The sequence below is a fragment of the Thermobia domestica genome, chromosome 18 (genome assembly GCF_964235325.1).
Source record: "Thermobia domestica chromosome 18, izTheDome1.hap1.1, whole genome shotgun sequence".
Taxonomy (NCBI): domain Eukaryota; kingdom Metazoa; phylum Arthropoda; class Insecta; order Zygentoma; family Lepismatidae; genus Thermobia; species Thermobia domestica.
The window spans coordinates 89,480,179-89,624,357 of record NC_137471.1 but is presented as its reverse complement, the minus strand read 5'-3'; the positions used below and the strand labels follow the sequence as shown (position 1 = coordinate 89,624,357).

The following is a 144,179-nucleotide window of genomic DNA, read 5'->3' as shown; positions in this document are numbered from 1 at the left end:
GGTCGGATATTTTTTTTTACTGTTTTAGAAATTTCAAAATTTAGGGCAATGACATCTTGCCCTCTCCCCTTTCTCTCTTTCGCCTGTTGGTTTGGGCCGGATACGGTCACTAAATAATAATTTTACAAGCAATAACTTGTGAAGTTATTATTTACAAGACACAGACTTGCTTCTTGGCACCAGGTGTTTCCCCTTGAGTCTACGTATTTGAGTAGACCACCCTTTTGGCATATTAAGAATATTTTGGCTATGGATTTGTTGAGAGCGAAATTCGACTTCTATCTTTGTAGCGTTAGTTATTTCTCACTTAAGTCTTTGGCGCCCCTATTCACGTCTTCCTTCTTCTCTATCTCTCTCTCTGTCTTCATTTCTTCAAGTTTTTTTTTAATTTCAACCTTCCCCCCCAGAATTTGAACTTGTCGCTTACAATTTATTTAACGTACAACTCTGATCTGAAATTACCAGCTGAGATGTTGCTAGACACAATTCATGGATAGAGTAGATAATGATTGGGTCCTCCATCACATTTTGACCTATTGCCAAAATGAATAACGACTTCATATTTGACGACACTTCAATTACGTTCTTTCACCGTCGTCCCTCTAAGTTTTTTTAATCCATTGGTCACTTTCCTTCTGTTTTGGTTTTCGTTTATCTTGTAGTTAACCTGGGCCCAGAAATTGTATTTTGGTTTATCTATTTATATCTTTAGGAATGTTCTGTGTTACGTGCCTGCCTCACAAAGTTTTTTTTTATGATTCATGCACGAATTGACTATAGGAAAGTTGAAATTTATAGACGCGCGGTATTAGGTAAGAAAAAAATCAATTCTTTTTCATATGTAATGTCGGAAGTCATTTGTTTTTTTCTTGTACAATGTTTGCAACCTTTTCTGAAATTATTGTTGGGGTTATTACTTAAAATGTGTGCGCGATTATTAAATATGAATATATATAGAGAGAGATAGATAAATGAATACGTCGAAATGTACATGTGCTTAGTATGTGAATATGATGTTAAAGTAAAGTATGATATTAAATGTATTATATGGATATATGTAAGAGCGCTCGTGTCTGTCCCCCCAAACGTGTATTGGTTGCTATGGTTTACCAGTAAGTTTTCCGACGAATATAAAATAAGAATATAGATTTTTGTCAAGAATACCGCCGTGCACTCAAATAATTTTCCTTTCTTCTGAATAGCTGTAAATCATAACCTATGTAATTATTTAATGGCATGTATTAAGAAGTAACGGCAGGTCTAAATGTAACCCACATCATAATGAATATTATCCCTGAACTACCAACCTAAAACCATTGTGGAAAGTGTACCTTTAATCCCTCTCACCTGCATATGTATCCTGTGACTTGACCAGTGTTTTTTTTATCCTCAATGTAAATCATCATACTCCTTACACCTGTGGAAGATCGTCTTAAATTCGAACCATATATACATATATACAAAAGTGATCCTAAGGAAAGGTTTCATGACGTGTCCCGGTGTTAAACAAATAACTTGAAATTATCTGATTAATAAATTTGTAAATGGACTGACTAAGAGGACGAACATCCTCTGGCGGAAAGTGATTTCAAAATCCCTAGATGGGTATAGATGTTACAGTATGCGAGTGCAGCTATAAACTGCTAATAGTCACAAACTAAATATAGTTAATGAATGGTTTTATAAACCAATAGTTATATATATATATATATATATATATATATATATATATATATATATATATATATATATATATATATATATATATATATATATATATATAAACACAAACTAAGTTAAATGGAGCGAAATGTTTTGGACGCTACAAGTAGTGCGCGATTTGTGATTTGAACGCTCAAAATTATTAATATTTCATTGCTCAATGTGAAGGAGAGACTCATAAGTGCTATTACACCCAAAAGCTTTATTTCTTTTCTTTTCTTTGTCTATTTTTTTATAAAACAAGTGTCTTCTTTGCGTATGTCGCAAATTATAATTTTGCTTTAGCATGCCTAAGATATAATATATGTAATTATTTTTTTTTCTTTTTCCATTTGTCAAGATTAACTAAAATATAATTCTATGTATTCTATTGATATATAACCAAGAACTTGTATTTTTTAAAATACTTTCTTTATAATTATTTTTCCTTTTTCACCATGAATGTAATAAACTATTTGTACCTTTGTAGCTAGTTGGTTTCCTTCAGAAATATATACATTGTCCTGAGTGAGTGAGCGAGTGAATGCATGATAGATTTAATTTAAGTAATTTTAGTAATATCCTTTGTCATATTAATGTGTATAATATATGTGTCATATTTTAATATATGTGGTAAGGTAAATAACCTAGGTCATGAAGGACCGCTACTAACCGTTTAAATCGGCTCTAGGAGTGAGACGAAAATAACAGGATGAGCCTAAATACGACATCTTTCTTCCAGGAAGTTGAAACTCTTATTGATACGATACATAAATTCATATTGAGTTATAAGTTTGACTTTTTTTTCTTTCTTTCTTAGCTAATTCATATGTGTGGTCGATCCTAGAGAACAGAGTTGAGATGCTGGATGGTTATCAATCACCGGTTGGAATAACATTACAGAGAATGATTTCGAAATTCTCATTTCCTGGTCTAGGTCTGGGCAACCCCACGAACGTGGTGCCTGGAGCTAGGTCTGGGTGGTATGGAGGAACATGTGTCTATTTCCGAAACGTTCTAAAATTGATTAGTCGTTAATAACGCTTAAAATGATTCATCTTTCAACGACTTTCCCAACTTCTTTCTTACTATATTTCCGGAAGTATCCAGTAATCTGTTTCTTATTAAAATACTCTATTTGTTTTCTTTCTTTTCCCTCCCTTTTCCTACCTCCTTCTTTTACCCTTCTACTTTCTTCTCTTTCTTTTCTATTTCTGAATGAAAGAAAACGGAGTCATGACTGAGAGTAGTCGCTATTGGCGCGGTCAATAAGTTGTTTCGATGAGTTTCTTCGGAAGTCCGATATGGGATAATTAACCATGAGATGAGTATGCATTGAGGGACGAACAATAACAAGAAAGTTTATTGAATTTTACTTTATTGGAAAATAATCATGATTTCAATTCGTAGGTGTTGTTTAGTAATCGCCCTCGTTAAAAAGAAAATTAAATTTAGCGACTCCTCTACACTACATGCAGTTCTTCTTCGTTTACTACTTTTTTTTACCGTTTTCTTTCAATTGGCGACCGTTGACTTAGGACAGTTACCATGGAAACAATTGTTTTTCCTGGTAACGGATCTGAAATTATTTATTAAACACTGTTTAGGATCGAGCACATATTGACTTGGCCACAAAAGGGTGAATAACTAAAAATGGTCACAGTGAGATTAAATAATTATAGTCGTTGGCTGTTCTGCTATCTTTGTCTCTCTCTATAGAAAGGGGGAAATGAAGGAATCTGTCAAAGTTTGAATTCTAAAATTTGAAAATGCTGGAAGTTGACCCAAGGAGGGAATCAGATAGGAGTCCTTTAATCTATGAACAGTATCTGGATAGTAAGTTTTGTTAGTCTGTAAGTATATAATTGCATGTGTGTTTATATTGTGTCCTTTTTGTACGGAAGCTATGGCAACCAATAGAGAAGTTGTCGTATCATACGAGAACGCGGAAGTCTCATGTACACAATGTACGTTAGACATTAATGAGAAAAGAGCTCGCGTCTCCCGTAGGCTAGTGAGGTGTCACGAGTGTGGGCTGAAATGGATTCATTTCAGTTGTACCAATTTAGAGGATACTGCTGAAAATGCAGAAAAGGTCCGGGCTGCTGAGATAATTAAATACTGTAAAGAATGTGAGGGAAAGCTCCACCAGTCGCGTGAACCCATGAGTCTATCCTCTGAGAAGGAAATTGAACATCCCGATTCAGACGGGGAGCGAGGGTATAGTACCCCGAAGAACCGAGGCCAAATATCTCCAGTGGAGATATCTGACCTCGATGATGATGAAAGAAATGGGGATTCAATTGGTGATAAAACCAAAGAAGAGCAAAGGAAGACTGTGTCATCTAATAATGACGCTCTCCTCCTTTCATTACAACAGATGTTACAGAAAATAGATCGGGATAATCAACAGATGAGGTATGAAATAAATGAAAAAATAGATAAGAATAGCCGGGAAATGAGACGCGAAATAAATGAGAAATTTGACTCCTCGAACCGAGAAACCGAATCTCGATTCGAGGTACTAACCCAGAAATTCGACAACATATGTTCGGACTTTGCTTCCTCAATAACCACATTGAGGGAGCAAATGTCTACTGAAATTGACTTGGTCAGATGCGAGGCTCAGCAATCTATAAAGCAACTTCAACAGGAGACTGAGGGTAAATTTGATCATGTAAATTCCGAATTTGAACAAATAGATACCAAATTACATAAGGTCAACAAAAAACTAGAAACACAGCAGGCCGAAATTGATAATTTAAAGTCAACTTTGTCAAATTTATCACTGGAAACCAAACGGGAAGTAACTGACCAAAAAATTTTGAAAATTCAGGACGAAATAGTGAATATTCGAAAAGAAATAACGAAACCAAGTCGCGAAAAATCAGAGGTAGCCTATCCTTTCCCCGGTAGCGATTCCCCGGAAATATTACCTGCTATAACAACTACCTGTAGCGCAGGAAAAGAAAATTCAATGTCAGTTGATGCACGGGATATTGCGACGCACTACCCCATACATCGGTCAGAACTAAAGTCGTGGTTTAATTGCAATAGTGTGCCGAATCAGTCGAGTGTTGTGACGACTACGGTCACTAGCGTGAGTGCTCCCTCCTTACATGGAGGTATACAATCACATAGCGTGTTGCCGGGAAGAGGAGATGGGTACCATCCTGAGTCGTTGTTCACGGGTGCGGTTGGTCCGGGGATGGAGCCCAACATAGTCAATACGACCAACAGAATCCCTTTTAATTACATGGGTAAGTATAACACCGCTACGACGTCGTCGGTGGTAAATCCGGTGACTACTCCGATTGTGCAGGATAATATGTTAATTCCCACTAACTATTCACCTGCTTATGTTAGTATGGGTTCCAAGGTTTCGCTGAGGGACATCGAACGCTTTCCCACGTTTGATGGGAATATCACCAATGGACAGCCTCGTGTTTTCCTGCGCAGATTGCAGCAGTGTTTGGAAATGTATCAGCTGACTGATAGAGAACGTTTGCAAATAGTTGAGAAACTTTTAATTGCAGCATCAGGCGCATGGTTTGCCTCTATTAAATACAGAATCCATACATTTGGCGATTTCCTGATCCTTTTCAAGGAAGAATACTGTAATGAGCGTATAAAAAGGCTTCAAAAACGCAACCTTCAATCTTTAAGGTATGATCGAGCCAAGTATGGGTCCCTTTTGGACTATGCTTGGAAGATTATAGAATTGTACTACCAGATCGCTGAAAATCCATCGCAAGCCGAACTAGTAGACATTATAGTGAACGCTCTTCCACCAGACGAATCGCGGGCCATTCCTTCCCATTTGTGCCAAACGGTGCGAGAAGTTACGTCACGCCTAGCTGCCCTGTGTGGGAAAGAAACTGGAGGCCCACCAAAGAGGTATTTCGCCCGGCAAGCAAAAATCGTGAAACCCGTGAAAAGCAAGGCAACGGCTAGTTGCCAAACGGACTTTCTGAGTTACACCCAAGCTGGATCTCGTTATCCGAGTGGGTGTGGCTCGGAGAGCAATCAATATAATGGTCGACGTCTGTACCGTAACCGACCGATGTTCAACAATCGCCGGGGTTATCGCCCCTATGACCGCACAATAGGGGAATCGAACCCGAATAGGGACGTTAATAATAGAAGGAACTTTAACGGGGCGTACCGGAGAAGAGAAAACGGTAATGGTCAAGGCAGTAATGTTAATAATAATAGTGCAAATAGATCTCAGAATTCTGCCCCTTCGCAAATACAAACTAATGGCGGAAATGGAATTCTACTGAATCGAGGGATTGATAGTCGCGAGACTGCTGTCAATTGAAAAATTGCGCTGTATTACACAATCTAAAAGGTGAAAGTATCGGAACTCACAATTTCCAGAATCTTAAGCTTTTCAACTGTACCGAGGACAAAAAACGGGAACTTCTATCTCAATACCCAAAGTGAATGTTACACTGTCTCATTTGAGTGTATGAGAGTATGAGTGAGTAGTTAGTTTATTAGTATTAATACATGTTAATTCTATTCAACAAAATTTTGTTATTCAAACAAAATTTTTTTAACGACGCCGGGGAACTGTAATATGCCATTACAGTCTAATGTGATGATGTTTTTAATAGGAGGGTGCCCGAAATTTTTTGCACCGACTGTACTTGACGTTTAACAAAAAATTTCTGGCTGTTCATATAATTCGTAATTTCGTTTGTTATTCTATTTCAAATTAACATGGAAAGCTGTAAAATATTCATTAGGAATCATAGTTTTGGGAATCAATATCTTTATTTATATATTAAATTAGTTATAAGTCTTGTATATGGATATGTAAACTGATTATTACAATTCTTACGGTGTCAGTGCGATCTAAAAATATAGGTCCACCATTGGACGGAACTTTTCCAATAAATAACCAATCTAAAATTCAACAGAATTTTCAGGACCACCCTTCACCTCTCTTTTAGATATCTAGGTCCTTCTGAAATCTAGTTTAATCCAGATTTTACCAAATTTTATTCGTTTCAAAGCCCCACCGCCAAAAATGCTTTGTTTTGATTGGAGGATTCACCCACGCTATGATGTTAGAGCGCGATTACTACGTCTCATGCCTAGGATTTTGCCGAAGACAGTGAACCCTGATTTTCCCAGCTCAGAAAAGTAGGAATTAACTAGAAAAGCTGCATTAAGAAGGTAAAACTAATGTAATAGTTGAATAATTATCATCCAGGAAGCCGCGGAGCCATAATTTACTCAATTTCATAGTAAAAAACCGGACTGAAGAACTGAAATAGGAAGTGTAATTTAGTGACGCCATGATTTCATCTACCGATCGCTATGGACAGGATTCAGAAGTAGAGTGATTTCCGTTTTTCTTTTCCTAAAACCGGTTCTGAAGATTAGTGTTTCCCCTGATATTTTCACCTTCCAATTTTCCTGCTAATTGAGAGTTATAAGACTTGTCCATATATAGATTTGTTTATGTAGGTAGCGAGTGATTCTTTTTTTAACATATATGGCGGTATTCAATTTTGGCGTTGTTAAGATAGGTAGAATAATGCACGTGTAAATTTGCAGGGAGGGCTCCTGTCTACTCCCAACTTGGGGGTACGGCTTCCAGCAGGGATGGGTTGAACGTATAGTTATCATAAGGTTCTTTTCCCTTCAGGAAAGGGGCATATATTTCTCAATAAATAGTTTAGGTATTAACTAAACAGTTTAAGAATGTGATTTAGTGAATACAAGGGCCAATTGGCCCTGTTCATTTCTTTCCCTTTCCTTTCGTAAACCGATAGAGCCGATTTTTAAAGAAAATGATGAAATCTGAATGTTGTTTATGTGAGTAAGTAGTAATGATTAATATGTATTATAACATGTATTAATGTAGTGTGTAGTATGGATGTGGCATGTATGTGTTTGAAATGTAGTATTATTAGTAGTGATTGTAGTTAAGTGATGAAAGAGTGTGTGAAATAATGAAGTATGCACAGTGTATCATTCGTATTCGATCAATAGCTAAACGCAACATATCGATCTATAGTAATATCAGAAAATGAGAGTGTCATAGTATCAAAATTTCCGTGTACAAGGTCACATTCGGTGGTTCAAGGGTTGATCATATCGTCGCTAGCCCCCTAGTGTCAAAAGTCAGTACTAACCGTCATTCTTATGTCGATGCTCTTAGTGATTTAGTTTCCATGGAATTGACCTTTCTTTTCGAAATAAAACCTAGTAAATATAATTCCCAGCCCAAATGCATATACAGTTAGGTTAAGTGATCCAAAATTAATATTTTCCGAAAATTACAACATTCTACTTAGTCTAGAAATCGAAATATTTAAGTAAATAAACAATACGAAAATTCTTAACAGAAGTCGGGCGATATGATGCTAGTTTTTCGCTTTGAAATTATATTAAATGTTCATTTTTCTTTCCTTCTGTGGCTGCAGAATAATTTCATTGTTGTCAGAATTTTATAAAATTAAATAATATCGTGGAGAACTCTACTTTCTGTGAACATACATATTTTTTTTTACATGAAGCTACGAAGTATAACATAGTATTGTTTGCGTGGTAAGGGAGTCTTGAGTTCGAGGGATGTTTTATGTGGTGGCCGGAACATGAAATGTTGGCAATGATTTATAGATTTAGAAGTATATGACGAAGTGTGCATATAGTCTGGGTGTAATTAAAGAAATAGGGTGTTTATGAAATACGACGTCGTAATAAAAGAATAAATTGATAGTATGAATATATTGTTGAACGAAATGAATGAGAGGACACCCATATACATAGATATATATAAGCCCAGTTTATGATTAGTCACGTTTCGGTAAAAAAAAATAGATATATATATATTTTTAAGGATTATGTGTAGCTATCCACATCTCGGGTTCTGGCCCCTACACCGGAGCATCCTGCGAACATGTGGGTGAGATATTGCTGGACTATGTTAGGGCTTAATAGCTTAATTTGTTATTGCAGTCGTATTCGTTCATAATAATCTCGTTTAATAATATTTGTAGCATCATATAATCGCTGACTGGACATATTTAATAATCAATTATGTAAACACAATAGTTGTTACATAACGGGGCTGTAGTGAATTATATTTTTCGGTCGGTTTTAAAATAGAATATCCTGCTCCGTGAGATTTTCTTTTCTTCACGTTACCTACTCGGGCTAGCTTACAATATTTATGGAGGCGACAGCTCTGACAGGGTTACGGAAACAAAACAATTAGTTATTGAAATTTATTACCGTACCCGGGCATCGACCCCTCCCCCTTGAATATTTTCGTTTTCTTTTCTCAGTTTTCAAACTAGATAGTGATGGAAATTAATCGATGCCTCAGAATTTAGCGCATTCTGCGAAGGGGAGCTATCGGTGAAGTTTGGCAATAGAAATCACCGATCCAAAATCCAGTTTATTTATTTTTTTATTATTTTGGCAAATCCATAATTAGGGTCTCTCTTATTTCATTGCCTTCGGTCTAATTTTCGTACTTTCCTCTAGATCCTGTCTCAATTTTCGGAGAGGTCGGATATTTTTTTTTACTGTTTTAGAAATTTCAAAATTTAGGGCAATGACATCTTGCCCTCCCCCCTTTCTCTCTTTCGCCTGTTGGTTTGGGCCGGATACGGTCACTAAATAATAATTTTACAAGCAATAACTTGTGAAGTTATTATTTACAAGACACAGACTTGCTTCTTGGCACCAGGTGTTTCCCCTTGAGTCTACGTATTTGAGTAGACCACCCTTTTGGCATATTAAGAATATTTTGGCTATGGATTTGTTGAGAGCGAAATTCGACTTCTATCTTTGTAGCGTTAGTTATTTCTCACTTAAGTCTTTGGCGCCCCTATTCACGTCTTCCTTCTTCTCTATCTCTCTCTCTGTCTTCATTTCTTCAAGTTTTTTTTTAATTTCAACCTTCCCCCCCAGAATTTGAACTTGTCGCTTACAATTTATTTAACGTACAACTCTGATCTGAAATTACCAGCTGAGATGTTGCTAGACACAATTCATGGATAGAGTAGATAATGATTGGGTCCTCCATCACATTTTGACCTATTGCCAAAATGAATAACGACTTCATATTTGACGACACTTCAATTACGTTCTTTCACCGTCGTCCCTCTAAGTTTTTTTTAATCCATTGGTCACTTTCCTTCTGTTTTGGTTTTCGTTTATCTTGTAGTTAACCTGGGCCCAGAAATTGTATTTTGGTTTATCTATTTATATCTTTAGGAATGTTCTGTGTTACGTGCCTGCCTCACAAAGTTTTTTTTTATGATTCATGCACGAATTGACTATAGGAAAGTTGAAATTTATAGACGCGCGGTATTAGGTAAGAAAAAAATCAATTCTTTTTCATATGTAATGTCGGAAGTCATTTGTTTTTTTCTTGTACAATGTTTGCAACCTTTTCTGAAATTATTGTTGGGGTTATTACTTAAAATGTGTGCGCGATTATTAAATATGAATATATATATAGAGAGAGATAGATAAATGAATACGTCGAAATGTACATGTGCTTAGTATGTGAATATGATGTTAAAGTAAAGTATGATATTAAATGTATTATATGGATATATGTAAGAGCGCTCGTGTCTGTCCCCCCAAACGTGTATTGGTTGCTATGGTTTACCAGTAAGTTTTCCGACGAATATAAAATAAGAATATAGATTTTTGTCAAGAATACCGCCGTGCACTCAAATAATTTTCCTTTCTTCTGAATAGCTGTAAATCATAACCTATGTAATTATTTAATGGCATGTATTAAGAAGTAACGGCAGGTCTAAATGTAACCCACATCATAATGAATATTATCCCTGAACTACCAACCTAAAACCATTGTGGAAAGTGTACCTTTAATCCCTCTCACCTGCATATGTATCCTGTGACTTGACCAGTGTTTTTTTATCCTCAATGTAAATCATCATACTCCTTACACCTGTGGAAGATCGTCTTAAATTCGAACCATATATACATATATACAAAAGTGATCCTAAGGAAAGGTTTCATGACGTGTCCCGGTGTTAAACAAATAACTTGAAATTATCCAATTAATAAATTTGGAAATGGACTGACTAAGAGGAGGAACATCCTCTGGCGGAAAGTGATTTCAAAATCCCTAGATGGGTATAGATGTTACAGTATGCGAGTGCAGCTATAAACTGCTAATAGTCACAAACTAAATATAGTTGATGAATGGTTTTGTAATCCAATAGTTATATATATATATATATAGAGATATATATATATAAACACAAACTAAGTTAAATGGAGCGAAATGTTTTGGACGCTACAAGTAGTGCGCGATTTGTGATTTGAACGCTCAAAATTATTAATATTTCATTGCTCAATGTGAAGGAGAGACTCATAAGTGCTATTACACCCAAAAGCTTTATTTCTTTTCTTTTCTTTGTCTATTTTTTTTATAAAACAAGTGTCTTCTTTGCGTATGTCGCAAATCATAATTTTGCTTTAGCATGCCTAAGATATAATATATGTAATTATTTTTTTTCTTTTTCCATTTCTCAAGATTAACTAAAATATAATTCTATGTATTCTATTGATATATAACCAAGAACTTGTATTTTTTTAATACTTTCTTTATAATTATTTTTCCTTTTTCACCATGAATGTAATAAACTATTTGTACCTTTGTAGCTAGTTGGTTTCCTTCAGAAATATATACACTGTCCTGAGTGAGTGAGCGAGTGAATGCATGATAGATTTAATTTAAGTAATTTTAGTAATATCCTTTGTCATATTAATGTGTATAATATATGTGTCATATTTTAATATATGTGGTAAGGTAAATAACCTAGGTCATGAAGGACCGCTACTAACCGTTTAAATCGGCTCTAGGAGTGAGACGAAAATAACAGGATGAGCCTAAATACGACATCTTTCTTCCAGGAAGTTGAAACTCTTATTGATACGATACATAAATTCATATTGAGTTATAAGTTTGACTTTTTTTTCTTTCTTTCTTAGCTAATTCATATGTGTGGTCGATCCTAGAGAACAGAGTTGAGATGCTGGATGGTTATCAATCACCGGTTGGAATAACATTACAGAGAATGATTTCGATTTTCTCATTTCCTGGTCTAGGTCTGGGCAACCCCACGAACGTGGTGCCTGGAGCTAGGTCTGGGTGGTATGGAGGAACATGTGTCTATTTCCGAAACGTTCTAAAATTGATTAGTCGTTAATAACGCTTAAAATGATTCATCTTTCAACGACTTTCCCAACTTCTTACTATATTTCCGGAAGTATCCAGTAATCTGTTTCTTATTAAAATACTCTATTTGTTTTCTTTCTTTTCCCTCCCTTTTCCTACCTCCTTCTTTTACCCTTCTACTTTCTTCTCTTTCTTTTCTATTTCTGAATGAAAGAAAACGGAGTCATGACTGAGAGTAGTCGCTATTGGCGCGGTCAATAAGTTGTTTCGATGAGTTTCTTCGGAAGTCCGATATGGGATAATTAACCATGAGATGAGTATGCATTGAGGGACGAACAATAACAAGAAAGTTTATTGAATTTTACTTTATTGGAAAATAATCATGATTTCAATTCGTAGGTGTTGTTTAGTAATCGCCCTCGTTAAAAAGAAAATTAAATTTAGCGACTCCTCTACACTACATGCAGTTCTCCTTCGTTTACTACTTTTTTTTTTTTTACCGTTTTCTTTCATTCTGCATCCCCGTTATCTGGTTCTTAATTTACGGTTTGGGCTTGTCGGAACACTTCCTTGTGCCAAGCAAAAGCATCTGGGTCCAGAAAAGGGAACGAACTCCGCACGTCTCGTTCTTTGGCTGAGTACGTCTTTTCTGTAGTAAGCATGACAGCAGGCCACCTTGTTGTTCTGTTGAACCACTTCTGTAAAATTGAACAAAAAACTCTTCTTGTTCCTCAGCATTTAAGTTCTTTTACAGCACTTGTCCACTAATGCAAATTGCTTTTCGGGAATATCTTTGCCACTACTTGTTACATAGTTTTAACCTGAGTTCCTTTTCTTTTCCTTTGCCTTAGGGTAAATGCATGTCGAACATACCTCGCGATCGAGGTCGCAGTTTAAGTCGCGGTCGCTACCTCGATGTCTAGGTCGCGATGGATGAAGGGCGCACATAGCGAGGAGGTCGCACCTTCGCTGTTAAGTTCTCAGTTTAAGGAGAAACATTACTGAGACGCATGTGAAATTATTCAGTCAGTGCATAAAAATCACTGCAAAACCACATTTTGAAATTGAAAGGACCAAACAGTTTATAAATAGGGATAGACGCGAGACGAGATATGAGAAATGCCAAAGTCTCGTCTCTTGTTTCACAAAAATGTTTGAGTCTCATTTCTTGTTCATCTCTATCAACATTCTAAATCAAAAACTTTTACCTTTTATTCAATTTTCTGTGAAGAAATACCCTCTTTCAGCACTCAGGCGAGAAATCGTTTCACAGTAAAATTTAATAAGTAAATAAATCAGGTATGTCTTCAGATTTCGAGGTGGAGAGGGTATTAACGTCAGTAAATGAAGTTTCGTCACTGCAATTTCATTATTCAACGTTTCCTCCTTATGGATACGTGCCTGTCTTTACAGGCATTTCTTTACCTTATATCAATACGAATTTAGAAGAAACCCTTTTTATTAATCTCGGAATCGGGGGGAGGGCGTGAAGTTTTTAAGCATAGATATGATTAACAGTAATTTTTTTTTCTTTAAAAAAATCCACAATTTACGGACTTCAGCCCGAAAGCCCCCTCCCTGTGACCGCCACTGCCTTATATAACAATAAGCTACAGTATAATTCTCAAATAAATAACTTATCTGACATTTCCATTTCAGTTGATATTCTCTTCCATTCTTTATTTAAAACGTGCCTATTATGATGTTTGTGTTTATTATCCCATATTACTGGAACATTCCTCATTATTTCTATTAATATGCCTTTCATAATGAAATATAATAGTGCAGCTAAACCTCTCGAGCAGAGACACACACAATCCTCTGCAGACGAAATTTTAAACAAATGAAGACTTCATTCCGTGCAGCGCTTCAGGGAGAGCCAATGAGAACATGAGCCACAGCGATGCTTCCGCTAAACATCGATGTAAAAACAAACTCAGTTATCGCGACCACTAATTCACCCTCGCGGTCGACGTCTAGGTCGCAATATAGCGTACATCTTCGGCATGCGCTTACTCATTTGAACCCATGGGTTTGTGCCATTATCTGGGGTGTGACCACTACTTAAACCTCAACCTCGATCGCGAAGTATCTTCGGCATGTTCGTACTCTTACGATCGCTTTCTGACTCTCTCTTCTGTTTCTTCGGACTATATTCGAACTCGTGCTAGCACACTGTGACGTGTTCAATGCTCTGCAAACACTACCTCACCAACATAACTGCAGCAGATATTCGCTTTAGTCTCACGACGATCTCTATTCCTTCACTATAGCAACATCAAGATTTACGATATCGGAATAAAATTTTGAAGGTTTATAGAATGGACACCACAGAATTCAAAAATGTAATCTCCCTAAAAAGGGCCTAGGCCGGTATGCTCCTCTGTTACATATAACTCCTCAATTTTTCTTTTAGGTACTTTCGATTTTTCTCTCCGTGTAAATATGCAGCTTAAGATATAAGATCCCAATTGAGGTTATGAGGGTAAGAAAGAACTTGAATGGAATATGATTATGAATTTGTGATATCGATATGATTTGACTATAATGGTGAATCATCGGATGGTGATGTTGTGAAGAAGTGCAGGTAGAGTTAAGGGATAAAATCACCGGAATATGATGGTTCTGATAACTTATTTAGTTTAGTAACATAGTATGCTGATTTGAGGGTTACCATATCAATGAATTAAGGTACAAATAAGTATTGGCAGTGTTGCCCACAAGACAATAATAGACAAAACGAGAAATAAGATGTCTTGTAGAAGTTTCGTCTCATCTTGATTTAAGAAGAATTCTTTTCCATCTCGTCTCAGTTCTCGAAAAAATATATTTTCGTCTTTTCTCGTTTCGTTTTGTAAATTAATGATCAAAATTCATGCCCTGATTTTGTATTAATTTCATCTAGAAGTTAACAGAATCCTTCCTCATTACAAGAGGTCTACGAAGTGGGTGATGTAGCAATATTTAAACCAAATTTATTATTTGAATATATTGTGTAATACTCCGCGTATCTTTAAACACCGATAAATGCTTCTCATTGTGTTTATACAATGACTTCATCAATTTATAGTTCTTATACTATGAGCCATGTGACACTAAAACAGTGTTTTAGATTTAAGATTTTGGTGAAGTAGTGTTGCCTAAACAAATTTCTTGTCTTGCCTGGAATTAAAAATTACTTCTCGCATCGGCGAGAACAAGAGGAAAAATTTCTAGTCTCGTGGCAATACTAGTACTTGGTGGCCTAATGCTCATTAGCTACTAGTGAAATTATATTCCAGGTCACTGTGGTATACAATTGACATCGCAGCAATTATAATATTCAAATATCAGTATTTTGACCTAAGAATATTTTATGTAATTTTATTCTTTTGATTTATCTCTTTCTTTCGCCGTATTTTTAAGAATCATGTCCTTCATAAGTTCCCTTTTATTTTATTATTTTATTTACAATTTTTATCGACACATAATTACGAAGCCAAGTTATTAAAAAATAGATACAAATTTACTACAAAGCTATTTGAAATGATAAGGTTGTTTCGATAAGGAGAGATGGGAATGAATCGTTTTGGAATATTATAGGGAAAAATACATGTACTAGAATTGGATGACTATAAAATGCAGTGTTTGGTAAGATTTTTCTATTTGTTCCATGATGTTCTGGCTTAATTATTGATAGTCAAGCCCAGGGTGCTAAATTTCCGGTCGCCAAGTCACCATTGGCGACTAGAAATTTAGAGCTGGCGACCAGTGTTCAGTAGGAATGGTTTCTGCCTAAACTCGCAGGGCTGCATAGTTTCTGTTCGCGCGAAAATACGTAATTGTCACTGAGTGAGAGAAAACACGGTATATGAAGTCTTCACAACAGTCATATGTCCTGATGTAACGTCTTTCTTTGTCAAACCAAAGGCCGTGGGGGGGGGGACCTCTCATAATAATTTGCCGTGAGAGATACTGGCGACCATCATTTTAGGATTGATGAGTGCTTTTGATTTTTAAATTTTGCGCCCTGGTCAAGCCATTCGTGCCGTCATTCCAATCAAAAAAGTTGGACTACTCTATACATTAGCCCTTTTGCCCCTGAGTGCCCGCGACCCACATATCACTTCAGCTTGCCGGGTTTGCATATGCTGTGCATTGCAGAAAGAAGCTTTTTCAAAATAACATTTGCATTATCATTCACCAACTGCCATCCTAACAACATTAGGAATTGTTCACCTTCTAAGAAATCCCACATTTATTATTATTATTATTATTATTATTATTATTATTATTATTATTATTATTATTATTATTATTATTATTATTATTATTATTATTATTATTATTATTATTATAAGTTTACTCTCTCACTATTGACACATTTCGACTGCAAGCAGAGGAGATAATTGGGAAGCCTGAATAAAAACACACTCCATTTTCTACGAATATTGAATAAATTTTATGAAAGTTATCGTTGAAGTATTTTTATCGGATGGTGGAGCAATTTGGTCTTTATTATTAACTGATGTCAAGCCCAAACAGTAGAGATTATGGGTAGGAATTCTAACAACAGGGATACGTCTACAGATTGAAGGAAGATATACCAGATTAAATTTAAATCAAATAAGTTGCGCGAGAGTTATCGTGGAACAGATGAGCTAACAGATGCGGAAATCAAGTGGACTAGTATAAAGGTAATCAAGAAAGTTCTGTCGAATTTTTGTGGAGCTCTGTGTTCAATTGGTTCTCACACCGTGAGTTGAATGCGAATGGGGATAAGGCAAAGGTCAGTTGTTGGTGCGGGTATGTCCAATACTACCTGGTTGTGGCAGTTCACTGTGAACTTGCGTAAGGATAGAGTGAACATGGGATCTCTACAGAGCGTCATTAGAGTGTGTATGTTGTACGAGTTCAAACTGGGGTCAAACGCTGCTGCAGCGGGGTGAAAGATATGCCAGGCCTTTGGTGACGGTGTCATGACTACGCGGATAGTGCAGCGGTTGTTTTAACAAGTTTAAGGACGATGACGAAATACTCGAAGACGCACCACGTGCCAGAAGACCAACACATGTACAAAATGAAGATATTCAGACAGCAGTTGAGGCAAACAGTGGTGGGCAGACATGAGAACAGACTACAATTCAGTGTGAGTGGAAAAACCATTCGGTAGCACCTCCATCAACTTGGAAAACACTACAAGTTGGGTCGATGGGTCCCACATGATTTGACCCCGGGTTAGAAGGCAATGCGAGCTGACATCTGTGTTTCTTTGTTGTCTCGCCTGAGGTAGAAGCCATTTCTGAACAGAGTGTTGACATGTGATGCGAAGTTGTTTCTGTACGAAGCTCCATTGCGCCGTCATCATTGGTTAGCATTCCATAAGCCGGTTCCAAAACAGCCGAAACCAACACTACACCAGAAGATTCTTCTCTGTGCTTGATGGGCTACTCGCGGTATCGTGCATCGGGAACTGCTACCAGCTGGTCAGAGCATGAATACAACTGTGTACTGTCAGCCGTTTAGTCGTGTTCAAGAAACACTCAAAACTCTGGGGCCAGCACTCCTGAATCGCAAAGTGGTCATCCTGTTGCAGGACAACGCTAAGCCCCATGTGGCTTGGATCACCTGGAACACCATTCTACATCTTGGATGGTTAACAGTATTGCGTTCGCCATACTCCCTGGCCATTGCAATGTTCAATTATCACCTGTCCCATTCCTTGGACAATCACCTTAGAGGACGTCAGTTCAAATACTAGTAGAGGTGCCAAATGCCTTTGATACCTTCTTCGTTTCATGGCCCACCAAGTTATACCGCAATTTAATCCATGGCCTTCCGAAGCATTAGCAGAAGGTCGTCGATGCTGCTGGGGACTATTTTTGATCTTCCAAGTATGTCTTAAGTGGCATATCGATATTCGAAGATGGTGGGTAAAAAAGCGACAGAACTTTCTTTGTTACTTTTACAGAAACAACAACAACAACAATAATAATAATAATAATAATAATAATAATAATAATAATAATAATAATAATAATAATAATAATAATAATAATAATAATAATAATAATAAAATTATTAATAAAATGTAATGATTAAATTAATATAATATATTAATTAAAGTTTTAATCAAATATAATAATAAAATTATTATATATTAATAAAAGTATTAATCAAATATAATAATCAAATTACTATATAATAAAAGTATTTATTAACCATAATAATCAAATTATCATATATTATTAAAAGTATTAACTAAAGTACTATAAATTAATGAAAATACTAATCAAATATAATGTATAATCAATTTATTTTACAGGGTGTTCATTTATTATGTAGCAAAAATCCACTCGTGAAATCCTCTCACCTAAACAAATAAAAAAGCCCATATGGACAGAGGGCGAAAACCGCGTTGTTTCAAAGTTATGCGATGTCGAAAACGAAGAAAGTGTAGCTTTTAGGCTGTCTAGTTCGAAAACTATGACATATTAAAGGCGTTAAAGAAATATCACAGAAACTAGTACATTATCTGAAAATATCCATTCTAGTACAGGAAATATGGATGTTTCAGAGTTAGATCGTGCCGGCACAACGGATTTTATAGAGGGGGCTGGGGTGTCGGAACTCTGATTTAAATGTGGATGGGAAAAAAGATAAATTTTAATAGAAAATGTCTAGTACCTGGGTATCATCATTTATAAATTTCCCATTATCACTAATTTTAATATCTGCAATTATGAAACCACACATAACACAGTTTAATAACAGGGAAAAGTTGTAGATAATACTTGCAAACAAAGTTCTAACGTTAAATATCATTTGATAACGGTCACCTAAGCAAGCAAAACGTCATACAAATAAAATATCGTAAACAAATAATTTCAGATATAAAGAAATCCGAATTGTTGTCAAAACGAGCATCAGAGGAAAGGATTCGAGAAGGTTCTGTAGTTCAGAAGAATGTTAGATTTCTGTTCACAAAGTATGCACGGGTGTGCGGGCCAAAATGAACATGGAAAAATTGTTAAGAACAATAAGGAAAATAGCGTATTTAAGATACAGTGATTTATCTACACCCAGCACCCCCTAATATTTTCGGACACCCCCGGAAATAAATTTATTTATTTATTTATTTTATTTATTTATTTATAATAGGTTTCAGATACAGCACTAGGCCATTTTACACTGAAACATTTTAACAATTATGTAACAACAATAGAATAACAATTTGAAATCAAGATAGTACAGTACAATGGCAACTTTACAAAGTTAGTTTGTTTATATATGATCTGAAGGTATGCTCATTTGAAAAAACGTCTACAGTTTCTGGTAACTTATTATACGTGCTAACAATTCGGTTTAGAAGGGACCTTTGGACAATATTAACTCTCGCAGCTCGAGTGTAAAAGAGATCACTAGGTCGTGTTGTTCTAGCGGGTACGCGAAAATTGATCTGACTTAATAACTGTTCACATGATATATGGCCATTTACAATTTTATGCAAAAATATTAGGTCAGAAATTTTGTTTCTCACTAGGGGAGGTTTGATATTGAGAAATGTTAAAACATCATTTTTTGGAAGTGTTCGAAGGTGAGGTACTCGGTAGGATACAATGGCTAAAAAGAAATTAATTACAGAATTTAATTTTTTCAGATGAGTAGGACAGGCCATAGACCAGATAGGAGAACAGTACTCAATTGTGGGAGCAACATATGACTTATAGAATAAGCTTAAGGAACTAGGATTTTTTATATCGGTGAAGCGATAAAGGAGTCCTAGTTTTCTCATAGCAGTACAAGATATTGTGCTTATATGATCCGCAAAAGTAAGCTTACTGTCAATGATAACACCAAGATCTCTGAAAGAGGTGACAGGATTTATGTTCTGATGACCAATTTTGTAGATGTGGTTTATAGGGTCCTTTTTTAGAGAAATCGTAAGAGAAGCACATTTTTCGATGTTTAAATTAAGTTTCCAAGAGTTACACCAGTTGAGAAGAATAGAAGCATCATGCTGAAGAGCAAGAGCATCGTACTCTGTTTTAACTTGTCTGTAGAGTTTGCAATCATCAGCAAATAGAAGAATTTCGATAGAGCTGTTTGTGAACAAAGAAGGCAAATCGTCCATGTATAATAAAAATAAAAGTGGACCCAGAACACTGCCTTGAGGAACTCCAGAAGTTACGGGAATAAAGTCAGAAAAGTAACCTAAAACTGAAACTCGTTGTGTCCTATTACTGAGATATGTATTTAGAAGACTAAGTAATTTACCATGTATATTGAATCTAGAACTGAGTTTGTATAGAAGAAGATGGTGTGGAAGAGAATCGAAAGCCTTAGACAGGTCCAAATACAAAATGTCGAGTTGCGAATTTTCTGAGATGCTGTCCACTGCATCGGACAGAAGAACTGATAAATTAGTAAGACAAGGTCTTCCTGGCAAAAAGCCGTTTTGTGAGGAGTTTATAAATGGAGCAACAAATTGAAAAAGCATGTTTTTGATTCTTTTCACAAACAAGTGAGAGTGGAGATAATAAGGAAATAGGTCGATAGGAGGACACATCATTTTTATTTTTACCAGACTTATGAACAGGAGTGATATTAGCTCTCTTCTAACTGGTGGGAAAGACACCTTCAGTAAAACAGCGATTGAGTAAGTAGTAGTGGCCCCGTTATATTGCGTCGAGTCAGCAAAAATTTTTGTGACGTCATAGGTCAAAGGTCAATGACCTTGGCCCGGGGTCAATGACCTAGGACCACCCCCTCTAAATTTTGGCAGGTGTACCTTGGCCCACCCCCTAAATTTTGGCAGGGGTACATAGGACCACCACCCTTAAATTTTGGAAATTGCCAAATTTAAAAATTTGGTATGGTAGCCTAGGACCATAGTATGTACCTCTATCAGTATTGGGTGTCTATGTCGTTCCCTTTTATGGGTAAAAAATTGCCAAAAATTTAAATTTCGGGGGTTTTTGACCTAATTTATCCCCTTGGATGAGGTGTTATTACCCTATATAGTTATATGGGCGTATACAGGGGTCCATTACCTTTCATAAGACATGGGTATATTAATGCACCCCTTGAAAAATTTGGGAGGGGTACCATGGCCCACCCCTTAAATTTTGGAAATTGCCCAATTTCAACATTGGGTATTATAGTACCGGACCCTAATATGTATCATGATAAATTTGGGTGGTCCACCTCGTTCCCTTCTAGGGGTACAAAATTGCCAAAAGTATAAACGTAAGCAATACGTTGTACCACGTGTTTGGTTTTCGACCTAATTTATCTCCTTGGATGAGGTCCTATTACCTTATATGATTATATGGTCATGTATAGGGGTCCATTACCTATCATAAGACATAGGTACATTTGTGCACCCCTTTAAAATTTTGGGAGGGGTACCTTGGCCCACCCCTTTAATTTTGGAAATTGCCCAATTTAAATATTTGGTATTATAGTATAGAACACTAATATAGATCACTATAAATTTGGGTGGTCCACCTCGTTCCCTTTTAGGGGTACAAAATTGCCAAAATTTTAGTACAACCACGTGTTTGGTATTTGGTACATTTTATCCCCCTTTGATGAGGTTCTATTACCTTATATGATTATATGGTCATGTATAGGGGTTCATTATCTATCATAAGACATAGGTACATTGGTGCACCCCGGGAGGGGTACCTTGGCCCACCCCTTAAATTTTGGAAATTGCCCAATTTAAACATTTGGTATTATAGTACAGGTCCTCAATATGTATCATGATAAATTTGGATGGTCTACATCGTTCCCTTTTAGGGGTACAAAAATTGCCAAAATATAAACGTTGTACCACGTGTTTGTTTTTTTTTGGTCCATTTTATCCCCTTTGATGAGATCCTATGATTACAAGGGTCCATATCCTATCATAAGACATGGGTATATTGTTGCACCCTTCTTAAATTTTGGCAATGGGGGTCCACTGAAATTGTCCAATTGAAGCATAGTACAGGACCTCAATATGTTTCGGTGGTCCTATTTTCAAATTTTTAAGTACAACCACGTGTTCGGTTACTGACTCAATTTATCCTATTTGATAAGGTATGGACGGTATCTCCTTTCAATTTGGTAGTACCCTTCGGGTGTAGTACGGTCACGTGATCAATGATTTGGTTTTGATGCGCGACGAGGTCCCTGGTCAATGTTCTTTAGGAATTAGGTGGAAACTTTGTCCAGGGTTCTCGTCTTATATCACACAGTTTTTTAGGAGAATCTGATACCGTTGTATATGGAATGGACAATAAAAACACATAAATAAGTATAAATTGTATTTTATTCATTTTTCTGGTTTCTTCTTTTTCTTTCTTATTGACAATGTTTGTATATTGAGCTGGGTTTCTTCATTAGACCGCCTCCTCTTCTTGATTGTAATGATTTGTTTCCATGTTTTGCAGCATAGCACCCGTTTGCAAAGCTTCGTATTGTGAATTCTGTAAAAAAGAACGAGGAAAAAGATGATTAGTATAGAAATAGATGATGATTAAACAATACATTTACAATGATAAATATGATAAAATTACCTGGAAGGTATATTGCAGCAGTCTACGATCATTAACCGTGGGTACTGTTGTGAACAAGTATTGAATTTCACGCAGAGATTTTCCTTGGGCTTTACAGCACAAATAAAAATAAGCATAATAGCCACATACGGATGAACCAAGACTTTGCATTTGGCTATTATTATATTTATAGTACATACAATGAAGTTTTAAGAATGCAACATGTTGTGGTACATAAGGAGGAAGGCCATAGCTGTCAAAATATTCTCCAACACCGCGATGATCAATATAAATTGCAATCCAATGACTTCCTAGTTTTGTAGATGGATCTGTATTTACAATCATTGCCAGAGGAAGAGAAATCCGTGAGGGCAACTCATCGCTTGCAAATACCCCGGTAAAATGATTTCTGAATAATGGACTACCGTGTAAAGCACTAGCTAATTGTAATGTATTCAACATCGTGAATGGAAATGATACATAACGTATACGTACCTTGTAATTTAAAAGTCCAGGATAATGTTGCGCTGGTGGTCGATCTCTAGGAGTGAGGAAAACTCTCCATACACAATACAGTTTGCAGGTGCTGCTAATTTCTCTTGGAAATGAACTTCCAATCGGATGGCTCCATGTCGTTGTAAATTCCAATAGTGACAATCTCCAGCAGAAGAATCGGGAGTTAGGTCAAATACAAACAGTGTATATCCATTCTTGTAGTCGGCTCTTGAAATTGTATTTCCAGTATTGGTAAAATGTATGCCAGAGCCTGAGAACAATGTGTGGTACGATGAAATGTAGAGATTTTCTTCAAAGTTGGGTTGCAACGGTTTTGAAGGTACAGCTTTTCCATCCACGTACAGTGTAAAGAAATTAATGTTTAGATGTTGAAATTCAAATGGATTGGTGGTAATAGTTCCACTGGATGCTTCATTCGATGTAAATCCTACAATAATACGATTTGGCAATGTTCCCATAAACAGGTTATCAATAGTTTTGGATTGTATATCCTTCGGGATGGTAAATGATTTCATTTGAACCCTTGTCAGAGGATACTTTGCCGGTGTAGATTGTAAAATTTTATTGTGTGCCAATTTAACACTAGGGCTAATGTTGACTTTTTTCACCTGCAACGATGCATCTAGAATATTGATTTTTGCATTGACACCACTTTCACCGGCCATGAGACAAAAGTTTGGTTTTGCAGGAATAAGTTTCACACGTAATTCCACTCCATGAATTAAAAATTTATCTTGATTAAAAATGTCACAATGAAGATGTCCAATCATATCGAATTTCATACTTTGTTTTGTCAGTTCATAGCGTTGTTGAAATCCTTTGTTCTCACTTGTGGTTGCGTTCATATGACCAGCCGTATCTTGAAACCACATTGCTGTTTGTAAATGTGTATTTTTAGCTCCATCACTATAATTGAGCAGTTTTTCCATGTACGAACGATATGGATGATTATGTGACGGAAAGGAAATCAGTTTATTGTTCAAGTAGATTTGTACTTCACTAAACATAGCATTTAGAAAATCATTGACAGGTGCAATTGCTTTATCCGTATTGGTGAAGGAGGAACCATCTGGTTTCACAATTTGTGCTTGGATGTACAATAAGGTTTGTGGTAAATCAATATATTCATCACTGCTACCACTCACTACAAATTCTATTGGTGAATTTTCAGCTATTGAACTAATTGGTTTGTAGCCTATAATACGATTGTCCAGAACACTGGTTTGCGTGGGCAACGTTGAAAAAATGTCCAATTCACTTTTTGCACATTCACAGGATTGATGATGTAAGAAAGCCATCGTTGAATTAATCAAAAATATCTGGTGACGATGCCAATGATTTCTTCTTCTTCTAATGTGATAATTTACGTCTCTTTGTAGGATTGATGGTGTTGTTGATCGTTGGAAGGTCAACCTCAAACTGAGAGCAGTCATCCCATTTTCGTTTATGATATCCACTTCCCAGCATAGTTTTCAACTTATTTTTAGCTTTTTCTTGTAAATTTGATTTTGCCTCTTGCATACGTTGATGAAACGATTCTTCCAGCGGTTGATTCGAGATCACAACATCATTAATCATATTGGCACCTGATTTTAATAATTCTTTTCCCACAGTTTTAGCTCCTTGCTTCACAAGTGGTAACACTGAACGAAATAAGCCACCAAGGAAACTTCCAATGCCATGCCCTGCTTGATAGGGACTTCCCACATAGACGTTGCCGATACCGGACAACGCTTGTTTTTGGTAGTATTGCAAATACAGATCAGTCATGACGACGACGACGGAAATGTAGTTTTGTACACACCGTTCCAAAGGTGAATGGCATCCGATGACCTGTGCTATCCCTTATATCGATTTGTATTTGCTCAAAATTCATTTTTTCCACCGGAACATAATGTGCAGGATTAAAGATTTGTACTGCATGACTTCCAAAAGTATGATTCACAGGATCCATGTTGACAATTCGTAGCAATGGTACCATTGTATCTCCAACAATGACAGATTCAATAATGTCACAATAGACGTACATTTGTGATGGTAAGCCTAATCGTACATCCGGTGTATATTGTCCCTTTTCCATATCTTTTAAATCACTTTTCGGTTCAAATCCAAGCATTAAACTAACACTTGGTGAAATTTGTACAGAAGTATGGATTTCCTTTTTGGGATGTCTTATGAGGCATATATTATTAGTTGCGTCATGAGATATAAATAAATTGGTTTCTTTATGATGTATATTAATTGCATGAATAAGATCCCGTATATTGTTATAATAGCGTACAGGGATCGTTACAACCTTCCACGGTTCTTGATCATTACTACTTGATGATTTGTAATATATTTTATTGTTTTTACTGTTAATGTTCAGCAAAGAATGTGGATAATGAATCTCTACAATTGCCACATCCCATTTCTGGCGAAACTCTACACGTCGTTGTAATTTCGTAATATATGAAGTCAATGTATTTTCTGGAAAATAATCCATGGAACTATTACTGGGAAGTGTAACGTAAAAATCTTGATCAGGTTCCATTCTTGTTCTTCTTCAATGAAGTTGCAGGGATCCACGAATTGAATGAGGAAGGATATCCTTTCCACTGGACGAGATACTCCTTTCTGCGACCATTTGTTCTTGTACGTAATATTTTATCGATGAGGAACGTCGAAGGGAGCGGTACTGGTTGTAATTCTTCTCTGTAGAAAACACCATCGATGAGTTGATGATTTAAATCCTCTAGTCGATACACTGGTGGGTTTCTTGGTACAATGGCTTTTACTCTGAATATTTCCCAAGTCCAGTTCTCGAGGTAACCCTTGTCAAAGATACGTTTTGTTTTACTTATACGAACAGTATCACCAACAGATAAATCCGTATCTTGTTTTGAACGTTGTAGCTTTTTGTCGTATAAGTTATGCCACACCTCCAGTAAATTGTCCTGAGAAACGTTTGCAGGTGCCATTTTAATACTGGAATGCAGACTTTCATTGTATGCTTTTACAAGTAAAGGCAATACTTTGATGTAATTGTATGTTTGATATTTGGTAAAGTATTTCCACATACGATGTTTCAATGTCTGATTAAATCTTTCTGCGATGCTGGCTTTAATATCTGGATCCTTTGTTGTAACATGTTGTACGTTGTGTTTCCTGAAAAACTTTTGTACTGTCTTGTTGGTAAATTCAGTTCCTTGATCACTACGTAGTACAATTGGTTTCCTCTCCTGGAAAATCATTTCAAATGCATTCACTATATCCTCGGCACTTTTTGATTTTAGTGGTACAGCCCACCCGTACCGACTAAACACATCAATCACTGTAAGAATATAGCGGTAATTGTCATTATAGTTTTGAAGTGATTGTAAATCATTTAAATCACATTCCCATTGATCATCAATATTGTTGACAAGATAAAAATCTCTACGGAAACGACGACGTACAGGACGATGTAACGTGTAGGTAGGTTGTTTGTTTAACCAAAGTTTTATTTTGGCTAGAGGTATAGATTTTCCTGTGGCTTGCCATAATTTCTTTGCAGTAGAAAACGATGCAGGATGTGCTGGATTGTAATAAATGGATTTCAACTTTTTGTTCATGGTTTGTACGTTGACCATTGTGGAATGATACGTTTTCTTTTTGGTCGGACTTCTAAAACATCATCATCATCATCTTCTTCTTCTTCTCCGGAAGAAAATAATTCAGGTGCCGGTTTTGGTGGTGCAGATCCTTCAGATGCTGTTGTACTATTATGCTTGACAATATAGTTTAATCTCCGTGGATTACCGATCAATTCTTGAGGTGTGTTTGACGATGCAAGGTAGTTGCAAAACAATTCCCAGCCTTGAGGATTAGAATGTTTTCTCGGTCGAGTCACATCGCACATTAAATCTACAATATTGGATCCATGTAGTTTATTATCGTTGATGTACACTGTTCCTTTATGATCCCACGTAATTGCGTCATCTTGTTTTAAACGACGGAATAGTAGTTCGGCTTTCTTACGATACATTTGTGGTATTGCGGCTAAAATTTCTTGTTTCGTGCTATCGTCAACATTCGGGACGTCACCATCAGGTTTCATTGATGTAATTGTAAGTGGTATTGGTTCTTCTTGTTTACGTATCACATAAAGATATTTCTGTAATATTCTATTGTACTGATTCCATTTTTCTTCATCACTTGGATACGATGTATTCAATATAGATTGCATTTCACGATCGAGATTAGATTCTCGATTTTCACTCACACGGGATGATGATGCATGCATTCGTTGAAGCATTTCTGGTGGCACTAAAACCATCTTCTTGCTATGTTCCATGATGTTTATTGTTTAAACAAAATACTGGATAACACACTTCCTACAATAGGTGCAAGTAATGCAGGTAAGAATCCTCCTTGTTGTACGGCTAAATGTTTCTTCTTTTTATCCAATGATTTTGTATTGTCTACGAGATAGCGGAGCGTGTTCTTGTAACGCTTTAATCTTGACTTCTGCGCACTTGTCAGTGGAACATTGCCTTTTAAGACATTATAACAACATTCACAAATACTATGAATTAATGAAGCGTCTGCATTGGCAATAATAGCTTTACGCAATCTTGGTTTAGCTTTGTGCAGAGCACGTAGCAGATCAGCGTGTTTCACTGTAGGAGACATCGTGACAGACTAAGTCATTCTTTTCGCATGCACAATAATTTAAACATGTTTTGTTGGTACGTAAACATAATGATGCAAATCGTCGGGAAAAATATTTGTACGAAATCGCATTTCATCGGGTGTATCTTGTTTAAGATCCATCAGTAAATAACCATGTGGATTTCTTGTTGCGTCTGCATAACTTTCTTGTAGAAACAGTGGATGCTCAGGCATGATTTGATAACTCATATGCTTGATTTGTGACTTGTCACGTGGATTTTTAAACAACACCAAATACGAACAATTTAAACTTGTGATCCTTTTGTGAACATATCAACAATATCACTATTCACTTCTCGCATATGGTCATCAATAATAATCAAATGTGGTCCATCGTGAGGCTGAAAATCTTTCATTCGTGGAAGTCCTTCGTGAAATTCTACTGGAACTGGCATTGTTGCATACACGTCTTGCCATTCTGCATAATACCAATATATCTTACGAAATTTTGCATTGATCATGGTTGGGAGATGTGACAGTAATCGCTTCACAAAATACGTTTTTCCACACCCACTAGGCCCTGCGAGAATACAGGTAAATGGATGTTTCCACTGTGTATCCATGATGAACACTAACACCTTGTTTCAAAAATGATGCGTATTTAAAGCGAGTACAAATTTTCTTTTTGTTTTAGATTGTAAACTCTTGCACTCACTGGTGTGAAAAGGTTAAAACCGTTCATCTGTTTATCGAGTAGTTGAAAACCGTTTATTTGTTAATCGAATAGTTGAAAACCGTTTATTTGTTAATCGAATAGTTAAAAACCGGATAAAGTTTAACGGTTAACCGTGAAAGCTGATCACTGTTTGATTTAAATTCTATTTGAAAATTTTTCGTTTGAAATTTGTTTTGTAATTTTTGTTTCAAAAATTTTGTTTAAAATTTTTTTTTGTTTCAAAATTTTTGTTTCAAATTTTGTTTAAAAATTTTTTCGTTTGAAATTTTTTTTGTTGAAAATTTTTGTTTTGAAATTTTTGTTTTCAAAATTTTGTTTGAAATTTTTTTCGTTTGAAAATTTTTAATTTTTTTTGTTGCAAAATTTTTTGTTTAAATTTTTTTTGTTCGAAATTTTTGTTTTGAAATTTTTCGTTTCCAATTTTTTTTTGTTTAAAATTTTTTTGTTTCAAACTAAAAAACTTTTTGTTTGAAATTTAAGTTTAAAAAATGTTCGAATTTTTTCTTTAAAATTTTTTGTTTGAACATTTTTGTTTCGAAATTTTTTCGTTTCAATTTTTGTTTTCATTTTTTTTTAGTTTGAAAAGTTGAAAAAAAAGTTTTAAATGCCAAGAATCTTTCCTAGAGAACATTGACCAGGGACCTCGTCGCGCATCAAAACCAAATCATTGATCACGTGACCGTACTACACCCGAAGGGTACTACCAAATTGAAAGGAGATACCGTCCATACCTTATCAAATAGGATAAATTGAGTCAGTAACCGAACACGTGGTTGTACTTAAAAATTTGAAAATAGGACCACCGAAACATATTGAGGTCCTGTACTATGCTTCAATTGGACAATTTCAGTGGACCCCCATTGCCAAAATTTAAGAAGGGTGCAACAATATACCCATGTCTTATGATAGGATATGGACCCTTGTAATCATAGGATCTCATCAAAGGGGATAAAATGGACCAAAAAAAAAAAAAAACAAACACGTGGTACAACGTTTATATTTTGGCAATTTTTGTACCCCTAAAAGGGAACGATGTAGACCATCCAAATTTATCATGATACATATTGAGGACCTGTACTATAATACCAAATGTTTAAATTGGGCAATTTCCAAAATTTAAGGGGTGGGCCAAGGTACCCCTCCCGGGGTGCACCAATGTACCTATGTCTTATGATAGATAATGAACCCCTATACATGACCATATAATCATATAAGGTAATAGAACCTCATCAAAGGGGGATAAAATGTACCAAATACCAAACACGTGGTTGTACTAAAATTTTGGCAATTTTGTACCCCTAAAAGGGAACGAGGTGGACCACCCAAATTTATAGTGATCTATATTAGTGTTCTATACTATAATACCAAATATTTAAATTGGGCAATTTCCAAAATTAAAGGGGTGGGCCAAGGTACCCCTCCCAAAATTTTAAAGGGGTGCACAAATGTACCTATGTCTTATGATAGGTAATGGACCCCTATACATGACCATATAATCATATAAGGTAATAGGACCTCATCCAAGGAGATAAATTAGGTCGAAAACCAAACACGTGGTACAACGTATTGCTTACGTTTATACTTTTGGCAATTTTGTACCCCTAGAAGGGAACGAGGTGGACCACCCAAATTTATCATGATACATATTAGGGTCCGGTACTATAATACCCAATGTTGAAATTGGGCAATTTCCAAAATTTAAGGGGTGGGCCATGGTACCCCTCCCAAATTTTTCAAGGGGTGCATTAATATACCCATGTCTTATGAAAGGTAATGGACCCCTGTATACGCCCATATAACTATATAGGGTAATAACACCTCATCCAAGGGGATAAATTAGGTCAAAAACCCCCGAAATTTAAATTTTTGGCAATTTTTTACCCATAAAAGGGAACGACATAGACACCCAATACTGATAGAGGTACATACTATGGTCCTAGGCTACCATACCAAATTTTTAAATTTGGCAATTTCCAAAATTTAAGGGTGGTGGTCCTATGTACCCCTGCCAAAATTTAGGGGGTGGGCCAAGGTACACCTGCCAAAATTTAGAGGGGGTGGTCCTAGGTCATTGACCCCGGGCCAAGGTCATTGACCTTTGACCTATGACGTCACAAAAATTTTTGCTGACTCGACGCAATATAACGGGGCCACTACTACTGAGTAAAACCGAAAGGGGTTGAGAAAGAGAACTGGCAACACTGCGTAGGAAGCAAGTATAGATATTATCTGGCCCTAAGGCGCGCTGTTGGGGCAAAGACAAGACAAGAGGGAGTACTTCAGTCGGTGTGGTACTGATAGAAGACAAAGACTCAGAACAAACAGGTTGAAGAGGGTAGGGGAAGGAAGGTGAGGTGGAAGGGGATGAAGGAAAGCTGCTAGCAAAATATTCATTGAATACCTTTGCCCTGTCTTCTTCATTGACACAAGCATTTTTGTAGGTCAGTTCTGTCGGAATGCGAGAACTATTTCTTCGATTGTATATTAGGGTCCAGAAACGCTTAGGATTTTTACGTGTATCAATTGTGATGTGTTCAATGTACTCCTCATACTTTCTTTTCATAAGATATCTACTATGTCTTCTAATATCTGTAAAGTTCTTGTAAGTATACTCACTGGGAAAATCCTTCCATAGCTTCCATGCACATTTTTTGTTGCGAAGTATGCACTTTAGTTCCTCATCAAACCACGGGGGAAACTTTGAAGAAGGTCTTTTTCAGAAAGGCACAAAGTCTTTAACTGCAGCCTGAATGATGTCAACAAATAAGTCAGCTGCATCATCAACTGAACCTGAGGCAAGTAAGCACCATGGGAAAATATGAAGAGCTTGACGTATTTCATCCCAAGGGGCTTTTTTCCACTGGGATAAAGAATTTTCTGATTTTTGACATTGAGATATTTTATGTTTGATGTGAGGGGAAAACACACTGAGAGAGTCGTGATCTGATGGGAAAAAGTTTAACTTAGGGACCACAACCATTGATTTGTGAGTTGACACAATATAGTCCAGGTTACTATTGCCTCTAGTAGGGTGCATATTATGCTGTGCTAATCCAAGACCATGTATAAAATTGTCTAAAAACCAAGAGTCATTATTATAGTTTTTAGAATCTGGGACACCATATGTGGGGGAAAGCCAGTCAACGGAGAGAATGAAATTCCTTACATCCTTACTAGAGGGGTGCGATATTAAAAAGATTCATTCTCGTTCTGCCTGAAGTCCTCCAGGACTTTGTAGAAAATATTTTAAATGATCTTATCTTTAGGCAGAACGTGAATTCCTGTTCTGCTTAATCTTTGGAGACAGGGAATTCTATATGAGGAAGAAATTTTTAGGGAAATGCAGCACCGAAAAGCTTGACTCCTAGCGTGTTTGTATGCAGATCGGAACTCATGTATAAAATGGTTGTAGTAACAGTATCCGGTCAAAACAGCTCATGGACAAAAACAGCGCATGGACAAAACCGCGCAAGGACAAAAACCGCCCATGCAAATACCACGTGAACAAAAACCGCGCATGCAAATACCGCGTGGACCAAAACCGCGCAAGGACAAAAACAGCGCATGCAAATACTGCGCGAACGAAAACCGCGCAATGACAAAAACCGCGCATTTCATTTTTTCAACTGAAACAACTTTTTCTTTCTTTTAAAATGCTGAAAACTCAATAAAACGTAAAAATGTTATAATAAAAGGGCAGATTAGCTTTAATTACTTTCACACATACCCATATGAGAAGTTCTGGGTATTCCTATTTATTATACATTTAATACATTTGAAATACGTTTAGCATATTTTTAGTAAAGATCAAAATGTGGAACATATACTTACTATAACAGTCTTACGTCTTTTATTGGGTTTTCAGCGTTTTTTAAAAAAATGTTATTTCCGTAAAGTGAACAATTTCAGATAACATTTTAGAAGCATAACAGTTGAAGAAAAAAATCATTCTTTTATTAATCTGCGTCTTGATTCTGTCGCTTGAATTTAGTCAGTTTTGTCTGAATTTTCCTTGGGGTTTGTCCTCTTGAATTTTGTCCTGCATTCGTAATAATCTCTTTGGCAACTCTAACAGAGGCTGTAAGAAGAATATTTCTTTGTTTCATCATAAATTTTAGATGTTATTCTTCTTGTTCTTCTCGGAAAAATAACGAGTATACAGTTCTTTATCATCAGTATTATTCACATCTACTTTGGTAAAGATGAATGTGATTTTTTTTAAATACCTGCGATCAAATGGAAAATTGATTGACTCAGTTACAAGAAAGACGTTTGACATTGTAACTGAAACGAACATAAAATAAAACTTAAGTCGGTATAATATCAAATTATTTCACATCAATTTCTTATTCAATTTTTCACTAGTTCATCTCTAACATACTATGAGTCGCAGTACGTAAAAGGTGCCACAGTTCACATCCTCAAGACATGTTTGGCCATATATTAAATAAACAATGCAGAGGATGCATAAAGCGACTCTTAAGAAAGAATGTTAGTGTTCTACATCACAGCTTCTTTATCGGCATCACGTTTATCAGCAGATTTGTCTTATATACATACTGTAATTCTATACTATATGCAATAGTATCATATGTACTTCTATTTTCATATTTATATTGTCAATGTAAAAAGCAGCAATACAAAATATCAATATCAATATTGAAATACTTGCATGTTTTTATAGTTTCAATCAAATCAAAAGGTCGGATAATCGGAGATAAGGGCCATCTTAGGCATCCTTTTGCATTGTTTGCTTAATATATGGCCAAACATGTCTTGAGAATATGAACTGTGGCACCTTTTAGGTACTGCAAACTGCGAACCTTAGTATGTTGGAGGTGAACTACTGGAAAACTGAATAAAATTTTCGTATCATCCAACAAAAATCGTATCATCGATATCCTACCGTGTAAAGTAGCAAATGCTATAGCATTTCCCATGCCATGGCATATTCTATGGCATTTCTTGTCGATAGAATCTGCTCTATTTCGTAGCATTTTCCCCAGAATTTCTAGTCCGATTTCAGCGCCATGGTGTGTTAAAAAGAAGCGAAAGGTTTTGTGCGAAATATCAATGCTCTTTGTTTTGTGTGGGAAATTGAATTGTAGTAAAGAAAAATGAGTTGGAGTAGGGATGCTGTTTGCCCACATACTTCTTTGTGGTTTTCGTTTTTTAATATGACCGAAGAGAACTGTTGTTACAATTACTATAGCTTTAGCTACCTCACGCTTAATTTCGGAGCCATAATTGCGTTCTTCTCCAGTGATTTGTTTGCTACCTCACGACAGATGCTTATCAAAATGCTACCGTTTTAAAGCACGATATACTTTTGATGCCATAGAATATTATATGAAATTTTTGGAAGCACATCTGCTGCGAGAAATGCTACGATAAATGCTTCCGTCTAAAACTAGCCTAATAGACATAGGTGTTATATTTTGCATTACGTTACACTCGACAGTTTTAGCGAAGCTGATACAAAAATTAATGCTCCTGGAGGTTGTGTTTGTGATATATCCGAAGGATGGATTATCGCAAGTTTTGAGTTACGCTGACAGAAGAAAACTATTGCATTAGGCTCTCATTCCTTATCAACCTATGTATATTTTTAGATCCATAGCGAATTTCAAAATATGTATATTAGGAATTATATTTGTTATATCGATTATCGGAAACTAAAACGCAACTTTGGATTGTGTTAATGCAGACTGTTGCGAAATGAGGCACCTAACTTCATTCATGTGATTCACCATGCTCTATAGTTAGAAACTAAATGTCAATTCGGTAAAGAATGAATTAAAATTGGATGTTGCCAAATTTCTGAAAAATACCTCAATATTTATTTATATTGTAAAATTGTAATGGTTATAAGTTTGTTTGTATTTTGGTAAGTTTTAGTTATACTTTTAGAAACAAATTATAAGTTATTGCTCAATTTATTTAGACTGTGACAGTAAATTTAATGGTAATAGATGCCAATATGATTTACATAGTACATGTTGTGATTTGTCCGTCTGCCATCACTTGTAGGTGTACCTGTAATGTTGTTATAGAAAATAAAAACATATTAATCAATTGTTTTAAAAGTATTATCTTCCACATAGTGCGGACGCAAGAGGTGTCAGAAAATTTTAGAACTATTTCAGGTACGTTTTAAAAAGATGACGACAACGGATATTATATAGTGTTGAAGCAACTTATCAACTGTGATATCCACGACAGCTGAAGAGTCACGTAGCAGACACTGATATATAAGATGGTCTGACTAAATTAAGTGAGCTATTTGGGTTTTAACGATAGGGTCGCTTTAATCTTTTTATTTCCCTTTTTTCATGAAGTTACAGAATAAATGAAGCATGTAATTGTATATACACAGAATGATTAGTTTGTTCATATTCGTATGTTTGCTATTGTAACGCTTAGATAAATTGTCCGGTGCTGTACGTATTTCGTTTTATCGATGTGTGGGGAAATAAATTACCCTATGGTTGATATACCAGCGTGCTAATAAGCTGTTTTAATTTTAAAGCGATGCGCTGTTATCTCTAATATTTCCTCCGGACGATTTTCGTTTCAATATTGCTAAGTGAAAATGTGTCTTGTAACGGTAAAAATTCACCGGTAACGATTTACATAGCATTCTCATCATTAGTAATGTGACACCTGTTCCTTTGCTGGGGCTAGCTTTCGCTCCGGGACCGATACGGAAGCCATTCAAAGGTGCTAGTTCATTTTTGATATTGTCAAATTTGGTGTTGGACTGGTGCCATTGCTTCTACGAAAGAGATACGATATGTTCGTAGATTGAGATATCATGCTTTATAGCAGATGACATAGTTGTCTACACTTCTTATTCATTTCATTTCCGGATTTCTTGGTCGCAGGTCTGTTGTTAGATTGACAAGTAGAAAAATCGTGTCTGTGTAAACAGATAGTGGTGGTCCCTACTCTCAGCGTTGCCAGGTCTGTAGATTACTTTTTTTTTTTTTTGGAGTATGTTTAGTACAAGGGGTCCAGAAGATCGTAAAAACACAAAATTTACAGGAGAAATGAATGATGCAAGTACTTAGACGTAACATAATGTAGCCAAATCTAACCTAACCTAACATAAACTAACGTAAGCTAACCTGAACTAACCTAAACTAACGTAATATTAGTAGAAATAAGCGAAATTCTATCATTTTTTGGAAAATTATGCGAGATCCCTACACTAATATAACATAACCTAAACTAACCTAAATAGCCTAACCTAACTTAAACTAACCAACCCTACAATAACTAACCGAATGTGAACAGAAATTACCAAAATTGTATCATTTTTTAGAGAAAACAGCTGGACCCCTTCTGCTAAACATAGGCCTTTTTTTTTTTTTTTTTTTTTTTTTATGGAATACCGGTACGAAAAACAAGACATTTTGGTTATGGTTCACACATTTCAATTTTTACTATTGTATTGACAAAAACTAGATCGTTCAATACATAGAGCTATGTTACAATGTTTTAATCGAGTCGTTGCGAAAATAACAAGCACGTTTAACGCGGTATTTTTTCATTAGAAAAGATGAGATTAACTTTATAATCCTCACTGCATTTGGTATCCTTACGCAGAGACGAGAAACTACACTCCATTAATTTTAACAAACTGGTCAAACATTCTTAATCCTAACCTAACTCAACCCTTCCCTAGCCTACTGTACTCTACTGTACCCTTTTAAAGGGATCCTGCTTTTTCATGTACAGGTGGCACGTGTAATGTAAAGTTCATCCACAAGATTTTTTTGAAGGGTGGCTTGCTGCTAGAAAAAGTACCTGGATACAGAAGTTTTTTTCCTTTCGGAGTTTGTTAACGGGCACCTCTTCTCGGAATAGACAGTGTGAAATGAAATCTTTCAGTTTTACGTTCTTTGGTTGTGCCGGCCAGGCTTAAGGAGATGGCGTTGATGAGAAATAACATTTTCTCCTGTGGCCTCGTAGTTTTATGTCAAATTTTCGTCTCTTCTGGATTATCGAAGAATTCTGTGTTGTATCGATGTTCGGAAAGATATCCACGTCTCATGTAGTTTTGTTCTGTAGATTTATGTATAAAATTTACACCATGATTTTCTTCTTAATTTTATCTAGAAATCACCGTTACGAACCATATTTGTTATTGAGATATAAGATTTATTCGGGCAGACGGCTATACCAAATAGAAAATTTATAAGTAAACTCCAATTTGAAACATTTTTCGTGAAGGAATGCGAGTGTGAATAGAAGTAATTTCTGTCAGTACACAACATATTGAAAACAAATCTGTCAAAATTTTTCAAGCAGTAAAACCGTTTTGAAGGTAAAAATGTTACCAGTATTTTGGAAGCTCCAACGTAACCTGAAGATGTAAGAAATCGTAAAAATTTGGTAGAACCGTCTCCTCGAGTAGTGCTAAAATATATTCTGTGGTAACTTGCGTACTACAGATGGCTTTTAGTATCTTCCCCAAATCCATCGATGGCTCTGAGCCAGTATTGCGACTTATAGTAAGCTGTTGTCGACCTCGTTTACGCTTATACTCACCATCCCTGACGCGCCTGTCTCCTACGGACGCATCCACTTGCTACATTTTGGGTCCCCAGCTGCATTCCTGCCTGACTTGGTTAGATATCATTAGTGGATTTTAGCGTCTACCTAGCACAGATTGTTTTTTTCTGGTGTGTTGTAGTTTTTATGCCATACATCCACACTGAATTAGCTAATAATAATCACAATTACAAATAACGAATGGTAATTACTACTAAGTGAGTCAGAATTACTAACAAGTGATTGGGGAAGAAGCTAAATAATACCCCGTACGACATTTAAACATTTATTAATGCTCGTCATTGTGTTCCTACAATCAATTTATAGTTCTTTTTATTATGAATTATATAACAATACAACAGAACTTGTAATATAAGACTTGGGTGAACTAGTGTTGCCCATGAAGCTCGAGAAATGTTTTGCCTCGAAAACGAAACAACAATTGTAATATTTCTCGTCTACTGGGAAACATTAGTCTCATCGTCCCCTGATGTTTTGATTTTGCTCCCACGGACAAACTTTTCTGGAAAAGTGCCACTAATAAATTTTTTTGGTCATGCTATTATTGTGTTGGAGTCTTTAAGGTGATCTGGTACCCTTAGCAACCTTGAAAGTTAGGCTATTTAAAAAGCATAGCAAAGTTTTTCACTGTTTTCTTCTTTATTATTAAAGTTACAAACGTCAAAATTTGTACAAACCTAGGGGAGAGACATATCTATGCCCTGCCTGTTTTAGATTTTGAAAAAAAAAAAAAAAATGAAAACTTCCATTTTTAACTTTTAAAACTAAAACATATCAACAGTAAGACCCGAACTCCCTGCGACGGAATAGTTTTTCCATTCCGCCCGAATCGACCGGCAAGTTTAGTTCTCTGCCTCGCCCAAATTGTTCCAATCAGGTGACTCATAAACAGCGTTACAACCAAAACCTTCTTTTCTCATCTCTCTCTTTTTCACTTTGTTTTCATTATGGGAATTCCTGGAAGGGTAGTTGTCACTTGTCAGCTTACCATTTCCACAAAATAACGTAGTACAGATGTCAGTTTGTGATCTTTGGGAAAGATTATAGAAGAACTATTGTTGGAATCAATCTAGGACAAAATTACCCTTTGAAAGCGAGGTCAAAACCCTCTCTTCAGAAATAATTGAAAGATACTTACATGAATAATTTTTTAGGGAAATATAATCAAGTGAAATGGCATGTGGACAAAATTCCTGAGCCTTGATTTTTAAAAAAATCACTTTCGTTCTTTGTTGCTTGTCCACATGGCCTCTTCTATACTATCTAATCTAGAACTTTTTTAAATTTTTTATGCACATATGTCCGCTGACAATACAATATTTTATAAATTACCGTATACTCATGTGTAATGCCTGCATCTCCCTTTTCCTGGAAGTACAGAAGAAAAAAATTTAGATACATGTAATGTTCTCACTAGCATTTTCTAATAAATTAATTTCGCAAAGCGCCTGAACACTGTGGGATTGTATCATGTGCATAAGTATACCCTCGATCAAATTCGTGTGAAATATCTTGTACAAACTTTCACTGTGAGTTCGAACAGAAGAGAACCAAGTTTGATAAAGCTGGGTAACGGCTCACGCAACATTTTATGTTCTTGTAACTAAATGATGTTGGCATCTATTAAAATTGAGTATGATTTAGTAGTAAATTTATTTTGCATTATACAGATTTGTTTAAATTATGTAATACCTGTGAAAACCTTGTTGACCAGGCCCGCAACCAGCCACTGAAGTTTGGGGGGCCATAAATATGGTAGGGGGGCAATCGTAACAATTCCAGCTCTCTTTGTATCAATATCACACGGATGGATTCTGGTTTGAGGGGCTAAAAAAATTAGGAAGGGACCAGGGCCCCTAGCCCCCGCCGTAGTTACAGGACTGTTGAGGACTATGTAAGTATATTCCTCAGTACTTTATTTCGCAAAATAAACACCACTACTTTATTTCGCAAAAAAGTATTCTTCACTACATTATATAAAAATTGGATGACTGGACGGCTCAGTGTGCGAATTGAATATTTTTCCCAGGGCAGATGAATTTCACTTATATACGCACCCAACCATCACACACGTAAGAGAAGGGAAAAGTTATCCCTGTCTGGGATGAAAATTTTCTCTTGCAGGGGGATAAAGATTCCTCAGAGGAGAAATCCCTGGCACCCCCTCATCAATTAGCACACTAGGACGGGCCTCCCCCGAAGTTGTAAGGAAATCGACGCAAAAGACTGTAAGATGACATTTTTCATATCCTTTCTTTCCACATGGCATATTTTCGACTCGAGACGACAGTGTAAGTCTCGATCAGGGACGGATTCCTGAGGGATGGGGTAACGGTGAGTTGTAACACTGCTACTTAGGGTTACTTTAGTTTTATTATGTACAGACATGAATTTTTGCAGAACTGGTGCTTGTACCACTGGAGGTGGCGAGCAACTCTTCCCTCAGGGTCCGCCTACAAGTCTCAATACCATGCCTACAGGATAAAATTAGATACACATGTTTTCCATTTATGAAAAAATGAAATGAAATCTTTAAGTTTTACGTCCCACGTATATGCTGGTTAGGTTAAAGAAGACGGTGATGATGAGAAATGAATGAACTGGTGGAATGAAGAAAGTGGGAGAACCCCCAGAAAACCCACGAGCACGATGTTTGTTCACCACAAAGTCCACACGGCGCGAGCTGGGATCGAACCACGGACCCCAGGCGCCGGAGGTGAACGTTCTACCACTGAGCCACCGCGCCCTCCTGTTTTCTACTTTGTTTGAAGACATATGCGTAGCCAGAAATATTCGTTGGTCGGGTTTAAGTATAATTATTAATAATAATAATATCCCCTTTGTATTGTGTTTCCTAGAACAGATGTAGACTTCTTCCTCTGACACTGTCCGTCTCGTATAAACATGTCCCACCCCCACATCTTTAGATTCCAAATCAGTCTCGTTGGTCCGTCTCTCTGTTTTTGTTAATTTCCCCGATGCATTTGTTTATAGTCTTCAATCTTTGCATAAAACTGACAGTCCTCACCTAAAAGATGTGTGGTGTAGTGTGCGACGCAATACTTCCCTTTGGGAAACTGGAAATGTATGTATTGCAATCGGGGATCTGATATGAGTCTCTCATTTAATCAGTAAGTACGTTGGAATTTTATTTCGTGAGTTGTTTTAAACACAAGAGGGAGAGCATTTAGAAGAGTGATACAGGTTTTTCAGTAGCGTCATTTCAGATTTGGCTCGGGGGGGGGGGGGAGGGCAAGACCCCTTGATATAAGTAAAATTTCGCGTTTTCACTGACTTTACTATTCAATCGATAAAATCTGTATAAATCTCAAACTCAAGGGGGCAAATGCCCCTCCCTGCCCCCCTAAACGACGCCCCTGATTTTTTACACAAACGCAAAGGAAGCAGTATATTTTGTTACTCCCAGCGATATGTGTAAAGAAATTTTGGTTGATGTTAGTGGGTGCTTTATGGGGTTGGGGAAGATTTTAAACAAAGAAACTTCATTTCCTAGCCTTCTCTGGATTACAGGGTTGCCCACAGTCAGGTTTTAGGACTTATGTTGCGCCTATGATTTTTTTAGAGGAGGGGCATAATTTGTTATTGAAAGTGGAACAATCAGATTTTAATTATACCACACTAACAGTAAGTATAAAGGAGAATTTAGCATGAGTAATATTTTAACATAAGTAATTGTCATAAAAAGAATGGTAAATTTGGGGGGAGAACAGTAAATGAGAAGAATGGTAACCTTGAGGGGAAAATGGGGACTTCTGCCTGGGTGTGCATATTCTCTACCCATTTACATTTTCTAAACATTGTGATGTATCGTGGTACACACGGAAAAGAAGTATTTGACAGTTGACAAATTTTCTTTTGCCAATAACTCGGGAACAAATGAATTAATTTGGATCTTTTTGTTGTTATCCTTAGAATAGTTATAATTTGACAGCTTGCCAAAGTCGATACTCTAATAGGTTAATTTATTGTTGAGTTATTAGGAAAAGAAATCTTTCAACTGAAGAATACTTTCTTTTGTGACTGCACGTATATGTAAGTCCCTTCTCCACACAGGAAGATTGTTATTGATCCAAGAGGAGAGCTAAAATCTTCCCATTTCAATTGTATATGAAAGACTCAATGGGAGGGATTACAACCTGTACCAACACCTCTTGAAGTACGCCACTGTTTGTATTTCTTTACTAATGTTCATACTTTTCAGTTTGATATGTTAGGTCCTATACATCTTTTCTAGCTATTTATATTTTTAAATATGTAATCATTTTTGGAAAATATTTTTTCTGCATTTATATGCCTCTCTCTCTCTCTCTCTCTCTCTCTCTCTCTCTCTCTATATATATATATATATATATATATATATATATATATATATATATATATATATATATTACGTCTATCTGTCTACCTATCTAACAACCGTTCAATTTATCATCCTTCATTCAACATTCAAATACTGTACAGAAATAAAGCTACATAGAAACGCAAGAAATAAACATGGAAATATGAAACACAACAGCGCTTCTGTTTTCTCTTGTCGTATGCTTCTAAGCCAAAAGTTGGTGCGATATTTATCCTGCTATCCATCCTGCTGTCACTCACAAAGTGATTATCCGCCGACATTCACATTTCAAGCAACCACGATCCGAAAGACGAACAGAAAGAAGACCGCTAGACGCGGACAGAGAGGTTCACACAGGAGTCAATAAACATTTTAACAAAAGCAGGCACCAGCTCAAAATTTCAGTGGAAGGATTACAGCTGCGTTGCAAAGTTTTTAAAGTCAAACATTGAATCTTCTTTATTGTTTTTTTTTTTTTTTTAAATCTAAAACAGGCAGAACATAGATATGTGTCTTCTCTAGGTTTCTTCAAATTTTGACGTTTGTAACTTTAATAATAAAGAAGAAAATAGTGAAAAACTTTGCTATGCTTTTTAAATGGGCTAACTTTTAAGGTTGCTAGGGGTACCAGATCACCTTAATAAAAGAAGTAATTTTTTACCTTGCAGGAAATAAATATTAGAATAGAAGAGAAAACATTAAAACAACCATAGGACCTAGCTTATAGTATGCAAAGGGCTTAGGGATGGTTGATAAATGCAGAAGTTGGTTTGGTACATTACCGAAATAGTAAACAAGTCACATCATTATTTAGCGTCGGAAATCTACAGAAATATACTCATCTTTCTCTCTTTTTTGTTTCATTTTGTTTTCTGTCTGTGCATCCTTGAAATACAGTCGGTATGTACATCCTCTACTTCCGAAATCACCAACGTACAGTGTTTGTAATATTCCCTCTCCCACCCTGTTATATCAAAGAAGTACCACGTATCCAAAATAAGGGACATTCCGACAGAAGGGATATTTGGAAATGCAAGTCTCGTATCTCTTCTGTTTGTTTGCCTGAAAAAAAAAAGTAACTGGTCCCAATGGCGCCTATTTCTGTATAACTTCGAAAGTCCGTTCAGGTATCTGTGTATCTTTGTGATATATCCTGGCAAATAGATTGAGATTCTATGGGACCCAGGAAACCTTTCTAGGGACTCGGGCTTCCTCAACTCCCCAAGGATCGGCGCCCGTGTCTGAACCTATTGACTTTGGTGGTGTGCTAGAATTCTCAGTTTGCTTAAATCTGTGAAGTGCTAGAAATTATGCGCATAAGTAGAATTTTAATATTGTGTAGTTGTGCACTATTTTATGTTTAGTGGGAACTGTGTTTAATTAGTTCTATATCATTTAGTTATATCTACCAGTTCAATATGTATATTTCATTAATCATACTGTGTACTCTAACCTAACTAGTGTCATAAAGGAAACCTTAAGGAGGGTAGACCTCAATATCAGTTTTTCTCTTAAGAGGTTGCATGGTTATCATGTGGTATCAGTATTTGATTTTACAATAAATTCCTTCTAATAGCAAACATTGCTTTGTAACGTAACATACAATACTGTTCTAAAAGACTGCTTATATTTTTATTATTATTATTAATATTTACTAAGTGTTATTTGGTAATATGTTTTACTTCATTTCAGTAAGCTGAAGTGCGCTTGATAATGTAGTATGTTTAGTTGTTCATTGTTCATTCAGTGCAGCAACTAGATCAAGTACCAAAGTAAAAGTATGTCTCAAATATCAGGCGAATAACAAATTAGTAATCGATGCTTAAATCGGTGATGCAGTACACTGTATCACGTTCGTCAAGTGAGCTGTCATTTCCAAGTTATTTAAATTCCAGCGTAATCTCCCCTTGTTTTTATTGAATTTGAAACCGTGTTTGGATCTTTAAAATGTCATTAACGTCTACATGTTTCTTTACAGCTCTTTTATGAATCGAGATGAAGAGGTGAATTTGGCTTCCATGTCTACCATTCCAGCGTAGTGGACCAATATTTTTCATTCTTGAGTTTAGTTAGTACACTAACAAGATGAATTCGTAGTAAGTATTGAAAGTAATTTGTAAGTCTATTAAAGGTTTTTATGCATTTTTATGTTCGGAATAACATCTTTGAACATTGTTCTCCCATAAACAAAGACAGACTTTTTTTATAGTAGTTTAATGCCCTCGAATTATGCACCGAGGTTAAGCGAGACGGTGATAATGACATAGATAATAATGGTAGAATGAAGATGGAAGCCAATAGAAGAACCCAAGAAAACCTGCGCATATAGTATTTGTCCACCACAAAGCCCAATTTGGCGCGAGCTGGGATTGAACCCAGGACTCTGTACTCCAGAGATGAGCACTCAACTACTGAGCCACCGCGGCCTCTCACAAGCTGAATCCTGGGTGAGAGCACATGTGATTTGGATCTCATATACAGCTCTAGAACATGTCTCATATAGATACGATTCTGGAAAATAACCATTCTGAAATGTTAGACGAACAAAGGCTGAGGAGTTGCAAGTGTAACAACAAAACCAATAGTGAAACGAATGATCTCTGACCCCTCCCTCCTAGTTGTGCTAATTAGCTTGTTGGGAAATCGATTTATAGTGCGTACTTTTATTTCATATTTTTTCCATTATCCGACAAGGCTTAGATGTAGCAATTAAAATATAAGTTAATTATTAACTTGTGTTTGGAGTTTTTTTTTTTCTTTTTTAAGAAAGTGAGATAATGCCAAGTGTAATTCCAAAAGAAAACAAGGTAACAGTTTTCGAAAGTAAGGATTATCATATAGCGATGTAGTTACTAAATAAATGAACAAAAATATATTTAAGGGGAGCTTCACATGTTTGAATATTTCAATGCTGATTTCTTTTTCACAGTCATGTTGTATTTGAAATGGGGCCGCGGTGGCTCAGTGGTAGAGCGTTCACCTCTGATGTTTGGGGTCTCGGGTTCGATCCCAGCTCCCGCCAAGTAAACTTTGTGGTGGACAAACACCGTGTTTGTGGGTTTTCTCGGGGTTTTCCCGTTTCCTCCCACTTTCTTCATTCCACCATTTTCATTCATTACTCATCATCACTGTCTCCTTTAGCCTAACGGCATAAACGTGGGACGTAAAACTCAAAGATTTCATTTCATTTTTTCATATATTTGAAATGATGACCGTCTTGAACTTAAATGTAATTATTTTTCATAGTTTAGCCCTATTATTCCTTCGTGTCTATTATTTTTCATTTCTTTTCCACGGTAATTAAGTCAAAGAAATAGTAGTGAAATTGAATATAATACTTAGCTCATCTACTGAATCGTACCACAAAAATTAAGATCATTATTGATCTTTAACGTCTTACTTCATCGAATAATCTCTGTTTTGAAGGTATAATTACAAATTAGTATCCATTTTCGAAGTAAAAATACCTAGGAGCCGATGATATTTGCTTCCAACTCTCGTGGAGGTGAGATAGGAAAATGAGATTAAATTCCTTGTTTAACTTTCCACGGTTATGTCTTGTAGGCTGAAGGAGACGGATGATTAATGAAAGTGAACGATTATGGAAGAATTGCTGAAATAAGAATGTGGGAGAAAATGGACGAAATCCAAAAAACCTCACATGGCCTGGAATCGAACCAGGAACCTATAACCACATTTCAGCTACATGGTCCAGGTTCGTTAATTAGATGTTATAGCTATTACTATTTTTAATATTGTGCACTATTCAATGTGTCAATAAATTGACTTCGACAAATAACTGCAAGAAATTAACTATTTTTATTCCTTTAAAACTTTGTATCTCCTTAATATTTATCATTTCTCTTTCGTATATTTCAAAGATACACCTAACCTTGATGGCGTCTTTACTTATTATACTTTAACAGCCTAAATGTACAAGTATAGCCACAACATTTAACAGTATAAATGTACAGGTTTGTCTGTCAGTAAAAGGGTATCATACGTACTGGACCATTGTCCTTAATTAGGGCGACCATACGTCCCGTTTTGACTGGGACAGTCCCATTTTAGAGGCGTGTCCCAAAAAATAGTATTTGTCCCATTTTATGCAAGTGAAATGAATAAATATTAAAACCCTGTACCTTTACTCCTTGTAAAGGTATTAACAATTAATAATAACAAAGAGGCAAGAAATCAGTTGAAATTCTCTGCATTAAAAATGATCTATAGTTTGCATATTGGCTCGAAAGGCAGCAGGGGTTTTTGCAGTTGCATGTTTGTTGAACAAACTTCAACGTGTCTTTCTTTTTTCATAAGTATCGAATTACTATGAGAGAGATAAGGGAGAGCTCTGATATCAGGGCGCTGATAAGAACAAAGATAGATCTAGAAGTTCAGGGTTGCTAATTTAGAATCAGTAGCAATCCTCACATTCTTTTCACTTCTAGCTATCTTTTAGCCAATTTTCATATTTATTCTTACGTTCCTAAAAGTATAATCATTATTAGTAAATTGTGTGTAGGTAGAAATTTAAACTTGCCTTCCATTTCAACTCAGCCAGAAAAAAAAAATAAATAAATAAAATAAAATTGTGCCATCACCATCTCAGATATTGTTGAAACTTTTTTTTAAATAGACATATTTTTAAGAGACCCAAATTTTTTTGTTTTGTCGAAAAAATTTTTCCCGCCAAGTAATGGGTCATCAAAGATGAGGAGTACATACATTGTAGGAAACATGGAAAATGGTCAATGTCGGAGCCCCACTATTCAGCAATGGAGCCACGTAGAGTTTTAATTCTTATTGTGGTATGTACATATTGATATAAATAAACTGTATTTTATATCTTTTTGTACAAAAATTAACAAATGAACGTCAATTTATCTGAAAAGTCGAAGTTCGCGATTTTTTTGGGAGCACTTCCGGTTCGAATTTTAAAATTCTGTTTTAACGGTTGGTAAGACCTAGTTAACCGCTTTCCGAAAAAAAAAAATGTATCTCTTCTGAGTGTAACCATTTTGTCGCAAAAAAAAAAAAAAAAAAGTCAAATTTTCAAAAATCGCCATTTTCTGGAAAACACTATTTTTTAAAATTCTGAAATTTTGACAGATGGTTAAACTTTACACGAATAATAAACATACAAAATATCATTCTCGACGAATGCTTCATGAATTAACTACAGCTTTTTGAAGTTAGGAAAGTTTCGTTAATTTTGATGTCGCAGTTGGCAGCACTGGGAACAATAAAAGTGCAACAAGTTGATGATGTTTGAGGTTCACATTCATTAAATAAAGAACAAACGTTTTTCTTGACTGCTTTTTATTATTTTGATCAAAAAGGCTCTCTGAAATAGTAAAGTGAGCCTCCCCACTCCTCCTCCGTTTCCGTAAATCGAAGTAATCTGAGATGGAAATTACGGTTATGAATAGAGACCGGATGTTAGGCAAAATGCCTATTCTTTAATATTAAAGATATGATCAAAAATAACGTTTCAAAATTTATGTGGGGGGTTATAGTTTCGATTTAAGCCAATTTTATTTTGCCTATTTCGACCTTTACTGCTTAAATAATTGCTTTAGTGCCTAATGTTGCCTATTTTATGCATTTTCTTTAAAATAAGCCTTCATTGGGAAAATATATAATTTATACAACATAAATAAAGACGCATATATACGTATAATAAGTGTTTGTAAATACAAGCACGTGCTACGTTACAGTGTATATATAGGGTGAACTTCAAAGATGTGCATATACTTTGGGAGGTGATTAATGACATCAAAAGAAGGCAAAAAGTCCTCTTATATTTTGTCGAATTCTGTGTCGTGTACGAGTGACAGTGGTGCCAACTTGGAATCGAAAATCAAATCTTGACAATTGGAACGGAACAGATAGGTGTGCACGTACGTTGGGAGGTGATTCGTGACATGAAAAGAAGACAAAAAGTCCTGTTGCATGTTATCGAATTCCTCGTCGTGTACAAGTGACGGAGGTGCCAACTTGGAATCAAAAATCGTACACATACTTCGACAGATGATTCGTGACATGTAAAGAAAACAAAAAGTCCTCTTGAATGTCAGGAAACACCTCCGGAGGTATGTGCACACTTTTATGTCTCGTCCCAATTGTCAGGATTCGAATTTCAATTTTAAGATGGCACCCCTGTCACTCGTACACGACGCGGAATTCCTCAACATGCAACAGGACTTTCTACCTTCTTTTGATATGCATCATGCAACAGGTCTTCTTTTGATATCACGAATCACCTCCCGAAGTATGTGCAGATCTTTTAGGTTCACCCAGTATGTATGAATGCATAACAAGCTTCGTTTTTGTATGTACAATAAAAGAAGATATTAACAAACAGCTATGTTTCTATATTCTTTGAACTTTATCTATGACCTGAACATATTTTTAATGGTATTGAGTATTTATCTTCATTATTTCGAGTTACATTTTAGTGCCTATTTTACAAGTTTTTAGTGCCTAAACATCCGGTCTCTAGTTATGAAACATGCACATTTTAAGTTTACTTATTTAAAATAGTCTTCGATAACAGTTTCACTGATTTTGGTTTTTTTCACACTGAAGCAATAATTTTTTTGCTTAGTGTCTTTTCTAATAGCATGTAACCATGCAGATGCTCCGATAGATGTTGGTGCGCTCACAACTCGTAGGCACGTTGTCGATAATCACAAAACACTTATTCTCACTTCTCTTATGCTCTTCTGGAAACCTGTACCCTGTTGAAGGTCCATGAGGAAGCATGAACAGTACTTCAACTTCACGTAATTTATGATTTATTGATAATATTTCTGCTACCCACCACTGGTTATCATATATGGATGTAACAAAAGTTCCTTTTTGTAAACTTCTTAAATCTACACTTTGAATTGCAAAAGCTCAATTTTAGGGGATGCATGAAAACTTCGCCATTTTCCGAAAGCCAAAGGTTACTTCGTTGAACACCAGTTACCGGTCACACACTTTCTCATTCTTTCCTTTTTTTTTTTTTTTTTTTTTGTTTGTTCGATTTCAGTTTTTGAAAAAAAAAAAAAAAACAACGAGAGTAATACCTGGAGTTTGTACTTGCACTACACTCACAGATTCTTGTCCAGTTTTAATACTGTGTGTCTGTTTTTGCCTAAGGTTACGCCGCGTTGACACATTCTTTACCCCCTTCCTCCCTCACCAATACCGTCGTAGGGACAGGGTTTGCTCAAGTGGGCCCAGCTCGAAAAAACTCGGTGGTTTTTTTCGGGTTGGACCCACCTGAAAAAAGCCACTTTAAAACACACCTGGGTTTTTGACCAATTTGTTAGTATATTATTGATACAACTAAGGTGATCACATTGTAAGTGATTTTTATCACATTTTAGACTTTCCTTGGGTGGATTAGAGGCTTTCACGTTAAGGTATACAACATCCAACATAAGACCTTTATAAAGTTCTGAATGCACTGAATGAATTATATATATATATATATATATATATATATATATATATATATATATATAAACTTACCTTAGTAAAAAAAACAATTTTGTACTTTAGAGAATATTTTCCGTGAATAGTATGCTCGTCGACTTCGCGACACCGAGGAACATTATCACTCATACGTTTGACGGGTTTAAGGTCATAGGTGCCAGTACTAATAGTACATAATGTAAATACATTAGTAAAACTATTAGTATTATTTCTCACCTTTGATGTAAAACACAAGGTTCTTCAACTAAAATTTGGTTTTCCAACAATAACAGTTTAAGTCAATCATTTGTTGCTACTCTTAAAATAAGCATTCTGTAGAATCAAAATCAGCAATAGCGTAAAAATTCTTGTTAAATTTAAGAAGCTTAATGCTTGGGGTTCCGAAGACTATGTAACGCTTACTATTTCAAGTGCTGAGTTCAAATTTCCGTACTAGTGGAAGTTTTGATGTACACGCCGTGAAAGAACTGCTCGGGAAATTCCCAAATTAAACGCAGAAGGATCGGAAATGAATACTTCAACAATAAAACTATTTATTTTACGCTTAAGCCTGCCATACGGGTCCCGTTTTTGAGCCCGTGTCCCGCGTTCCCGTAAATTTAGTCGGGACAGGGAAATGTCCCGTATTTTAACTCCGTTCCATTTCTGCTATCAATATCAGCTTATTCGAAAAGTGAAAAACAAAAAATTCTGACATTGGCTGGGAATCCTCTAATTAGTGAATGAATAGTGCGCTGTTACATGTAACAGTTTCGAGGAAGTTATAACACCACCCTGTCCGACTTGATAGCGAGCGAAATTTGCAATGCTACTTTTTCCATTGCACTTGACGGAAACTCGGATACTCTCCGGAAAAAAAAATCTTGGAGTGTTTCTACATTTACAAACACAGGGAAGATGACTAGGGCGGTATGTTTTATTACGATTTTGACTCGACATACAGGCTATCTAAATGTTAAAATGCAGTGAGGGTATGTTGCCTAAAAGAGTGCATTTCTATTTACATAATGATTGAAAACCATTGGAGAGGTTGTCTGTAGTAACGGGAGGGAGACTTTGATCCCCCGCCAACAACTTTCTGAGAAAATAAAAAAAAAAAAAATCCTCTTATGTTGTATTATAGAGAATTATGCACGAAAACGCTGAAAAACCGAAAGAGGATATTAACAAATTCCTGTGGAAAAAGTCTCGGTCCTCCCACCAAGGTATTGCAAACCCCTGAAGGTCCTCCCCACAGCAGACAACCTCTAAATCCGCCCATGCTCAAAACATGGCATTTATATGTATTAAGGCAAGAAGACACACACACACACATACATAAAAAAGAAACTATTGAATATGGCACATCAAAATATAAACAAGACTAACTTCTTTGAAGACATTTCATTTTAAAAACAAAAGGTAGGAAAAAGATGTTGGTGTTGTCAGTTTAGAAATTATTTCTACAAAAGAAATGAAATCTTTTTAGGTGCAAAGCTATTCGTCAATTACTATGCATAAAAATGGATTTATTAAAGGTATTTAGCATCTACTTTCCAGTGACGGTATGTTTTAATCATTGAAAAACCAGAGACGGTATGCCTTCATCACTGAAAAACCAGAGGCGGTATGGTATACCACCGCATACCGTCTCACTTCGACCACTGATACGAAAACAAAAAGTGGCACAGTTATTTAAATGAGATCATTGTTTTCCCATATGTTATACGTAACACTTTCTTTTTCATCAGAATTAGTAATTAAAGACTCCACACTTACTCCTTCCACTCCAGGACATTCACCACATTTTTGAAGAAGACAGCTGTCATTTTCTGCGGAGCATACTACTAATGAAAGTAGGTCACTCATAACAGCTTCAATACAGGCTGTACCTTTGATTTGTTGCAACACAGTAGCAGCTAACTTAAAATTCAGACAATAAACACACACACACATATATATACCTCTCACACAGGTTGTGGACTGATTCACGTTGGTCGAATACTATAAAATTTCGAGTGACTCATTTTTATGCTGGAATTGTTCTGCTTAAACAGTCCGTAAATTTCTTTGATGGAGCCCGTATAAAACGTTTCGATTTTTTAAACTTCTTGTCCATTTTCAATCACTGTAATGACAACGCACTTATTGGGACTTTGTCTGGAGCATTCCAAATTATTACTAAGGTAATAATTCAGGGCTGTTTGAAGATAATCAGAATTTACTGGATGGCCGTTGTACAGATCTGCGCATCTGTATACACCTTTCTCACATACGATTGTTCGGGCTTTGTCAGTCATGTGTTTTGTGATTGACGGAAAGAGTTTCAATATTCTTGATTTCGTTGTTGAGTTGCATATAAGCGTAACAAGACGAACTTAGTCATTTATGACAACTTTGATTGAAGAGCAGAGTTTAAATCACACACGTATGAAGAACAAGTTTCACATTCCTTTTTTTTGTAACTTGAAGTTTCTTGCACTGGAATATTTACGTTGTATATACTGAAAATTTTTGCAGTGGTGTGCTTCGAAAATTGCAATTGCGATTTGCGATTTGCCATGGTCTGCTTGGACGTGGTGGTGACCCTCGTACGACCAGTGACGTATCGAGTCTATCCGTTGCCTGCAATAAAAAAAAATAAATATTAAATAAATAAAAAAAAAAAAAAAACGGAGGCTCTCTGCTTTAAAAAGAAAAGAAGGGGAATGGGCATATTTCAGAAAGTAAGACCGCCTCTTTAATAAAAGAAAAATTGAAAGGTACTTAGAGAAACGTTTCTTATCTTTATTTAATGAATGTGAACCTCAAATATCATCAAATTGTTGCACTTTTATTGTTTCCAGTGTTGCCAACTGCGACATCAAAATCAACGAAACTTCGCTAACTTCAAAAATTCTGTAGTTAATTCACGAAGCATTGGTCGAGAATGATATTTAGTATGTTTATTATTCATGTAAAGTTGAACCATCTGACAAAATTTTAGAATTTTAAAAAATGGTGTTTTTGAGAAAATAACGATTTTTGAAAATTTGATAATTTCTCGATTTTCTACGACAAAACGGTTGCACACAAAAGAAACACTTTTTTTTTTTCGGAAAGCGGGTAACTAGGTCTTACCAACCGTGAAAACAGCATCTTCAAATTCGAACCGGAAGTGCTCAAAAAAAATTGCGAACTTGGACTTTTCAGATAAATTGACGTTCATTTGTTAATTTATGTAAAAAAAAAAAAAAAACGCATGCACAAACCAAACTATAATAAAATACAGTTTATTTATAGCAATATGTACTTACCACAACAAGAATTATAACTCTACGTGGCTCCATTGCTGAATAGTGGGGCTCCGAAGTTGACCATTTTCCATGTTTTCTACAATGCATAAATTGTACTCCTCGTCTTTGATGGCCCATTACTTGGCGGGAAACTTTTTTCCGACAAAACAAAACAAAAAAAAAAAAAAGGTCGCTTAAAAACACGTCTAGTTTCTATAAAAAAGTTTCAACAATATCTGAGATGGTGATGGTACATGCTCTGCGTGAATTGAAATGGAAGGCACCAAACGCGATTTTTTTAACGAAAAAATTCTTACGGGAATGGCGAGAGATGCTGGCAGCTTGGCACCTCGCTGACAATTAGGTATTGCTAAGGTAAACAGGAACTGATTTACGTACTGACCCCCCCCTTTTTTTTTTTTTGTAAAGCGGGAACCTGTTCCGTTTTTAGCTGAAATTTTATGGTCACCCTATCCTTAACAACACATACATATTATCGTTGCAAATTTCATTTCATTTCATTTATTTGCCTGTTTCATTAGCTTACAAAGCATGAGAAATTCTCATGTAAGCATTACAGTTGTCAGAAAGAAAAAAAAACATACAATATTATCAAGTACCAGAAGTATACATCATGCAATCTTTCTAAAAATACAAAAGCACATAATTAGGTAACTGTTTCTACCACACCAGGCATGTACTCACGGGTAAGTATCTGTTTCCAACTCTTCGGTTAATGAGTCATTTAAATATTCTTTAATTGTATAATAGCACTTCTCAGTGAGTAGATTATATAAAGTCTTACCAAGAATGGAAACATTGGTCATATTTTTCAAGTACAGAGGAAGTTTATTATACAATCTGACACAATTCATGTACACGGTTTTGCTTATATTAGCATATTTTTGATGCATCACAAATATGTCACTACCTTGTCTTGTATTATGGCTATGAACATTTTTATTAAAGATAAAAAGATGCTTGTTTTTCACAGTAAAAAGAATAGATTTATAGATGTATAAGCTGGGGAGTGTTAAAATTTTTGCTTCTATGAAAACCTTTTTACATGACGATTTTGTGGGTAACCCAAAAATTATTCTAATCGCTTTCTTTTGCAATCGGAAAGTGCTTAAACTATTTTCAGCAGATCCCCAGTGTATTATGCCGAAGTTAATTAATGAATTAAACTTGGCGTAGTAAAAGCTAAGAAGTGCTTCTCTCGATACAGTACCTTGAAGTTTGTATAAGGCAAAACACACGCTACTTAGTTTCTTGTTTAAAGTGGAGATATGAGCAGACCATGAAAGATCATCACTTATGATTACACCTAAAAGCTTTGTTATGCAAGAATATTGGAGTAAGTTAGAAGATATTTTTATTCTAGGTGATATACGCGGTTTTCCTGGAAAATGAAAATGTAAGAGGATCGATTTATCATGATTTATAATTAACCTATTCGCTGTTATCCATTTTACTAATTTGTCCGTAAAAATGTCAGATTTCCTCTCAACTTCTTCTATTGATTTTCCTGATATTATCATACTGATGTCATCAGCATATAGAATACATTTCGCTGGATGCATAAATTCTAACAAGTCATTTATATATATCAAGAAGAGAATAGGACCCAAAATGGAACCTTGAGGAACACCTCTGACTACAGTTGATAAAGACGAACAAGTTGTTTGAAACCCATCTGCAGTTAATTTTGATATTTGTACCGCTTGTTGCCTACTGGATAAATAAGAGAGAAACCAGTTGTGAGCTACTCCTCTAATACCATAAGCATACAACTTGCTTAAAAGAATAGCATGATCAATTGTATCAAAAGCTTTGGATAAGTCGATGAATAGGCCAACAACATATTTACTGTTTTTTAATTCAAGAGCTATATTGGACATGTAATCAAACAAGGCTGTTTCAATACTTTTCTTATTTTGGAAGCCATGTTGTGATGGTGATAGTAAGTTACATGACTTCAAAAAATTGCAGAGTCGTGACTTCATCACATATTCAAAAATTTTTGAAAACGTGGAAAGAATGGAGACTGGGCGATAATTTCTTACATCATGCATACTCCCCTTTTTATGGAGAGGAATTACTTTTGCCACTTTTAACACTGATGGAAAACATCCTTTCTCAAGAGATAGGTTAACTAAATAACAGAGATGATTTACAATGAAAGGAAAACAAAATTTAATAACAGTCACTGGAACTTCATCAAAACCTGAAGATCCCGAATTAGACATCTTACTCAATATTTTCCGTAACTCCTCTACTGTTGCTGGAATTAAAAAGATGGTATGTGAATGCATTTGCAATTTCATCGAGTCGTCATAACTCGCTTGTATGGGGTCAGGTAATGGTACACTATCTAGAAAATAATCATTGAAGACATCTGCAATCCGCTTAGGTTCTTTAATAATTTCATCCCCAACTTTAACATACTCAAAGTCGCACTTTTTGTTGTTTGTTCTACCATTTAGGATTTTCCACATAGTTTTAGCTTTATTAGTAGAATTAAGTATTGTGGAGCTATTTGATAGTAATTTAGCTGTTTTAATTACTCTTCTGTATATTTTCCTGTACTTAAAAATATAATTTCGAAAGCTGTGAGGAAGTGATGTATTTATTTTGAGTAATCTATTATATCTAAATAGGTTACTTTTAGAAATTTTAATGCCTTTAGTTAACCACGATTTAGTGGACGACGTCCGGATTTTACGAGTAACTTTTGGAAACGCCATATTGAAGTAATGTAAGAAAGTTTCAAAGAAGTATTTAAACTTATATTCAGTGTTAGACATATTGTATATGCCATTCCAAGACTCGTGAGAAAGCAAGAAATTTAGATATTCCATATTATGACTGGAGAAAATTCTCTTTGTAACTGTGTATACTTTAGACTTAAGAACAGTGGTATTGTTTAAAGTGATTTTTAAAATAATCGCATCATGATCAGAGAAACCGGGATCAAATACTTCAAGATTATAGGCAAATTGATTTTTTACCAGAGGTGAACACTTTACCACTGAGCCACCTTGTCTCCTGGAGCGTCCTTGGAAACGACATATAATGTGAGGATTAACCTTGCATGATAGTCTATTGTACACCCACCAACTCCACTGTATTGAAAACTCGGTCGGTCGTGGTTTCCAGCACATTTTAGTAGTAGTCCTGTTGGTGATGGTCAGAATGAAAAACTGATACTTAAGTAGAAATACATAAATAGAAATAATCTGTTTTTAAATGAAACAATTAATACAGCAAGAGTGAAAATTCCACTCATTCCTTTTTAACTTAAAATGCCAGTTCTTCCTGCCAATATATGCAAAGTGAGTAAACTAATTACTGAAAAAAAAAAAAAAAAGAAAAGAAAAGAAATCGAGATATTTAATCAACTGAATGAATATATTTCAATGTAAACCGGAGAATACGAAGTGAAGTGAGAATAAACGGAACATATGAATGAACATTTCCACAATTTTTTAAAATTATTATTGCGCTATAAAATACTTTAGAGCTAGATGATTACGGAAAATACTTTCTTTCGCTCATGCGTTGATTCTAAACTTCGATCTAAATCGAACGCTCATGCGTTGATCTAAATCGAATTTTTGCGATTGAATTTCGGTCTGTTACTCTTGCGCTTAAAACAGTGACAACAATAACCACCATGTTCGTACATCATCTGTCACTTCAGGGGAAATTGTCTGTGCCGCTCAATAGGGCAAGCTCTTAGAGAAAGATACGATGCATGTTTTTTTTTTAAGTGTCTACGCTGTTGTTAACAAAATGAAGAATAAAAAAGTAACAGAACTTAAGATTTCCTAGAAAAGTAAAATATTTGTCCTCTAGTTTATAATGTATTATTTGAATATACCTCAAATATCTAAGGAAGGACAAGGTTATAGTGTATTAATTTGGAAGATTATAACCTAAAGTATCTAATATATATATTCTGAAGTATTACTCGGTAATGAGGCGGGGCCACGGTGGCTCAGTGGTAGAGCGTTCACATCTGGTGCTTGGAGTCCCGGGTTCGATCCCAGCTCCCGTCAAATGAACTTTGTGGTGGACAAATACCGTGTGCGTGGGTTTTCTCGGGGTTCTCCCGTTTCCTCCTACTTTCTTAATTCCACTATTTCATTCATTACTCATCATCACCGTCTCCTTTAGCCTAACCGGCATAACCGTGGGACGTAAAACTGAAAGACTTCATTTCTTTTTTTTTTTTTTTTTTTTTTGTCAGTAATGAGGCATTGAATTTACTGAACCACTCAAATATGTAACTAGTGTTATTTTCCTTAGCAGTGCAGCACAATCAGTGCAGCACTATCAACATACGTATTCACCCAAGTTTTGCAATTCTTTTAAAAGGTGTTATGTAAGCCACGTATAGACACACGTAGGTTGTTGTTATACTAATTTTATTTAGCAACGAATGGCCCACGGAAAACCGGGCCGCCTGCATGTTTGCTATGAAACTCCTTACTGTTGTCGGCACAGTGGGCATCAGTAATTTTTGCTATTGATTGTGTGTTGTGGCTGTTAAGTAGGAAGGAACATTATTGTTGTTGCTTACCCACGACAGTATAAAGCCTTGAAGAATAGGTGCAGACGAGTGTGTGACGGTTGTTTGCAAAATGTATTCCCTTCAGCAGAGAATAGCAGTAGTTGAGGCGTTTATGCTCACTGGCTCGTTAAAGGAGACGCTGGAATTTTTTGCAGACAAGTTTCCTGGTGTAGGTGTTCCTGCAAAAAGCAGTATTATAAGTTTGGTGAAAAAGTGCCGAACAACAGAATCAGTTACAAACGCCAAAAAGAATTGAGCCTCGTCCGTTCGTATTCCTGCTGTGGTAAATGATATCGAACCATGTACCAAACATTATTCACACTTACAGCTGACGAGAGAAAAATTATAAATATGTTCGTATGCTCAGAATAGTATTTCGTGCAAGGTTGTTGAAAAGAAAAATTTGAAATGTCAAAATAATAACACATGTAATTCATAATGAATTTTTGCTAATATTCCTCTTGTTCAGGCTCCAGAAACCCTAGACGTCAGGTAGCCACGAGGACTGAAATTGGTCTGACGCCTAGACAGTTTGAATCCAAAATATGTAAGCACGTGTATCAAATTGTATTTGTGTTATTATGGTGCCTTATTTTGAGAACTTTCATCTAAACCAGAAGAAAAAGTTTCAAGCACTGCTCTTGTTCATAATGCTCTTTCGGTAACCTAACAATCTGTAGTACGTCTTGCCTCTGTTCGTTCCAGCTTTCTTCAGGTCAAAACCACCGTGTTGATCACAAAAGTATTTCTCCCTTAGAAATAGAATAAAACAGTAAAGATGCTGTTGTAGCAATGGTGTGTTGTGACTAATTGCTAATATGAACATTAAATGATAGAAACAAAGGTAAAGATGTAGTAGGATACGAATTTTTGAAAGGCATCATGGGCTTTTTGGTGCAGAAAGTACTGTTGTTGTAGCTGTAATATAATACCAAGGATAATCTCCTTGGTACTACATTTATAATATGTATGCCAACCAATTTTTAATGTGTATGATTAAGAATGGGAGAAATGTATAGGCGCCAAAGGAACATAAACTTTCAAAGCACTGGAAGCCAGTTTTGAAAATAAAGAAAAAACATATTTGTAGCTATAATATGGTGGCTGGATATTCTCAGTCTGCGCGCGATTTATTTTTAATTTGAATTAATGTAGTAGTTAGACCCTTAATGTTTCTGGTCTAATACAATAATAATTCTTGTTATATATATCTAAAATATTTAAAATGATAGAACATTACAAATTACTTTAGTGTATTTTAAACTAGGAGAATAGATCTTATTAACATATTATTTTTATATACAGTAAATATTTTACTTATTTTATCATTTTCTTCTCACTATTCCACTAAATTTAATTGTAGTTTGCAGTAAGAAACTGCATATAAAAGCATTCAGTGAAACTTTCGAAACATCTCAGAGAGGGGAACCGATATATGACTCACGCCAAAATAGCTTGTTTCTGTTGACGTGACGTAAGCAGTGCATTTTTGCATTATTTGAAGCTCTGTATATCCGTAACTAAGAAAAAAATTTCTGATATTTTTGTTATGTGCTATATTGAAGATTAGTTCTATACAATGGAATCATTAAATTAAAACATGTTTTTGTTTAATTATTTGTTCTATTAAATATTTGTTCTATTAATTTTATTATTTCTTTCCAGTCGGTCATCAGGTGGCTACAGTGGGACAGCGTACGACCGCTGGGTGGAGAGGGAAAATAACAACTCTACTTTAACAAAGATGCAGCATCAGTTTTGGGTGACTAAGCAAACAGTGTTCCGAAAACTAGGAAAGAAAGAAGATGATTGTATTGTTGCATCAGATGCAGAATTAGATGCAAAGTTAGAGCTGTTTAAGTCTATTCAGGACAGTTGCCTAGATTTGCAGAGGATCATTGAGAAATATCAAGATAGGCTTTTTAGTAAGATAATTTATTTTTATACTACTACCCTTTTACTTATTGTATCGGGTAGACTCGAATTTGAGGTTGACTAGCACATTAACTTATCTTTCTAATATATTAATGTATTAGTATTGAAGATATGAGGACATTTCTGTCAAGTTGGGTCCTACGTGTATAAAATTAGAAGGGCGAATTTCAAAGAGTGGAAAGTGCATTTATTCTTCGATGTACTTTCCTTCTATATTTATACATTTTTCAGATTGTTTAACTAATGCTTAGAAAGCCTTATCATAGGAATTTCTGAATGATTTAACCATATTAGGACAGCCTGCTTCACTTCCTTATCAGTGCTAAAAATACTGACATCAGAAGAACTCCTTTTAGGGGGCTTCCATCTGGTGAAAAACATTCAGAATGAGGTACAAACTTCAGTTTTTCTTTGCTAGTGAAAATTGAAAGCTGTCTTGGTATCCATCATGTACTTAACTTTTCGAAACTATAAATGTTCATGAATGATTAGGTTCATCGTTCTCATGTAAAGATTCGTCTCTTGTGCAATTGGGGACAGGTTTTTCGCCTATTAGGCTTTCACACGCTGAATATTCTCTGGAAGGAAATTGCCGTGACCGTGACCAAGATCGTCACTGAGGGACGTGCGGCTGTTCTGGAACGCTTACACCATTAAGATGTCTTAGTGCGTCTGACTTTCTCTTCCCCACCATACTGAGCTTGATAGCTTCTGTGGGTATTCGCGAGTTTTACGACTCGTTCACAAGAAACTTCTTCTTCACACACTGTTTCATGTACGTACTAATATTTGCTTGTGATCGTGATTACCGGTCTCTGGACTGGCTCATGATGTGTGTGTGCCACCTGTCAACAGTAGATCACAGTTGCGACTTTCCACTGCATGTAGTATCATCATACTGTTTATACCTGTAAAATGTCCAGTGTAACTAGAATGCCCCTCGTTTTTATAACTATTTGAACAAATTCTAGAAACTTGCTAAACCAATAAGATGCCTATCGAATATTAACAAAATTCGTAGTCACTGAAGTACCAGGACGGTCAAAGTTGTAATTTTGACTGTAGAGATTTCAACAATGACTTGCCCCTTTTCTCAGTACTAAGACATTGAAAATTGACGTTGCTTGAAGACTCACATTATCGGGAACATTCCTGCACTGTATAAGTTGTTTCTACAGTTGATAAACTCCTAGTTACCTTAGAATAATATTGGATTATAATCCATTGTTATCTAGTGCATTATTGATTATTTTAACGAAAAGATAAAACTTCTACCTGCTTTTCACTGTTGGAAAATAAAATTAACCTATTCTCCAGATATTTGAGAAATGGTAAAGGACGAATAAAACTGACATGCATACGTCGTCGACTTACTATTATGAGGGCCATCCACCAGAAAAAGGTACGTTTCTTGTTGGTGAAAAAAAAAAAAAAAAATGATATGTGTAAAAGATTTGATACAGGAACTACGTACAGTAGATTTTCGATTATCCAATTATTTAAATTGTAATTTACGAAAAAGTAAGTTCTGTACATTAATTATGCAAGTAAATTTCGAAATAATTGCTTTGGATTACAACGAATATAACTGAAAACGTGTCGAACAGTATGTAAACAAGCCACCAGAGACGGTATAAATGAATATATGCTATTTCAGTTTTGTTGAGTGGACTTTATTCAGTGTGTAAGTGGAGTAATTATCCTTTTGCTACTCAGACTTCGTTTTTTAAAACACTAAAATTACGAGTCATTATCAGAGCCCTTTTTCGAGAACGCAGCTTATGTCCGTATGTTCTAAGAGAAAACGAAACAAGAATAATACGAAAGTTATTTTCTTTTTTTCGTGCCCACATCTTAATGTAATTCTAATCATTCTTGTTTGTTTTACTTTCTTGAACTTTTACTAAGGGAATGCCGTCCCCTTGCGCCCTCCTTCATCTTTACTTGCACACATAATGTATCGTTTGTGTTTCAGACCTAAACGTTCTCATATATTAACTTCTTCACAGTTGTGAACTCCTTCATGGCTAAACGGTTAGCGTACGCGTCTTGGGCGTGGGAACTGGGTCCCAGCGGGAGTTCATCTGGTTCGGATTCCACGTTAATCAGTAGGTCCCGTCTCATATAGCCTCGCTGCTGAAAGGACCGTTAAACCCAAAGCCAACTCAACTCATTCTTCACTGTGTGTATGAAACTCATTGTGGAAATTCTCTATGAAGTTGGTGCGAAGATCACAACTTTAGAAATCATGTTACTTCTCAGTGTCAACTGTATTCTAGTGTTACATACACCGTCTTTAACGTTATTCATATTCATCTTTCCATTAATACGAAGATAATTTTATCTAGTAATAATGTACAATTATGGAAAATTTTATTAACCTTTCCTAGGAAGGAAAAAAAAAAAAGCTTAATTTCAGTTCACCTTAATTTTAAATACACTGTGTTACATCTATGGTATTTTTAAAATGCATATGAGCCATTCCATGTGAAATCAACAAACTTGTCAGGAAAAAAGAACTCCGTCGTCTGAGAATTTTATGAAACTTGGTATACATGTAGGCCCGTATGAGAGATGATTTAGCTCTGTACCCCCTGTAGTTTCAGATTATAGGGTGGTAAAAAATAGACAAATTTGATTTTTTTTTTTTTTTTTTTGTAGAACCTTGTTAGCTTCAATTGATCATATCTCCCTAAATATTGAGCGTAATGAAGAGAAAAATAATATACAATTTTGAATAGGAAAGAATAGGCTACAAGATATGTCAGGAACATTTATTTGAAAATTAAATATCACTTTCCGGGAAACCCCGGAAAAATTTTGGATCAGTAATATCTCAGAAAGTGCCCATTTGATTTCCATGAAATTGGGTACCAAGGTAGCCCCATATGTCCGGCATAAGTGTGCCAAATGTCAACTTGGGCCAAGAATGGTCCTGGAGGCTACAATGGATTTTCGTGTGACCATGTCGGGAGAGACACCTGGGGTGCCAATGCAGCAACTTGTCAGTTTGTCAGTACTGGTGAAGTAAGGTGTAACTGACCTAGCAGTAATGTTTTTCTGGTGCAATCTGTAATTCAATAATCCTGTGGGAATCTTTGGAACACTCCACTATCAATCATAGTACATTGCGTTGAACTATAAAGATAACCAAGAAAGTTCTTTCGCTTTTTGTGGAGGTCTGTGTTCCATTGGCCCACACACCGTGAGTTTAATGCGAATGGAGATAAAATGAAGGTCAGTTGTTGGTGTGGGTATATCCAACATACCTGGTTGTGGCAGTTCAGTTACACCATGAACTTGCGTAAGGACAGAATAAACATGGAACCTCCACAGTGTGTCATAAGGGCGTGTATGCTGTACGAGTTCAAACTGGGGTCTACGCCGCTACAGCCAGGCCTTTGGTGAGGGCGTCGTGACTACGCAGACAGTGCAGCGGTGGTTTAACAAGTTTACGGACGATGAGGAAACACTCGAAGAAGCACCAGGTGCCGGAAGACCAACACATGTATAAAATGAAGATGTGCAGGCAGCAATTAAGTCGAACAGTGGCAGCAATTGATGCGAATAAATATTTGAATTTTACAACTTAACTTCCCACCCTCATGTGTAGCATCTAATCGGTGAGCTACATATTTCAGAGGTCTTCTTCTTTCATGCCCAAACCATCTTAGTCTACTTTCTTGCAGTTTTCTACTACTGGTCTCACCTTTATTCTTCTCCACATCAGTTCACCATATACTTATAGTACAATTGGGAATTATGTCTGAGTCGTTGCCAGATTCTTCATACATTCTCTAGCGTAGCCTTCATGTGAAAAACTTCGCAAAAATATATTTTGTTTTCCATGCGGAAACAAAACTTTTGCATTCGGTATTGAATTTTGTACAAAGATGCAAACCAGACGCTTCTAAATGTGCTGAGTTTAAACGCTCATTTTGAAAAAAGCAAACTTCTACCTAGATTAAATGATAGTTCCTTGTTTTCTTAACAATTTTAAACACTTTATAAAATACTCATCATATATATCTTAACTTTATCTCAGTGGGGAGAATTACACAAATCATTATTTTTAATCTTCCATCTTACAAAGATGAAATAATAATAATAATAAAAAAAAAATAGTTCGTGAAAAAAAATGTAGAATAAGCCGATTTCTGATTTTCCACTCTGAATTTTTCATTGAATTTCCAGGAAATCTAATAGTTCCTCCTAGATTGTTTTTTTTTTTTTTTCATGAATTCAGACAAAATTTTAAATATATCCTATATTAATAAATATATTTAAATATGCATAATAAATATATACATATATATTTAATAAATATATATATGTATTAATAACTATATATAGAGGTCCTATATAAATATGACCTATAAACTAGATATATGTTCCGTAATTGGTGTGCCGTTGCACATCCCAAGGTGAAAGGTGTCATGCGAACATTTGCTTATTGTAAGATACTAATTATCAAGTTTTCTTTATTATTATTATTATTTTATCCGAGTTACTGAGTCCATATGCTTGTATGATATTTTTATTCTGTATACAGTGTTTTCGTTAGATGTAGGAATGAAAAAAATAGTCATGGCTCTTACCATTACATATTACACAAAATTAGTTATAAACCAACCGAATTTACGGTAAATGCCAAGAAACTACACACAGTAGCTGAAACATAGTTAATGCCTACTTGTGAAGACATGATGAAAGTAGTCCTCAGTTCATAAGCTGCAAGTGAAAATTCAAAAATTCGTCCGTCTGCTGACACGAAAAGTCACCAAATTAGTTTATTTTCAACTACATATTTGTATGAACTTGGCTACTGAATGTTGACTGATACTAAAACTTGAAGGATAAAAAAAATCAAATTCGTTGATGAAAAAATGAGATTTGCATTGTCAACGTTTCCTTCACGGATCAATCTCCAGTGTGAAGTTAAGCAGTCACAAGTAACATTTTATTTTATTTTATTTTATTTTTTAACGGTAGAATAACTTTATATGGATCGTAAATCATTTCACTTATCTACCACCATATATTTTAATAAATTTTAGCTCTAAATTATTAATAAAAACACAATTCGTTTGCGATTAGTAACAATATTAAAATGATAATAATAATATTAACAATAATAGGTTGATTGCAATACCGTCAAATGGGGTGAAATCGGACGCTGGGGTGAAATCGGACGATTACAACTAACTTAGTTGTTTTTGTAGTTTAAACTGCTATTGTTAAAGCTAGAAAGGCGCGTTTTCGGTTGGTGGTCAATAGATGATGCCACGTGCATTAGCCATAGATATCGGAGCAATAATGTAATTTACCACCCCTATACACATGGGTTGAAATGCCTTGTGGTGAAGAAAGAAAAAAATATATCCTGAAAAACAATGGTGATGGAGCCCAAACTATTAAACGGTATGGGATCTATTGGCAAAAGTAACAACACTCAATTACTTGAGAAAAATATATGGTGAGAACACAAACCGTAATCTCTCATTTTCAACGTAGAGCCAGTTTTAAAGTGGAGTGGAGTGACCTGGGGTGACTTCGGACGATGCCACGGTATTATAAGCAGCAGCTTGGCGTTCAGCCAAAACGAAATTATGACCCTGTGCGACTTAAAAGTGCTATTCGGGCAAGTGAGAGAGAGGAAGTAGAACCAAGTGATCCCCAAGAAAACGTAGAAATGGAAAGTGAAGTGTGTAACGTGACTACAGAAGAGGAGAAAGGCACGTTGGACGTAGAAGCTTTTGTTGTGGTGAATTATTACTACTCGCGGGCTAGGAAACAACTTGCAAGACAGTATGTTGGAGTTGTGACAGATGTGGGAACAAATTTCTTCGTCCATATTTGAATGGTCGATCGGTATTCGGTTTTCCACCAGTTGACGATGAAGATAAGGTCAGCAAAGAACAGATTCTAGCTAAGTGTTAGCTAAGCCACGTAAAGTAAGGGGTAAGTTTTACTTCCAAGAAAGTGTATATTAATCTGAAGCACTAATGGACCAACGAAACATGATTGTTTGTAAAATACTTTTTACTTGTTCTATTGATTTAAACCAATATGTATTTTTCCTGATCTAGGATACTGGTATTTCACTATGTTAAATAAAGTTTAAAATGTGTAATTGAAAGTATGAAAGTATTCAAATATACGTCTGACAACCATCCTTTTTGCTGTTAAATATTATTTACTGTCCGATTTCACACCATAGCGACACAGGTTCGGACTAATATGCAGAAATACTATAGTGTCCGAAATCACCCCACCATGTAGGGTGACATCGGACACATTTTAATGTTTTTTAACTATGTGCACAGTTGATCAAAAATTCTTTTGATTCTTGTATTCTATTCCTGAGAGACATCCCCCACGATATAGCTACTTACATTAGCAAAATAAGGTAAGGTAGTTCCAGCACAATTGAAAATGTCTCAAATCCGTCCGATTTCACCCCATTTGACGGTACCGATAATATTAATAGTGTCGTTATATAACATGTTTTGGAGGGAAATAACTTCATCTTGGTGTGTCATGTTGAATTAAGATAATTTTTATTGTGCCGCGAGTAGATGATGTCGCGGAACACTGTAGTATTAAATGATAAAGATCTAAAAGATACATATCTGGTGTTTCAATGTTCTCTTGTTCCACGGACAAAGAACAGTCATGGTTGGGAAGAACACGTATTATTCATGTCACATCTTTTAACGTATCAGAACAATTAGACTAAGAGAACATCTTTTTTGTCTTTTTCTTGAATGAGTGAATGACTCACAATTAAATAAAGGAAAACAACAAAGCAAACAAAAATAACAAAAATACAAAATAAACTAAGAATTACCACTGGAAACTAAGGAATGTTTTGGAAGAGTACAAATCACTATAGAATGTATGCTTACGCGCAAGGAAATCGGAAACAAGTGATGAATACTGAATTCTGACACTTAAGTAGCTACTTGATCATTTAATGTTATTGCAGAATAAGTGACATGCTTGTCATGTTGATTCCAGATTTATACTGTAAGTTAAAGTGGATATACTGTATATTTATTTTACTTTTTGAAGAGAATGCTTCATCCTTGTGCACTGATGTTGCTCAAGTTTTGTGAAGAAATAATATATACATATTAATAATTTCGAACAGTTCTTTTTAAAATTGACCATTTCATAAAAGTACTTGAGGAAAATTATACAGGACATTAAGCTTCATCAAATGTGTAATCATCAGTTTAGCTTAGAGAGCTAACTATTAAATTTAATGCTTTTCCGAGTATACATAAGCATTGGTTGAAAAGTTTTGCACTTTAATGTGTAGTCATGAAGACCTGAAGAAATCAGGTAAGCTTTAGTCCTCTAGTATTCTCTCGTCAACGCGATGCACGTCTTTCATATCATCGTCACTGTTGTAAAATTGCTCTATCTGGGCTCCGAACCACATCCCAAGTTCAGCAATGAAATGCTGATTGTTTCTGAAACTAAAACTATCTAATGTTTTTGACGCCTTAGAAGTCATACATACAATCGTACAAGTAGCGAACCTCTTACCAAGAATTAATTTCGCAGATTTAGTTGGCACATGCAGGAATGTAATTATTCAACGAGGCTTCGTTTTGTCCATGATGACGCCGCTTCATGAACAATTACTCCAGTTTCCCACCGGTTTCTCTTTCGCGAGCATCCGTGGGCTTCAATCTTTTCGTAGTAAAAAGCAGAACTTAACAACCAATCCATGTAAAATTATTTCAGATATTTCCTTCATTTTGTTTATCACTTTAGTAACTGTCACTTGTAAACTAATACTGTGTTTCTGTCTTGCAGATTTAGCTCAAGAAGAAAATGCAATGGGGCGATTTTTGAAAGAATCCGGGAAAAGTGACAAGACTAGGGCAGGCAAAATGATGATAGCTGTTGGAAAATCTCTTTCGTATTCAGGACAACAGAGATTAACGCTGAGAGTACCTCTTGTCCGTTTATATCAGGTGCGACACATGAATAATTAGCAGCAAAATTTATCTTATTTATTCACGCTTTTCTTTCCTTATTATGCTGACCTTATATCATTATCGTAGATTTTTATTCTTCAATTTTATTTGTGTGTTTGTGTCAATTTTATTCTACATACGTGTCATGATCTTGTTTATTCCTTGTTCTTTACTGTCTCTGAAACATTATTCACGTAATGAGCCGAAACTGGTTCTCTGTAAACTTACGAAAAATAGCGAAGTGAATTTCATTGTGATCTCTTGATTATATTTTACTGTCTTCATTAGATATAAAAGTCATAAAATTGACCACAGTGAAGAGAAGACAACAGTGAGTATATTCTACTATTATAGAACTCGCTGAAGTTGTTGGAAGTATTATACTTACTTAAAAATAAATAAATAAATAAATAAAAATATGTATAATCGATTTTCTAAGGGGTGTGCCTGATACTGTGATTCAAATATCAGTGAAAGGTCATAGAGAAACAATTATGTTACAAGTAAGAATTTAGACTTACAATATTTTCATGATTTGTTGTGTGCCGTAAATGTCGTATTGTATGTTAATAGTTCGGTAACTTTTTAAATGATTGTCTTATAGATGTCTACCAGTTCGGTATACATGTGTAGAGCACTGTGTAAAACAATGGGCAGCATAGCTGGTTGTGGGTTGATAAGGGGTTGGTCAAATATAAATTGGCTCTTACCTTGTTTGTTATTACTAAATGTTTTCTTATCTTTTCTAAATACCACTCAAATACTGATAGAGTGTTACATTCTTCTTGTTTCGGAAACATTAACCTGGAGAGAATTTAAAAGCAATTTTAATAATGCAATTACTTCGCGCCAAAGAAACTCAAATGTTCTCACCATAGCACAAATCAATCAGATTCTTACTTAACCTTCCCGAAGATTCATTTTCACATGACCGTCCCATATCCTTCTTGGCCAACCTACAAAAGGCTGATCAGGTTTAAAGTGTACTTACCCTATGAAATACTATGCCGCCACCATCTGTTGTGTTCTATCATACCACCAGCATTATGGAATATCACAAAATATTGAAGCACAGGCATAGGAATTTCATTCCATTCCTTGCAGGTTTTCATAGCCCTGTGAGGGTGCGAGGCGGAGATATTGTAGATGCCGTCTACACAGTCTATATGCGCAGAATGCATACGGCTGGCGAGAGGGCTTTTATAGAGGAATGTCATGAAGGACTGACACGGATTCCCGTTTCCTGCGCCATGTCATAAAACGGGAGGAATAATCTGGCGGTATGAGTAGATGTGGATTTTCACCTGGTTCTTGTTGGCTGCGTACGAACAATGTATGTCTTTCCGATATATTGGGGTTCTGATGAGTTCCTGGAAGTAGGTACAATTCCCTTTCAAGTTTTTGTCCACCTTCCAGTGACAATCATGATTTCTTGCGTGACACTATCTCAGCACCGGCAGTAAAACTGTACATCTCCTCTCAGAGTTGTCATGGTACATAATTGCTAGCACCGTCTCGCTAGCACCAATACGACAATCCGTTACCTGCAAGCTGAGATACGACTCAGGTTTCATGATCCTGGCTTAGCTACGCAGCTGACAGCAACATTGACAAATCGGTAGGATACAGACAGATTAATATTTGTAATGGCCTCTTTTGTAAAGGCGTTCGCACACCTCTCTCATACGAGGTATATAACCCCCCCCCCTTCATCTTGCATTTCATTGCCTGCAGTATATTCGTTGAAGAGCAAGCTGTGTGGAGTTCAGTGGTACGTTATCTTCACTTTCTTGTTTCTTCTTCCGTTTTTGTACCAGTAATTTTACCCAAAACTTTTGTTTTCGAAGACCGTCGATCTGTATTCCTTTCAGCGAGCTAACGACCAGCTTTCATATTTACACAGTAGAACAGACAGAATTAATTTTTTCCATTCTTTCAATATTAATCCCACCAATAATAAAATGATACGAACAGAATAGCGACATAATTTTAGCCTCTGTTTATCTACCACCATTTAGTCGTTAACTTCGGTGTTAGTTGTTACTACTAAGTTAGTTAGTTACTACTATTAGTACATATTTATTCGCCTTCTGTGTATTATTTTTATTCATTACAATATTTCCAACGCTTCTTTGATTACGATGTCTATCACCAATGTCTTGTCTTTGCTTGCAATCTACGTTTACTTTCAAACTAATTTCTCTTAATACTGCAAACTAAATAAAACGTTCATGTTATGCATTTTTACTTTTTCAATGGTTTAAACAACAATCTATATAATGTAGTACTAATGAAGTAAAACAACTGAAAAAGAAGAAAGAAACGAGAGTTCCTTCGTTATATTAGAAATAACTTTTCAACACTTCGTCTCTTTGGTCGTTTTTCTGAGCCACAATTAAGTATTTGGATAAGGGTAGTGTGTATTCTCAGGCATTAGTGGGTACTTTATTGTTTTAATTTATTATCTGTAAGTTTGTGAAGCAAAACGCAGCCAAATTTATATTACGTACGTCCTTTTGCATTCTTAACTATCTTAAATGATCTTACTTTACATGTGACCATGAACGTTTCATTTGACACAGATTTGATCAGGTAGAAAGAACTAAATAGTACGTGGAAGTTGAATGTTGTATTCTTTGTAGGAAGTGGAAACGTTTCGTCACAGAGCAATTGACGATACATTGCAAACTGTAAATGGAATGGAGAAAGTAAGGACCGAATACCGTGCCTCACTGAGCTGGATGAAGAATGTTTCTCAGGAGTTAGATCCAGATACGTACAAACAGTTGGAAAGATTTCGAAAGGTACGTATTTTTATTTTGTTAATTACCGAAACCGAAGTCATAGTATAAAACTTTGCGGGTGTAGAGATCAAAATACTATCCACTATTCCCGCAAAGTATATTGCGGTGGTATGTTGACATTGCCTGTTTGTCCTGTTAATTATAGTGAGATGAATGTCGATAGTTCCATAATAGGTGTGCCTGTATCAATTTGTAGAACTATTCAACCTGGATTTTTATATTTACATTTCAGATATGTAACATACATCGCAATTTCAATTGTAGTGGGGGCAGTCTCAGGAACTGTACCAATTCTCTCCTTATCTTCTTGTATAATTACAGTTTGTAGCAGTAGTTTTTCCGAGATTCCTAGATCACAGATATGAAATATTAAAGAAAAAGCAATTAAAATGTCAGAGAAATGCAAGGGAATGAGCTCACTACACCAGGGAAGATTCACCGCAACATCACCTTGCCCTGGGTTAAAAATTTACATGAAAATTAAGATTCAATAATTTTATATGGAGCTAAAAATAAAATTTAGGAACTGATTATTGAAAAAAAGTGTATACTTTTAGAACAGACAAAGGTGAATTAAATAATAAATAGGCAACCATGTTTAAAAGTTTAAATCAAATACTGAAACAACATGACAGCATGAGTTGAAACCTGGATTCACTAAGCTAAAATGTACACAGTCTGACTCTCAGTGAGTCACATCATTATATGATAAGTGGAACTTCAGCTGTCACATAGAACAAAATGATTCTGTACTGCCCTTACCTGGCGAATCAATTTCTTTTTATATTCTTAGTGTTTTAATTGCTTTTTCTCCAATATTAAACCTCAGTGACAAAAATTCCAGAGAAAAGCAAAGAGATAAATTCAAGGATTGTATAGGATTTAAAATTAAGAATGAAATGGTTGAGTAGTAATTTGAAATGAATTATGGGTCGAAGAATCCACATACATTATACAGCCAGCTAAACTCATACTTCTTTAAAAGTTTTTGACTCGCATACATAGGCAAATGCTTTGTTATATAGGCTTACAGGAAAGACTTAAACGGAAGAGCCGCGGAAACTCAGTGGCAAAGTGTTCACCTCAAGTGCATGGGATTCGTGGTTTGATATCAGCGCGCGCCAAGTGTGTTTTGTGGATGGGTATTTTTGAGGCTTTCCAGTTTCCTCCCACCTGTTCATTCTTTCTTATCATCCATCTCATCATCATCCTTCTCATAGCCTCAGGTGCAAAATAGTGGAACGAGAATTTAAAAAAAAAAAAAAAATCGGAAGAAGAACATGCATTAGTTTACAGCAATCATATTTACTAATACAATGCAATGAATACATTTTAAATACTGAACAAAATTTTCACAAAGAAGCCTCGAGTGTAGAAACAGAAGGCTAAATTTTTATAAGAATATATTGAAGTTCAGGAAATGAAATCGTGAATTGTCATATTTCCAACTAAACGACCAACTTGTATGATTTGTTTAACCCCTCCGTGAGTTATTCATCCACCGCCTATTGATATATGATATCTGTACAGTAAACTTTAGCTTATCCATACTTCTGCCTATGTTTATTTGTAGGTATAACTTCGAGTTAATAATGATGGTACTTATAGTTAAATCTGAAACTCGTAATTTTTGGTATATAATAATATCATACAGACATAGGAATGAATTGTGTATTTTTATCAGGTCTTCCACCAGAGATACATACATACATACATACACACACACACACACACACACACACACACATATATATATATATATATATATATATATATATATATATATATATATCTGTGCAGTACGCACTTTTTTTTTCACTTTTATGAATTTTTAATAATTTCTATTTAGAAAAAATACGTCTAAGGTTTGAAACTTGGTGAATGAACACTTTTATATCAGACCTCTTTATCCAGAAAGGCTCATCTTCCTGATCATTTGCCTTGCAAAAATCGTCTGCTCAACTTGGAACTGTTAACGTCAGTGACCTACTTTTTCAAACCTACTTTTTATCCTGCTATACTTCATGGACGATAATGGCTAATACACAGTCTTATAGCTTACAATTTGCTGAGCATTTTGATTTTTGTTCCATATCGATAGAACAACTAGGAATTGAGATATTTCAGATTTGGTAACCCCCTTACAATATCACTAAATAATGCATCTTCGAAACAGATATGGCTGCCACTTGAAACCTAAAGTCACTGAAATTAAAATAATGGTTGTTTTGAACTAACAACATGGTAAGGTAACTTCACATTAAAATTCAGATTTTTGAAAAATTGTCAAGCAACGATTTATTCCTTTTCTGGACTACTTGACATGGATTTATCCTAGATGATTTGCATGGACATCATCACATTTAATTAGAATGATTATATGAAAATAATAGCTATACCAGTGATGGCCGAATGGCGGATCATGAATAAAAACTGTGTGTGAGATTTTTCTTTTAAATTCTTGTTAAAAACGTTTTCAATCCTCATTGTTCCCGTTGAAAGCAATGCTTGTTCTTCTCTTGTGGGGTAAACTTTTTGTCTTGATATTTGAGTAATAATACTAATTCACTCTATGGCCTATGGAGCCTGGAACTTTAGTGTCGCATTCACAAAAGCTCTCTACTGACTTCTGTCCTTAGTCAACTGGATCCAGTTTCTACTTTATATTCCTATTTCTGCGACATCCATCTTAATATTGTTCTTCCATCTGCGTCTAAGTCTTCCTATTGGTCTTTCCGATTGGGTTTCCAGTTAAGACTTTGAAAGCATTTGTACTTTCTTCCATTCTGGCTATACGACCTGCCTACTTGAGCCTCCTAGAGTTGATGATCTTAACAATTTAGTAAACGATAGAAATTATGGAGTTCCTCGTTATGAAGTTTCTGCCCCTCTTGGCTCCGAATATTTGCCTCACAATTTTGTTCTCCGATACTTTCAGTCTGTATTCTTTTCTTAAAATAGGCGACCATGTTTCACAACTATAGAGCATAACAGACACAATTATCGTTTAGTGGCCCCACGTAGCGTGGTCACTAACGCTCTCATCTTCGGTGTGAGCGGTTTCGGGTTCGATTCCCGGTGGGGACACTCAGTCGAAAAAGTGTAAAAAGCTTTTTCAGGCCAGCTACCCGGAATGAGATTTTCCTGGGTTTTCTCATTCACACCAGGCAAATGCCGGAGTGGTACCTAACAGATAGGTCCCAGGCCGCTTCCTTCCTTCCCCAGTCCTTTCTTCCTTCCCTTTCCCCGGATTGTGTACTCGCCGAGGGACGTCATCCCTCAAATGTGACGGGCTAACATGGCCATAGATGCTAAAGCCCAGAAATCTAAATCCTAAAACTAAATATAAATCCTAAACGATTATCTTTTTATATATATATATATATTTTAAGTTTCAAATTCTTCGTCAGACAGAATTCGCAAAGACAAAAGTTTTTGGAGTGGATAACAACTTGAAATCCCCTGTTTTCAATCGACATTTAATTTCTTCTTGGATATGGTTTTCGTCTGTTAATATCGATTCTAGATATTTGAAAGTATCCATTTTGTTGAAAGTATTATTATTGTATTTTTACGCCCCGGTGGGGACACTCGGTCGAAAAGTGTAACCGCTTTTTCAGACCAGCCATCTTAATTGAGGTTTCTTTCTGGGTTTCCTTCATTCACACCAGGCAAATGCCAGGATGATACCTAACAGAATGGTCCCAGGCCACTTCTTTTCTTCCTTTTCATCGGATAGTGTGCTCGCCGAGGGAGGTCATCCCCCATATACGTGATGTGCTAAATAGCTTTAGATGTCGACAGCTTAGAAGTCTAATTCCTAGTCCCTGCATTTTAACGTACCCTGAATTAAATTATCATCGTTGTTGGTTTGTTTTTATTATCTACTTATTTTTAATTACCCTGACTATGGTTCATATTTTGTCCTGGCCCGCAATGCCATATAAATTAGTAATCATTGAGCAATACAATCATCTATCTATTAAAATGCTAAAATAACAATTAAAAACGCCTGAGCTCAACCTATAACTTTGGCTTTCAAATCTTTCATTTACGGTTATATGTGATTTCATGTTTAACAGAGACAAACATTGTAAGTGTGTACTTTAAATAAATTATTTAAATACGTCTTTTTCATAAAGTTTATGGTTTAAAATTATTGTTCAAAGCCAAATCATTGTTTAATAAGCCTTCTCCAAAATCAATGCAAATGAACTGTGCTGCCATCTTTGGAGTTCTTTTAAACTATATGTTTGTGAACGTTTATGTGTTTGTGGCAAATCCTTTCGACAATGAGATCTCGGAAACTACAGGCCCTAGAAAGATGATGTTTTCACTGATCGATTGCAAATTTTACATAGATTATCCACTTCTAATTGAATATTTAAAAAACATGGCCATTATTTCTTTATTACATTTTTACGGGTACACTGGAAGTGTTGAAATTAAAAAAAAAAAAACAACTAAAACGTCATATCCTACATATTATACATTCAACACCACATAGTTGTATATTGGGGTTGTATATGTCTCAGGCGTTTGTTTCATGGCCAAATAATAATGAAGAAAGGAAGGATAACCATTCCTCCAGTCTAAAATGAATCTTTATTTTTGGAGTATTTTGTCCAATGAACACCATATATAATTGATATTATAATTTATTGTGTATGTAATGTCTTTGCTTATTATATACTGCATGTAAGAAGAAGAATACCTTATCATACATGAATTAGAAACTTCAACAGGAAGTAGGTTCAAATCTTGCAAACGGTCCGAGATATTGAAAAAAATAATCGAAAAAATCTCCCTTTTATAGTATCCTTTACCGATTTTTACCACGACGTCTTTAACTTTTGTCTTTAAAGGGACATGTACAGATGTTGTGGGGAATGGCAAGGGGATTCATGCTCATATGCGAATGATGCACTGTGTAGAGAGCGCAAGTTCAGCTAGTCTATATATTAAAATGCTAGGTTTATATGCTTGTCTCCAATCCTTTCGACAATGAGATCTCGAAAACCACAAGTGCTAGAAACGTCCCGTTTTCGCTGGTCGATTCCAAATTTTGTATAGATTGTCCAGTTCTAATTGCATATTTAAAAAAACGTAGCCGTTATTTCTTTATTACATTTTTGGAGTACACTGGAAGTGTTGATATATATATCCTGAGAGTTATGCATTCCAACACACCATAGTTGTATGCATGATTTGCATATCTATCAGGAGTTTGTTTCATGGCCAGTTGATAATGAGATTCCCGGTGGGGGCACTCGGACGAAAAAATGTAAAACGCTTTTTCAGGCCAGCCACTCTGAATGAGGTTTTCCTCATTCACACCAGGCAAATGCCGGGGTGATACCTAACTTATAGGTCCCAGGCCGCTTCCTTCTTTCCCCAATCCTTTCTTCCTCCCTTTCCTCGGATGGTGTGCTCGCCGAGGGACGTCATCCCTCAAACGTGACGGGCTAAATGGCCTTAGATGCCGAAAGCCGAGAAATCTAAATCCTAAATCCTAAAATCCAAATGATAATGAGAAACGAAGGATAGTTATTTCTCCAGTCTAAGATGAATCTTTATTGCTTGGAGTGTTTTGACCAATGAACACCATATATCACTGACATTATAATTAATTGTATATGTAATGTATTTGATTATTACATACTGCATGCAAGAGGAAAGAAAACACTGATCATACATGAATTAGAAACTCTATTCTGAAGTAGGCTCAAATCTTGCAAACTGTGCAAGATATTGAAAAAAAATCTCCCCTTTATGCTACATCTTGCTGATTTTTATCAAGACGTTTTTCACTTGTGTCTTAAAGGGACATGTACAGATGTTGTGAGGAATGGCAAGGAGATTCATACACATATGTGAATGATGCGCTGTGTAGAGAGCGCAGGTGCAGCTAATACACTTAAAATGATTAATGTTGTTTACACATTTGAATAAGCAATCTAGATTAATTTCAGTAATAATATACAGGATATTGTTGGGAGGGCCCAATCCTCACAGCTGAATTTCAGTTAGTGCGGCCGATGGAATTCTAAAGGTTATTAAAGAAGGAGAAACTGAAATGACATTTCTAGTTTTACGTCCCACGATTAATCTCTGTAGGTTAAGAAAAACTGATAATGAATGAAAGACAATTATTATGAAATAATTTGTGGAATGAGAATGTGAGAGAAAACGAGAAAACCTATGAACACGATGTTGTCTTCCACAAACTCTTATGATCTGGAATCGAATCAAAGATCCTTCACATCAAAAGTAAGCGCTCTACCACTAAGAGACTGACTCCCAACCAGAAGAAAAATTATAAGTAAAGAAAATGAAAAGCTTGTTCTTAATTTTTGTTTATTTTTGTAAAGTTATTAGCACAGTAAAATGCGTATAATGCGCATTATTTCGAAGCTTAATTGTAGATATTTAAAGCTTGTAAATACGTCTGTATATAGCCTTTGTATACTTTTCTGTAGGTTCAGAGTCAAGTCCGTCGCAGTAAAGCTAGGTTTGATCAATTGAAACTAGACTGTCTACAGAAGGTGGACTTATTGGCAGCTGCTCGTTGTAACATGTTTTCTCATGCTCTGATTCTCTACCAAAATACTTTGTTACAATACGCCGAGAAAACAGCCAAAACATTTACAAGTATAGCCAATAGTTTTAAAGGTAATTTTATTTATTTGATTTTTCCGTAGACGTTTTCAAGATGTAAATTTTGTGTAGTTATAGAAGCTGGTGTGTTAATAGACATTTTTTTCTTTATTGTAGTGTTTGTATAATGCCTGTTGCTGTTGACTTTGCAGCGTACTTATTAACCCTTTTAGGATTTCCACTTTTCGTGAAAAAATTTAGACTTTCACTCAAACAGCTACTGCTTCCTTACTATTTATCGTAGGATCATGGTTCGTATCTCGTATTTTTCATGATAGAGCTTACTTTTCAACGGTACCACTCACTTGTCCGTATTATACACCAGGAACGAGAAAACCGGGAGATTTTTTGAAAAAAAAAACGAAATTTTTGCGCCCCTCTGGCCCGGCCCCGGTTTCACGTAGGGATCTCAAAAAAATAATAATAAATAAAATAAAATAATAAATAACCAAAGGTACACACAATCCGTATTCAAAGTTTCAATCTGATATCTTGAAAACTAAAGGCATATTTATATATATACAGATTGTGATCAGAAAAATGGAAACACCTGTAGTTGGCAACATGTCAGATGTATTGGTTGGCAGTGGTGTCGTGGCGCCCGCTGGCCGGACCGCTGGTGGTGGTGTGTTAGGTCGGTCTCCATACTACGTCAGGCGCAGTGGAACAGCAGTGTCCAGTGGCTGCAGCAGACGGAGGTAGTGTAAAATGGATGACCTCTCAGATTTTCAAAGAGGGCAAATTGTTGGTGCGCGGTTATGTGGAGTGAGTGTGACGGCAGTGGCTACTGTGTTAGGTGTGTCGCGTGGGACAGTGTCGAAGGTGATGACGGCCTACACAACACACGGGAAAACCACATCGGGGAAGCGGAACAGTGGGTGAAAGAAAATCATGAGTGGCAGGTCACGTCGGGTATTAAAGCGCATTGTCACGCAGAACCGTCGTGCCACTGCGGAGCAAGTGGCGGAGGAACTCAATCAGCATCTCTCCCACCCTGTTTCGACAATCACAGTCCGCCGCGAATTTCATGACATGAACTTACGGGGTCGTGTTGCACGGGCAAAACCGCTGATCAGGGACCATAACGCTTTCGCACGCCGCAAATGGTGCCGCGACCATACAACTTGGACCGTTGATGACTGGAAACGTGTGATATGGTCGGATGAGTCATCCTTCACCCTATTCCCAACCACGGGCCGTGTTTATCTGTGGAGAACGCCCAAAGAAGCTTATGATCTGCAGTGTCTCCGCCCAATTGTGAAACATGGCGGCGGCTCGGTGATGCTGTGGGCCGCCATAACATGGTTTTCATTGGGTCCTGTGATCACACTTAGCGGACGAATCACTGCCAACGATTATGTCGCAATTTTAGGAGACCACTTGCATCCTATGGTCCGGATGTTGTTCCCGGACAATGACGCCATCTTCCAGGATGATAATGCGCCCATTCACACAGCTGGCGTTGTTGCAGCGTGGTTTGAGGGACATCGGGATGAAGTTCAACACCTCCCCTGGCCCGCCCAATCCCCAGATCTCAACAGAATTGAACATCTGTGGTCCGTCTTGGAAACACGACTCCGGCGACGATTTCCACCTCCATCCTCTCCCACAGAACTGGCCGATGCCCTGCACGAGGAATGGTGTAAAATTCCACTTGCTAACATTCACGACCTCTATGCCTCCATCCCACGTCGCATCAAGGCTGTTCTGAAAGCGAAAGGTGGCCCGACACCATATTAATCTGGTAAGTTGTAATTTCGTTAAGGTGTTTCCATTTTTCTTATCACCATCTGTATATATATATATTTAAATTTTCCTTAAGAAAGAAAAGTCACGTCCCTCCGCTCCCAATATGGCGCCAAGTCTTCCATCCGGTTCCAAAATGCATCTAGGGTATTCTTTGGTCCATCCTTTACTTGGCCAATAAAGAAAATCCGGCATAAACACCTGTTATAGAATCTAAATAAGCGGTCAGACGATACTACGCCATGGTATATGAATATACCATAAATCCTAAAAGGGTTAAACTACGTGTATTTTTATATTATTATTATTGCATAGAATTTCGTTTATTGTAAGTCATGTGTTAATTTTACTTACTGGATCTGTCCTATTATGTATACTTGTCAAAATGGTATCACATTTTAAAAATATTTTAGAATTTGAGGAACATTACTACAATCTCCGAATGTAATTTTCTGGTATCTATTGTCGTGTAACGACAGCAGAAGTAAATTTAGAACATGCTAAATATGAGTATATTTAGTACAGAGGATGAAAGTTCATAAGAGTTATGTTTCCCAAACGGTGCCGGATTTAGGTTTGATGGGGCCCTAAGCTATTGAAAGGGGCCCCTTATACGTCAAGCTTTAGGGCGGGAGCCCTTTATACGTCAAGTTTTCTTTTTCAGCAACAAAATGTCGCCGTTTTATAGATTTGAATATATGCTATATGCTAATTTATGGGCCTAATGGATATCTAAATGGAAACAAGGGTCCATTGCAAACACGGCTGGGAAACAGGGCTCCATTATAAGCGAGGTTGGATACCAGGGTCCTCATTACAAGTAGGGCTGAAAAATAGAGCCCTATTACTTCCTTCATAAAAACCTAGTACATAACAATACAAAACACCATTATAGTATGTGCGTTTTATCGTATTTGCTTTTTCTTGCTATTTGGAAATTACATTACAATAAGTTTTTCTCTTTAAATTTTTTGGGCCCTCAAGCGAATGGGGCCCTAAGCTACAGCTTGTTTAGCTTATACGTAAATTCAGCATTGTTTGTAAACTAATTGGAGTACATGTTTATTTATGTAAATGCAAGTTACCATGATTCCATATACTAATTCTAGAAGACAGATCGGCAACAAGCACCATATCATCTCCAAATCGTTACCTCCTACCGAAATACCGTCTTCATTATGCAGACTCTTGTACACTATCTCTTCTAGATATATTGTGATGATTTAGTAATTGCTTTCAAGGAAATGTCGTTATAATAATTGATTACAATTGAGACCACCCTAAACCCGTAAGCAGACTACTGGATAAGGCATACAAACCATTTCCATTAGATAAAGAAAATTTATGAATTTGGTATCGAACCACTGTTCTCTTAAAAGCAACTTACTTTCCCTACACTTTAACAGAGTTATTGTGAATAATCATATAGTATAACATCGTAACCTTATTGAACTATTAACAAAATTCAAGTTGATGTCTCAAAGAAGAGATTGTGTACCGATTTCAAGACTAATGACTTGATACAGAATCCAGATGCTGTGTAGGTTGGAGATTTACACATTCGTCTCCCTAATTCTCTCTGTCAGTCGTGTTGTCTGACACCACTTTAGTAAGAGTAACTAAATTAGCTTTTATACCACATCTGAAAAAAAAAAAAAAAAAAAAAAGAAGTTTGGATACCTTACTGCTCCCTGACAAATCCAGGCTTCCTCATGGGGCGCTTGTCTCACGAAAAATATGATCATTGTCTAACTAATACAGGGCATCAAAAGGGTAGAGACTTTCACCTTGTAATCAACTCAAACTGTTCCTTTAACTGTAATAGACGAAATCGCTTCCTATGTAATTTACTTCTGTTAGCTCTTCTAACGTTAAAATTTCACCAAGTTGTACTTTTTTTTTTTTTTTTTTTTTTTTTTTTTTTTTTTTAAGGGGTCCATTTTAGCGCTGTTATTCAGAGTTCCCCGCAACACTAGTTCTACGTTCTGGCACACCTAACACTGGGTGTTATCATCAACATATTTAGTTTCTGTTACTCAAGTAAAATTGAATGCTCACTCCCATTGTATTTCGTTCTGAATGACATTTACTGAATTTCCTGATAATTATTAATTACAGTTTAATCTTTTAAAATTCACGAAATATTGATTTTGACACCGCGCTATTTCTTTAGTCCTTTCGAATTCCGTTTGACAACTGTTTGTTCATTCTTTTCCATTATTGTTTACTATACTGTAATTTATAATAAGTTTGATGAAATGTAACAAAATAGTAAACATGGCAAGCACTTGCAAATTAAATTTTAAATAATCAAAATAAACTAAATCAAGTCTAGTGACTACCTTGAAAGATGTACTAAACCCGCACTTCGTAAGCGAAAGGGAAGAATTTCATATTTCTGATTACCAATAAACTATTTCTGATTACCAATACACTAAAAATATCATTCCCGACAGTTTTTAGGGAAGAATTTAATATTTCTGACTACCAATAAACTCAAAATAACATTCCCGACAATTTTTTTTTTTTAAACATCAAACGTATTATTGATGTCGTACTGCGTAATCCAAGTCGCCCATTTTGTATATTCATTAGATCACAATGTGACTTATCTGGATGCAATATTCATGTTTATTTATTTTTAGGTGTAAGCTGTCAACCTTGTAAAATCAATTTAATAACCTTATTCCTGATGAATTAATTACAGAGCCTTATTACACGTACTGATTGCTGATAGTCATCCTGACTTATTAATCAAAGTATAAATTAAAGCCTTACTCATAATTCCCTTGTTTATATACCAAAACAACCTAAATTTGACTGCTGGCATGTCACCATTTGTATTCAGAGTTATCATTACGCCGAAAGAAAGAAAGAAAAAAACGCTAAACCGCTTTTGTATGAAATATAACAAGAAAATAACAAGGTTGCATAATATATCCTGCACACCTTTAAAACATAATAGCGTGATAAAAATACTAAAACTCATGTTAAACCTCAAAATTAACTCGAATCGTCCTTGCACTTAACATAAAACAAAACCTACTTCATTAACACCAGTAATTTATTGCAAAAAGTACGTAATGTCACGAGATCGAAATGTTCCGTTATACAGCCTAGAAGACTTTTTAACGGTGATTACTGAAGAAACTACTATATACATCTGTTGCAAAGTCCATCGCCGGACGACCGTGTCAAGCGATGCGATTTTTGTAGTCTCATGCAGAAAATGTTGTGGACGATAATTCTGTTACGCGTTACATGTTCAATGAAGAAGCAACATTTAATTTGAATGGAAAATTAACAACTATTGTCTCCTAATGTTGGGCACGAAAATCCTAACTCTGGTACGAAACGTGAGCGAGATCCCTTAAAACTGAAGATATCCTTGTACAGCCTGAAAACAAAAGTGGGACCTTTTCTTTTCTTTTTCAATAAAAACAGTAATAGCCATCTCATACTTTGATATGTTACAGTTGTTCGTGTTTGTGTAGCTGAAAAGCGATTGGGAGAATTTCATATTCAACAAGTGAGACTCAACTTCATTGGTATGCTGAAATCTGTCGTTAACATAAACGGGAAACTCTCACACCCATGGATTGGCGATATGTTGGTGATAACCTGGCACTGTTGACATGGACTCAAGATCACCCGACCATATAGTGTGTGGTTTCTTCATTTGGGCGTACTATAAAGATCATTCTTATTGTGTATCACAAATTTTGGTGATTAACTTAAGTGATTATGCTCTTCCACTTTTTTCAGTAACATCTAAAATTGCTAAACTCGGCTCATAGTTGATTTCCCCTTTTCTTGTGCAACTACAGTAGAAAACGGTATAGCATATATTTTTTCAACAAAAGAGTTTTTTTTAAGTTTTTGTTTTTCAAAAATATATAAAATATACAAGAAATTGTTTTTTATATACACTGTCTTCACACACTATTTATTTGTACAGCCAATATGTAAGTGAATCTACAGTTATCCAGGAATTCATTCCAATACCTACGTACAAAATAGGCCAAGATTAAAAATTCAAACTAACATTCCATGTATCATACTTCTTTGAAGAAGTCTATTTTGTTGAAGTGCGGAAAGTAATCAACTATCTTCTGGAGTTCCACTACTATTTTACTCAAAGGAAAACGTAATTATTAATGACTAGTGACAGCAATTATTAACAGTACTACACACTAGTTTCCATTTTTTTAAAAATGTTTTGCAAAGTTACATGCTTCTTGTTTTTCTAGGATAGTTCCACAATAAAGGATGAAACCAAACATGGGTTCAACTTAGCAATCTTAGGTGTTACTGAAGAAAATGGCAGGGCACACTGAAACAATTTAAATGAAACATCAACATTTGTGATACAAAATAAGAACGTTCTTATTTACGTTAATGTCTTATAGCATCTATCAGTTTATGTGCCACCATTTCCAGTAATTTTGCATGAGATAAGGAACCATATTACCGTTACCTTCATGTCCATCAATGGTATCACACTACGGCGGACATGGGTCGATTTAGACCACCTAGGCATGTGTTATGTTAAGAATAAATCAAACATTTATAGTAGTATAGTAAGACTGGATAGTTCCCATTTCTTATTATGTGTCACTCAGTAGCTTATGTGTTATTCGTTATTACCTCAATAAAATATTTTGAGTTGAGAATTAAAGAACAATCATGATTAGTGATGGCTCATCAGAAATTATATGCCAATATACAGATTGCGGCAGAAAGATCTGATGGATTGTAATCAATAATAACGCACTTATTACACATTTGTACATGTTTATTTACTCAACGATTCAATAGAGATAAAAAAAAAGAAGAAAAAGAAAGTCTTTATGTTTTGAAGATGACATCATGAAAGTGGTGCCCAATTTCTCGCCATGCATTCTTCAAGAGTTCCGCTGAAGTTGTCAAAAACACACACCATCATTTGTTTTTGTATTGCAGCGATTTGCTGGCGCACGACCCCTTGAGTTCAGCCAATGTGCGTCTTTTGATTACGTACAGTTTAAGATATCCCAACAAGAGGAAATCTCAAATACTGAGATCTAGGAAACGGGTGAGCCAAACAATATCCTACGCATTCAATGTTTTCTAATGTTCTGGCTATCTTGAACGACCTGCTGACTTTCGTTTTACATGATTCTCTCAAGTTTTTCACCATAAGAAGATTGTGTTACGGGGTAGAGCACTCCCTGTTTGACTTATGTTGAATTGTTGGCGCAATTGACGGTAAGTTACGATGCAAGACTCACCACTTTTAAAAATGTTTCCACGACTGATGCTCGGTGCGCATGCAGAGCAGCTAATTAAGCAGCACCCTCGCCCCTTCCAAGCCACTACGTGTACTCACTTTGCTACACATCAATGAAAACCGAGAAATGGACATCACTTGGATGACGTCATCTTCAAGGCTTCATAAAACCTCGTTTTAAAGATTTTTGTTTAATAACTGTTGAATGACTCATTACCCCAATATATTGAATAAACAAACATCTACAAATGTTAAATAGCGAACACTTTCTGATAAGAGTAATATATTTATTTATTAAAACTTAAATGCATTATTTTAGTTTAAATAAAAGAGTATACTATTCTGTCAGGTGAGAAACTATTAGTTATTTATCTCATAAGTTACAGTGTCGTAATGGATAGAGCTACAAATGTTGTGTAATAAGTATATTATTGTTAATTAAAAACCATCAGATCTTTTTGGTACACCCTTCGTTTACTAGTGTTTAATAGATATGTTTATTTGAAGTACTTTTTCGCACAGAAGATACGTCTTCTCATCAAATGTACATCATATTTCAGGATACCAGCATTACGAATTCTCAATTGTGAAGGAACTAACTGAACCGTCAATGAAATTGGCTGAACAAACCAATCCCGACCAAAACGCTGAGGACGAAGTAGACAAAGATAAGTAAGTGCATTGAAAATGTCATTTACTGTTTGTTCTATTGAATAATAATAATACTAATAACCTCAGTATCAATAATTAAGTAGAGAAGTGAATATAATTTCAATTTATTTCGTCAAAGTTGTATTGAGTTTTGTCCTCTTAAATATTAAAATGCTCAATTCGTATCGCAGTTACATACAATAATATCCGTGGACCATTCTGGAACTAATAGACAAAAGTCCGTAAACATATATAATCATGTTTAAAAAGGAATTTAATTTCCGCCTTGGTTTTCAAAACATCTCAAACCCCATCCGTGAATAGTATACTTTACATTTACGTTTACAAGAAATGATTCAAAGACACCGAAAAATATGACAATTCTAGGGATAAGATTGCTTCATTTTTTCTGCATTGCTGTGCTATCAGTATGATGGTTATACGTGGTAGGTATCTTTGTTCTTGTGAGAATTTCTAAAAGATAAATGCTAGATTCAGTATTATGATTGGTTTCATCTTTTACCTTTTCAAATTACTAATTTTGTTCTTCATCTCATATTTCTGTCCCAGTAAATAAACTAAATAAAGAAAAAAAGTTGAGTTAGCATTACTTGATGATTTGTTACTTATCAGTACACAATCAATGGTGGTATTTCGTTGATTACCTGAAGTAAAGGGAGTAGAATAAACTTATGTTTATAAAAGCTATTAAAATTTGTTGCAGACATCTGTTAGTTTAAAGTTTCACATCCCTATCAAGATCACTACCGTCTGTGGAGGTGTTTTTTTAAGTTGATAGAGGGACTCGACATGATAGTGTATCATATATTTTGCGACTAAGAATCAACATCTCATAAAGTCGTGATGTTTCAGGAAGCAAAATCGTTGCTATCTGTTGGATCTTAAATATCTTGCTCTATACTCGACCAAGTAACTTAGTGGTGAAGAAAATAAATGATGAGTGAGTAAGATAAATCCTTTGATGTTTCATATTGCAAGCTCCATGCGGTGTTTGAATCCTCAACGTCTTGCTGCTTATTCCATTAAAGAAGAAGGAGTGTATGAAGAATAAGATTGATACAATCCAAGTTTAACATTACGCTCCGTTAGCAAGAAGATTGATTTATATATGTATTGAAGGAGAAAATGTAAGAAAGTTTGATAGGAAATTTTTGTGTGTTATATGAGAAAATTAAAATAAGGAAACAAAGTACAGCTACTGTATAGTTATATGCGTTGTACATTGTCACCTATAGTTACTTTATTTTTGCCGCCCCGACAAAGTGTATATAATTTTATTAGAAGAGGCAGGAAATAATGTTTTCGTCTCACTGTCCCAACAAAATGCATTTTTTTTTCATTTTATGATTTTCTCACAACTTTAAGGCAAATACATAATGCTAGCTTTCTGTTTTGTGGTTACACAATATTACAATAACAGTTCTTCGTAAATTTTGAGATGAAATTAAATTTTTCAATTTTACGTCCCACGTTTATGCCTGTTAGGTTAAGGGAGACGATGATAGAGCAAGTGAATGATGATAGAAGAATTAATGGAATGATAATGAGGGAGAAGACGGGAGTATCCCTGAGAAAACCCACGGACACGGTGTTGTCCACCACAAACTTACTTGACCGGGATTCGAACCAGGGACCCATGCACCATAGGTAAGCGCTGTACTAGTGAACCACCGTGCCGCCATTCGTAATATTTTGTCAGCCGTTTTGAATAGAGCTTAAAGGGAATCTAGCCTCATTAATTTCGTATATGAGCCATTACAATATTTGTTTGATAATTCTTTTCTCTTGTTCTTAATTCTTTTATTTTCCCGTATTATACGTAGTTCTGTACTTGACGTTACTTCTTGGCCAAAGAGTTCTAGGATATTTTCAAAGAACATTGTGAATACTAGGTCATTGTCAATGCATGCTGGAGTCGTTTCCCTACTATTAATACCTGGAACGATTTATTTGATCTCCATTTATATATGCGTTTTTAATAATGTACAAGAGAAGGCCGAAAAGTTCTTACCCTCAACATGATATAGATGTGCTAGGGCCCTGAAATTTCGCACAAGTGTAGGTTAGTATCTCAGTAGTAATCATGCCAGTTTATATGATCAGAAACACTGTGAATTGGAATTAATACAAATAGCCACAAAAGTAAGAGATGGCATTATGTTGGTAAAATTGACCACCTAGCTATAATCAAGTTTGTCAGAAACGCTCTAAGAAGATGTGTCACCTGTATATAAAAGGGAATTCCCGTCTTACGATATTATCAATGATAAAAGAGAGAATTACAGTGTGGTGTTCCAAGTCAACAGGATGACCTAAGAGAAAGATGTTCTACAATCATAAAATTGACGTAGATTGAAATGGCCAGCTAGTGCTGGAAAATTACTTGTGACGGTTAATTTTTTTTAGCTAGGAAAGTGAACATTAGTAGCTGTCAGTGTACAACATTTTGCATGAACCTTGCATGAGATGTAACTGCAAGGTGGATTTTCATATTGCCGACACGTCTCCAAAACCAGCAATGTGTATAATTTTGGTCATGTAACACAGAAGACAATACAACGGACAATTAATACTACGCTCACTGACAGAAAATACAGGAACAAATATCGGCTTGCCACCAATTATCTATTGCTACAATAACCCAATGGTTCTCAATCTTTTCGAGCCTAGCACCCCTTGGATGAATGCGATTGTCCTGAGCGCCCCCCGTGATCTTAACCGAATTTGCCCATCCACAAAGCTGAACGTAAGATTTGGACGAATCAGTCTTAAGAACCATATGTATATATAGTGTGTCCAATATACAATGCAACTCGGAATTTGGGATAATAGAACTTTTGAACCTGAAATGATACACAAATAATGTTATATCAAAATGAAGCCTTGTTCATGCATATATTTTTAAACTAGGAAGCAACGACTGAAGTACACTAGGAACCACACAGTGTTGCCAGATGTAACCGAAGTTTTTTTTTTTTTTTTTTTTTTTTTTTTTTTTTTTTTGCAAAACATGTAAATTGACTCATAACTCATACGTATGGATGTTCTGTCGTTAATTTTCAGTTTGTTTAGTTGGAGTGGTTTGGAAACTATGGAGCAGAAAAAAGAATTTTTCATTTCCAACGATAACTAATCGGATGAGGCCTCTGTAAGGGGGAACTACGGAAATCGTAGTTTTCATAAATTAACACTCTGAATGGGCAACTTTGCTGATGTTTCAGTTTATCAAAAGGTGTGTTAAGGATCTGTCTACATTATGCAATTCCTGAAAACAATGAAAAACAAACTTTGAAATTATTGTGATAAAATGTTTACTTACGTGCACCCGGCAACACTGCTACTATCAGAAATGAGTTACCAGCTCTACAGCGGATGCTGGGAGTGGCCCCTGTTTTGATTCAAACACTTGTTTACATGTTTCATCAGGTTGGCAGCAACTTTACGAAGATTAGAAGTGTTAATGTTCTCAATGGCACAGCGAATGTTCGTTTGCAAGTCTTGAATAGTTCGAGAATTGTTTTTGTATACCTCTTGCTTTAAATAGCTCCATAGAAATGAATAACAGTGTTGCCGAGTGCATGGAAGTAAAAATTTTATCATGATAATTTCAAAGTTTGTTTTTCATTGTTTTCAGGAATTGTATAATGTAGACAGATCCTTAACACACCTTTTGATGCACTGAAACACCAGCAGGGTTGCCAATTCAGAGTGTTAATTTATGAAAACTACGATTTCCCTAATTCCCCCTTACAGATGCTTCATCCGATTAGTTATCGGTGGAAATGAAAAATTCTTTTTTCTGCTCCATAGTCCAAGCTACTCCAACTAAACAAACTGAAAATTAACGACAGAACATCCATACGTATGAGTTATGAGTTAATTTACATGTTGAAAAAAAAAAAAAGATTTACATCTGGCCTTCGGTTACATCTGGCAACACTGTGTGGTTCCTAGTGTACTTCAGTCGTTGCTTCTTAGTTTAAAAATATATGCATGAACAAGTCTTCATTTTGGTATAACATTATTTGTGTATCACTTCAGGTTCAAAAGTTCTACTATCCCAAACTCCGGGTTGCATTGTATATTGGACACCCTATATAAAGTGAAAGGAAATTTTGTTTATATAATTTGTCTTACCACTCAAATTTACCATTCTTCCAGAAAGTTTGCGAAAATGCTTGCTTAGATAGAAATTCCTCCCCCGTCCCCGCCAAAAGATAGAGCTCCTACACTGATTTGCATGTCAAATACATAGGAGATACTTCAGTTGGTAGCTTGCGCCGCTTTCTATGCAAGCAGAATCAACCTATATCCACTGACGCTACGCGACAGTTTTGCCCTTTCAATCAAAAGAAAATGCACTCTGCTATGACAATTATTTATTTTAAAATGTTATTTATGCTAAGTTCTTCACAGATACCGCTCTTAAAAGCATCATTATGGTATAATTAAAGTGCGATTGTGCTGTTTTAGTGAAAAATTGTGTAGCCGTATATATCCTTAAAAAAAAAAATGTTCCTTAAAACCTGCCTGTAGGCACCCTTGGTGAATATACACGGCTACAAAATCCGACATTGTTTCACATCTGTTGACACTGAATACACCTACCAACTCCTAACATCCGGAGTATTTTACACCACATACGTACCTATTGCCAATAATCACCTACTTCAGAAAAAACTAAGATGCAACAGTTATGATGTTGATCAGTAAAATCATGCTGTCTGTCTTTTGGGACCACAGATACAGAAGGCTGCCTACGATAAAAATAGTCAACTTTTATGGCCCTCCCGAATAATTCATCTAACCGTTGTTGTGTCCCGATACCGCTGCTGGCTACGCTGGGGCTTGTACTTGATAACAGGGTCACTTGACCACGATCCGTGGAACGATGAATTAAAACTAACAACTTTCAGGAAGAGGGTTCATGTGTGACTTTCCTTGTACTTTACTTACTTAAGCTGTCCTCTTCTACCTTCCGGTGTAGAGGGGTTTCCAGAGAGCTTTTCAATCGTCTGTTTCGTGCTGTTGTCTGCGCCGTCTTCCATGTAACCTTGTTCTTTGCGATTTCTTGAATACCTTCCACACATGTTTTCCTTGGACTTCCTTTTGCTTTCTTTCCTATAACTTTCGTCTCGCATACTTGTTTTACTATTCTCTTTTCATCCATTCTTGTTAAATGGCCAAACCATCTCAACTTTATCTTCTGTATTTCATCTTCCATTGGAGCTACTTTAAGCATTTCTCTTATTTTGACGTTCCTTATCTTATCTCTTCTGGTTTTACCCTCTATTTTTCTCAGAAACTTCATTTTCGTTGCTTGTAGTTTCTTTTGTTAGTTTGTACTCAAGATCCAAGGCTCACAAGAATCGTTTTGAATACTGTTGTTTTTGTTCTTTTTGTTACTTCCTTTCTGTTCAGGAGCTGTGTCTAACCCATTAAAACATCTTCCTGCAGCTGCTACTCTGTTAGAAATTTCTGTGTCTAGTTTTCCTTCTTTATTTATCTAGGTTCCTAGGTATTTGAAGTTATCCACTTGTTCTATTGTTTCATTTCTGATTTTGATGTGGTCCTTTTTGTCTTCTTTAGAAATTATCATCGATTTTGTTTTGCCTATGTTTATTTTTAGATTTCTCATTTCCAACTGCTCTTCCCACAGCTTTAAGTTATAATTCAAATTTTCTTCTGATTTGGCTATTAGAACTACATCGTCCACAAATGCTAATTCTGCAATTTTTATTGGTTTCATTTTCCAAAAACCTACATCGTACCATTTGTTCTTCTTGCGGCATTCTTTCATAACTTCATCTAGTACAAGTTGAACAAAATAGGGCTGAATACACAGCCTTGTCTTACTCCTGACGTAGTGTAAAATTCTTTTGATGTTTCATTACATGTCCTTACGTAGTTCCTTGTTTGTCTATAATAACTCTGAATTACATTTGCTAACTTACTATTTATGTTTCTGTTTTTGAAGCTTTTCCATATTTCTTCTCTTCCGACAGTATCAAATGCTTTCGTTAGGTCTATGAAGTAAAGATGGATTTCTTCATTTTGATTTATTCCTTTTTCTATGACTTGCTCAGCGTAAATATTTGATCTTGTGTGCTTCTGTTTGATCTAAACCCACTTTGAGAATCTTCCAGTTGCGGTTCGATTTCCTTCCTTAGTTTTTCATGAAGAATCCTTGCAAAGATTTTAGCTACTGCACTCAGGAGCGAAATCCCTCTATAGTTATTGCAATCTTTATTATCTCCTTTCTTATAGATGGGCACTACCACTGCGATTTCCTAATCCTTGCGCACTTGTTCTTTCTTCCAAATCAAGTTAACTACCTTTAGCAGCATTTTTCTTCCAAACGTTCCTAGATGTTTTATCATTTCTGGAGCAATTCCATCATGTCCTGATGCTCTTCCGGATTTCATTTTCTTTATTGCCCTCTCTAATTCTTCTTGTTGGATGTTATTTTCCGTTTCTTCTGATTTGTGTCTGTTTTTCGTATCCTCTATGTGCATATTTCCTTAACTTTTGCCTTATGTTTTCGACTCTTCTATTTCTCTCTTGTATTGGGTCCTCCTTCTCTTTCAGTGTTTCTTCGAAGTATTCTCCCCATCTTTTAATTATCTCCTCTTCCTTAACCAATATTTTCCCCTCTTTATCATATATTCTTTTAATAATTGTTTTTTTTTTTTTTTTTTTTTGTTCTTTTCTCATAGATTTTAGTGTACCATAGAATAACTTTACATTTCCTTGATAATTTTCCTGTAACCTTTTCCCGAAGTCTTCCCAAGCTTCCTTTTTACTTTTTGTTACTAGATCCTTAACCTTTTTTCTCTGTTCTTTGTATCTTTCATAGTCATCCGTTCTCGTTGATAGCTAGTTTTTCCATCTCTTCTTCTCTTTGTCTTCCTTTTGAATTTCCTCATTCCAACATGCTGTTCTTTTAATTTGCGATCCCCCAATTTTGGATTTCCTGCATGCCTGCTCTGCCTTCTTTATGATCGTTGTTTTAAATTGCTTCCAGAGTTCTTTTACGTCCTCTATTTCTTCTTCTTGTAGTAATCTTTCGAACACTTCTTCTGTTTCTTGTGTGTATACTCTTCTAGGGCCTTCTGACAATTTCTTAATCTTTATTTTCTCTGTAACTTTTCTTTTCCTAGTGGCTGGTTTTCTTGTATCTCCTCTAGTAACTATTAATTCCATTGCTAAAAGATAATTATCGCTCCCTATTTCTAGTCCTCTCATAACTCTTACATCCTTGATTTCTTTCCAGTTTTCTCTAGGTACTAATATGTAATCTATTATCGACTCTCTTTCTTTGATGGTTCTTCTCTTGTATACAGATTGATATTTTTGTGTTTAAATTTTGTAATTGTTATTACGAGGTTGTTTTCAACGCAGAACTGGAGGATTCTTGTTCCATTGTCGTTTTGTATTGTTTCGCCATATTGCCCTAGTAGCCGATGATAGTTCTTATAGTTTCTTCCAACTCTTCCATTTAAATCTCCAATTACTATTGGTGATATGTTGCTGTAGTCTATTGTTTGTTGTAATGTGTCCCAAAATACTTCTTTCTGTTCTACTGAGGCATCTTCACTTGGCCCGTACCCTATAACTATTTTTTGTCATCTATCTTCTTTCTCATCTAAAATGATTGTAACTGCCATTATATTTTCGTTCACAAACTCCCAATCTTGTTCTGTTTATAATGTTCTGTTGTACTATACAAGCTACTCCTCTCCTTGCCCTTTCGAATTTTGATACTCTTGAGTAAAATAAAGTATTCCATTCCCTATATTTTCTATACCTTGTCCTTTCTTTTTGGTTTCGGTTATTGCTATAATTTTCATGTTTAGCTCCTTTGCTTCTCCTGTTAATTCTTGTTCTTTTCCTGTTAATCTTCGGAGATTTCAGGTTCTCATTCTCATATATCCTAATCCTCGCCTTGTTGTTATCAGATCATCCCAACCGGCTCTCTGTTTCCGTGTTCTTTTGATGGTTAACGATTTCGGACATACGAGTTATCAGCCCATAGTATCCTATTATGATGATGGGGTTGCCTTCTTTAGGTGCTCACGCTTACCTTTGTCTGGCTGTTGGTCTGCCGACTTCTTGTTTTACAGGGAATTAATGTCTAACCCTCCTCCTTTCTCATCCGGGCTTGGGACCGGCAATGGCGGGTGTGACTTTCCACCGCCCATTATAGCGTCAGCAATAGTGAAGCGGTGCAAAGAAGAGGATTTAATGACGTAGGTGTGGAAAATGTTTAAAATAACTGTTATTTTCCTTGGGGCGCGGTGGCTGAGTGGTAGAGCGTTCACCTCCGGTGCTTGGGGTTCATGGTTCGATCCCAGCCCGCGCCTTGTGGACTTTGTGGTGAACAAACACCGTGCTCGTGGGTTTCGGAGACCCGGGTTCGATTCCCGGCGGGAGCTCATGTGGTTGGGATTCCACGTTAATAAGTAGGTCCACGTCTCATATAGCCTCGCTGCTGAAAGGGGCACTAAACTAAAAATCAACTCATCTCGGGATTCTCCTGTTTCCTCCCACTTTCTTCATTCCACCATTTTATTCATTTCTCATTATCACCGTCTCCTTTAGCCTAACCGATATAATCGTGGGACGTAAAACAAAGATTTCATTTCATTTCATTTGTTATTTTCCTTTAAAAAATAAATAAAAAATATAACAGGAATAGCATTTAATAGTTGTAATTGTAACAAATTCTCGCAATTACGTAATTTTAAGTAGTGTGGTAAACTTTACCAATGTTTATCTTCGGAACAGGTTGAGGTATCAAATTGTTGTAAACAGCAAAATGTTTTGATGATCTGAAAACCATGTAAGTATGTAGATGTGATACCTAAGCATTTCGTCGAACAGCATCTTGTAACTTGGTTCCCATTTATTCGAAATGCGTCGTGACATGATAATGATATCTAACACTACGGTACTTTGGATTGTGCATTGCTCTGTCCATCTCTGTTGTGCTGTTAGTGTGTTAGAAGTTGCCAAAATTTTGATGTTTATAATACTGTAGCATCCTAAGTTCACAATATTAAATAACAAATATGGTATTGTAAGTTTTCGTTTAAAATGTAGAGTTGAAATATGCAATAATCCGACGTGGTGCCTTTTGAAAAATATATAACATTATGTTGATTTGGTAGTACTGTTTGAGTTGGTATTGCAGAGTGTGTCAAACGATTTCTCAAGCAAAATTTCAACGTTTTTTTATCTATAATTTAGGAGTTGCACAGTTATCTCAAGTTAAAAGGAACTTACTCTGTATATAAAATCGCCTATAGCAGAAGCAGAAAATGAACAGATAAATAAAACCGTGGAAATTCGAAGCTTAAATACAGTGAAAAAATATCATATATAATTATTACGGACAAAAGAGTAAGAGAAGATATCATTTAATACTGAGATTATCAAACTCACTGTTCGCAAATGAAGTAGGTTAACCTTCATTTCACATAAAAAGTTAAGACTTAAAGGCTGTGTTCTTTATTGTGTAAGATGTTTAGGAATATTAAGTATCTATAGGCATTTCTTATATCATGCTAGTTAGTAAAATCAGAATACCAGAAATTTGTTCATTACGAGAAGGAGGCCGCAGTGGCTCAGTGGTAGAGCGTTCACCTCTGGTGTATGGGGTCCTTGATTCGATTCCAGCTCGTGGTAAGTGAGCCTTGTGGTGGATAAACACAGTGTGTGTGAGTTCTCTCGGGGTTCTCTCACTTTCTTCGTTGCACCATTTCATTCATTTCACATTATCACCGTCTCCTTTAGCCTAGCCGGCATAACCGTGGGGCCTAAAACTTAAATATTTCATTTCATATCATTTTTGAAATACGAGAAATATGCTTGAATTTTCTTGCCTGCTAACATACATCACTCTGTAGTTATAAACCATTGTAGCTGTATCAATGAATGATTGTTCGCCTTCGGTGCGAGTAGTCCCGGGTTCGATTCCCGCTGGAGACACTCGGTCGAACAAGTGTAAAATGCTTTTTCAGGTCAGCCATCCTGAATAAGGTTTTCTTGGTTTTCCTGATTCACACTATGCAAATGCCGGGGTGGTACCTAACTTATAGGTCCCAGGTCGCTTCCTTCTTTCCATTTCGCCGAATAGTGTGCTCGCCGAAGAACATCATCTCTCATACATGACGGGCTAAATGGCCATAGATGCCGAAAGCCCAGGAATCTAAATCCTAAATCAATGAATGATTGCCATTGTATTATAAATTTTATCATTCTTATATTTTGTAAATTTTATTTCTGTTTACAACTAATGCTTTTTGTTTCGTAGGATGTTGTTTTTCGATGCGGAGTACCATGATGCGAACGAGGATGGTGAGTCAGAAGATAAAGGCAAGAAAGGGAAGAACGCAAAGAATAAGAAAACAAAGTCAGACAGTTTAGAAAATCTCTTCCATCCACCAAGTAATAGCTTCCAAGAAAACAATGAACCAAAGCAAGATTCTTTGCTCTTAGATATTGGATTAAACGCATCTGATGCAAAACTCACAGACAATACAAATACCCCAAAACAAAATGAAAATAGTAAGTACTAACAGCATGTATTTGTTTGAACTTCATACGTTTGTATTAAAAAATAGTGTCTCCGTGTTCATGACTTACTTGTTAATGCATTATAAATTTTGTGTAAGACATAATTTAAAATACTATTTATCCATTGATCTTATGACTGACATAATCCCATTGTGGAAAGAAAGAAAAAAAAAAGACAATATTTGCTGGTAGATGATGTAGGGTACATAATTAAAATAAGAACAGTCTTACTTTCTGTCTCGAATTTTTGTGATTCACTCATACTGTTTCATCTGTTATATTTCAACACTGTACCTTTCACAGATTTGTGTATTAATTTGTACAGCCAATATAAAAATGAATTTTCAGTTATTCCAATTCCTTTGCACAAGACGGACACAGTGGATTGACAGTTTTCTAACAGTGGATTGACAAGTAGACTCACTGTTAGCATTTAATCTGCCCATCATAATGTCTTAAGGAACTTTTTTCGTTCAACTTGTTCTAAAATTAGTGATAAATATTATTGACTGCACGACACAATTTTTCCAAAAATAAATAAATACTTCTTGAAGAGTGGGAGAAACCTGCAGGAGAGTTCCGCAAGAAGGGAGAAACCTTAACAATACTTCTAGTTTAGCTGTCAACGAAGAACTTGTGAGAGAACACTGAAACATATGAGCGAACCATAAAAATTCGAGATGCAAGGTAAGATTGTCGGTATTTAATGTAAAAACAGGTTCTGCAAAAAACCTTCCACAAAAAATTGTAAAGTTTTCTCATCCCAAAAAAGATTCTCGCTTTTCATAAGCCTTATCAACATCGTGTTGTATTCTCATCAACAGACAAATTGCCAGGTCTATAAATGCCAATTGAAGCCGCATTCTGGCATTACTTTTTCAAATGCGCAGTATAAATTTAGGAAAGGTCTTGGACTCCCATTTTGTATGTGAAGTTTGAAAAGTCTTTATTTACTTTCTGGAGTGGAGCAAATAGTCAATTTATTTTTTATTTCGTATCGTTTCGAGTGATCAAGAAGATAAAAGTATTAGTCGTAATATTAAACATAAATCAACACAGAATTGTTAAATTTAAAATTTGATACAATCTTGTATGATGCTAATAATAATGTATGCTCAATAAAATAATTACGATGTTTTCCTCTCTTACAGTAAGCATTGATGACCTTTTGACAAATAGTTCAGATCTACCAGAGGCTGAAAAAGAAAATCTCTCTCTACTGAATGATATCCTAAACTCATCATCTGTTTCTCAAAGTGAGAGCTTTGGCGAGGAGTGGAATGCTGTGTTTGGGGACGCGAACGATGACGTTGCAAACAAGAATGATCTGGGATCGTTGTTTGGGGGGCAGCTTCTTGGCATGTCCTCAAATTCAAAGACTGACGCTTCAGATGCTGAGGAGGCGAAAGGAGCGGCATTCCTACCTTCCTATCTTTTAGATGTTTCTCATCAACTTAGTGGCCTTAGTGTTAATGAAGGTAAGTATTTTCTCATACCTTATTTAATTTTGCTCGTAATTGCCGAGAGATAAGACACACCTTATTTTCTGCACTCAATTTTCACTGCATATTATGAAGATTTTTTAGTGAAAGTAATATTTTAGCAAGAAATATATGCGCAGTTAACAGTACGTAAGTAAATGTAGATTCACACGCGTGTTTGGGAATCTATACGTCCAGAGAAAGGCATACATACTATGAAATGCTAATTAAAGCGATTATATCCAAACTACAGTTACTGAATCACTAAATTGTACGTGATTGGAATGCTGTTGCACAACGTAAGGGAACAAGCAAACATCAAACAACACAGAATCGGGAGTATTTATTGAAATCGTAATAATCAATACAGGGCTCCTACTAGTCAGGGAAGTCAGGGAAAATGGTGCAGGTCAGGGAAGTTCAGAGAAAAAGACTGGAAATCAGGGAAAGTCAGGGAAATTTTATAATGAATTTATAAGAAATATCGTATCTTCAGAGTGATTGATTGTCAGACGTTTGTGGGTAAATATTAATGATCACAGTATGGGACGTTGCTCAGATCTTTATGGAAGGTAAGTGGAATGTACGTATGAGCAGTTGATTACTATATGTCTCAATAGAATAAATTTTCTCATATATAACAGGATGTCTATCGGTCACGAAAGTCACAAAAAGTTACGAAATCAGAAAAGGGTCATGAAAGTCAAGAAAAAGTCACGAAATTTAGTTTTTGGGTCACAACTTTTTTATCTGTTCAAATATAAGCACAGACTGGAAAATTTTATTCTATAAAACATCAAAATTCATCACCAAAAATACCGTCTATGGTCGGCTTTAGACGCTACCAAATCGCTAGCAAAACACGCTTCTATCGCATGCATGAAAGTTCGGCCTGATTCGCACCCAAATTCCCTCTTGAGAATGTTACTAAATTTTGTGGTTTGGGAAAGAAAAGGTCACGAAAAAGTCACGAAATTTCATTTTGGAATTTTAGTAGACACCCTGTATAAATATTCAGTTATTTATTGCCTATTTATATGTCAGCGTCATCCGACACCTGTCATAAAAGTCAGAGAATTTCTTGCCAAAGGTCAGGGAGAAGTCAGGGAAATAGATTTCTTCAGATCAGAAGGAACCCTGCAATATCTGTATCGACGCATAAGACACATTCCGTTTTTGGAGGTATTCTCAAAGGGAAGAAAAATGCGTCTTATACGTTGCCAAATGCGATACTTCACTGTAGAGTTTATGAAAACATAAAAAGAAACAAGCCTGCCAGTGTTTTATCGTATCAATTTACTCCAAACAAGATGATTATTATCCACCTCCATGAGAATTCTACCTTCCTACATTTTTGCCCTGCCCAATTGTCATTTTCCGGGAGGTTTAACGTAGAAAACCATATGTGTTCATTGCTTGTATTCTTATTCCACAACGTTTGTTGATTTAATTATTATCTGCAGCTGTATCACTTATTAGTTTTTCCTTTTTTGCCAGAAACTTCTTTATATATTTACTGTTTCTGTGTTGAGACAAAATCTCAACTATTTGGTAGATCACCATCAATTTTGGTCAGGATGAAGAGGGCCCAAGTTAGAAATCGAGTTTGTTGATTGAGGTGATCCACCTATCGGAAGTCATAGAAATCGACCATTTTTGATATTAACTTAATCACTATAGAACAAAAGCGGTAACGGATAGCGAGAAGTAGTTTCGTCCAATCGATTAAGCGTCCCAAGAATACTTTTCTTCTTCATCTTTAACTCTACCAAAACCAGGAATAAAAGAAATCAGCTACAACTTCGGTTTCAGTATTGATCTATATCCAACAAAAACGATAAGAAATAGTGAGAAGCGTTTTTTAAAAATTTAGAGTTTTAATAATAAGTACCGTCTTCTCTCTTAACCCTCTATTCACACCAGAAGTAACAGAAATCAACCACTTCCGGTTTTAACGTTGATCACTACAGAGCGAAATCACTAATGGATACGAGGGGTGAGCAGAAAGTAAGGTTACAAAGCCTGCAGTCAAACGTGTATATATTATTTCATAGAACCAATACAGCCATCAGATAGGACATACATTACTGTAGATAATTTTTCGACTTCTTCATATCGGTTGGGGCATTTATCGCATCGTAGAATGAATTTGAAGATTCCCTCCTGTTAAAAATCTTGTCCATGCGTGTTCAGCCACGTTATCACGAAGTGTTTCGTCTGAAGCGAAGCGACGGCCCCCCGAGATGCTCCTTCAAGTGCGGGAACAGCTGAAAAACGCTTGGAGCGAGGTCTCAGCTGTAGGGAAGCTGGTCGATGATGTTCCAGCGAAACTGCTTCGACAGCGTGGTGTTCTTGTGGGCTCCTTGTCGGCAACGTTTTCTCTACCAGCCGCAAACTTTCGACACCATTCTGCGACATGCTGAGGAGACATTACAGCCTCTTCATAAACCTCTACTAGCTGCCAGCAGCCGGTTGCATGTTTCGTGCACAGAAATCGAATAACTGAGCGGACTTCTTCGCGAGACCAGCTTTTGAAACGAGTCGCTATTTGTGTTTACCTACAATTAGCGCTGTAGGTAGCGAGTAGCTGAAACTCTGCACAGTTGCCAACTCCATGTATTAAAATTACTGCATACTCCTCATTTTTCTATACCACACGAAACTCCAAAAATATCGGCTTTGTAATCTTAGTTTCTGAACCTGCCTCGTAGAAAGAAGCTGTTTTGTATAATCAAATCAGTGTCTCTAGAATATATTTCGTCTCCACTCTAATATCTCTATTAAAACTGAAAGTAAAAATCGTAGAAATCAACTTTTTCCAGTTTTAATGTTAATTGAGGAAATGTCACGCCATTATAAACCTTAAATATAATAATATATTCGGATTGCTATGGTAACGCTAAAGTTTTTGAGTGGGGAATGAAGGAAAGAAGAGTTAAGGCGGGTGCAATTTAAATTTGTACTGGCGCCAGCAGTCTCTTCTCAGGTACTTCATATCTTTTCGTGGGGAACGATGAGCGCTGAGAAATGCGGAGAATTGTTGACGGCAGACAGCGACAGAGGAACTTCCGTTGTTGATCCGTTAAAATTCACGGACTTCAGTTTTCACATTGTGTACACTTATAAACCAAACTCCTTTGTGTGGTGTACATTGTGACGCTGCTAGTTGTTATTTGTTATCTTATTATTATTGAACATTCACCATCGTAAGAATAGATAAATTAGTCGAGCGTAAACTAAGATTCCTACAACATGAGAAAACAGAGTTCTTACCAACCTGAAAGTCCTGGTAAAGTCAAGGAATTCAGCTTACTCGTAGAAAGTCCTGAAAAAGTAACAGAATCGCATAAAAGGTGAAAACGTGAAAAAATTATGGAATTTTAAGTACAAATTTTTACTTTTCTAAACCCGTTTCTCTTTTTCCCTTACCCTGTATAAAATCAACATCTGTATAAAATTTCAAAAGTTTCTATATTTTGACATTAAAAAACAGCTTTTGTAAATAAATAAACTTTTGAACAGTTGTTTCCTGTATTTTTATCGCCCCCAATAAAAAAGAAAACTTAAATATAATAATAATGTATTTCTAGTTAGGTAAAACGACATTTTGTGTTCAGTATGTTTGCATTATTTACATGTGTATTTTTAAAAATATAAGTATGTGGCAACTTTGCACATGCAATATAGAGTAGGGCGCAAATTTCCAGTCGCTAGGTCGCTATTGGCGACTAGAAATTTAGAGCTGGCGTCCAATGTTCAGTAGAAATGGTTTCTTCCTAAATTCACAGGACTGCAGTTTCTGTTTCGCACGAAAATAATTGTCACTGAGTGAGAGAAAACACAGAATGTGAAGTCTTCACAACGTTCCCATCGCATCCTCTATCGAAATTGTTTGCCTCCTGGATTCCTGCCTTACGAGATTCCCAAATTTGCTTCCAATTGTCACATTTTGTGCAGTTTTAACTGTGAGAACCACTTCATGCGAAAGAGGTTTCAGCAGCCTCAACAGAGTTAAGACTGCCTACAGGAATTCACTGAAGACTGACAGATCGGATGATTTGCTGACAATTTTCATCAATGCCCTTCACTTGAGGACTTTGATTCCGAAAACTGCAATCGGCAACTGGTACTTCAGTGCAGAGAGAGAGCGTTACACCAACGCAAAATTGATTATCCTGAATCTAATTGTCTGGTTTTAAAATTTTATGCCCTGATGTAATCTCTTTCTATGTCCAATCAAAGGCCGAGGGAGGGTGGGGTGGGGTCTCATAATTTGTACGTGAGAGATACTGGCGACCATCATTTTTGGATTGGCGAATGCGTCTGACTGAAATTTTGCGCCTTGATATAGAGTGGCCACCACTGGTGTAGGGTTTGAAAGTAACATCTGTATAAAATTTCATGTTTCTTAGTCCACAAGTTTGAAATATTGATGATGCACGAATGCACGAAAAGGCTTTCAATGCTTCTTTCCTTTTTTTTAGGGGTCGATCTGGAAAAAATCTCGTCTATTCCGGAGACTGATTTTTAGTCTAGTGGCTTACTTCTTTATATATAGTCTTTTGCTCCTTTATTATTTTTTTCTTCTATTCTTACTTTCATTCATTTTGTTTTCCAGTAAATGGTTCTGTGCCTAGCAGTCTGACACCTCCGCAGATATCTTCGGCTCCTGAGGGTGCTCAAGGAGAATTTCTGTCAGAAGGTGCAACGTCTCAAACAACTTCTCCGAACATTCCTCAACAGAAGAAGGTAAGCAGGTTATTTTCTTCCATTTTAAGTTGTTATGCGATTTCCGTAGTAAGTTCATTGTTTTGCGGATACTTTTATATATTTCGATTTTACAACCAATGCTTGCTAATTTCCACTCTATTGGTAGAAATCCTTTTTTAAATAATAATACTTTCTGGGTGTTTTTGTACTCTTTGTCCATTAAATATGATCAGTTCACTGAGTTATGATAAAACAAAAATCAAAGTGTACGTAAAATTGACAATTCGTACTCGCTCATGCATACTTTAATATCGTGGAAGTATTAGTGGATAATGAGCCATGAGCTATGTGTATTATATTGTCTATATCTTTCATTCATTTATTTGAATTTATGGGATGCTCATGTGGTTCGGATTCAACGTTAATCAGTAGGTCCCGTCTCATATAGCCTGTCTGCTGAAAGGAATATTAACTCAACTATGTGCATAATTGTTCCACATGTATTGATTAATGTGGAATCCGAACCACATGAGCTCCCGCCGGGAATCGAACCCGGGTCTGCGACGCCAAAGACGCGTACGCTAACTGCTTATCCACGAGGGAGCTCAACGCATCTTAAGAGTTGACGGGATTTATGCTTTGGAGAATTGACCATAATAACCGCTCCATGGGGTAGGTTTGTTGAACGTACCGCTGCATTATCAATGATCCTCTGATCACGTCGAACGGAAAATGCAGAGCAAATATCTTTATTGGCTATTTGTTACTTGACAATACAGTACTGATTTGTGCAAATTTTCCGTCTATCCGTGCTCAGACAAGTTATGGATCATCGTTAAAGATTCTGCATTGACATTTCAGAATTGTTCGTATGCCACCTGTACACACTACGTTGTAAGAGAAACCAAAATAATGGAGTCCAATGATAAACTGTGAGTAACGTCTATAATCTAAGTTACCTTGCATTGTAATTAGACTCAAAAGAGTCTGTAATAATGTACATCTCTAGATGGTGAATTCAAAGTAGGTACTTGCATCAGTCCATGTTTGTTAGAGCAAGATATTATTCGCTTGTTTTGATGGTCTAGTTATTTTATTATGTAATATATCCAGTAGACAATAGAGTGCAAGTCCATATGTACTCAATATGCCTGTGAAGCAGCTTGAACTATTAATCGAGTTTACGAGAGGAAGTATTGGATTGCAGAAGGCAAGCTTTATTTTGTCAACTTGACCACCATCTGGAACGTTGTTGCTACTAGAGAGTGCAATAGTTTCGGCCCGAGACTTCCGCTCGTAAACTCGATTAATTGTTCAAGTTGCATCGAATGCATTGTTATGGCATTTTGAGTATGTATAGACTTGCACTTGAATATCTACTGCATATACTACATAATAAAACCACGCAGGTTCATTGGCTACTATGTTGGCTACTTAAAGAGTGTCTAATAAATTACTCGCTATTTTTAAATCATTCTAACTTGTTTGTTTATGAAAGGATTTTTATTAAACAAGTATATTTGAAAAAATTAGCATTTGAGGTTTTGTTTGATATCTTGTTACAAGTAAAACGTCACATGGACATTTTAACACATTTCGTTAAACGAATTGGCACATTCGCTATTACTGCTTAGAAAATGATTTCTGGCACTTGTTGATCACGTTGGCTATTGTTGCTTTATTTCATCTAAGTTACATAGTTTTCTCTTGTAAACCCCTCCTTCGGTGACCCTCAGAAGAAAAATCACATGGTGTTAAATTTTGACTGCGGTCCTGCTATTCGTGTACACCACGTCTCTCAATCCAATGGTTTTAGAACTTACCTGCAACCATTCGCGGGCCTCGTTATCGTAATGTGTGGGCGCACCATTGTACATAAAAAGAAGCTGTGATTTGTTCACTGTAAAATTACGGGTCATACACGAGTTCTCAGCATATGATCAATTTCCGCAAATAAAACGTTCAAGATATTACCTATTTTTTCAACACACTACAAGAAATTGTTACTAGTATCAAAGCACTTGAAATCAGATTTTAAAATTCTATGCGACTCAAAGGAACAAGAGAATATAAATTTCATTGCGTTTCAAAAAACGTAATTAGGTGCTGTGTAACATCGAAAACGGACATAATCATCATCATCATCATCATTATTATTATTATTATTATTATTATTATTATTATTATTATTATTATTATTATTATTATTATTATTATTATTATTTATTTATTTATTTATTTATTTATTTACTTTTTACTTATCAGTAATGCATTTCTTTTTATTTCAAGAGGATTTCTGTTGTTTATATGTATGTAGAAATAGCAATTAAAATATGTCTACAGCGCAAATTAAATTCTTTCTTTTCAATTTGGTTAAAGCACAAATTCATGTTAATTGTCCAATTTTTGAAAATTCATGACTTTGTTCAGGTAATTTTCAAAGTTGAAATCTTTACTGTAGTTTTGACTTATACATTCATTCTGGAAATAAATTAGCTTTTATACCATGTCCCACCAGAAATATCATACCTCAGACTTTACAAAAATTACAAAATTTCAATTAAAAAAAATATAAACATTGTAGTAAGACGTATCAGTGTTGTTACTCTATCTATACTACGTATAGTACCATATGTGATTATAATTTTAAAAAACTTTGATATTTCACCCCTCCATTATAAACTCCAGCATTATGAAAAGTGGATATTTCACCTCCATTATAAAAACTGGAATTCGTTAAATGTCAATATTAAGCCTAGGAAGTAATTTTCACCTATTAGGGTTCAAGTACGGCTTTTCATGCTAAGAAACAAAATTAAAGAACAGAAAGTGCCGAAGAAAATGGTATTTGTTGTAATGTTTTTGAATAATCTAGTCCTCAGATATACAAGTTTACACTGACGTCTCCAAAATCACTGACTGGCACGCGGAATTAAATTTAAAAAAAAAAAGTTTTGTCGTGCTAATGAATATGGTAATAGTATGTGAAAAAATAAATAAAAAAAATAAAAATGGTCAAGCAAAAAAAAAAAAAAAAAAAGATCACTTCATATGGATTGATCCCATAAGAAGATAAAATGCCTTGTATTAGAGGAATATTAAGTGACGAGTGCGAATGAATATTTGTATAATGAAGTCATTGTTTATCAGTGGTCGTATACGTGGTATACAAAAGGTTGTTCAGTTTATATTGAACCGATATTGAAAAGTACTTACATTAACCAGAAATGTCGCCCCCGCAACCTATAGTATTCTATTAGATCTCAGAACTGTGAACTATCGTCCGGCATCGAACTTCCCATTGGAGCAAAATCCGGCGAAGCACAGCAAAGGAAATTTGTCGCACTCCTCGCTGCAAGCTTTCCAGAGACTAGTAAAAGTGCGCGAACCCCTATGTTAGAGATGTCTTTCAACAGGCCAAAACCTGCAGAAATCCAGTGAACTGACATCTGGGCTCTTCACAGGAATATCTTGAAATGGAACGATACGGATTCCTAATTTCCGTTCCATTTCCTGATAAAAATGCAGAAATGTTTTAACAATATAACTTAAAGTCTTGTCTGTAATGGGTCCTCACCTGATTGACCTCCGCACCGTACAATTGTGGGGTGTTGATCCGAAAAATAAATATCATAATTGATTCGTGGAATGTATCTTGCATTCACATTCACTTTTTATTATTATTATTATTATTATTATTATTATTATTATTATTATTATTATTATTATTATTATTATTATTATTATTAAATTTGCTTATTAACAACTATCTGGCGGTAACCCGTGGCATCACTGTCACGGTATGTCAGCGCCTAACCACCAGCAGTAAGATGGACGTGTGTTTCATCCATTGTGATGAATGTCCCCCGTTTGGACCCCCGAAGTCCTGCAGTTCGTTGTCCGTTTTGTAGTGTGGCACGGGAGCAGATGATGTGCGCAACTCTTCTAACGCACCTCAGCCGGAGTCGTTTCACATGTCTATATACACAGTTGAATCGCAAACCCATCTCAAATTGGATCGGTAGATTTTCGTGGCTTCAGTGGGTACCTATAGCACTGGGCTTTCACGTTACTTGGAGCCCTCCACCTAGTGCTTTTTGTGGGTGACTGTTTCGCCGTAGGCTCCTGGTTTCTGCAACAGACCACAATAACTTCTGCGGTAGTCATTCCGAATGTAAATTCATTCTCCCGATACTTTCCTGATGAGTATGTAGAAAAAACGAGCATGGATAAGGGACATGACATGACCTTCCCAGTAACCGTTTAGTCCCATTTGACAGTAGCAGGGCTCATAGCGAGTCACTTTTTTAACTGAAAGTTACTTTTTTTCAAGTTGGTCACTAAAAGGCACTTTTTTTCAAATTTGTCACTAAAAGTTACTTTGGGGGGGGGGGGGAGTAATATGACTTTTTCGTGTGATTTATGTTTTGCATTGGCAGTTTTCTAAGAAAAATATAAAAATAAATGGAAAAAGGCAGAAACTTGTTACTCATTACTCTTCTGAAAGCTTCAGTACTTGCTGCCATATGTGAAACAGTCAGCTTTATTCTCACTTCAGCGTTTATTCTTTCTAAAGCACAGTGGATGGTTGGTGGATGCTTAAGCTCTCAAGGTGGGGTTGAGATTCCTTCTGTGTCTATTCTTTCTTCTATCATAATAGTCTTTTAGATTTCTCTCGTAATAGTTAACGCTTCGCTTAACGTTGTGTGTGTGTGTTTGTGTGGTTCATCATGTTCGTCTTGTGCTATGCTTCTTGTATGGTCTTCTTAAAAGTAGGTGATGAATTTGAATATTTCACAGCTTTGAGAACTCTCAGTACTAAGTTAAATATAATGTCTGAGATGAAGAAATTCGGAAATAGGCCAGAACTGGTTCCACTTACTCAAAAGCTTCTTACATCTGCTAAGTCTGCTTACCGTAACTACAAAGCATACTGAGAAAACCTAAGAAAGGAGGAAGCACAAAAAGAAGAAGTAAAGAAGAAAAGATGAAACAAATCAAGAGAGAGGTGATGGAGAAATTGGCAAAGGAAAAAAAGGGCATGATGAGAGTTTGGTCACTTTTTGGTCACTTTTCAACTACTTACAAGAGACTAGACCACTGTGAGCCCTGCAATAGTAGCGTAGATGCTAAAACTTTCGCCTTCGGTGCAAGCGGTCTTGGGTTCGATTCCCGGTGGGGGCACTCGGTCGAAAAAGTGTAAAAAGCTTTTTTAGGCCAGCCATCCTGAATGAGGTTTTCCTGGGTTTTCCTTATTCACACCAGGCAAATGCCGGGATGGTACCTAACATAAGGTCCCAGGCCGCTTTCTTCCTTCCCTTTCCCCGGATATTGTGCTCGCCGAGGGATGTGATCCCTCATATACGTGACGGGCTAAATGGCCATAGATGCCGACAACCCAGAAATATAAATCCTAATCTAATTTGACAATACTCACCCACCCACACTACCGTTTACAATAACGCACGTCATTCTCCAAGATGGCAATGGCATTCCTATTTCGGTCCGATATAAACCGAACAATTTCTGTCAAATGTAATTACTTGTGTATAAGAAAAAGAAAGAGAAGGAACCACATCGAAAGTAAAAGTTACATCCAACTGATCATGCAAAAGAAAACGAAGGAAACATATACTAATGCGAGCCAACGTGTTATGTCCTCTATTAAATACGTTTGTATATCTTAAAATTACCACAAAGGAAGGCTTGATTTAAAAAAAATCAGTGAAATTTTTGCTGCTCGACTTTTTGAGTTTGTGCTTTGTGTTTTGTAATACTGACTTTTTAAATCACGGGTCCTATTAACGCGGACTTGGAGGCATGACTAGGGCTTGAATCCGATACAATTGGTGAGTGCACAGACCATCATACAAGATTAATTCTCACAGTATTGGCGTTCCCCACGACATATCTCGCTTCCAAGAAAACTGAACTACGCCACCGGCCATGGTTCACTTTCGTGCAAACTTATCTGATTAAATAGCGAACACGAAGTTACGTTGTCTTACAACTTTACAAATTTAAAATCAGTGATTTTTTTCCTATCATTAAACTTTTCATCATCTTAGCCATACGTAGTTCTTATAAGAAGGTAAAATATTATTATGTGTGAACTATTGATCTTTGTAAATTTGTTGTAGTTGTATCACGAAATTATATTTAAGGTTTTCGTAAATTTCGAAATATATACAAGGTCTGTCCGAAAAAGTATCGGGACATTTTTGCTAAGGAAAGGGGTAAAGAGTGGTCGCCATGGACAAAATGTTGGAAGGAGGTGTCAGGTATACGATGCCACAAGGCTCAGTTGCCTCTGAGTCTTTGTACAGTGTGGATATATTCAGAAATGAGCAGTTGTAAGGAATCAAGGAATCATGTTTTGTGTGTCGTAAGGAATCAAAATGCAGCAAACGATTGCAATTAAGTTTTATATGAAACTTAACACGTTTACTGCTTCAGTGTAAAACTGAGTTTTTATCTCAGTTTATACGAGTCACCGTGTGTCTCGTTGAAGGTTTGTCAGTCGGTGCGTTACGAGTCACCAATGACTCGTGCACAGATCTTAATTTGAGTTTCTCTTCACAGATGACGACACGGTATTTCAAAATCGCACTTCAGCCATCTGTTGAAAGAATCTGAGGCTACATTACGCCAAAGCAGGACGCGTCACCGGTGACTCGTGTAGCACGTGGATGCTAGTAATGTTAAAAATCTCTACAAACGAAAATACTACAAACGCGCAGAGGTAATACAATGCATAAAACGGCGCCGCACAGAAATGAAGTATCGCACGAGCCACCAGTGACTCGTGAAGCGTACGGGAAGGACACCATGTCCAGAACACGAGTTTTTGAATATCACAAGGAAATTAAAGAAAGAAGCGAGGACAGCAGGGACTAGCAACGTGCAGGATGTTCATCAATAAGCCGAAATGAGGAAAATGCAGCAAAAGTGAAAAAGCAGTTGGACTCTGATCTGCGTCTTCGTGTTCGAATGATAGCGGAAAAAATGATTTACTGATGTCCAGTGTGGAATCAGTTGTCACGATTTTCAGATAAGGATAGAATGTTCCAAATTAGTTATAAGATTTTCTCCAGATAAGAAAAGAAATCCGTGTGTCAATTTGTCATAAACAGTTGAAACGTGTGGAGCTTGAACTTTTTTTTAGAAATGTGATAACTGGTGATGAGACGCTATGTTCCGCTACGATCGAGACAATAAAACAAAGCACTGAATAACACACAAGCACCTCTCCTTGCTAATGATGAGTACAAGTCTTTGTCTTGCATGCAAGACCGAGACCAGGACCAAGACCATACCTGCAAGACTTACGCAAGATCAACCTGTAAGAGTCTTGCACACGTATTACAGGTTTGGTTTATCTGTGCGTGAGGCATAGTTGCGAACTAATTTCCTTGTTTACAAGTGACGTCAGTTACATAGCAGGGTTGCCAGAGGTATTAATTTTACTTGAGATTCTTTCATGCACTTTTTCAAGAAAATCAAACTGATATGCTTCCACAGATCAAATTTAGTGAAAGCATTCTTGTATATACTTTTAAATCGTTGTGCGCTGAATATGTAAAACTATTTAACATGGGGTCAAACACTGAAGCGTGTAGATGGCTCCAAACTTCTTATTTCCCCATTTCAAAATAGAACTTTTTAAGAATATTAAATAGTACTTAAGAAAACATTAATTTAATACGTCTACAATAGTAGCAGAGAAAGAAAAATATCACAGGGTTTAATAATGGCGAAGAACCGCAGACGAGGATATATAGATATGTCAATGCACTGACCATGCGTCACCGGCTGAAACATTCGCCGTATACGGACAGATTTTCATATGCTCTTGCGACACGTTAAAGTGTTTTATTTCAGTACATAGAGGTGAGCCAAATTGTAGGGGGAGACATATGACTAAAAAAATGTATCATTTCTTTAAATTTTCTTTAGTCATATAGGTTTGAAATACTGATGAAATTAGCTAACAAATAGAAAGAAGCACTCAAGTCACTGCCGCTACAATGCATGAAGAGCTATAGCTAGCCAAATGTAGCATGTTCAGCATGGTGATGCATGGTTAGTGCATCAGTTTTAAGTTATTTCTGACTTTCTGGACCTGAGTTCGCTACTCTAAATTAACGTAGTTCCCTAATTGCCTTGTGATGATGAAAAAAATTAAATAAAATATTCCAGTTTTAAGATTTACGACCCACAATTATGCCTTGGAGGCTAAAGGAGATGATGATAATGAACGAAATGGTGGAATGAAGAAAATGAGAGGAAACGGGAGAAAACGAGAAAACCCACGTAATTGTTGTCCAACACAAGGCCCACTTTGCGTGAGGTAGGATCAAACCAGGGACCCCACGCACCAGAGGTGAGCTCTCTACCACCGAAACATCTCAGCCCTTCATGATGATGCGTCAATACTAGGAAATGTTAATGGTCCCATTGGAGTAGAACGAGAGAACACGCACTACGAAGTCGCTTGCGTTAACAATTCGGCTAAGCAGGCCAATAATTAAAAAAAGAAAAAGTGAGCAAGTTGTTTCTTTTTTAATGCTGTTACATGACCCGCAAACGGTACATTTTGATACTTATGTTGAAGAGAAAGAATCTCTCTCCCCAAAAGAAAAAAAGGATTCAGTTTGTAACCAAATTGTTGAAATCTTATGGAAGGTTAAACCAAGCTTCTGGGAAGTAAGATTTGTTTTAAGTACGCCTGTACAATACTCGTGATAAATTTATAAGAAAAGTCGTATTATCTGAGATCACAAATGACGTATACTGCGAATGATGTTTTGTTCAAGGAAGTGTGTGTGTATTTATTGCTATTAGTAATTGAAAACAGACATAATTCTTTGCTTTGTACTCACTTCAGAAAGTCCAAGAAATATGAATTTAAAATGTATATACTGCAGCTAAAGCGAAATATAAAATGTACAGATCCAGTGCAATTGTATAAGGCCACATTTCGTTTTATACAAAGGTGGTTCAAATATGGATTTGCACAGATGAGTATAATATTTTTATTAGTTGTAATATGATGATGAAATTTTATGTAAACATACTTTGTTTCTTTAGCTACAAGACATATCACTCAGTGTAGCCTCCATCTACTATGATGCATCTCGTCCAGCATTCTTTCCATGCTTTGAATGCACTTTGGTAAAATTTAGGTGGCTGACTTTTTACACCATTGTTTCACACAAGAAATGAGGGCCTTGTCACTATCAAATGCTTTTCCTCCCAGGGGAACCTTCAGACGACCAAGCAGGAGGAAATCCGAAGGAGTTAAGTCCGGACTATAAGGAGGCTGAGAGACGACTTTCCATTCTGTTTTCATGATTTTCTGCTGTATCATCATGGCTGTGTGAGTCTTGGCATTGTCATGATGGAGGGTGATGATCTTACTTTGTAGCTCCGGTCTCTTGGTCTGGAGAGCTCGTCGTACCTTATCCAATGACAAACAGTAACGCTTCTTGTTAATTATGGAGCCATGTTCCAAGAATTATGAAAAAGACACCACACTGATCCCAGAAAAAGGAGGTCATAATTTTCTGATCTGATTTGGAACATTTAGTTTTTTGTCGAGGAGAACCAGCATAATACTGGCAAAGTCCAATGTGTGATACTCATAAACCCAAGGATGTTATAAAATAGAGGATCTGCTCATACGTATCTTCATAATATGAACACAATGAAACCAAAAAAACAACCAAGCATCGTCTTAGCCGGCACGTCTGATTGGCTACTTTCGTTTCCGCCATGATTGTTGGCTCGTAACATTGCGATCTGAGTGGCGCGGAGTGGGCAGAGTAGGTGTGGCGAAGCTGTGACGTATGGCTTCACAATTTTGTTGTATGGGCAGATCCTCTATTTTATAACATCCTTGCATAAACCGGAAGCAACATCCTATGAATTGGTGTGGAACAGGAATTCCATTATCGACCGTAGTCAGGTCCTGGTCTACTTCAGTGTCCATTGTGGTTTACCTGTGAATAATAGGAAACAACAATTATTACCGTTTTGAAGCCAAAGGATCAAAGTATGCTCACCTAAAATTTCATATTATCATATTACAACTAACGAAAATATTGTACGCATCTGTGCAAAACTTATTGAACGCCCTTTGTACAATGCACATAATTATTTTTCAGATTTTCACGTTTCGCTCAATACAACTCTGAAAATTCATATTGTGCTTGCTCTTTACTTCCCCCCTTTTTTTAAAAAAATACTTATAACCTTAAAAACAAAAAATTCTTTAGTGTGAATAAAATGAAAGCGATAGGTGTATTAACCATGATAAACCTTCAAATTCAGAAGGTATTCGTTTCACAGCAAAGTATTACTCCGCCATTTCGAAAGTAATTTTACTTTCGATCACTTGCATCAACGTGCCAGAACTCTGTTGAGCCATTACTAGTCTCATAATCGTTAGTTGTCTGGGTTATGGGCACGAGTCCTCCGTAGTAAAAACAAGCAACAAGAGTGTATGTTAGACAGATACAATCTTCGTGTGTCATTGGTCTTCTTTTGCATGGAGCACGGAGAATGACAATGAATTGGGACGGTGTGAGGAAGACGACAAAGATACATTTCTATGAATTGTTACGAGGTAAGAACTTCAGAGTCTGATTTACTGTGACTACCTGACTACCGTTTCATTCATTTACGATAGCCCATGATTGGATTCTGTGAAATCCTATGAAGAGTAGTTGTGTGTGTGTAAAACATCAGGTAAACTAAAAGTAAACTAACAAAACATGTTAGTGAAGTAAGTTCTTCTAAAACTAAAGTGAAATCTCGTATCGAACTTCGGTAATTCTGTACGCCATCATATGGTAATCACATAAAGATGATTACATTTAAAAAGAATATTTCCGTTAGTATTGACGCATTAAGACAGGCAGTGGTACACACAACTTTTATTATCTCTTATATCAAGTGTATCTATGAAAAACATAAGATTTGTTTAAAGCAAGACCAAGATCAAAGGCTCTAGGGCAAGACCAAGACCACCAGGGTCTTGGTTTTGTCTTGCATTTGGTCATCACTACTCATCGCTCAAAAAGGCCCGCATAAGCGAATCAAAAATAAAATCAATGGTTATCGATTTCTTTACTTACAAGGCATCACACAGGGAATTTACTCCCGCCAGACAGAAAGTGAACGGTCAATTTTATGTGGATGTATTCGAGTGGTTTAGGTTAAGGGTAGTGGCGTCTCCATAACGACAGTGCGCCAAATCAAGGCGCTGCGCGTAAAGGAGTTCTTAGAGAAACACGAGGCCTCCGTACAGTCCAAACCTGATCCTGCCCGACTTCTTTCTCTTCCCTTGAATAAAACGGAGTCTGAAAGGACACTAGTATGGGACGGTGGAAAGAGTGCAAGTGGGGGTGTACAAAGGGTGGAAGAAGTGATGGCAGCGTGTATTGAACCGTATTTTGAAGAATTTACATAAATCCGCTATATATCTTATTTCGTGAACAGCCGAGGCTTGTGGCGTGGTCCTGTAATCCATCTTTCTTGGAGGCGAGATAGTGTGTTGGGGAATGGCCATTGTCGTGAGAGTTGAATTTGCCTAATAGTCTGTGCATCCGCCAACTGCACTGGAAAGAAGTCTCAGTCGTAGTGCGGAGCTCAAGTTAATAGTAGGTCCTGTTCTTCATTACGTTGCTTTTTCATGAGAACGAAAAAAAAAATCAAACTCAAAATGTATAAAAAGCTCATAGTACAATCCTTAACTTACCAACAGAACTGGGTCAACAGTATTGATCCACGCTATTAAAGTCCCGAACAAATTTTCATTCAAGAAGAATTATTTTGTGCTGACTTATACTTCCGATCGTATAAGTATAAAAAGTCCTAAAACGATTGTATTAAATTGATAAGTATCGTTATATGTAGAAAGAATTTAAGACGAATGCTCTCTTTGAGCCACGACAAAGTGAAGCACCGTTAGCACAGAATACAACCATCTCTCAGAGACTCTTACTTAAACTAGTGTGAGTTTGGCATGCAGACATTGGGGTATTTTGTCCACAGTACGCCACTGTTATTGTTTGTATGTTATTTGATATGCTGCTACCCAGCTACAACATTCTAAGATGTGTTCCTTTAGTAACATATCAATGAAAACCTTTGTCCCTTTAAATAGAAAAACTTTCCGCTTTGGTTTTTGTCTTTATTAGAAAGTTTGACATCTGCACCATGTACAAATTATGTATGGTAAAACGCATTTAAGAATATGTGGCACACATCGATTGGAACAAAACTCGCGTGACAAAATCTGTCGTAAAGGGCATACTGATTTTAGTTTAAAGGTGCTAGCACAGCGGCCATCATATAGGGTAAATCTTCGTAGTGTCCACGTAGGACATGATGCTTGAAATTTGAAGATCGTCGTGCAAGATGATGACGTGTAGTTCTGTGTGCGAATTCGTTGTTTGTAAATCACAGACTATGTCTTCAATACCAGAACAGCGCCAGCGAACACCTAGTGTTTAGTTATTTGATTTCAAGCATGATCTAATGCAGAGCAGGAAGTTGCTCTGCAGAATTGCTGCATGCATGGGTTGTGACTATCAATTATTTCAATGAGTAGCCCGGGAAATTCCCCCTCTCCCGGAACTACGGAATTCCTCTCAGGGCAAATCTCCGATCGTGTCCAATAAGGGTTATCAGAATTTTCGCAGTAACACTTGGCCTCTGAATATTAACATTCCCTGTGAGAAATCGTGTAAAATCATCACTGGTTGTGACGTGTCAGTGCTCCATCACTGATGTACTGCAGACATGTTCCGTTAGTGCCCCACGACACACTGAAGATCTTGAGCCAAGGATAATTTGGCCCGCGGTTTACATGATGATTACTGCCAATTAATTCATAGCTCCGTTGGCACCCTGTGTAAGCACACGAATTGATTGTTGGAGCTAGGTATAATTTTCGTCTTCCCCTTGCATGATTACCCCAGGTACTTACCTATGCCAAGAATGCCTCCGATGATGTCGATAGAGACCGGTTGTGTGATAGTGGTGAGAGGAATGGTTGTTATTGGTGTTCAATAATGAGAAATGTTTCTGTCTGGGGCACAGTGATAGTCATGTTCGGGTCCGTAGACATATATATCAGACAGAAATACTCTATTTGTTCTCAGTTACTGTATATAATCTAAACCTACCTAGTATTGTGGTATAAAAGCAATAAGCTACATACCCCTATCGCCTCTAAAAATCATGGAAGGGGTCATACGTCGTTAAACATGTTCTCTAACCTTATCTAGACACTTTTCGCCACCAAATGTCTTCATATAAGACAACACTCGTCGTCATACCGCTAGAGCAACAGGACGCACTCTGGATTGGATTTAAGTTTAGCGTCCTTTTCAGCAGAGAGACTATGTGAGACGTGGACCTGCAGCTTAACGTGGAATCCGAACTACATGAAATCCTGCTGGTAATCGAATTCGGATCTCTCACGCGTAAGACGCCTACGCTAACCATACAGCCACGAGGGAGCCCGCACTCTGTTCAGTCTGATTATCAGGTGGGCTCCGGCTACGACCATCCCACAACTGTCTCAAGATCTGCAGAATGCTTAAGTTTGCCATTTCCTACAGAGAAAAACAACTTCTGTATGACTGGCTACCTGCCAGGAAAGCTGCTTGTATGACATCTCGATGTGATTATGGATGTATGTATTAGCTTATCGTCCCTTTCAGCAGTGAGGTTATATGAAATGTGGATCTACAGCTTAACGTCGGATCCGAACCACATGATCTTCGCCGGCAACCAGAACCGAGTCTCCCCGCTGTGATTTCTCATAGGGAATTTTAATATTCAGAGGCCAAGTGTTACTGCGAAAATTCTGATAACCCTTATTGAACACGAACGGAGATTTGCCCTGAGGGAAATTCCGTAGTTCCGCTAACCAGATAGCTACGAGAGAGTCATCGAAGTGATTACTTGCCATTAAAGTGAGTACTGAATTTGGTGTGAACACTGTAACATATTGGAATCATTACTATCACTTTCTCGTATGCCAACTTTTTAACTTCGTACTAGGTGTCCTTCGATGCTTTTCCTCCAGCTTATTTAACATTAAAAATAAGCGTTTTAGAATCAAACAATTTGAGGATTAACAGAGTAGTCGGAAAGACTTTCGAAACTCGCAGTTGAACAGACCCTACAATAGTCGAACAGCAATCATAGTACGTTCAGATTTCCCACCGGGAATCGAAGTCAAGACCCTTTGTATCAAAAGCGCGGACACCCTAGCAGCTAGACCAGCAGGGAAACATTGAAGATTTGCAATAAAGTCATAAAAATTTAGAAATCAAGTTTATTAATAAAATCATAGTATTCCCCTTGGAAGTGCGCGTCATGGGGGGAGCAGACGGTCTAGGTGTATTCATTGAATTGGAGAACTGACTGTGACAAACCCATAATAGGACCTCTATAAATATCTGCCACTAAATACAACTTCGGTTTGCTTTTATTGCGAAGAGGGATTATGCTTACAGTTATATTATCGTTTTGAAACCAAATAGTAGATCGAAGATTTGCTCCTTTGTAACCAAGTAAGCCCGAATAATAGTTCGGATCTAACTTTAAGTTGTACCTCCTGTCTCACATAGTCTTCTTGTTTAAAAGAGATATTAAACACCAATATAGTAATCAATCAGTCAGTAGATCGGAGATGTTCACCGGTTGTCTGTGCTTCTACTCAAAGTTAGATAATTCTCACAAAAAAAAAAAAAAAAAGTTTCGATCAAAATTTGGAATTAGGATTGAACACACGTTCTTTGGGAGAATTAAGCCATATAAGATCTATCATCAGAGCATTCTGCTATTATTGGTAGATTACTTGTCGCAAACTGACAAACTTCTACGCACCACGGTCTTCAGTTAACCTCTTTGTCTTCACGGAAGATATTATTTTAATACCGTCCATCAGTTGTAGCCTCTTTTGCCCCTCTCTTTTTTCTTGCCACCATATCTTCTAGCCCAGTGTTTCTCAAAGTGTGGGTCGCGAGATTTCCCTTTAATTATGAAAATTTTATTCTGATGCAGAAAGATGTTGTAAAGTACTATTCAGAAAATAAAAATTAGAACCGTTTGTTAATGAGATATAGAGTAAGTGGTTACTGAGAGTTCTGCCCTGTTGTACAGTCAGCAGAGGTGCTAGGTTACGATGAAAAGAGAGTGAATGAGTCAAAATCTGTCACGGGGTAGAGCATTGGGTCAGGAATAGTGTTAGCTCTGTGTTACCTTTCTATGGTAACACTTTAACTCTCTTTGCGCATACGTACAATTTCATATGATACAGTTATTGAGAAAGAATGTCAACATGTATTTGAATAAAAGTAGGTGGGCCACAAAGTATTTTTTATTATTTGATGTGGGTCGCAGTAACAACTAGTTTGAGAACCACTGCCGGTATCCCAACCAATTTCTCTTCCTCTTTAATTACATTCAGAATTGTTTTTTTCTTTCCTGCTATTTGTAACACTTCCTAGTTCGTTTTCCGTTCAAACCAACTAATTCTTATTTTCTTCTCCACATCCACATTTCAAAAGCCTTCAGCCCCTTTTCACCATTTTTGCGTAATATCCATGTTTCTGCCATATAAAAATCTTTCGGTTTTACGTTCACGTCCCACGGTCATGTACGCCAAAGGAGACGATTTTGATAAAAATGAACGAAATAGTGGAAGAAAAAAGTGGGAGAATCCAGAGAAAACCCACACACTACGAAAACGAATTAACCACAAAGCTCACTTGGTGCGAACTGTCAACGAACGAGGGACCCCACGCACCAGAACTGATGCTCTACAACTGAGCCATCACAGTCCTTCTGCACTGTAGAGCATAATACTCCACATGAAGCATGTTTGAGTCTTTTTCTTAACTCGTGTTCAAAGCAGGGTTGAAAAAAAAGTTTTTTTTTAAAAAAAAAAACGTTTTTTATGTTTAAAACGTTTTTTTGTTTAAAACGTTTTAAACAAAAAAAAAACATGTTTAAGATGTTTATTTTGTTTAAAACAATAATCTAAATACGCATATATATTACATTTTTACACTCTTAGGTATTGCTTGCCATCTATATTCAACCGCTAGATCAAATTTCGGGAACTTCCCTAATCTGGATCCGCCCAAATGTTCAATTCCGGAGAAAGAAATAGGGATTTTCCCGATCTCCGTTCACGGAATATGTAGTTTAGTTTCTTTGTGTTACGTTGTACTGGTCGTCTGCATTCTTTATCTTTAAACGCCATTGACGCAACTGCTGTGTCAGGGCTTTAAACCTCAATGGCTGTCTTAAACCTCAAATTAAGGCTGGAAGATGGTTTTGGTACCAATTTATTCCTGAAAGATGCAGCTTTGCTGGTGTGCATTTTATGTATATGGGAGAAGGGTAAATATCGTGTTTTTTTTCAACAGTTTTTTTTTTGGGGGGGGGACATTCCCCCTCTTGGGGGATATTATAGATTCATAAAAATTGTTACGTGAAGCAATGAAGTAGGCCACTACATGGTAATATTTGTACTTCTTGCTTACATGGGCGAGAAGGGAGGGGACAAATTTAGCACATTTTTGGAGTTTAAGTTTTTTGACGTAAATTACATTTATTTTTACAACAAACATCAGTAGCTCAGCCTCTAATTAAGCTAGAAATATGATTTGGTACCAAAGTATTTTTGAGCGATGAAGCTTTCTGTCAGTTGCATTTTATGTATATAGGGGTACGTATGTACGGCCGAGAAAGGGAGGATGAAGTTCGTTTTTTAATTTTTCATCAAATTTTTTTCATCAGGTTTTGGCGGGTATTCCTCCCCCCCTTTGTGGTACATTCATAGAAATTGGTATGTGAAGCAATGAGGTAGTCTCCTACATGATAGTAACCTGTATGTGTACTTGTTGTTTATAGAGGAAGAGGGGGTCAAATTTGGTTAATTTACATTTATTTTCGGGACGGTCCCATATAACACAAAAAGTGGTCTAGAAACATAATTCTTGTTCGTATACATGATGTGTGCAGCAAAAATGACGGTTTTTGCATATGGACGTGGTACTAGTGGGGAAGCGGAGAGAATGTCTAATTCAATAAATGTTTTCTGCGCATATATATATATATATATATATATATATATATATATATATATATATATATATATATATATTTTGAAAATATTTCCTACATAAAACGAATTCATTACCATTTCTTACATTATTGTCACAAGTATGTGGCCTACACATTAATCATTTTGTCAGCGTAGGGTGGCTGCAAGAGTTGCCAGGGCCCCGCAAAGTCAATATTTTCATATTTTTAATGATTTTTTATGTCTGTTCTTTTTCTATGAATACGGCGGGAATTTCACGAATGTTACCTCATTGGAATTTGTGGTCTATAAGCTTTCCACTCATGACTCTGTGATAATCAGGGAGGTTACCAGAGCTCCGAGAGCCGCGAACGTGAGAGTCTACCATTTTGTTAAAATCCCTGGCGGGCGTCTAGAGTTAATTGTGTTGTTATGCCGTAGACATTAATCATTATTAGCTACCCATGTTGCAGATAGAGATGTATCTTGTAGTTAAAATATGTCATTTGCTCCTTGTAGGCTAGTCACTGCTCTTTACTATGAGTTGTATTTCTCAGAGAACTTCTTCTAGCTTATGATGTGAGAACTCTTCATTATTATGGAAATGATAGTGAATCAAAAAATACCCAAATTTTGAATTTGTGAATTTGGATCTTAGAATAGTGTATAGTGTGTTTAACCTCCGTTATTCTTGGAAATTAAGAAATGTTGAAATACTTCATTTGAATTTCTGTTGGTTTAGTTATACGCACATTGATGTGCAGAATTTCGTTCAGTAATTGCTGTTATAATAAGAATATAACTCTGCTTGTAATTTACTCCATGCACAAATCCTGCGGAGGATGGGTTGTTTGTTAGAAAATTAAATTAACTTATTCAATCTGATATTTTAGTTGTTTTGAACATGTTCAACCACCATCGAAAAAAAAAACACGTTTAAACCATTTTGTTTAAAACGTTTAAAACAAATTGAATAAAACAACAGCCCTCGTTTTAAACATGTTTTAAACACTTGTTTTAAACATTTTGTTTTAAACATATCAACCCTGGTTCAAAGACCTATAAAGTTGACTTTTCTTCTTGCTAAATGCTTCTTTTACCATTCCCAGCTTTCTTTGGTATGAGAGACCCGGGTTCGATTCCCGGCGGGAGCTCATGTGGCTGGAGTTCCACGTTAATCAGTAGGTCCCGTCTCATAGCCTCGCTCCTGAAAGGAATGTTAAACTCAAAATCAACTCAACTCATTCCTAGCTTTTATTTCACGTTCACATTTCATGTTATCCCTGGGCAAATAATTTTGTGGTGACAACATCGTAGGTTTTCTCGGGTACTCTGGTTTCCTCCCACATTCTCATTCCACCTATTCTTCCATCATTCATTTGTCTCTCGTAACCTAAAGATCATAATCGTAGAACTTAAACTCAAAGATGTCCTTTTCGCACTTCACGTTTTCACTAATAATACTTCTGTTATCGGAAACTAATCAATCACCTGTTGTACTTTCAGCCCTCCTATGTCTTCATTTAATACAAAGGGGGAGGCACGATAGCCCAGTGGTAGAGTACTTACCTCTGGTGCATCGGATCCCAGGTTCGATCCCCGGCCAAGTAAGTTAGTGGTAAACAACATCGTGCATTTAGATTTTCTCGGGGTACTCGCGTGTCCTTCCACTTTCTCATTCCACTGATTCTTCCATCATCATTCGTTTGCTCTAATTATCTAATTATCCTTAGCCTAAATCGTATAATTGTTGGACGTTAAATTCAAAGATTTCATTTTATTGTTTCATTTCCATGTAATACCACTTAGTTCCAATCAGCATTGCTTTTATCGTGTCATTCCAGTGTTTATTTTTATCCATTATGCGAACAATTTGATTTCTAATTTGTAAGCATTTCTTTTGACCTTCCATCGAGAGGAACAGATTGGAGAGGGGAAAGAGAATACGTTGGAAGCAGAACATGTGACCTAAAAATAAACAAAAAACCGAAAGCGCTCTTAATGGATATCTGTCACCTTCCATTAGAGCGGGTGGTACAATCACTTGAATTTCTAGAGGATCGTGTGAAGGCAACAGATAATGATGTGGCGGTTTCTTTTCCAACTGAAAATGCCAGCTGGATAAAGTGTGCACAGACATAGATCGATCCCCGTGAACCCATAGAATTTAAAGCACCAATTTATCTGTCGCCAGTGTCTTAACCCTGAGCACGCCATCTACTGTCTTTTGCTTTGCTATAAATATAGTTTTCAAGTGGCTTCACTTCAGTAAAATTATATTTACAGGAGATTCGGGATTTTGCAAGTGCTAATTTTCCTGTTTAATACAATGAATGCCATCCAAAAGCATTCAATAAGAAAGATTGTCTTTCCGCAATAGCTACTTAGAGAATTTGTTGATTGGAGCAACCCCAAATTTATATGAAATGTGAACCACAGTATAAGTGGAATCGGGGTCTCATGTGTTCCCATCCGAAATCGAACCTTGGTTGCGGTGCAAACTGAGTTTGTGAATGTTGTCCAGTGTAAGTGAAACTTCAACGTCACAATTGGCTTATTTTCTTTATCAGACGTTTTTTTAGAATGCCTTACATAGCCAATCCAAAATATTATTTCCATCATAATTTACGTGCAAAATTGAAGAATTTAGATATCTGGGCATTCGGCATCTATTGCTTTTTAGCCCGTCACGTATGAGGGATGACGTCCCACGGCGACACTATCCGGGGAAAGGGAAGACAGAAAGGATTGGGAAAGGAAGGAAGCGGCCTAGGAACTATAACTTAGGTACCACCCCGGCATTTGCCTGATTTGAATGAAGAAAACCCAGGAAAATCTCATTAGGATGGCTGGAATGAAAAAGCTTTCTACACTTTTCCGACCGAGTTCCCCCATCGAGAATCGAACCCAGGATCGCGCATCGAAGGCAAAAGCGTTAGCGACTACGCTGCGCGGGGTCACCGTACAAAATTGAAATCATCTTTATAACTTAGAGAAATGATCTTTACACTAAATCGAACTATAGCTCTAGTAAATGTGGATTTAAAAATATGTCGCTTAGGATCTAAGAAAGTGGATAATTTGTCGATGAGACTTAAAAAAAAAAAATGTTCGAAAGATCTTAATAAATTTCGGCCTAGGCTAAAATGAGGTGCTACCCACCTACTCATTATAAATACTATTTGGAAATTCATACCAAAACACAGAAGGTTGGTTTATATCGGATCGATTTTGAGCGGCACTCCCCTTACGAGAAACCTTGGCGCATCCACCGAGGGTGTTATATTGGATCCTCAGCACTGTAGACTATCGCTTGACATCGAACTTTCCATTGGAGCAAACAACGGAGAAGCACTGGGCAGGAGAATTCGGAGCCAGTCCTTCCTGCAAACTTTCCAGATATCATCGAAGGTGCGCAAACGCAGATGATGGAGACGTTTTACATCTTTTCAAGAGGCGAAACCCACAGAAATCTATCAGAGTTTTTCAAGGAATGTCTTGAAATCGAATTATACGTATTCCTAACTTCTGTTCATTTTCTGATAAAAATGCAGGTATGTTCTGGTAATATGGTTTGAAGTATTGTCCATTTGGATTTTCACCTGATTAGCGTCCGGCAGTGGTAAACAAAGTTGGATCATCCTTGACATGCAGCAGTATGTCAGCCCCCAAATATAACCACCAGCAGTGGCATGTATATGCTTCATTTACTGTTGTGATTATCTCATTTGGACTCCGCTGAAGTCATTTTTCATGCAGTTTCGTTTCTCGTTCTGCTTTACAGCGCGGGGAGCAGGCGGTATACGCAGATCTTACAAACACACCTCAGCCGATGCGTTTTACAAATGGCTGTGTTCACCGTTGAAGGTGCTAAATTGAATTCGCTGGCCCATCGTACGTTGGGTCGATGAATTTTCCTGACTCGCTATCTACTGATTGGCAAAGCACTGTGGGTATCACTTCCAGGAAGCCCTCTTGGTGCTTTTCGTGAGCGACTGTTTCACCAGGCTCCTGGTTTTTAACGAACCACAATGACTTTCGCAGTAGTCACCTCGAATGTGAACCCATTCTTTCGACACTTGTATGAAAAACGATAATGGAAAAGGGCCCTTCTCAATAAGTTTAATTTAGGCACCATTTGACGACACTCTTTTGCTTACAATGTCAGATATGTTACTGCTCATTACAGCAGACGGGTCGTCCTAGCATCATTTCGCAGGTGGCAATGGCGTTCCTAATTCGGTCCGCTACAAACTGAACAACCTGTATAGCTTCACATAGGATAGTAAGGTAGCAATCAATAGCTGGAGCTTGGTCAGAATTGTATTTAATCTTTAGCGTTAGCATGTAAAAACAAGTTAGTGTACACCTTATGGTTAGGTTATAAGCAAATGGAATTCGCGTGAAAGAGCCTCTATACGTAGCCACTCTGATAGTGTTCTAGAGGGGCACGGTGGCTCAGTGGTAGAGCGTTCACTTCCGGTGCTTGGGATCCCTGGTTCATTCCCAGCTCGCGCAGTGTGGACTTTATGGTGGACAAACACCGTGCTCGTGGGTTTTCTCGAGGTTCTCCCGTTTCCCACTTTATTCATTCCACCATTTTATTCATCTCTCATCACCGTCTCCTTTAGCCTAACCGGCATAATTGTGGGACGTAAAACTTAAAGATATTTTCTGATAGTGTTCTAGGACAATGACGAGGAATTAAACAACTGAACTTTAAATCTAGTAGTACCTGTACCATATTGTATTTTTAACGAAGTATGTATTATTTCTTCTCTGAGAAGATCAAGGATTTTTTCGATGAGCATTCTGAACGGTAATTAGTGCTTATCAAGAATAGAAACCAATAGCTCAGCAGTAAGACAGTGACGTTAAAATGCATAGAAAGTGTAGATCATCCAGCTTCCTTGCGAGAATAATAATAATAATAATAATAATAATAATAATAATAATAATAATAATAATAATAATAATAATAATAATAATTATTATTATTATTATTATTATTATTATTATTATTATTATTATGACAAAGAAAACTGCTTTATTGCGTGTGTAAAATCTGATATGCCAGAGATTATTAAATGCTTAGAGACATTGTATTCAATTTAATCAATATGCAGATGCAGTGTATTCAACTTCTTATGATAGCGAATTTGATAAGTTTTAATGAAAAAAGCGGCTAAGAAAATAAGTGAAATGAACTACCTCATGTTGTTCGCATTCTCCCATTAAAGTAAATTTCCGATCTTAAGATTAAATTTAAAGCAAAAAAAATTGGATGGGAGTTTGAGTGTATGTTTAGTTCTCACTTCGCAGACGGAAAGTTCCGGGTGGAAATTCTACAGCCAGAAATTCTTACTTAAGTGTTCTGTAGGTTATTTCTTCATCATCACCGTTCGAATACTGAGATGGTACTTGAGCTCATAATCTACCTCCAGAATTCTTAACATAATGCATTGGTAAAATTAGTCTATTTAAAGAGTGCAGAACAAGTTACATCCATTTCTTTTAATAGAAGTAACTTCTAACTTATCGGTACCAATACACTTTCAGCGACTTCCTACTTGTGTAGATTTGGTATTTTGTGCAAAAAACATTTCAGTTTATGCAACAATAACAAAAACGTACATTTGATTCAAAATAAGTTACATCCAAAAAGTTGTTTAGTTCACATTATCCTGTCTCCTTTTATTATTTTTATGGGAAGTATGTATCGGCCATTGGCTTTACCGTGACGGGGTCAATTAGCCTCAGTGCTAACGTCCTCATTAAACCCCAATCAATAAATAAGTTTTCAAGCTAATTATCAATCAAAAATACGAACTAACGAAGTTGCGAACGAATGACGTTCATTACTCTCTGAACAAGGTTATGCCAGTAAATGTAACATTTAGAAACGTCAAGCACATTCTCTTGGTTAGTGGTATCTGCAGAGGCCAGAACAAGAACAGTATTGAGAACCATGATTGATGCTTGGTTTCGGAATGCTTTTGAATCCATGAAGCCTGAAGCAATGCTCGCGTATAACAGATTATTTCAACATTCTATCACAAAACATTCGTTTTCAAGGACCTATTTTCCTTTCTGAAGAAACCCGGGTTCGATTCCCGGCGGGAGCTCATGTGGTTCGGATTCCACGTTAAACAGTAGGTCCACGTCTCATATAGCCTCGCTGCTGAACGGGACGCTAAACTAAAATCAACTCAACCTTTCTGAAGAATTCCTCAGTATGTTCATTTTTTTCCAGATTGGTCAGTTTAAGACTAGAAGTCAAAGTATTTACAGAACTGCAAACCACTAAATGCTATTTAAACACCAACAAGGATTCAACTTTTGAGAGCAAAACAGTGTAGGAAAATCTCGATGCAACTTTCGGTGGAACCAACCATGTCACTACAGTGACTCTGATTCTTTTCTTTTAACTACTGAGGGGAGAATGTAATGAATTCAAGAGTGCTTCTGCAGCAACAAATACTAATCAGAGAATACTGGAATGAACCTCAAGAGAACTGTACGTGCGTTAATCTTGAACGCCCTGTAGATCGTGTGTAGAAACTTTACGCAAAAAAGAACGGTTTGGATCGGAAAAGTTCATTATTAAGTTGAAATTATAAAATCCAAACCAATTAAGTATTCTCACTCAGTTCGTGTAACCATTAATTTCAGCTTGTTGTGTTAAATATTACAATTTCAGTTATTTCTGAGAATTATGTTAAAGTAATGCGAACAAATTACATTGAAAACCGTATTTTCATTAATTATTTCGTAAAACTGCGTCAAAATTAACATTACAATTTCATCAAGATTTAGTGCAAAACAAATTATATCCCCAACTCGGTGCAAATCAAGGTACATCTATTTTATGTAGTTAAATAATTCTAGGTATGAGTAGGATTAGGATTTAATGTCAATATTTTCTCTCTATTATTGTTACGATACAGATTATTGAAGGGCCTTTTTTTATATAAAATATGAAACTGTATTTTTGCGCGAAACAGATTTTTAACGGTATTCTCGCAACAAGTGACATACCGTCTGCTTGGTGACCTAACGCTCATGAACCATGATCAAAACTTGAGAAACATAACACTACATAAATAAATGTATTACTTTTTTATATTCATCTACCACATTGGAAAATTGACCACTAACTAGTGACCTACCACAGATGTTGAGATCAAACATAGCACATTCAATAGAATGTTAATTAAATTGTTATACATTAGCAGTCTTTCTTCGGTAATGAATGGCATATCTGGCATTGTTTACTTTTGCATTTCTCCTCTACTCAGTGCTGTTAAAATTATTCCAATAATTTCTTTTCCATTATTCGATTTCGTTAACAATACGTAATCAGCTATTCAAATTTTAACAGCGTACTCTTTTTTATGCTGGCCATTGGGCCCCTGTACTCCGTATGCTGCCCCTTTGGATTTACACGGTTTCGCCTAACAACCTCTATCGTTTCATCATCACACGTATTGCGTCTGGTAAATTATTTCGGTGTTAAACCTTGATCACGAAGATACTTAATGCAAATTGCTTAGTTTCAATAATACGGTAGAATTGAGCGGCTATCATTTTCATGGCACTATTTCCAATTACTAAAAGACACATTTCACTTTCACATACCTTTCACTCGTTTCTTTTCCTGCTTGGTTCGATTCCAGCTCGCGCCAAGTGAACTTTGTGGTGGACAAACACCGTGTGCATGAGTTTTCTCGGGGTTTTCCCGTTTCCTCCCACTTGCTTCATTCCAGCATTTCATCCATTTCTCATCACCATTTTCTTTAGCCTAGCTGCCATAATCGTGTTACGTAAAACTTAAAGATTTCATTTCATTTCGTTTCTTTTGCTGGGGAAGAGGGAAGGTGAGGCAATACTGTAAGTCATTCTGATAAACAATGCGAAAACAAGGGAAATTACATCAGTATACAACCAATGACAGATAAGAGGGTAAATCACTTATTGCGATAGATACAAACTGGCAGGTCACCTTTTGCGAGAATACGCTTTTAATAATATTTAGTGGTAACGCTGATTATCTGGTGTAATAGCAGAGTAAGTAAAATACTTATCTCTTCTCATTAGTTAGTAACTTCACATTTTTACTACGTTTCTAAGCCAGAATAGATAAACAAGATACATTGATATGATATTTACTTGTAAATTTAAACAAAATATTCTAAATATATCTGTTTATTTCACATACTTAACCGAGTTACTTTTTTAGGACAAGGCACAAGATATGTCAACTTGGTTTAATCTGTTTGCTGATCTGGACCCACTTGCAAATCCAGACGCCATTGGCAGAAAAACAGATGACGATAGGAATTGCTGAGGTATATGGTGTACGTCATGGAAAAGCCATCCATTGTATCTTCAAAGGACGATCGGTCAGTGTTAATATCTGTAACAAAAGAGCTGATGTGAAAAGGAAGATAAAATACGACTACAGTTTCAATTAATTTGATGTGAAATATTCATAATTCGTTTCTTGAACATTCTGTCTTCTATGAAATCAGGTAAAAAAAACAAAACAAAAAAACAAAGGGAAAGTATGTGTTACAGCATAGACATTCAATTATCCTGCACACAATTTATTTCTGATTTGTGAAACGAGAATTAGTGTTTCTGGAGAAGCGGTACTGGAGAAGAATCAAGTAATTATTTTTTAGAATATTATTATTATTATTATTATATTCAAATATAAAAAAAAAACTATACATACATGAATAAAAATATTTCAGCTCCGTAATTTATGTAATGATGACAGGGGGAATGGGAAGAAAATTGCATCTTTTACACTTCCGCTTTACATCACTAATCCAAAGCTTGCCTCTTATTTTTTAAATTATATTTTTTAGCTTTTCGTTAAATGTTTTTATACTGTTAGCTTGTTCTGTTATTATTGTTAGCAAATATTAGATCTGCTATTTCTATATATTTTGCACGGTTTATAAGTAAAAGCTACATTCCAGGATATAAAACTATTGTGATTTTGTTTTATTTATATGTGTATTGATTAAATGTTAAAGTTTGCGTGAAAACAGAAGTATTAGGAGTTCTGGAAACAAACCAAAGCACGTTATATTTTATCCAGCATATATAATTCATGAAATTGTATGAGTTTAAAGTCCGCATAAGATGAAATAATTTTATCGAATCATTTTTAATTTAAAAATCAGTTCCTGTTTTACACTACCTAGTCAATAATTCACCCTAGTCGAAAAGTATTACAATTGAAAACTTGGTTGCCAGGATATGATATTGCTAGTCTGTATGTGAAAATAATAGAATATGTTGTGCAAGGACACCTATTTTGTACATTTCCAAAGGCTGAGGAAATCTTTTAAACCCATTTCACAACCAGTATTGAAAAAAAATTAAATGACATTTTCAATTCAAATTCCTATATAATAGGTCTGCATATTTAATTTAAATTAAATGCATAATTTAAAGAGTTACAGGGAAATAAAATTTAGTGCCATCTTGTGACTATATGAGCGCCCACAACATTGTTGAAACCAGTCATAAGCAGTGAGATTGATATCCAAAGAAAAATATAATTTATGTAAATTTTCATTCCAAAGATTTTATTGTTTCAAATATTTGAATGTTTCTAGTAAATTTATTATGTTAGAAAATGTTTTAGGTTATATAATTTAGAAAGTTTTACTATTCATTTAGTTAACCTCTGTTAATGTGCAATGAATATTAAGAAGGATTTCTTTTTGATTTATATTTAACGGTAAAGATCTCTTGTATTTTAATAGATCTGATTGAAAAGATTATGTAACATTATAATATGTAATTAAATGGGTGATGTCATGCATTCATCCAGATTTATGTACTTAAAGTACATTGAGTTATTATATCATTTTCCTAATGTATTTTTGTAGTGTTAATCAAACTATGAAGCCTACCCATGCTAAGATCTTATTGTGTGTCTTCTTTGTAAATACTGTTCTTACGAAGTATAAAAGTGTAATGTTTGCTTTAAAAAGTATTCAGTTCTTCAATATTTTGAAGTTGACCACTATTAAACTAATGGCCAGTTTGTAAACATAGCAAGAAGTTCGGCCAGTCACCAATGAAGAAATACAGACTGATTAAATTGTTTTTATAAAGAGATTTAGTACAAACATGTATTTATCATTTTCTGTTAAGTTTTAGTTCTCAAAATTCTTGCACTTTGACCGTGAATATAATTCTTTGTAACAGTCTTTTAAGTCAAGACGAAAGGATGAAAATTCGTTGCTGGTGAAAGACCCGGAATTTCATATTTGAGAAGGAAATAAAATATTTTAGGATGTTGTATGAGAACATGTAACCATTAATTATTTAGTTTGTAGCATCTCCCTTATTCCAAAGCACAAAGAATTATCAAAATAAAAAAGAAACGTGTAGTTTGCAACATGCAAGGTATATGAAGTGATAACACAGAAAAAAGGTGTATGATGATGCGTGTGCAATGCTTGGCAGTTATTTATGGTGTGCTAGATGATGATCTGTACAGAAGGTTGCCCAAAATAAAAATTGTCGACAATGAATCACTTACTTGGCTAGTAAATCCCCTTTCTCCGATTGTGTTCGATGTGTTGACCACGATCGCCCGGCAGCATAATTTTCACTGTAGCAAACACCTGCGTGGAAGTGGAAAGGTCGCCACCACTTTGGCAATTTGCCGAAGATCTTGCAAAGCATAGGGATAGCGTCAAACAGAAGTTAAAATCCATATTGGTCCTTTGGTGAGACTTGTAGGGATTTCACAGGGATAGGTAAAAATGGGATCTAGTGAATTCCCATCTCTTCTGCCTTAGAATGCCTGGAATGATCGAGCGCGGCTGGAGGCCTTGCTCATAGGGATCCATACCATTTCTGGTCTTATCACTGCACAGATGGGGGATGTGTGTGTCGTGTACAGAGGGTTTGTGTGCTTCTGGAAGTAAGCAGTGATGACTTTGATGTTGGAAGGCATTACCTTTTGGATTTTAGTAGATTTCCATTGTCAGTACAAGCGTTGGACTGTCGACAGCCGCGCACATTCAATTCTTTGGAAAGCTTGTCAAGAAAAATAGAATAGACTTCAAACTATGCTATAACGCATCCCCTTTCAGTGGAAAGTGAGGTACAGGGTGATAGCATATAGACAGAGATAGTACATTGAGTACAAGGACTGGTGGCATCGTGGTATTCTCCGTGAAATGACATTTTGTAGAAAGTATGGAAAGGTGGCAGTGATACTAGGAAGAGCAAAAGTTGGAATGCAATAGAATCAAAGCATTTATAGAGCATAAGAAGAATCGAGAAATAACACAATGAGAGGTATGAACAAGTGGAAATAAAGAAGAAGAACATGACAACCTAAGTAAGGCTAAACCACACACAAATGTATAAAAATTTGGAAACTGGAATGGCAGAAGGAAAATGACATTTTCGTAATACACAGGACTCCCAGCTGTCCTATTGTTCTATTTTTTCCTATATTTTGGAAATTTGTCTATATTGTCCTATAGTGATTGAATTATTAAAAATACAAGTACAGGAAAGTTCTAGTGATGATTTAAATCGCTATATATTAGCAGTATGCTTAAATGTGTCGTAACATTTTTTTCTGCACTGAGAAAAATCCGTTCTCCGGACAGCGGTATATTCTACAAATATACGGAATCCTCTTGCTTACTACAGGAATCAGCTTACTAAGGAGCATACGTTATCCGTATGCTACATAGGCACTGCCCTTAGATGTTACATCATGCCGTTGCAGGATGTCTGATATGTAACAGTCTTCCTTATATGTATGTTACCTTCGTCAGCTATATGTTATATACGTCCATTTGTATATGAGATCCTGACCGCCTATATTGTTTCACACGTAAAGTGCGTACAGATGGAACACTTATACAGAAAGTATTATAAAACATGCGTTTTTAGTTATACGTTTGCTGTACGTTAAGTCCAAAAACTACAGGATTTACAAATGTAACATACGATTTTACGTACGCCACACATTTTTTCTCAGTGCGAGAGACAGTCAATAATCGTCACTATTACTTTTTTCAAATTAGGTTTTTCCTATCCTCCCATGGCCACTTTTTTCTCTTTGTTTCCTATGTGCTCATTCTTCCCCAGTGAAGCTTAGCTGAGGAATATTACCATGCTCCAGTTTCATATAACGCAAGCTGAGTTAGCATTTTCTTTCAGCAGTGTGTGCAGCAGTATTGGCTAGGCATTGAGATGTGTTGGTACTGACTAACATCTCCCAACGCCTTCCAATATTGCTGTACATAATACGCGTCCTGGAAAACCTGGAAATAAACGTGTGTAGTGAAAACACTCTGGAAAAGTCATGAAAAGCAGAAAAATAGTGAAAATCCTGGAAATGTCCTGGAAATTATTTATGAACTGGAAATGTGCTGAAATTTATGTTGCATAACAGTTGTTAGAAGTGTGTGTATATAATTTACAGAGCTATGATGAATGGAATGCTGTTACATTATTTATTTCAGAGGGAAATACTTTGATCAAATTATTCAATGTTTAATTAGATTCAGGTATTTTATTACAGAGAAATAAGTTATCAATCTTCCGTTTTCATTAGAAAGATATGAAGTAATGAAGAATAATGTCAAAGTTCATCTGTAAATAAAAGAACTAGAAGGATAGTAGGAAGGTAGAGAAATAGTTAATATTTTTGCATGCATTAATTAAATTTGCGTATTCAAAATTATATATGAATAACGATGTTAAAAGTGTTAAATGCCATGGTAATTCTATAAATAAGAGTTAACTGTTTCTCTGTCTTCTGAGGTAGTGTGAATATGTTCTGACTTCTAAAAATGTTGGAGCTGCATTTTTTAGTGTTTTTACCAAAAAAAACCTACTTTTCAATAACAAATAGTTGTCCATTGAGGTGAAGGTTGGCCTTTTCTTAGAATACATTTATGTTTTTTCTGTGCTTCAGAGCATAATATTCTATTGTGTAAACCAAACCGTCCTATATTTTTTCAATGTCCTGCTGGGAGGCGTGAGTAGGTCAAAACAAGGCAACTAAGGACATCATTCCAATGAAGCAGAGTGAGAAAAGAGATGGAAAAATATTACAAGTGAGAGAAAAAATACAAAATATATGTAAAGAATATTTCGAAGAACTATAGAGTGTAGGAAATGGAAGAAAATACTATGTACAGGCACGTTAAAGCAAATATTAGCTGATGTGTCGAAACTCAAAATAATTTTGAAGTGAAGCTGATCAGCCTCAGGTTTATAGGGATGGGCACGAGTCGAGCTAAAACTCGACTCAACTCGAGTTTCGAGTCGAGTCAAAGGTAATTTTTTCGAGTCGAGTTCCGAGCCGAGTCACTGCTTTTGAGGTCGAGTTTCGAGTCGAGTCGAGTCGAGTTTGATAAATGGCTCGCTCGTTCAGCTCGTTTTAACTCGTTTTGAAATCATGACCTGATTAGAATGGAAAACGAAAGCCATGAGAAATGTAAGCAGTAATGCGGAATAATTTTAGTGTTGCTCACGACAGTGAGTTTTCATGTATCTCGTCTCGTCCCGATAACGAGACGACGACAGATTTTTTTTTAAAAAAATGAGACAGCCTCAAATGTTGTGAGAACCAATATAAGTTATATACTGTAGTTCTTACCATCAAGGCTGAGATATGCACAGTCCAATTCTTAAGCCCAAGTAGAAAGAATCCCAACCCTGTTAGTGATGTCAACCGGCTCGGCTCAGTTCAATTGATTTAACAGCTCGAGCCGCCTCGGATGGGATGAGTCGATGACGAACCGGCTCGGTTGGGACGAGCCATCGACTCTGCTCAATTGAGTCGATGGCTCGAGCTGGTTCGGTTGGGATGAGCCATCGACTCGGCTCAATTGAGCCGATTGCTCGAGCTGGCTCGGTTGGGATGAGCCACCGACTCGGCTCATATGAGTCATCGGCTTGAGCCAGTTCCGTTGAAACAAGTCCATCAGCTCGGTTCGACTCAGCTCACCTGAGTCAATGGTTCGAACTGGCTGGTTGGAAGGAACAATCGGCTCGGCTCACTTTTCAGTTCGGCTGAATAGTGAATGAGCTCTGAGCCGAGCTATTGGCAACCCTAAACCCGGGCGGAGCAGTTTTGAACATGTTCGGCCGGCGCCCTATAACTTTTAATAATTTTTGGCTCCAGCCCGAATACTTGCTCCTCTAGAACTCAAACCCAGAACCTCGTGACCCATGTCCTTGCCTCCTGAACACTTCTCGACGACCGAGATCGAAGTCAATTAGTTTTAAGTATTCAAATACAACCACCTGTTTTTCATGATTATACACGGTGTTGTTAGAATAATAATAATAATAGTAATATGTAAATAATAATAATGTGTAGTAGTAGTAGTAGTAGTAGTATTGATTATATTGTCTATGTAGGACACTTGAAGAGAGTACTTCGAATCACACAGGATTTAGCTCGAATTGTCTCGTTTTGGCTCGACTCGACCCGAATTCGAGTCGAATTGGAGAAAATTTTTCGAATCGAGCTAAAAGATGTCTGTTTCGAGTCGAGTTTCAAAGAAAACTCGCTCGAACTCACTCGTGCCCATCCCTACAGGTTTATGCCAACATTTATTCAACACGTTTACAAGTGTAAAAATATAATTAATTGAAGCGCCATGGTATGTTCCAAACAGATTAGATTTGTATTGTGTTCTGGGCATTGACATACGCACAGAGCGTTGGTTCAATTGACATTTTCCATCTGTCCAAAAGTTTTAATTTAATGATTCAATCGTGCAGATCAATCTTCTATCATTTTTTTTTCTTTTTTAATATTATTTACGAAGATGCAAAGCGTCAAATAATGCAAATATGCACTGCTTTGCATCACGGAAAGAGAATCTACCTGTTTCGGTGTGATGTCACATCGGGTTCATTTTCTATACACATATTGAAAGCTTTAGGGAATGCTTTTGTGTTGCAGTTTCTGCTGTAAATAAATTTAGTAGAATTATCAAAAGGAAAGTAACACGATATGCAAACACATAGTGTATATAAACATAACGTGTTAATATGAACTTTACTCCTGGTTTAAAATGCACAATTCATCCTCAATAGTCTATCATTACAAATGATTATATATTAGCAGGGTTATTTTATTATTATCTTAGACTAGAAAAATTAGAAGTCTACTACATGAATTCAAAATAATAATAATAATAATAATAATCCACACCAGATTGAGAATATCCAGATCACCATATTACAGCTACAGACGCTTTTCTTTATTTCAGCACTTGGCTCCCAACATGTTCTTTTGCCCCCCATACACTTATCCCACTTTTAATCGTACATATTGAAAATTTATCACCATACATTTTATAAAATGTAGTGAATTAATATTCATTACCACAGCTACAATGTAGTGAATTAATACCACAGTTACGAATATAGCAATTCTGCACCAAATACCTTGTTAGAAAGTTGCATCCTACTGCCTCCTTAACAGTGTTTCTACCATTGCTATATATAATAGCAATTCATCACCTCACATCATTGCTACAATGTTTCTATCATTACTATACATATTTAGCGATTGGTCACCACATATAATTGCTCCAACTATGACTTTGTTCGTTGCGAATATTCGTATCTTAATACTATAAAAACACGTTTGTGACCCAATAAAACCGCCCCTATTTTAAAGGTTAATAAAGCAAAAAGTATTGCAGACAGAAACTTGTTTATTCTAAAATATGAAATGCTATTGGAAACAGTTCGCAGTTGATTATGATTTGAATTGCTCCGTTTTGTTGTGTGTTTGAATGACAATAATTGATTGTCAATAATACCAATAAAACATTTTCATCGGCGGTAGCGCTGTCATTGGGGGGGGGGGGCTAAGTAGTCTGCTGTCAGTGAGTTGAGGGAAATTTCCCGCGGTGTAGTGAGATTTAGCTTTTTTTTTTTTTTTTTAAGGAGGGAAAAGGGTAGATTTTCCGAATATGAGATAAAATGTAGGGAAATTTAGCTTTTCAACAAATGTTATGTTACTAAGTACTGCGTCAATGTGACGAAAGACGTTGGCATTCTTTCCAGAATCCGACACACAAAGTGACAATTTTTTTTTTTTTTTTCTTCACAAGCCTTCCGCGATCTGGCTTGAGGATGTCATTATACAAGATAACATTGAAGTTATAAGAGTAGATCAAAAGTGCAAATGTATGTTGTGGAGGTATGAGCACAGTATAATAATTCATAGATAGGCAATTATGCTCTCTTTAAACAATATATATGTATGTATGTATACAGGGGTAGACAAAAAATCTAAAAACAGTTCATACAGAACACGTAAGTTTGGCCCTCCACTGTACAACATGTGTTGCGGTTGTCGATCATTTTTTGTTTTCAATGTGTCATGTGGACCTTCCTCTTCCGTCAGCAGTAACCAGTTCACCTGTGAGTGTCGTGGTGTGAAAGTGGTGCGCTAAAATGGGCGACCTGACTTCCAAAGTGGCATGATCGTTGGTGCCCGTCTGGTTGGAGCTTCAGTGGCAACAGTGGCGAACATTGTGGGGTATCGAAAGGCACTGTGTCCTATGTCACGAGGGTATACACAATTTATGGGCAAACGACGTCTGCAAAGCACAACAGTGGTCGAAAGACAATCCTGTTAGATAGGGACCGGAGGCCATTAAAATGGATTGTAGCAGCTAAAAGGAAGACCACTGCAATGAAAATTATGTCTGAATTCAATTCCGGCCTACAGAATCCAGTTTCATCGAAAACAGTGCAACGGGAACTTCATAAAATGAAAATTCATGGCAGGGCCGCTATCGCCAAACGCCTGGTCACAGCAGTAAATGCGAAGAGGTGTATCCAATGATGCAAGGACCACAAGGCATGGACTTACGAGCAGTGGAAACACGTAATGCGGTCCGATGAATCGACCTTCACCTAGTTTCCAACAACCGGTCGTGTTTACGCATGGAGAACATCCTCGCAGGCCTATGATATAGACTGTCTGCTCCCAACTGTAAAGCATGGGAATGGTTCTGTTACAATATGGGCAGTGATATCGTGGTTTTCTGCAGGTCTCATCATCGCCCTGCATGGAATGATGAATGCTAAGGCGTATGAGGCCATTTTGGGGGACCAGGTTTTACCCATGGCCAAATATTGTTTCCTGATGGTGATGGCATCTACCAAGATGATTTGGCACCCTGTCACGCTGCAAAAACGGTGAAATCATGGTTTCAGGAGCATGACCAGGAGCTATCACACCTCCCCTGGGTCCCACAATCAACAGATCTGAACATCATTGAGCCATTGTGGTCTGAGTTAGAAAGGCGTGTTCGGTCTCATTACCCTCCACCAGCATCCCTTAAGGAACTGGAGCATATTTTGGAGGAAAATGGTACAAAATTCCACACACCGCGATCCAGGATACGTCCATTCCACGTCGGATCCAAGCTGTTTTGGACGCAAAAGGAGGCCCTACTCCATACTAGGTATGATTTTCACTTTTGCAAACGTTTTAGATTTTTGTCCAACCCCTATATATATATATATATATATATATATATATATATATATATATATATATATATATATATATATATATATATATATTACACTACCCCGAAAAGTTTCCGAACAAACACGAAATAAAGAAATTTTCAAAATGTAACATAACAATGCATTACAATTTGCTCACAAATGAAAGGTGAAACATTTTAGAACATGACGGGAGGAAAGGTCTTGGCCTGTTGTGGATGAACTAAGAAAAATAAACTTAAATATCGCGCCGTTGTGATGGTGCATTACGTACGCATGCGATACAAAACGACCATTACACTGCAAATTGAAGGTCGATTACACAATAAATGCCTCATAGGTGTCTCTGAAGCTGCTCGGTCTACTTCTCTCTCAAATCTCACTGTTGGGAGTTGTCTATTGCACGCTAGTTGTTGTGCGTGTGTGTATTGAAGTGAGGTGTAAAGTGCGCCCTATTAGTCAGCATAATGTCCCATACGAAAAGAGCACTGGGTATTGAAACGAGAGCAAAAATAGTTACTTTACATGAAGAATGCTATACAATATGCGAAATAGCCGCAAAAGTGAAAATATCCCATACTTTAATGCATGATACCTTAAAACGATTTGCTGAAACAAGGAAAAATCGCTCTCGAGCAAGATCTGGAAGGCTTAGAGCTACTACTACAAGGGAGGACAAGTACACTATAGTGACAAGCAAACGCAACAGGTTAGAAATAGTGCCCCAAATATAAGCTGAAGTGAACGAAACTCGCGAAAAACCGATCAGCTATTACACTGGACGCGGTTAGTTAATGCGGGACTAAACGGTCGCGTGGCAACTAGGAAACCGCTCTTGCGCCCTCAAAACTAAAAGAAGAGATTGCTATGGGCAAGAAAATTTGCAAGCTGCGGGCCAGAGAAGTGGAACAAGTGCTTATTTACTAATGGATCAAAGTTTGAACTCTTTAGTCATAGACGCAGGGTTTTCGTGTGTCGCTCCAAGGGCGAAAGACTGCTTCCATCGTGTATTTTGCCAACGGTAAAGCACGGGGATGGTTCTGTGATGGTGTGGGGTTGCTTTGGTAACAATGAAGTGGGGGATTTATTGTAAATACAGGGTACAATGCAGAAAGAACAGTACCATCAGATTTTGATCAGACACGCAGTGCCATCTGGGAAGAGGCTCATTGGTCGTGGGTTCAACATGCAGCAAGACAATGATCCAAAACACACATCCCGACTTTGTAGAGGGTATTTGTCAGCAAAATAGCAACGGGGAGATCTCAAGAATATGGTGTGGCCCCCACAATCATCGGATTGTAATCCAATTGAGCTAATGTGGGATGAGCTTGATAGGGCAGTTCGAAATATGCGTCCCTCTAGCGAGAAACACTTATTTGAGTGTCTTCGCAAAGTCTGGACAGCAATCAAGCCAGAAACTAATACGCCGAATGCCCAAAGTCTGTAAACCTATTAAGACAGCACGTGGAGGCTACTTTGATGAATCAAAGATTTAAGTTTTTTGACAAAACAATGATCCATTTCTGTTAAATTTCTGTATTTTCCTCTCAAATACATACTGTAGGTTCCAGATAAAAATAAATTCCATTGATATATCTTTGCTTTTTCTCGCATACACTTATAGTATACATAAACCTACTTTGTACGGAAACTTTTCGGGGGTAGTGTATATATATACACACGAGGGCCATTGCAAAAGTGTCATGGCAACTTTTTTTTTTCTCGAAAATGGTAAAGAATTAAAAGATTCTGAAACATGCAAATGGAAGGTTAGTTCATATGTAAACATTACGTGTAGGGAGATGGATGAACACACACACCACCATAAAGATATAGCACAAGAAAAAAGACAAAAAAAAAATGTTATTTCAAACGTGTTTGTGTCAATTGCAACTGTATACAATAGTACAATAAAAACTACATGCATCAGGAGTCTTCCCAAGAATCCACAAGATGGCAGCGATTCTAAGATGTCACAGGTACGTGTTCCTGCCCTGTACTATTGTGTAGTCAATTTCGAGAAACTGTTTCTCGCTATCTCTTGCCGTTTCGCTCCATGAAAATCCAATTTGAAAACCGGCAGTGACTATTTCTACAACTTGTGGCTTCAAGGGGGATTAAAGCATAGATTGACGTATTTGTGGGACACTAAGTCAATCTCAAAAAACATTCTCACTATCTATAATCATTTTCGATCTACGGTGATCAATATCCAAACTTAAAATGTAAGCAGATTTCCGCTGCTTCCGGTATCAATAGAGGGATTAGAGTTGAAATGGAACTGATTTTTACATCACTAAATTTATACAAAAAAAAATCTCGCTATCAGCTATAGGTTTTTCTCTTTTGTGGATAAATGTTAGAATCGGACGCTGTAGTAAATTTTTATTATTCTGGCAGAGAAATAAGGGCGGAGACAGCAACTGTTCTTATAACACTCGGTTCATATATTTAAAAATTATATCATCTTGCTATCGCTTTACCATTCTTCATCTATGCGAACAATATTGAAACGGAAATGGTAGATTATGCCATTTACAGAGAGAAGGAGAGAACATTTCTCTCTGCCTTTAGTTTTTAGACTTCCAGTATCGCAAGTAGAGCTTCTATCTCCTTTCTTGCTCTCCTCCCTGTGCGTCCGTGGTAGAAATATCAGTGTTCGTAGTTTAAGGAAAATTTCCCTAATTTGGGGGAAATTTCGTAGGTAAATTTAAGAAAAGGGATTTTTCGATAAAACATGAAAAATCCAAGGAAATTCTCGCGCTGACTGACCAATATAAATGGTTAATTTTTTCCTTATTCTGCAGATATAGACCAATGCAATAGCAATAGAGAGAGACAGAGAGAGAGAGAGAGAGAGAGAGAGAGTGTGTGTGTGTGTGTGTGTGTGTGTGTGTATTTGTCTGTCTGTCTATTTTTCTGTTCAAAGTAACATAATTTGCATTCCTTGTTGGCTGTGTGTATTTTTTTTTTTGGTTAAGAAAATGAAGGAAAAAGTAAAAAATAGAAGCAAAAAGCAAATGTGGTTGGCATTTTCTTTAGTATACGTAAATTAATCTTATAACTTCTGACATAGGAATTGGAAACCCAACACATTGGGAAAATTTGATAAGATTAGGGAAAATTTCGAGTCATTCGAGGGAAATTTTCGTAAAGAAACCTACAAACACTGAGAAATATAAAGTTTTCGGTTTCAACACTTGTTGCCGTGAAGAATAAAACAGTAATAAATAGCAAGAAGTAGTTCTTTGATATGGATTCAGTCTTGCATGGAAATGTTCTATTTCCGTCCTTATTATTTCTAGAAAGACAAAAAAAAAAAAAAAAAAAAAAACAGTAGAAATATGCTAGAACTAGTGATGAGCGCAAGAGTCTTGGTCTTGCAGTTTTTGCAAGAGTCTTGCATGCAAGACCAAGACCAAGACCAGGAATCCCGATGCAAGACCAAGACCAAGACCATACCTGCAAGACCAAGACCATACCTGCAAGACCAAGACCAAGACCAAGAGTCTTGCACAAGTATGGTACTACTTGATTTTTTATAGAATGTAAAAAGGAAGGGGAAAAATCATTACATCTTTCACGTGAACTTCTTGGCTCCAGTAAAAATACCGCCGGAGTGAATTTGTTCCCAGTAGTTTATGCAATCCATGTGAGTCGATCTGCTCCTGTAACATATAGCTACAGTATGTCGTTTTTTGAATCGGTTGTTCACGAGACGACCGACAGCATAATTCTATGAATTGTTACAAGCTATAATAACTTCAGTGTCTGATTTACTTTGGTCATCATTTGATCATTCACGACGGCCCATGATTGGATTTTGGGAAATCATACGAAGAATAGTTGTGTCCATAAGAAGTGAATAAGCAAAAATAAACTAGAGCATGTTATGGACACGGTAGCTCAGTGGCAGAGCGTGCACCTCTGGTACATGGGGCCCTGGTTCGTTCGCAGCTTGCGCTATGTGAGCTTCTTTGGTGAACAAACACCCTGTGCGTGGGTTTTCCCGTTTCCTCGTACTTTCTTCATTCCACCATTTCTCATCATCACTGTTTCCTTTAGCCTCAGTGCAATAATCGTGGGACGTTAAAGTAGATATTTCATTTCATTTCAAAACATATTAATGGTGTTCTTCCTTCCAAAACTAAAGAAATGTAGTATTGAACATCGGCAATTCCGTACACCATAGGTGCCGACTACATGGGTATGGCCTTGGCTCTGAGGTTCAAGCATCCGTTGGAAATTTTTAATGTGTACTTATAAAATTAATATTGAAATAACATTTTCATGACATTGACAAAAACTTAGCGCATGTGACCGCAAGTTTGATTTCATAGGTGGATGCTTATACGTTGAATAATTGTTTATCAATATAACTTATAGCCCCCTTAGGTATACGGCATATCTAGGATTTAACGATATAACATTATACAGCAATAAATAATCTATATTTACAACTGAGAGTGATTTCGTACTTATTTCAAATAACTTGAAGTTTGATGCCGTTATTATGTATTTCTAATGTGGGTCAAAAGTATTTACATAAATTGAGTTTACACAAAAGACATAGACAGTTGAGTCATTTTCAGTTTTCACAAATTATTCTAAGATATTGGGGCCGCGGTGGCTCAGTAGTAGAGCGTTCAGCTCGGGTGTTTGGGGTCCCGCGTTCGATCCCAGCCCCCGCCCCCGCCAAGTGAACTTTGTGGTGGACAAACGTGGGTTTGGGTGTGTGCGTGGGTTTCCTCGGGGTTCTCCCGTTTCCTCCCACTTTCTTCTTTCCACCATTTTCATTCATTTTTCATTATCACCGTCTCCTTTAGCCTGGCTGGCATAATCGTGGGACGTAAAGTTCACAAATTTAATTTCATTTCATATTCGAAAATATTAAGAGGTTTAATTATTATTATTATTTTATTTTTTCTCTCTATTTTGGTCAATATTGCAAAACATATCATCATCGTCATAATAATAGCTATTCTGCCATTATTGCAGGTCACTTGCTGCAGCTGAGAAGGTTCGATGATGTGGTCCTCAGCTAGTCTCTTCGTCTTAACGTAGCAATTTTCTGTCTTAATATCTTTCTTCAACTACAATCTCATTCGCCCCCTCCCTCTAGCATGTCCCTCATAATACAGTTCCTCCTCAGCCAATGTCCTCCTCTTCATTACATCTAAAATTCTTCTTTTCTCCCCTACTGCTACTATTTCTAAAACCTTCGCATTCGTTTTCCGTTCAACCCGGCTGATTCTCTCCTTTTTACTCCATGCCCACATTTCGAAAGTCTAACTGTTTCATCGTTTTTGCGTAATGTCCTTGTTTCTGCCCCATACAGTACATATTAGAATCAGTAAAACAAAATTTCAATATTTAATTGGGAGTTGGTTTAATACAAAGATGAGCTAATCGTGGTTGGAAAGAAAAAAATCTGACGCCTTTAGAGTGTAAAAATAATTTTGCAATTTATGGTATTTAAGTAATCTGTGCCGTCTTGGTTTTCTTTCGTGCGTCTCACTGTCAGAGCTAGCCTCCCCAGTTTGGGAACCAGTGGAGTATTGTATCTGTTAAAACATAAAAATATTACGAAATGTTGTGATTTATCTTCTAAGTAGTGAAGCGTGATCACCCATTAAAAAAAAAAAAAAAAAAAAAAGAAGTAAAGGTCATCGCCTATGTTATACAGTATCATCACACTTACACGAAGGTAAAATATATTACATTTAGAAACATACATTGTATTTCCCTCACTATTGACGCAATGTAGGATTTATTATCCCTTATATCCAGAGTAAAATTTACTTATGAAAATCATAGATTTCTTAAAAGCAAAACTTGCAAGACTCTTGCAAGCAAGACCAAGACTGGGTGTGCAAGACCAAGACCAAGACCAAGACCGATGGTTCCAGTGCAAGACCAAGACCAAGACCGCATGTGCAAGACCAAGACCAAGACCAAGACCACCCGGGTCTTGGTCTTGGTCTTGCATTTGCTCATCACTAGCTAGAACTCCCGGTTTCAATTCTGATCCCCGTACAGTAAATAGTAGTAGATAACAAATTTTTATTTATTTATTTCATGTGGAGTGGCCCCACGTATCGTAGTTGCTAACACTTTCGCCTTTGATACGAGCGATCCCGGGTTTCATCCCCGGTAGGGACACTCGGTCGAAAAGTTGTAACAGCTTTTTCAGGCTAATCATCCTAAGTGAGATTTTACTTGGGTTTTCCTCACTTACATCAGGCAATTGCTAAGGTGGTAACTAACATACAGGTCCCAGGGCGCTTACTTCTTTCCCCATTCCTTTCTTCCTTTCTCAGATAGTGTGCTCGCCCAGGGACAACATTCTTCATACGTAATGAGCTTAAGCCCAGAGCTGCTGGTAATGTCCAGAATTATGTATAAATAAATAAATTTTCATGTGGATGCAGCGTTTCAAGAACAGGTTGCATCTACCTTATCCCTCTGTTACAATCAGAAGTAATGGATCTACCCCTTCCGGTTTAAATATTGAGTCGTCATACTTTGGAAGTCTACGATACTTTCACAATACATAAAGTGAAATGCAAGTCATTTGTCCTTCTACAAGGTTAAATATTAAAACTGAATGTTACAGTGGATTTTAGCAACTTTTGGTTTCCGTAGAGTGGTTATGAAGGAGGAGTCTATTCGTAAAATGCTGGACCTATATCACAAATCTTATTCTTGCTATCGATCACTGTTTAACTCTATGGCAATCAATCTTGAAACCCCAAATCTACCACTTCCGGTTGAAATAGAAGCATATAAACAGAGATGTAACTTACCATTGGGACGTTAAGCCTATTTTCGAAACAATTTCTTTCTATCTCTTACCGGTTTTGCTCTTATACCTGTTGACAGACAGACCAATGGATATAACCGTTCTATAATATTTCCGGTACTTACTTATAGCATGCTTTGGAAGTATAAAATTGTTTCAAGAGAAAGAATTTATAATTGAATACTGAAGACCGTTAAGAAGTACTTTAAAGAAATAGAAATGAGGTCTGTAAAATAATAGGCTCAATTGCTTAATCGGACTCACATCAGTTTTTTTTTTTTTTTTCCTAGAGTTCTTCCACAAACATTACCCACTGATTTTAACGCACCTGCTCTATGAACTTCTTATATTCGATGTTCCAAATCTCAAGTCCATTTTACTTTGCTGAGATCGTGCCAAGTTATCAGTCTTGGTCCGAGGTTTCAATGAATGTTTCTGAAGATCGTTACCTCACGCCAAACCCACAAGCTGGAGGACCACCCCTTATCGTCTGTCTGCGACTGCTTATTCAATATATTCACAGCTAACGCCTCTCTCTAGATGCCTTCTCCTCTATCCGCAACCTGAGAATGCACCATGAACGGTGACAGGAAGCTAGCTACATTATATGTTTTTTTGCCTATTTAAATTTTTACGGTTCTAGAAATTAAACCATCTGAATACCAGAGCAATGTGTTGAAATGGTGGCGTTATTTGTCGAAGCTAACTCATCAAAAAACGCTGAAACGCATGTTTAATTATTTTCAATGAAAAGTCTTATGTCTAACTTGAAGAGATTCCGAGATATGAACATTTTATTATGACCATTGCAAGCCCTATCCCCCAACTACCTCGTTGAATTTCTAAAGATCTGTTCGTAGTGATACCTTATGTCACAAATTCTATGCATTGCTCAAATTTCAAGTTTCTAGCTTTAAGCACTTTGACCTAGACGTTGATTAGTCAGTCAGTCAGAACTTCTTTTATGTAGAGAGATTACGTCTTTCCCAATAATATAATTCATATCGTCCATTAACATTACTTGTGCGGTTCCTTTTCTATCTATATACGCTTCTATTTTCTCGTATCCCCAATGATTAAATTAATTCATAGTTCTATGATGTTAGAAAGAAAACAGATCAAGTATTTACGTAGAATAAGTGAGTATATATGTGGAAAGAATACAAATATTACCTCAATTGTTAAGCAATAGTCAATGTTGCGTTGTTAGCTACATCGAAGTTTGTGTTTTAAAGATATTAAAGATAAATTAATAACTTCATCTCTCTAAAGAAGAAAGAAAATGAAGTAGAGATCTGAATTTATCTAAAATATTTAAGTATAAACTTTCATGTAGCTACATTGCTCAAATTAACCAATTACCACTTAACATTAAGATATTAAATTCATTTGTTCTTCATAATTAATGTAAGTAGTCTCCTTTGCCTACACGGCGTAATTGTGGGACGTAAAACAGAAAGATTCATCCCATTTTATGTAAGTACTATTTGATTTATTTCACCTCCACTACAAGATTTCGTGTGAACACGTCCTACTATCCTCCCACTAGAGACGCTCGGGATTAGTTTTATTAGTTCAACCAGTCATTGACGACCTTGTTTCCAAAATATCCATTTGACAGAATTTCTGGCAAATAAAAAAAAAAAAAAAAAAAAAGCACATTTGAAAATATTAAATTTTTCACATGATTTTTTCCATGCTTCTGCGACGTTTTGAAAGTCACAGTATGAATAAACCCAAATTTACCTATAAATTGGAAGGTCATATATAAACAGTGGCGGCGATTGCACGTTAAAAGTGGGTGGGGAGCAAGACATGTTCTGAATATTTGTACATCAGTTTAGTTTCCCTGCTTGATGCTAACACTTTGTTTAACGAAAGGTTGTATAACTAATAGGATACTACCTTTCTGAGTTAAATTACCGTATATCATATTTCATATATTATTAAGTAAATTGACAAGAGTAGCGCAAGTAGGTACTAGCCCTTTGTACTCTTAAACAGTGAAGGGCAATTGTTTGCTGACGATCTAAAAATCTATCGCAGTATCTCCACGGAATTACACGCTATTTCTTCGCAAAGTGACATTAATGCTATTTCCCAATCGTGTGAATCAAACAAGTTGCTAGTAAATATTAGAAAATGCAAAGTAATATGCACCAGGAAAATGAACTATGTACGCAATGTGTATACTATTAATCAAACGCAAATTGAGAGAATGGATTATGTTACTGATATTGGAGTCACTCTGCAGTCAAACCTATCATTCGATTTTCATGTCAACAGAGTAGTGGTGAGGGCTTTAGGAACTTTGGCTTTGTGACG

General features: G+C 36.3%; 1 protein-coding gene across 2 annotated transcripts; it reads left to right on the top strand.

Moving 5' to 3' along the window:
- Window positions 1–34,079: 34,079 nt before the first annotated feature.
- ICA69 (islet cell autoantigen 1-like protein) lies at window positions 34,080–127,845 on the top strand. 2 transcript variants are annotated; one of them, XM_081746312.1, is made up of 11 exons: window positions 34,080–34,178; window positions 43,207–43,324; window positions 58,209–58,468; window positions 66,306–66,466; window positions 69,112–69,273; window positions 75,753–75,945; window positions 83,506–83,617; window positions 93,933–94,186; window positions 95,347–95,673; window positions 100,295–100,425; window positions 125,739–127,845. In XM_081746312.1, the coding sequence occupies exons 2-11, from the start codon at window positions 43,314–43,316 to the stop codon at window positions 125,844–125,846; spliced, it is 1,719 nt and encodes a 572-aa protein (XP_081602438.1). In that variant the 5' UTR covers window positions 34,080–34,178; window positions 43,207–43,313; the 3' UTR covers window positions 125,847–127,845. The 2 variants fall into 2 exon arrangements, with proteins under 2 accessions (XP_081602438.1, XP_081602437.1); XM_081746311.1 differs by lacking the exon at window positions 34,080–34,178 and adding an exon at window positions 34,279–34,437.
- Window positions 127,846–144,179: the final 16,334 nt, after the last annotated feature.

What these genes read in the sequence shown, in the direction of transcription:
- ICA69 (XM_081746312.1), top strand. An exon ending in AGTTGGAAAGATTTCGAAAG is followed by an intron (nt 69,274 to 75,752) that starts GTACGTATTTTT and finishes ACTTTTCTGTAG; the next exon opens with GTTCAGAGTCAAGTCCGTCG. An exon ending in TATAGCCAATAGTTTTAAAG is followed by an intron (nt 75,946 to 83,505) that starts GTAATTTTATTT and finishes ATCATATTTCAG; the next exon opens with GATACCAGCATTACGAATTC.